Genomic DNA, 101,491 nt, shown 5'->3' on the forward strand with positions numbered 1-101,491 from the left:
AGTGTTCCATTCAGACATTTTTTGCGGTGTAATGTAATTAGAAAAAAAGTGAATACTCATGAAATATTTCTGTATATTGGTCACAAGTTTCTTCCTTTTCGAAAACGGGACATTTTGGCGTCCCGAAGCTGTGTTCGGGGACACCGGGACACGCCGCCTGAAAATGGGACGTTTCGTTACATTAGGTATGTACGTCAAAACTGTAGTAGGTAAGTGTTCAATTATTATCGCTGGTAGAAATAAACATGACAACGTATTCGTAAACCAATTATTGATAACCTCTTTTATTGATAATAATCTTTGACGTAAGGCAAACCAGTGACTGAGTTTAAAAAAATACCTACTATCTGTCCGTGTGTAACAAACGTTAAGTAAGTTTTTGTAAATTTTCAAGTGCAGTGTTTGCCTACATCTCTACTAAATAAGTTGTGTTGAATTTTATAATGATCTTAAAACAAGGTAAGCATCTCAGAGTAATGATAATATATAGATATCGCCTATTGTTCGGCAAAATGAAGTTGTGTTTCTTGCATATAACGTACAGTACTGTTTCACAGAACCTCGATTTTGTTATTATCAACTAAACTTGAATTTAATCTTGTATACCATCGTGTTGCTTCTCAGTATGGCTACCAAAATTAAACACAACATAGTTAACCATATATTATGTTCTACTAAAATAATAAAAAATAATTACCATTAACACAAAAACAATAAACTTCATCAACACGTGCTCGCAGTTTTTAAATGAACGTAATCAGTCAAATCGATATTTACCGGCGACGTTTACAAAACATATTTAATTCAGCCGTAGAAGTTCTATGTTACTCTAACGCATAGTGCGGAGATATAAGGGCGCCGAATGCTTACTCACTCGCACCCATGGTTCGTTTTTGTTCAGGCCTTGGTCTATAAAAATACCTGCTTGATCCAAATGTTGCTTGAATTTTGAGACAACGATATCAATAACAATAAGCCATTCAGGCAGATAACGATTGTGACATCTTATAGTAATTAATTATTTAATTTCACTAGTAACTTCTCAGGCAGATAAAAACTAAAATGAAAGAAAAATAAATTAAAACTTCAACTCAATTCGGCGAAGGCGTAAAGGGATATATAAACACTATCATGTAAGAGCGGCATGTACAATCTAAGATTTCGATCCTAAGGATAAGTCGCCGAAAAGCATGACTTAACTATAGACAATCCTGAGTATAGAGTTAAGGAATCCTTAACCATGGACTACTTTTGTTATGAACACGCCCCCTTCTGCAGCTGCTGTAAAAATAAATTCGCATGTCTATAAAACAGTCCATACACTCAAATTCATTCAACAATGTATCTTAATATGGATATTGATAGTGTTAATTCGTTTGGCATGTACTTGCAGAATATTATTTTACTTTTATACGCCAGCCCGCAGAAATACAAGATGCCAGATGATAGAATGACACTTGACGCTAGTGTTACCATGTTAAAAAAATATCTTGCGGTGCCTGAATCACGTATAATGACTTATAACGGAAACATAAGAGTATTATATTTTTTATATATAATAACTTTTTGATTCATGTATGTAATCTTGCAATTTGCACGGTAATACGTGTTTACACGTGAATTTTTTTGTAACATATGTCAGCAGTAAATCCATGCACATGTAAACGAGGTATCTATTACTTGGACAACGGAAGATTTTGTCAACAATAGTACTTTTAATATTAAATTTTCTTTCAATTCTTAAAATAATTATATTTTCCATAGGAGAGTTCTCCATGTACGAGTTATCGGTGATTGTATATTTTGCTTTATGTTTCAGATAGCATTTCAACGATGGCGTCATCATTAATGTCGACGATTATTTTTATCGGTAATGATTAATTAGTTCAGTCCAAGAGGTCAATAACTAAAGTATACATTTTTGATGACAGTGTGCAGATCGCGCTTGTTGTATTGCTTTGTTTCGTTCTGTGCTCCTCTTACTCTTGTTTCCTGCACTTTCAACAACTATTGAATGTTATTTATTATAATGTGGCATAATTGGATAAAGTACCCATAATTAGTAATCAATCGTTTGTATAATCGATAACATATTTACGGCCTTTTGCCATATTGTCTTTTGTGAATGTTCGATGCATTAAATGTGTTGGCTGCTATTGATTCTAACTCTATTTAGTGGTGCTTATGATAATTTTATTACGTATATTATATTTTTGTAGGATTGATATCACAGGCGTTCTCTGAGAAACTATTATTTGAAGATTCAAGATACATTAATTCTAAGAATTCAATACCAGCTCCAATATACAGGTAATAAATAAAACTCCAGAGATTGACTCAATCATTATATATTTTCAAAATAAATATTTAAAATAACAAAATAATAATAACATAACCGAAAAAGGCCGACCAAGTGCAACTGAAACCTCACTTGTTTCACTCTCCCAATCGAGCTATCTACAAGTTTTCTACGATCTTTTCTAAAACGTATGTGTGTTTTTTTAGGATTTTCAAAACGTTGAAACGGCATTGAATAAAAAATAATAATTTAATATATATTTTTAATTAATTCATAATAATTTTCTTAAAGTACCTTTCTATTATCTGGTGTCCTTATGAGGTTTTCTAATAACTTATTTTAGAACGCGCCCAGAAGAAATTTCTTCGATGTCTTTATTTTAAGGATGTCCCCCCAAAAAAAAATAAAAAAAAATTCGGTTAGGTACATGTTCAAACACGCGCGTCAATATCATTTTACTCCCTACTTCAATTATAGTTTGTCAATTTATGGCTACGGCTGTATGTTTTAGCTTAACCACTGGGGAATGACAAAAGAAATGGCGTATTTCAAAAAAACACTACCTTATGCTTAGGTCAATAATTATTATAAAGCAATAATTATTCATAAAATGTTTATCACACTTGAATGGTCAAAGACATAGCTTATAATAAGTTGGCTTTAGAATCATCTTCAAATGTGTTAATCTTGCCGATTTTTTGAATAATAAAATGCCTAATTCTTGTCAAATTTGGGATCACAGAGATTATCAAAATAATTTTTTATCGTGAATATTTTACAAAAATTATCTCATAATAAATTATACTAATGGTTTTATAAATGCGTTTAAAAATTAATAAATGTAAAAAATCTTAACACCACTGCACAGTTATGTACCGAAATATGACTATTTTCTAAAACATTAGAGCTAGAGGTTTAAAAGAATACTATTTTATGTAACAAAAATACTTTATGCAGTCATCAAATGTTTAAAATAACTATAAAGGATAATAAGGCTTCAAAATTATATAAATAGATTATCTACAACGTTTAAGGAGTGTCCAGGATCATGGTTTGAAAATACAATAAAAACTCAATTTTGACCTTCGACGAGCATGTCCCCCCTTAAGACATATAAATATTTTCCTTTCGATAATTCGGCAAATGATTATTTTCCGACTGCCTTTCTAAGGCATACTTACTTTTCACTCTATTGAATCTCGTATGTCTTTTCTGGTCTTGAAACACTTTTGCCTGTTATCGCGAGGGATGGTTTCCAACCTTGGTGTTCTAATGAATTTGAATTTACATGCGCCTGTCAATTACATACGTGGTCGCAGCCATGATTTATTCTGGATCGGAAACGTTTCATCGTGTCAAGCCTATCAGGCACCATTAGCGAAGGGCATATACTAATATACTGCGAGGGGTGCAAGACTAGTCCATGCACTCCCCAAAGACGTAGACATTTTTGGTCGAAATTTTATTTTATTTTTTTGTATAAAATTGTACATACTTAAGTATGTTTTTTATTATTATTAATATTATTATTTTATATATTCTCTTGCGAGGGTAATATTTGTTACAAAGTTAATCTCAGGTTGTGCATGTGTTGAATTTAGATTTGTTATGTCCACAATGTTTTGTTTTCATAAATAAATAATGAATAGGTACATAATATGTACAGAAATAATATGTTAACTAAATCATGTCTCGCCATGTTATGTTTATTACATTTATTTTAATTTGTCTTAAAAATGATTTTATTTATTTATAACAAAATTGTAGACCGATTGACTAGAAAAAAATCAGGCAGCTATAACTTTGCTAATGTGACATAACTGAGTTCATTGGGAGTTTATGATATTCATGCTGTAAATTTAAGGGGGAGAGGCATAGAAATTCATTATCAAATTAAAGCTTTAAACATATTTTAATCGATCGATACCTATCTAAATACAATGGGAAAAATAAAATATATTTTTTTATTTCAAAGAGAAAGCGACAAATTTGAAAAAAATGGCTAAAAATAAGGGTTTTACTAAAATAAATATTTATTGTTCCAAGTAATTTCTTGAAACAAAATTATCGATTTAATGTTGTTTAATAAGTTTTCTTGGAACTAGTGAATCTCTCTTGTCAATTAATTATAGTTTTAATGTTTTTTTTTCAATCTAAAATCAATCGATTTTTACGAAAAATAAAAATGTTCAATTTTCAATAATTGCATCAAGCGAAAACGTGGGCCTGTTCAATATATTTTTCTTACTTTTTAGATATATTTAACGTAATATTTTAATTTATATTTATTATGTTATTTACTAATTTCAAATTAAATACAGTCGTCAAGGACGTGCTGCCTCTAGCGGCAACAACTAGTTCGCATGAAACGGCCACTCTTGACTAGGCATATAAATTCGGTTAAAGCACACTTGAGTGCATGGCAACCTCAGTTTGGGTAACTGCTCCTGAGACATTCTCAGTTATAAAAAAGCAATTAGACGAAATAATGTTCGCGCTTACGTAGTAGGTAGGTACAAGTTAATTTTCCTGAATCATCTTATATGAAAAGACATACATATCCTGAAAAACTATCGCGTTTGATATATTATATGCATTGAATTCTATTACAATTACTTCAAGTGAATGTGAACGCGAATTTTCGCAAATGAATCTAATTATTACCCCAATAAGCAGTGGCGCACCCAGGATTTAATATTGGGGGGGGGGGGGGGCAAAGGAGGAGAATGTAAATTAGTCCCATAGGCTCTTTTTCTTCTTCACAGCCTAATTTATCGTTTATCGGTCTTTTGTCTATTGCACTCGGTGTACCTAGACCATGGTCCCCACATCCTGAAACGGGCCCTCAGGCTAGGATATTTGGCGGGCCCCCTACCTACCTCTAAGATTAAAGGCAGTGTGAAACACTACATTAACGTTTTTCAAATTGTGTTTTAGTTCAAATTAAGGGTACTTGTACATTGAATTATTGACGATTTTTAATACATCTACTTTAATAATGGAGCTGTCGAGTATCGACACGTAATAATCAAAAAATATATTGCACAATTATATAAGTAATTGAAAATGTTCATGGCCATGAAGTGTAATAGCGCCGCAGGCGACTTTTTCTACTATTAAAGCTACTTTATGATGTGTGTTTATCTCACTTATCTGGTCAACCCGACACGCCGGGCCCCCCACAACCCGGGCCCCCAGACTAGAGCCCTGTCAGCCCTCCCCAGCCATGACCAACACCACTCCTGAATGAAGTTGGACACCGAGAATTTTTTGACAGTTCATTAGGGATTGGGTTTCTAAAATTTTGTTTGTTTTTTTCGTTTTTTTCAAAATTTTTGTGTTAGAAATTAAAATCTAAGAAATTTTTCTAAAAAGGGTGCTGGAGAATTATTACAAATCATTTTTTTGCCGTGTTTTTATTTGTCTAAGCCCAAAGGTATAGTTTATTGGCTTTCAATTTCAATGTTTAAAATCATTCTGATAATTTTCATGTTTGGGGGATGCCAGGGCCCCTCGATCCAGGGCATATCGACTTGGACACTAAAGACGTACCTAGTGCGTAACGATTAGGTGGCCAATCGACATAATTAGCATACTATTTAAAAGTGGTAATTAAAAAGCAATTATCTAATCAGCAGTCAATGTGTTAAGTAATTAACATACCTACTTAATATATATTCATCGAAAATAAAATTGATACAATGTTTGTAAGTAGCTACATAAAAAAAAACATTACTTATAAAATATCTGCAAACTAAATAATGTCAAAATTAATTATAAAATTAATTTGGGATATACCTATTCAGATTTAAATAATTAGATCAGTCCTTATTTGGTTTCACTTAACCAGTTTCCAATATTTGTATAAGTAATCAGAAGTATTTACCTACCAAAAATAATCTCGACTGGCATATTTATACCTAGTCACAAATCAAAACTGGCGCAACGTTGCTTTTTTGCGATGGTCCGAGACCACAGAAAAGAAAAAAAAATATTTCTGTGTTCCCTGTCCAGCCAATTCAGCCAGCATTGATGGCAGCTAGCATTGATATATTACTAGGTAGGTACCTGCACGACTGACAGATGCTTTCCAAATAAACCCTGCAGTGTGCCTGCCTACATTTATTATTATTACCTACGTTTTGTGAATGCCAGAAAAAATAAATTATCAACACATTCGACGTACTGTTTTGAGTCCGGTCTATTCTATTCAGATGTTAGGTATATTTTCTTATGATGAGAATAAATTATTATTGTCAATGTTTTGGGTATATTTAATTATTTTCAAATCACCAAACCGGCTGTCATCTTCGGATTGTTCTAATAATGTATTGATAATATTTATATTTTTACTTAGGTAACCTAATCATTATTTTCTAAAAATGTGTTGTAAAATAGTCTATGACGCCATTTTTATGGAGATCGTGTGTATGGTCTAATGATTCCATACCTAATTAATTGTCTTCATTACTATGAGAATGTCAATAATTCACAGATTGTTATCACATATAAATATCATTACACAATAATGTATATATTTTTTTAATATTACTATAAAATCCAAATTCTAATACAATCCAATCCATTCCAATTAAACTCACATAAGTAATTATTATAAGGTACTACCAGGTCGATGGTCCACGTATATTTTTATAATAATCTGACAAAATATAAAAAAGTCCGATTGAAATAAAATGCAAAAAATATATATACCATTGTTTAAATAATAACTGTAATTATATCACCTGTTTTTAGATTTTTTATTAATATATAATTACAGTGACATCTAGATAAGATGCCTCGAAGATTCATTCAAATTGGATTGTAATTGGAATTAGATTCTGATATAATTTTGACCTATATGCTTTGTAATTCGGGGAATAGATGGCTCTATAAAAACGAAACTTTTGATGACATCCCCCTTAATAAATATAATTGAACATAGGTACATACTTTTGAAACCACTTATGAGAAAATATAAAATCAATAGAAAAAAATACGACACCCAGCAAGGATCAAACGTGCGTCTCTTGGGTTTTACGCCCACGCACACTGACCTCAATGCTATAGGTATCCTATCTAATTGTGACAAAATTTTCTAATTAAATTAAATCTTGTGAATTATTCGTTGAATAAAAAAAATAATTAAATTAATAGCAAGTTCAAGTAAGTTACAACAAAAAATCTTGGAGTGATCCGTGACGTCGGTTAGTAATTCAGAAATTAATACCTACTTTGATTTTTAAAAAAAGCCAATTGCCAATATTAACTCAATTTGGAAAGCGCTTAGCCGTAAGTAAGTTAATAATATTAATTAGTTACTTAATATATTTTTATTTTTTAGAGTAATTGACGATTCAAATAGTGCAACTTATGTGCAGAAGGACTTCATTAAGAGTGTATTGCGGATTCGGAGGCAAACTCACGGGTGAGTTTAAATTACCTAGCTAAATGTAATGCAATATAGAAGTACATTTTGTATAATATGTGTATTGGTGCATGCGACGTTTATAGATAAATAAACAAACAAACAAATAAATACAGTAGGTATAACTGGGTTACACCCAGGGCTACAAATGGACCGGAGCGCACCGGAGCACCGTTCCAATTCGTAGATAATCAGTAGACGTCAAAATATTCTGTGCTGTATAGTTCATATTTCTTCCGGCAGGTTCGCCACTATCATTCTACTGCGCATAATATGGCCGCAATAATACGTACTGTCAGTAGTAAATCGATGCACGTGTAAACGAGGTATAAGTCTCTGTGAACTGATCTTTACTGTTTCCAAGCTCGGAATGAATAATTTGCTTTATAATATAAAAATAATTGTTCAAATAAGTAAATAGTTCACATGTTTCCACCATCTAGTTGTAACCAGCGCTTGAAATGGATTTTTTTACGAACCGGGGCGCTCGATAATTTTACGAAAATATTAATCTAGTTATCTAATTTTATGCGTATTTTATAAAAACAAGTGTGTTAGATTTTTGTTATATGGCCTATTTAGCTCAGACGGTCAAATTATTTTTTCCACGAGACGGAGCGATGATTATGGGGATCTTATGAACTGGGCCGGCGCTCCGGTGCGCCCCGGCTCATTTTAAGCCCTGATACAATTTAATAATAACCTATTATAATAATTACTTTACAGGGGTGGATGTGTTATGCCGCAGAGCAGTGTAAATGGCACGTACAGTTTACGTGGCTCACTTGTGGTCGAAGGAGGAGAGCTGGTGCCATATGATTCTATTATACAATTGACCTGTCCATCAGGATATTTCCCTTCAGACAGTGGAGTAAATTTTTGTGATGATACTAAGAACGACTGGTTTGAAGAAGAGTTAGCAATTTGTCAGAGTAAGTGATTAAGTGGATTAAAATAAACGTGCATGCATAGAAAATATAATTACATCAAAAAAGTTGAACTACTACACTTTACGGAGTAATTGTACCTTTTTTACCATGTCCGATTCTAATAAGAAATACGACCATAATATGGGCCTCCACAGAGTGGAGGTTTTGTATTAATAGATTTTTGTTTTTACTATAAATTGATGTCAGCCACTTGCTCAACCTATTAGGTCCATACTCTGACTCCAAACGTGAATTGAAAAACAATAGATGTATTTGTCAGACCCAGGATTCGAACCTGGAACCCACGACATTATAATCCGACGCGTAAGCTGCTCGGCTATCGTGGGCGTCCTACGTGAACCTACGGGCTTAATAATATGTGCGCATTTGATGAGATCGTACATTTGAAAATATTGCTTCGTCGTATAAAAAAAATTATCGTACGCTTGTGTGGTCCTGGAAAATAAATCTATCCTAAACTATATTATATAATAATGCAATCCAAAATGACTAATATATTTTTTAATGAAATGCAGTATTTTTCAAGAGATTATGCGTTTATTTTTATTCTTTCAATGGCGATACAGTTCACTCCAGTTTCCTCCTCCACCGCTTTTCTCCAGTCGCGATCCTCTACGTCTTCTCTCCACTAATGGCATTTGCGTGTCTCTTCACGCTATCTTACTATTGCATTTTACAACTGGCCTCCTTATTTCTGAGATCCCAACGAGAACCATTCGCTGCAAATGGCCTGGCAAATGGTCACGAGTTTTATGAAGCTGGTAGTGGAAGTGGTACATTTTATAATTATATTTACCTGATTCTCTATATTATCCCATCCTCAAAAACGGGTCGGTGTATCTGTCATATAATCTTCTTAAAAGTATCAGTAAGGGTCTAGGACGATTCGGCGCCGGGACAACTGGGCGCCATGCAATCAAATGAAATTCGAAAATAAATAGACGTTCCTGTATTATAAGTAATTTAAAAATATATATTTAATATTATTATTTACATTAAAATTATTGTATTATTATTTAATACTTGGTGAGAATTTAAATATGCACACGTAATTAATAATGATTTAATTGTGCATATGTTTAAGTTCCAACGAGAAGATTCTCAATCCGCATTAAAAAAAACATTATGTTAAGAGCAAAATGAATTAAAACTACTAAGTAGCAGATAGAAACTGTTTAAAATTCCTCGTCTACTTTCTGTATAAAATCGTCTATTTATTTTATTCTACAATGCGGCGCCCAATTGTCCTGGCTCCCAGTTGTCCTATTCCCAACAAATAATTTTAGTCATCGTGTTTTTCTGATTCATGAGTACACGTTACAAAGTACATTATTATGTACTTATAAATAAATGTACACAATTATCAAAATCCCAGAAACATGTCTACTTATTAGAAAATATCATAGAAAAAAATTGAAACAAAATACGGAATTCAAACGGTCTTTCTCGTGTATTCCGGCAGTTTTTATTACGCATTTTTTAAAGTGTTTTACTTAGACACGAATTTGTTCTTCGTACTATACGACCATCGGTTTCCGATACAACATCTCATGGTCAACTGTGATACAGTCAAGAACATACGAACATTTTTCCGTACACAGGATTTAATTTTTTTTAAACTCCTAATATGTTAGTGGAGGTTGTATTAACAGACTTTCTATATAAAATCGTAATGAACGTCTATTTATTTTATTCGACAGTGCGGCGCCCAATTGTCCTGGTGCCCAGTTGTCCCATTCTCGTTAGTAAAGCTGCTTTCTCAATTAGTGTCACAGATTGTATCGTTGAAATCGTATTGAAAGTATCATTCGGTTATCTTTTATATTGACTTTAATTTTCAGAAGCGTGCAAGCCCCCGAAATCATCAACGGTTGAATTTACCTGCACGATTCCTACTAAAAAAGGACAGTTCACCAGAGGTAGCTGCGATAAAATGTTGCTTTCTGGAACAACTGCCACTCCAAAGTGTCGCAGTGGCCATCATTCGATCACCAGCAACAGAAACATATTCTGCATCAATGGTCGTTGGGGATACAGTATGCCAAGCTGCAAAGCAGGTAATAGCCAATTATAGAGGCCATGGCCTAATATGATCCTACCTCATTCTCCTGATATTATGAACACAGTGACGTCCCTAGACAGAATGCCGCCCCTAGGCAGTGCCAAAATGCCGCTCCATTTTGTATACAGTATTTTTTATCATCCTTTCATGACTCTATTATATAAGAAATGTGTTGTATGGATACACTATTAACAAAATATATACCACTAAACATACCAAATTAAATTTATAAATATTTTTAATTAATAAGTCAGATTTTAATTATTCACAAAACTGCACGTGTCGTTTATTGTCACCAAGGATGTCAAAGGGCAACGGAAGTAAACTAGACATCGCGAACACGAAAAAAATTACAGTCCTGTTAAAACTTTTATGTTAATTAATACATTTTGTTTCCAACCAGTGAGTTGATTTTTTAATGGAAGGATATTTTCCTTATTATTAAATTTAGTTACCTAGCTATTTCTAAATATACTAAATGATTCTCCTCTATTTGCCGCCCTTCGAGTGACTGCCGCCCCCAAGCGACACTCAATCTGCCTACCCCCACAGGACGTCACTGTATGAACACAATATTATACAGTATCTACCTACTTGCTGACAAATGTACCGAATAAAAATCGGAATCACCAGCGGAATCTATTATCATCATCATAAGTGGACTTCTCTAAGAGCATCCTCCATCTCCCCCTATCCTGATGGCATGTGTCCTCCAGGTGTCTGCGTCGGTCGTTCTAGCATCTTTGTTGGCACCGTCCAACCACCGAAGTCTGAGTATGCTAGTCAACGACCGACCTCTGGTATCATGAATTCTCCTCGGCGACTGAGCACTGTCAATTTTTGCTATCCATTGGAGTCTTAGTTCAATGAAAATAAATAAGTATGACTGACAAAGTGTAGTGCGCTATATTTATATCGACTCTCGCCTATCTACATGGCGTCAAATTGCATTATAAGCGCTGGCTGGACGCTCATGCTTTACTACAAGTTTACCTGCGCAAACCGATTTATATCGGAAAACCCGTGTGTATGGACGGGAAAACTGTAGCTCGCGCAAACTGAAAAGTGTTCCGTATTTTTTGTACAAACTATACCGCGCAGGCAAGTCGGCTAGCCGGGGCTTAACTTTATTGATATATGGTGGGCCCATCAAAGGTGCCGGCCTGGGGGCCCGCTTCAGGATGTGGGGGCATGACCGAGGTACACAAAACAATTGACACACTCACAAATATTAAATGATAAGACTTCTTTCCAGAATGCGGGAGACCAACGCCGCAAGGTATAATGAACGTCATTAGTGGAGATAATGTAGCGAGAGGAGATTTTCCATGGCATGTTGCAGTATATACTACATATGGACATACAGTGATGAATTCCATTCCGAGATACTGGTGTGGAGGAAGCATAATCAGCAGGTCTCTCGTCATAAGCGGTATACAAATTTTCTTAAATCATAGTAGGTAATACAATAAAATAAAATAATGAAATACATAATTTGAAAACACTTCTGAGAAAATTAATAACCAATAAAAAAAATACGCCACCCAGCAGGTCGAACCTGCGCCTCTCGGGATTTGCAATATGCACATCGACCACAATGCTATAGGCATCGTGTCTAATTGCGACAAATTTTAACTAATGTCTCTTACAATAGGCTTCATAACTTTATGTAACATTATGTAATATAATATTCTAAAAATATTTTTTTCATATACTATCATCTATTTATTTATATATTGCCAGTGCTCGAAATGGAAAATTTCACGAACAGGAACGCTCTATAATTTTCCGAAAAAACGGTAAGTATGCTTAATTTTTTTCTTTACATACGTACGTACGTTGGATGTATAAATGCAACAATAAACTTTGAGCTTCTTACGCGGATGTATATTGAGCAAGTGGGCAAGGATTGTCAGCGCCGCAGGCGAAAGAACCTCGTCTCAACAAAGTATACCGTCAAGAATTGTATTATTCTTTTCTCTTACTTTATCTACCACCCATAATCAGCAGGCATGTTACTTCTACCACCACTCGTCACTGCTTATAACTTATATTACTGTCTCATTTGGGATAGTTCAGTTTGTTAATTAATTAAACTTAAAAAACAACATATACACATACCTACCATAAAGATTCAAATTAAAAATTAATTTACATATAACAAATTTTACAGATTATAGATTCAAGACGAGCACAGAATATTTTTAAAAAAATTAAAGAAATAGTATTAAAATAGTGTTTAAAAATAAAGAAATAGATGCAGCAATTATTAGAAAAAATAGTAAGTACCTATACAGAGACGAGTAAATACAAAATTTATACAGTACATATCAGTATACCGATAGAGCTAACTACGCCATTTAATTATTTAAGAAGTTATCAAACTAAGAATTTATAAATCGTTCACATAAACTCGTTCTCACGCAGGAGGAATATACCAATATCCGAAGCGATTTGGTTGAACACAGTGTGTAAGCGTTATTAAGATAAATCAATCGGATAAAGCCATGGATGGCATCCACACAGCTTCAAACAAAGGATCCTCAAAGATTTCTTTTGGACCTTCTCCACCATAAGGGCCATTAGGCCATACTTACTTCTAAGAAAAGCTTCAAGCCATCATCACCAAACTACGTAATTATAGCATTTTAAATTACCAATGGTGTATCATTAATTATCGGCTTTTGAGCTTTGAGAATCGATGTCTCCGCCGAATCTTAGGGGTACATTGGTACGACCGCGTTACAAATACCCGAGTTCGTGAGCACAGCAGCCTTCGGTGATTGAAGTTATCACGAAGAGACGATTTACGTGGCTGGGACACGTATTCCGGATGCCGCCAAAGAGTGCGGCACTTCGTACCCTTGTGGCACAGCCTCAAGGGTTCCATCGCCGTGGCCGCCTCTCCCTTACCCTGCAGCGGTGCTACAAAAGCGACCTATTTGCTGCAGGTCTGACATGGCGGGAGGCGCATGGCGATGGACCGAGGGAAGTGGCGCCAATGCTTGCCCTATGCCCCAATATTAGGACATGACAGGGTAGAAGAAGAAGTATCATTAATTATATAAGATAAAACATGACGGAAGGTGCAACTCGAGTTGCTAAACACGATTCCTATAGAATAATATAAAATTGTCATTAATCAGTAGGTACCTACCTATATTCAACATTATAAGGACTAATATTGTAGTGTATGTATATACCTATACCATAGGCCCCACATCGTGAAGCTGGCCCCCAGGCTAGGATCTTTGGTGGGGCCCCCTTCTTATCGCTAAGAATAAAGGCAGTATGTACGGGGTAACAATAATCTGTATATTTAGTGTTTTATTGTATATTTTAAAACATCCATACGAATTATGGAGATGTCGAGTATTGATAAACAATTAAGAATTGTTTCGTATAACCACATAACTATAAATAATAGTATTGTAAGAAATTTTTTTTTTTTTACTATTAAAGCAAATTTGTGATGTGTGTTTATCTCACTTATCTGGTCGATTCGCCTCGCCAGGCTCCTCCTGAGCACGGGCTCCCAGGCTAGAGCCCTTTCAGCCCCTCGTTGTGGAGACCATGACCTATATGTTACAATGATGATGCTTTGGTTACCATTATTGTAATATACGTACACTTACCACCTCAGATTAAAGAACTTACCACCGTATTTATTTAATCTATGACTACCATCTAAAATTATTTGTTGTCCGCACTGAACACGTACCTACCTAATTTGTGAGTGTATTTTAAGCTAAACGATTCAATTTGTGATGTTTGTCCTTACCTAGTCTCATTATAGTCATTATTATTGCCACGGTGATGAATAATGATAATACAGTACAATAATTTATTATTATGATAGTAATAAAATTTTATTGGAGGATATTCCTTTTTTTTTTTAAACAAATTTACAAACAAAAATTAACTAAAAGTTCTCTACATAGTAGGTATCTATTATTTCTATTATTTTTAAAGTAGCAAGTTACAACGTATGTAATAACACAATAGAAACGTCCCTTAAAAATAAACTAATTACGGTAGGCTATTCAATAGTTTCATACCAAAAACATTTTTGTAGGAAAATGGCATAATGGTGCATTTATTTATTACTCATTGTAAAAATAAGGGTTTACGACACGTCATAAATATTTTTAACACGTCGAGTCAATTGTCGAAATGACATTGAATCAGAAAACCCTGTTTCAACTGTATTGTCGATCTTAAATGCTTATCGGAGTGAATTCTTAATTTTTTAGCAGATTTACACGAAGTACCTACTACTTAATTAAACCTTCATAAAATTTATAAATATCCACTCATATTTATCATTTTCAAAACGAAAAAATTCTGCTTGTGGCCACTGGTCACCAGCATTATATGTTAAATCAGTTTGGATACCAACGACAAAAAATATACTTATATGTAATATATAGAAAGGTATCGCCTGCTGAGATGTTTGTCCAAATTTCAAGAGAACAAATTTAAATAATACAAAATGTTTTAAAAAACAAGCGATTATCACTAATAAGTAGATTTTAGCGGAATTGTACGATTTAAATTACCAAACTTTATCATATTATTTTACCACCGAAAATTTTGCCCGCAAAAATAGACGTGGGTATAAAATTAACACGGCGATTAGATGGCGATGAAAATAAATAAGTTTTATCACTCACAATAAAATATAAGCAATAAATTAGTAGGTAAGTAAATTCGCAATGCATACCAGTCAAAGGTAAAAGCGAGACTGTACTGAGATATTTCATATTTTAGAAATTATTATACAAATATGTAGGTGCCATCTTTATTTTTTATTGAATTTAAGTTATTTAAGTACAAAAGGTTTTCAAACAATGTCAGCAAAGGCACAATTCTTTTGTAGCTTGCAGCTGTAGTTACTTTTTTTATGTAAGTATGCAATTATTTGGAGTGCTTAGACAATGCATTTAGACACGGATGTATCGACACAAAAAAGAAAATTGAAAGAAATTTAGGGATGTCATAAATTTTATTTTTAACCCTTGCACGCCCGGCATGACATAACTTCGTTAATTTTTAATTTTGAGAAAAACTTTAAAAGATACATTCACACATAAATACCTCAATCTAACGAACCGCAACGCAATTTTAAATGAATCCACGAGCCGGAACGGTATATTTTGGAATTCCACGAACCACAACGGCGCTCCGGTGCGTTCCTGTCCATTTCGAGCGCTGTAAATATTGCTACATATATTAATACAATACAAGTGAATATCATTTGATCTAATTTTATGCGAGGTAATCAGGCAAAGAGGCGTATCAGTGTAGTAAAAAGTGCCGAGTTATAAAATGTATACCAGGGAACTCAGAAATAATTGGAACTCAAATACATAACGGGTAAGGCGATAGCAGGTAACCGACTCGAGTAAGGAAGAATCCGGGTTAAACTTACACACGTGTCAAGAATACGTTTTACGTCGAATACTGAAAACTGCTCTCGGTTTATGCATTTACGCTCATTTAATGTTGGAGTATTACACACACTATTGCACGTGCATAATGCGTGCTTCATTTTCGTAGGACACTCACACATTCAAAACCCAGCATCAAGATGCGGCGTATTGAATATAGCCTATCGGTATTCTTTTTATTATATTCTGTTCTGTGATGTATACTCTACCCTCTGAAGCGCTTTATAAATTGAGGTACTATTGGCAATCGGTTTTTGTATTTTAAATCAAAGTATGTATTAAATACCTTAAATAAGTAAATAATACCTTAAATAATTAAATAACAGACGTCACGGACCACTCCAAGATTTAAAGGATTTTTTTAAGGTGGACACCTCACCTCCTTCACCTATTGGATTATCCATCACTGACCGTGTCTATTTTTCAGAACCATTTCTCATATCACTTACCATCAGAAAAGAGCTAATTGTGATATATAGGTATATCACATTTATCACTTTAGGTACGTATTCTGGCGATTAATTATGTAAACAAGTTAACCGCCTGAACTGTCAAAAGGTGAAATCTTTTAACAGCCCTCTCGGCCGTGCTAACTTTGAGAACGAGACATAATACGTCAATTTTACATATTGAGAATTGAGACGCAAGATCCGATTGTTTTGCTGGAATCGCAATGACATGGCTAATACAATTGTAGGTTATGTTGATATGTTGCTGGTTCGACTTTATCCGCTTGGATTCGGCAGCACGAACATATCCGAATTTAACCGACACGTCTACCAACCTAAATTTTCGCCATACTACGAATTAGAGATAGCCGTCGATACCGTTTAATGGTAGACCTTCCGTGCTAATTTGAAACAATGAAAATAACGGAAACGTGCTAAAGTGATAATCATTAAAAATAGACCTGCTGGAGTAGACTGCATAGATTAGATAGTGATCGGCAACCTTTTCGGATGGGTCAAGTCCAATCTTTAGTTAACATAATAGGACGGCAAGATATTCCTGCCACAACTACTTTCGGTGTTTATAATTAAATGTAATGATTATCATTAAGGGGGATGCTTATACTATCAGAGGCGAAAAGAGGCACCTAACGGAAAAAAACGAAGCTTGCAATTTGAGATTTTTTTTGATAATTTACAATTTCAACTGTAGTAATTAATAAATATATATCTGAAAACACTAAAAAGATTTTTTATTTTTTCTTAAATTTAAAGATAAACTGGCAATTGTAAAAAAAATGTAATAAAATGTGAATTCGTTGCAGGGTCAAATCTTATTATTACATTATATTTTATGGCCATATTTATTATTAAAATTTAGTTTATTAAGTTTTAGATTTTATGTGGTGTAGATTTTTGACTAATTCATCGTTTTAATATTTTTTATATATATTTTAAAAAACATCGATTTTCAAAAAAATATAAATGTGTATAACTTGAAATCCTTTTTATTTAAAAGTAAATTTTAATGATAATTATGACCATAAAATATAATGCAATAATAAGATTTGACCCTGCAACGAATTCACATTTTATTACATTTTTTTACAATTATTGTAAGTTTATCTTTAAGTTTAAAAAAAATAAAAAATCTTTTTAATGTTTTCGGATATATATTTATTAAATAATACAGTTGAAATTGTAAATTATCAAAAAAAATCTCAAATTGCAAGCTTCGTATATTTCCGCTAGGTTCTCTGCTGGCATGCGTCTCCCCCTTAAGAGCATACTTCAGTGAAACGGAAAATAATTTTCAGCAATAGGTGGTACGTAATTTCACACGCGATGCCAATCGGAGAGCGATAGTGGACCTGTGAGCACGTCAATTTGTTTTGTGATGGTGTCGGAGGAATTAATTCTTAAATAGTGTAAAGATGACTAAAAAACGTTACGTTAAAAATAAAATATGTCAATGAATATATTATTATTATTACTTAAATAACAATAAACATAACATTAAATGGACGCATGTTGAATTTTTAAGACAAATTATGTTTTGTTCGTCACGCGTTGTTTGCATAATCTGCGCGTCGCGTAGTCACGATCGTTTTAGACCATGCCTCAGCTGAAGTATAACCTTAATGATTTGATGGTCTTTTCAGCTGGTCATTGCTTTTACGACCCGCTGGCCAGGCAAGCATTTGATGCGGATTTATTTACGGCGGCTGTTGGAAAGATCTACAGTGATTTTGTGCATTCTGAGGAAAGTATGGACCCATTCATACAAAAGACTGGAGTAAGAATATTGATATATTTAAAATGAATATTGATAAATTTAAAATGAATATTGAAATATTAATTTTATTAGGTTTTGTGATTTTCTTATAATATCTTATTCGTATCTCTTATCGCTGTAATTCTATTCGCATCTATTCTATACACAAGACTGCTATTTATAGGTCGATATCGAGGGTAGTTTTTCATTTTTTGTATCAAAGTATTAGCACTTAACAGTAACAATTACAATAAGTTAGCCGTCTAAACTGTGAAAACTGTCTATCTCGCTATAAAATTTATCACAGCCAAGAGAGGTGCTGTTAAAACATAGCACTTATTGTAACAATTACAACTAACTTATTATAATGGTTACAATAAGTGCTAATACTTCAATACAAAAAATGAAAAACTACCCTCGATAGCTGCCGATAGCGGCCTATAGCAGTCTTGTGTATAGAATAGATGCGCAGAACTAACTCTAGATATAAACTAATTATTTATTAGGCTTGCAAACTGATTATTTGGCGTTCATACTTCAGGGTTCGAAATGGTCCGGAGCGCCGTTCCTGATCGTGAAGTCGGTAAAATCACCGTTCCATCTCGTGGAAAAAATAATTTGACCGTCTGAGCTAGATAGGCCATATAATAGAAAATCTACCACACTAATTTTTGTAAAATACACATAGAATTTGATAACAACTATGTAAATATCTTCAGAAAATTGTCGGGCGCTCCGGTTCGTAAACTTTTCCATTTCGAATGCTGTTAGTTACTGTATCTGCAACAGTCACAGTTGCGGCTCGCTAATAAGTACCTACCCGGATTTAAAGATTCTCCTTGAAAAATGTTGGTTATTTTATATATTATAACTATGTATTATTATGTGAACAAACATTTTCAATTATGAATATCAATAAAAACTCATTGTAAAATAGTTTCACTATTCGCATTAAATTGTTTGCTATTAGAGGATCATTTTTTTTATGTTGAAATTCCTTTTTCATGATAATAAATAATGTGGGTCTAAAAATAGTACCCGCACATGTTAAAATATTATAATATTATAACCGCTAAGAATAGCAAAATGTGTTTTCCATCAGTACACCTATTCATTTTTAGTGTTAATGGTAATTAGTTACAACAATCTATGGACAATGTGAGAACTATTTATTTCTGTAGTGAAAATCTACCGTTTGACAGTAATGTTGTCATTCATTTGTGAAAACCATCCATTTTCGATGTGACTTTCATCTTTTTCAATGTGTCCGCGCTTTGTGAAAAGTGTCTATTGTGCAAATATATTATATTCCCCATTGGCAAAGGGTGGAGGTAGGCTGTTAAGATCTGCCATAAATAGTGCACATTAAACTTTATCAGTCATATGTATTTGTTTTCATTGAAATAAGACTACAATTTACAGACGGTGTTGGTAAGTTTTTGAAATTCAATTAAACCATGCGAAACCATGCCATAATAAAATAGTCGAAAAATACTCGTCTATCTATAAAATATCTAAAATTATGCAATTAAATCATACAAAAATTTGGATATTACAACGTTTTTATTAGGTCGTATTCTTATTTGTCCGGTACAAATCTTGCAATCGATTTTTAACTAACTTCCCGACTAGCTAGACATTTGAAACTTTTACATGATGCCAATGCATTTTTTTAATACTTTTAGCCATTTTTAAGTAGAATTTCAGTTAATTCTGTTTTGTATGAAAAGTTATTTCGGAAGAAATCCGTAATCCAATCCACTATTATTGGTTGCTATGGTCCTAACAACTAAATTATTAATATATACATGCGTTACTATGGAAATCAATATGACATTTCGGTATTATTTCTATCAAATACAATTTTTTTTGATCGTTTAAGCTAGTCAAGTCAAGTTTATATGATTCAAAAGTTGCATATAAAAAGTTCTTTTTATCTTGTAATTATTTTATAGATAGAATAATATTTTTTATCTATAATAGTATCGAATTTAAAAAAAATAACCAACAATATGTGGAATATGTACTCAGAATCCAACGAAAACAAATAAATATGAATGAAAAAGTGTGCACAATTTTGTCATATCGCCCAAACTATACCAAAACTATTATAATTTGTTTTAGAGCCAACACTATCTGTAAATTGTAGTCAATAAAAACAAATACGTATGAATGACAAAGTTTAATGTACACTGTTTATGGCAGATTTTAACAGCCCACCCCAACCCTTTGCCACTGATATTCTCTATTATAAGTGAGCTTTTAAAGTTAAAATATTTAAAAACTTTCTTACATGTCTGTCTGAAAGCTGATCACTTAAGTGCAACCCTTTATTCTTTACTGTTTTAGGTAAAACGAATTGAAATTCCTCCTGATTATGATGGGGTGCTTTCGAGTTATACTCATGATTTGGCGATATTAGTTCTGCAAACTCCTCTAAGTTTTTCCGATCTCATAATGCCCGTTTGTCTCAATTTATTTGACAGAGATTTTGACGAAGATCAATCTTCACCTGGATCAGAGGCAAAGGTTTGTATTAGACGTAACCTTACCTAACCTAACAAATAATCCAGTATATCAGCTATTTTCAAAATTTGTTTGCTGCTGGCTTCCTGTAAAGTGTAAACCGACAAGAACCGTGTGTTATTTAGAGATGAATTTTATGTCAGTATATACTATACGACCCAAAGAGATTGGACGGTCTTTAATATATTATGGATATACGGCGAACTGCATACGTAGAAGTTTCCAGACACGGGTTTTTTATACAAGACTTATATACAAAGTGTGTATGAATAGCTGTTCCATTGTGTCATGAGAAACTGTCACGTGGTTGTGTGATATCTATAACGATGCTAAAGACGTCAAATTTATTGCTGAATGCCCACGATTCTATATTATATTATATGACTCAGCATTCTCATGCTTGATGGCCTCATATGTAATGTCATCACGTCATGATGTGATGTGTGGTTATCTCTCGTCCCACTCTTTAAGTTAAATTTTATTGGACTGTAACCTGTTGGGATCCACGCGAGTTGTTGTACCTATAGTGTTAATTATTTAGTCAATAATGCATGCTTGGAAATGTTGACATTAGCTACCTATATTGAGTAAAATATGGGTTATAGATGCCCGCATGAACTTTTATAATTGGTTTTTTTTTTGTAAATAGTTTATTCCATGTAGACAATTATATTAAATACCTTTTTTTGTCGGCGCAGATGCTTTTCGATCCAATAATTGTTAATTTAAAATTTGATGTTTTCATGCACCATTATCACACACTGATTATGTTAGGTTATATTAGGTTGGGGTAGGTTAGGTTATGTTATGCTACGTTAGGTTAGGTTGGGTTTGGTCTAAAAAGAAAGTTACAAAAACTTAGGTATCTGTGGCAATATTACCAAAATATGTTTCCTGAAGTTAGGCCCTTTACGTAGATTGTAGAACTTACAGAAGCCAGGATTTGAGCGGTTAAGCCACAAAACTTGTGTCTATTAATATAACTTCCACATTTTACATTTACATTTTTGTGCTATTTTACAGGTTGCAGGGTTTGGCCTTGTGCATGTAAATGGAGATGCGTCCGATGTCTTAAAAACAGCTGTAATGCCTATCATTTCTAAAAGACGATGCAAGTCAGAGTCACCTCCGGAGTTCTCAAAATACATCGTTTGGGACAAACTTTGCGCAGGATACACCACAGGTAAAGTATTAATTACATATAGGATATAACTTCTATGGAAATAAACTATTCATATTTTTTTTTATTTTAAATGGAAAATGTTATTAAGTATTTTATTTTTCCTAAATCTGATAAATAAGAGTATCCCTTCATTCTAAAAAATAATGTTTGCAATTTAGAAGATGTTTCCTTATTCACATCAAACTATAGCTATTATCATAATACCTATTACATACAGGATTATTGTTCTGGTTGTATGCTGTTTAAGCCGGCCCTCACATCTAAACTCGCCCCGTCTGCCGCACAGCCATAAATCACATCTTCTAGGAACGTCGCTCCAATGTTGAAATCTATTGTTAATGTTGAAGTCTCGAAATCGAAATGTATATAAATTTGTATGCGGCGACCGGCGAGTCGGTATAGGAATGACCAATTTGTAGGTGTTTTTTTTTATCTGTTGATAGCAGCACTAGATGTTTTTTTCAAACTGAAAAGACGTATTCGACCAATCTGGGAGCTCCATTTGGCAACGTGTTTTTTGTGCAAAGCGATGATGTTACTTCGACGTATTCGACACGTTGCAGACAAGACGAGTTTTGATGTGCGAGCTGGCTAAAATTACGAGTTCAATTGCAACATAATAAAATAATTATTTCTTCTTGATAGGAATTGGAGTATGCAAAGGAGATAGTGGAGGTGGCCTGGTTGTTAGCAGCATTGAAAGAGACACTCCGACCTGGTACTTGAGAGGAATTGTGAGCACTGCCCCTACAAGTCAAAATAACGACCAGTGTAGTGCAAACACTTATTCAACATTCACTAGACCCTTTATGCATAAAGAGTTTATAAATGACGTAATAGACAAGTAAGTGTAAAGATTTTTTTCTGGCTCATTTACTGAAATTAGTTTTTATTTACTGAAAAAGACGAAGGTGAGACATGTAAAAATAAAATAAAATTAAAACATTACTTTGTTTCTTTGTCTATAATAAAAATAACTGCCAACAGTTATAGAATAATTTAAAAAAGTCTGATATTAAATTAAAATTTTAGCCTTAAATAATATGTTTCCTTAGACTATAGATACATCCATTGCATTGCTAAATGAAGCTGCGTGCCGTGCGTTTGGTTTGTAGGCGAGCGAACGCATTCGTATACAGATGTTTGAGACCATAGACCATTTCGCTAGTGCTCGCACTAGACGCTCAGAATTAAAATATAATTTTCTATTTTTTTACATTATATAGTATTTTTAAGGGGTCAAAATGCAACCATTAGGTGAAAATATCCATAATTTAAGTTGTTTTAAAGAAACACGGTCACTACTATTGTATGACAACATCTTTTTGGCTACGTGTTAATACTGTGAACTAACATGCCCCGCCCATTTTTACCCGGAATCCCATTATAAACTAAGAAGCTCCTCCCATTTAGTAGACAGCAGCGCCTAGACGCTTAGCCAAGAAGATGTTGTCGTACAATACTACTACTACTTAAAATATATAATAATATACAAATAAATTATCACGAACATGTATCAACTTACCTATGAAACGTAATACCATCTTCTTGCTTATCAGTACGGCTACCACATTTTAATACAACACACAGAACCATCTTTTCTACTTAATTAACTAAAAATATTTACCACTGCTTTATGTTTAACACAAAAAATATCAATTTTAGCAACACGCGCTAGCAGATTATCGACGCTTAGCTAAGCAACAAACTAAGATTTGGCGGCGACACCATAGCAAACTGTCTCACGTATCTGCAGGGCTTTTTTTTCCATTTAACGCGGTGGAACGGCGTTCCGGCACCTTTTTTCACGGTTTTATTTCAAAATCAATTAAACGAAAAAATATTTGCGCTTAAGTAATTACAATAATAATTCGTTAAAATGATAAAATAAGGTACAGGTGGAAGCCATTTTGAATGTTGGCGTGTTAGTGTTAGTGAAGTAACCGTATAGTTTAAATAGCAAACATGCGTATGTAACTAGCTTCATACGTATGCTGCGTATTATGATTTTGACAGTTTGACGTTTATCGCATGGCAGCATCTGCGTATATTGTTATTTACGTTTGTTTAGTCAGTTTGTGTTACGATTACGTGTTGTGCAACTATTTTATATATTATTTAGTGCAACCCCAAGTTTAAATATGAAAAAAATTTCCTGTTACTTCTCAACCACCGGCAGCGGCGCCGATTCCGCAAATAAAAAGCTCAAAACAGAAACGATGACAGAAGATATGGAAATATCGGTACATGTAGATGTTCCTGAATCATCTCTAGCTGATCTCGGGGATCAAGGTCGAACTCAAAACGATTGGCCAGACTGCTGGTCATTAGATCAAAAAAACGATTTTTGCTCAAAAAACGAATGGTTGAACGTACACAAAATGAAACTTGGCTGCACAATTTGCAGAAACGTTGGAACTCTTGGAACTGAAACGACAATGGGAATGAAAATATCCAAAGAATGGGCCAATAATGAAATCACGTATTCTGGGAAAGAGAGGAAGCTACAATTGGGGTCACTTCGAAAAAAAATTTTCGATCACAGAGGATCTATTGCACACAAAGCAGCGTTAAAAATCATTTCTGAAGCCAAAAAAAAGCAGATTGAAAATACTTTTTTAAAATCGTTATCTCGCGAAAAAGTAATAACAGCAAACATTTTTCGAACTGCATATAAAGTAGCTAAGGAAAATCAATCATTCAATATGTTTGAAAGTGAAATTAATCTCCAAGAACTAAATGGGATCGAAATGGGTCATATTCTCCATTCCACTAACGCATGTGTTAACATTGTAAATCATATATGTGATGAAATGAGAAAAAATGTTTTCAAAGAAATTGTTCAATCGAAAAATATAATTTCTTTGATAATTGATGAGTCTACCACCATAAGCCAAAAAACCACCCTCATTGTGTATGTTCGATGCTGTGTCGAAAGTGTTGGAATGAATTCACCAATTAATTTGTTTTTGGATTTGATTGAACTTAAAGACGTAACGGCAAAAGGAATATTTGAATCATTACTCCAATCTCTTGATTTATATGGGATGACAGAAGAATATTTAAAAAAATATTTAGTTTCGGTTGCATGCGACGGCGCTGCTGTGATGTTAGGTTCTAAAAATGGAGTGAAAAAATTGCTGACAGAAAAATTTCCTTCAATTATAGTTTGGCATTGTACTAATCACAGATTAGAATAATTATCAGTAAGTGATGTTGTAAAAAAAATTTCAGGGATCAATAGATTCAAATCATTTATTGATAAACTTTATGTTTTATACCACGCGTCGCCGAAAAATAATAGAGAGTTGCATTTATGTGCAGAATCACTAGGCGTTGAGGTACTGAAAATCGGAAGAGTTTTAAGTACCCGATGGGTGGCATCTAGTTTTCGTTCAGTTTCGGCTGTGTGGAATAATTATGAATCCCTTGTGCGTCATTTTGAAGAAGCGATGAATGACCCTACAAGAGATAAAAATGACAAGTGTACTTACAGTGGCTTAAAGAACAAAATAACATCAACAGCATTTTTATTGGATCTAGCATTGATGTGCGACGCTCTCCAAGAATTGTCGGAACTTAGTTTGGACCTACAAAATCGCAATGTGAACCTTTACATTGCAAATCGAAAAATAAATGAACTCGTTCAAGTTTTTGAAGAAAGAAAACAGAATTTTGGACCCTATTATAAATGTGCTGCAGCTGCTATAAGCAATCTGCATTTTCGTGGAGTTTTACTTCACGAAAAAGTTTCTAAAAATGATCCTCCTATTGATCCGAAAATATTTTATTCCACGTTGAAAACGTCAATTGAAAAAAGGCTGCTAGATAATAAAGATGTTGAGTTTGCACTTTGGGCTCGCGTACTTGACCAAAAATATTGGCCTGAAGACATTGATAATCGGTTGACATTTGGAGAGATGGAAATTAGAAACATTTCGATCAGGCTACAACTAGATGAACGAGAAATGATTCGTGGATTTCGCGAATACATTCTCGAAAAGACATATTCTGAAAAACTCTTGCGTTTGGTATATGCTCTGAATTCTATTCCCATTTCTTCAAGTGAATGTGAACGGGGGTTTTCGCAAATGAATCTTATTATTACCCCAACAAGAGCTTCGTTAAACACTAAAACAGTTTCGGCACTCTTGTTCATCAAACTCGTGGGACCACCCTTGACACTTTTCGATCCTTCAAAATATGTTGATAGGTGGTTACTTAAAGGAAGACATTCGGCCTTAGACTCTAACACTAAGAAAAGGAATCGAGATGATGTATCAGACGAGAATTGGAAAAAACTTTGGAAATCACTCTAAACTTTTATTCAAGTTCATAAATAAATACATTACATATGTATTTACAATTATATTTTAAAGTTAGTCTTATTTAGTCTTATTTGTACAATATATTTCAAATATAATGTATGTATTTTATTGTTTCTGTAGCTTTGTTTTGACTAAAATAAAAAATTATCGTAAAAATCAACCTTTTTTTGTTCGCTTCGTGGCATAGCTCCTTTAAATTTCATTTAAGTGACATTTGAATATAATTTTATTTAGTAAAAAGCTTGACATGAAGTGAGTTCCGGCACCTTTTTTTTTTAAAAAAAAGCCCTGCGTATCTGTAAACCTTTTATCTTACTCTAGCGCGTGTCGCAGAGATTATAAGGGTGCCGAATACTTTCTCACTCACACTTATGCATCGTTTTTGTTCAGGCCTTGTATGTTTCCCAGTGGCGGACATTGATAACGAAACAAATGATGATATATAAAGCAATGCATTGATAGACCTGAGAGGAATGGAATTAGCTTGGAAAGGACTTTGTCTAGCAGTGGATTGATTCAACCTGATGATGATAATAATGATATAAATATGTATATAAAATCACCAATAATTGTAATGTAATGTTGTCCAGCGGTTATCCAATCGCCTAGCGACATGCCTAGCTCGTTGCCGCTTCGACTGCTACTCTAGTTCTCGACATTCGAAGTTTGTCAATTTTTATTTTCCATGTTCGATGAAACTCCATTTCTGTGCCCCAACTTGGTCTGTGCCGGGGGCAGCTATCCCGCTCGCCTGTCCCTTACTGTGTCACTGTCGGATTTCAAAAATGTATGAACCGGATAAGCCAGACAGAAGATTTTACCAAATTATTAAAACAACATTGAAGTTAATGGCTCCACCAAACTCACCCGCCCTGTACCATAATCGGGCGTATAATGGGACCCTACGTTTGGATGTGAAGCATCATTTTTTTTATGACTGAGAATGTCTCAGAAGCAGTTACGCAAAACTAAGGTCGCCATGCACTCAAATGTGCTTTGACTAAATTTACATGACTTTAAGTTAAGGTACTGTTACACCCCTGATTATTGGGTCTCTCTCGATAATCCAAATTGCATAATTATTAAGTGTAAGCATGCCCCTGACCTCATAGTCAACAATGGGCTTAACAAAACGCACATCTTAAATTCCTTGACTATCCGTCAAAATGTTTTTTTTTTCAGGTAAAGTTCCACGTCCTGTGTGTCAACGCTGGCATACAAGGCGTGGATGAAATGGTAATGGTAGAATGAAAGATGAAGTATGAAATTAATTGATTATTTTAATATTAATTTGTATTGTATAAATAAATAAATAACAATGTACTTAGTACGTAAGAATTATATTCGTAAATAGTATGTCAGGAATTGTATGACATGTATGTGCCGAACGAAAGAGATGAAAGAAAAAGGAGTAGGTATGTAACGACGAAGCGACACATGCCCGTCAACTAAAATCTAAAGAGTAAACACCGGCCCAACGACTCTCACGAATGTAAATTTTCCATTTTTTTTATATATAATAACAACGTGAAGAGAATAATTATACTCCATAGCACCCAGTCACAGTGTGTTTTAATCAATCAATAATAATTAATCTTTTACAAACACAACAATTTCAATAAATTTCAAATGAATAAATAATTAAATCAAATTTTTAATATTCTATCCAATATCCATTGAGCTAGGGCAGTGGTCGGCAAACTCATTTAGTCAAAAGAGCCAAATATCAACAGTACAATGGTTGAGATTTCTTTTGAGAGCCAAATTTCTTAAACTTAAATTATATATGTAGGTACACTGTTTATTAACTTGATAAACTTTAATTAAAGTTAAATCTTAATTAAACTATAGGTACACTGAATAAAAGTTGATATCGTACTTAATAATGATCTTATTTATTGATAAAAATTAAATTGTAAATAAGGTATCCATCTTAGACTATAGATACATATAGACGCCACCCGTTGCATTGCTAAATGAAGCCGCGTGCCTTGCGCTCGGTTTGTGAGCGAGCGAACGCATTCGTCTACAAATGTTCGAGACCATAGACCATTTCGCTAGTGCTCGCCCAAAGTGCTCGCACTAGACGCTCAGAATTACAATATAATTTTCTATTTTTTTACGTTATATAGTATTTTTAAGCGGTCAAAATGCAACCATTAGATAAAGATATCCATAATTTAAGTTATTTTAAAGAAACACTAGGTCACTGATATTAAAATATATAATAAAATACAAATAAATTATCACGAACATGTATCAACTTACTTATGAAACGTAATACCATCTTCTTGCTTATCAGTACGGCTACCACATTTTAAGACAACACACAGAACCATCTTTTCTACTTAATTAACCAAAAATATTTACCATTGACTTTATGTTTAACACAAAAAATATCAATTTTAGCAACACGAGCTCGCAAGATGTCGACGCTATTTGAAGCGTTTCGCCCATGGCGATACTTTTGGAAACTGGCTTGTAGCTAGTAGACCTTTTATCTTACTCTAGCGCGTGTCGCAGAGATTGTAAGGGTGCCGAATACTTTCTCACTCGCACTCATGCATCGTTTTTGTTCAGGCCTTGGTATCCATACAATTAAATCATGACAAACACTTAATATCCATCTCCTTGAAAAGTTTGGGGAAGTCAGGTTTGTACGTTGTTGTTTTTAATTTTAGGCACGATTCCAGGTTCTCATCAATAAGACAACTTCTAAATTTACTCTTGATAAGGTTCAAGCTTGAAAAACATTGTTCGCATGCATATGTAGAACGGGAAAGTACAGCAAACGCTAGTTTTTTTTAACCGATCATATGAGTCAGGAATACTATTCCAGGTGTTAAAAATCATCATGTCTTCCTTCTCCAGGTCTTTCAAAGCAGACTACTTGTGCTGTGAACCATGTTCATATTTGTTTTTCTCCAATATGTCCATAACAGCACAGAGATGTTCAAATTTAGAGCTCCATAATTCTTTGTTTTTAAATCCAGCAATTGCATTTCAAAGTTGCCAATGTCAACAGTAAGGGGAGAAAAAAGTAATTCTGTTACGCAGCATTAAGAGGTTTTTTATCAAAGACTGACGTCACTTTGCTGTTTCTGAATTCCTGAAACCTGTTGAGAAAAGCTACCCTCTTATTTAAAATTGTTGTTTTAAAATAGCAAATGTCAATATCAGAATGATTTTCTTGGCAATGTTTCAGCAGGCTTAGTTAGCAAAGATTCTCTTTCGAAATCTTGAGCAAAAAGGGATAATTTATTTTCGAATGAATTAACTTCTTCTAACATCGAAAAAAATGTGTGTTCCTTCCCCCGCAGTTTACGATTAAGCTGATTTAGATGAGACGTAACGTCTACCATGAAATAAAATTTTTGGATCAACTGATCGTCCGTTATTTCTGGATAGTGAACACTCTTCTCAAGGAGAAATGCTTTATTTTCTGTTAATAAGGAAGCGAAATATTTTTACGTTTATATTAACGTTTCCTCTTGATAACCAACGTACCTTGTTATGCAGCAGAAGATCTGCATACTCACTCTCCATTTCAACTAAAACATCTTTAAACTGGCGATGATTAAGAGGATTTGTTAATCTTAATCACAAATTCCATAACTTTGCAAATTTCTTCTGGAAATGTCTGCGCACAAAGCGCTTCTTGGCGAATGATGCAATGGTAAGCAAGTATCTCGTGATTAATTTTTTCTTTCAAAACAGTAACAAACTCTTTTATTACGTCGGTCATACTTTTCGCCCTGTCTGTTGAAATTGACATAATTTTATCGAGTGGAATAAGATGTTTTTCCATGCACTCAATTACAGCATTTGCAATTCTCCACGTGCTTGACCTTTGAGTGGCAATAATCCTACAAGTTCTTCTTTAAGATCAGTAGATGAAATAAATCGTACAAATTTGTGCTGTATCATGTCACAAGACTCGTCATCTGCTATTGATAAAGCTGAAACCAATTTAAGATCATCGACTTGCTGGTTGGTTATATTCAAAGACATTTTGACTGTTCTATCTTTCACTATTTTAGTTCGTACGTGGTCATTTGTGGTAGAGCCACACTCAAGGGGCCAAAGAGCTACGTGCGGCTCGCGAGCCGCAGTTTGCCAACCACTGAGCTAGGGTAACGTTATATTGGGGAGATATTAGTACCCATGGGTGAGATGAGCACGTAGAGGCAATATTAAAAATTGTAGTAAGCAACAACTAAAAACTTAAAACAACATTGTTTAATTTTTAGGGAAGGCTGCACGATGCCAAATAATCCTCTTAATGGAAAATTCGTGCTAATTGGATTCCGAAATGCCGTCGCCGGAGAAGGAGTAGGTCATAAGTCACAGATCAGTTTGAGATGTGACAAAGGTTTTGCTCCTACGGACACGGAGAACAATATCTGCGATGAGTTTTTAGACGACTGGATCAACGATTTTCCAATATGCAAAGGTAAAGGTAGTAAAAAACAAAGAGAAAATAAGGAGATTATAATGTGAAATGCTCCTATTTTTATCTTACAATAGTATAGATGGAGAATAAACTTTTAAGTCATAACATCCATGAATCTCTCCACCCATTCCATTAATGTTTACCCACGCTAAAATAGCCATCATCCAGTAAGTATTTGTTCAGTTGTCATGGCGTCCAGATGTCATCGTCGAGTCAGCGGCGACCAGACGGTGACGGCGAATCGTCCTATTCTCGGAAATGATGTGGATAGTAAAACATACTATTTAATTGACAACGTTATGAGCTTACATTCAACATCCTAAATTTGTAAAGAATACACATTTAGTAAAGATTTTCAGGTCTACATAATCAGATACTGAGGGTTAAGTATTACAAGATTGTACTCACTATTTTTCTAACAGCAGTTGATTGTTAAAAACTCAATCTTTTCAGTAATTCCTGTGACGCAAGCTCCTGTTTCGGATATGCAACCAACAACGTAAGTAAAAATATTGGCGACCTCTCACACACTAACAACTCATTATCAACTCTAAGCCGACTCGCACATTAAAACTCGTCTTGTCAGCAACATGTCGAATACGTCAATGTGACGTCATCGTTATTTATAAAGCGCACGTTGCTAAATTTAGCTCTGTACTTTTTAGTTTTAAAAATCATCTAGTGCTGCTATCAACAAATCGCATGAATCTTGGGCTACGAGTCGAAGACGCCAGAATGCATACACACACCTACGAATTGGTCATTCCTATACCGGTTACGTGCGACTGTTGCTAGTTAGCTAGGTCTTCATATCCTACATCAGATCGACGTTACAAGGTTTGATTTATGGTTGTGCGCAGATGAGGCAAGTTTAGATGTGCGAGCCGGCTAAGCTCTACTAACGCCTTCTATATTGAATTTATATCCACCTCATACATAACTCACAATTAATTGTTCTATAATTATTGTACGCGTACTATAATTTTGATCTGCGTACTAAGTATGATATAGAAAATATATAAATTGATGAAATATATCTACGTTTTTCGGTGAGTGAATAACCACCATAGACTACTAACGTACTAACCAAAAAGTTGTCCTTTTATATATTTTATCATGATTAAGGTTCGTAATCTGATATTTTGGTCGTTGAATCTACTGATTATGTTTGGATTGGTAGCAGCAAAAATAAAAGAACTGATATGAATAGAAATAGTAGAATTATATTATGCATACAATAGTGGACACGCCGAAGCTAGTGTTCAGTAGACACTGTTCTGGTAGAAAACACTAATTTGAATAAATTACATATTGAGTAAGTTATACCCAGTGGCGGCTCGTCCATATGCACTACGGTACTGCAGCACCCCCAAGCAAATTGAGACAAATATAATATTATAATATACATAAATTTATGCATATTATATGAAAATATCAATATTATTAAGCGTGTAATCAGCTCGCCCGCGCATCGATACATCCAATGTCCAATAATATTAGCATACACCGCGGTAGGTACTTAATTTTGCACAGTACCGATTTCAATAGAATATTCTTGAGTCGGCGTAGGAGGGCGAGGGCAGCGGTGCTCGCAAATGGAAGCCTAATAGGTATTGCGGGCAGACAGCATTTCTTCGTGGTACGTGAGCACGTGGCGCAAATATAGCTATAATGATTTATTAACATTGTTAAAATTTATTTCTGCAAGCAATTTATGTAAAGTTCTTTATTTTAATTATCAATATACTTAATTAATTATTTATATTTAATTTTGATGTTAATAGTAAAATATAATCCAAATAAACATTTATTTTTATTTTTAATCAACCGCAGCACCCCCAAATATATTATACATGAGCCGCCACTGGTTATGCCAAAATGTTTCCTATTTCAAGCTCTGCCGTCTGGAAAAACGGAAACAAAAAATTATACATTTGTTTAAAAACAACAAATTGTGCAAACGAACTAAATGAAAAATTACAAAATGTTGCCTGGAATTAACCACTAGTTGAGTTAGTGTTTTCTTCCAAAACCATTTTTGCTTATTACATTATACTGGCAAGTGACTTAGTGCCTATAGTCTCTAAAACAACCTAATCTGACAGATTGACAGAGTTCTGATTTACAATTAGATTTATAGCTTTTAATCATCACAGTCCTTTAATTTTACATTTTATTGTTTCATAATCAATATCGACAACAAGTCACTGATGTATATAAAACACATTGAAAAGATTATGGATATATTGTAGTCCAAGTGTGTTATCTAATCCGTATACATCATTAGAGAGACGCACTTTCTGGTATGATAGATGATAGTATACACGGAAAGTTATGGTGCCAGGACGGGAAGTGGTCGTGACTCCCAAACCTCACCTCCGTAAGTTGGTACTTGATGGGGGTAACCGGACAAAACAGAACATGAAAAAATAGAACAGCCAGGCAAAAATAAAACATTCATTTTTGTCACAATATCTATTTATTAATTAAGTATTTATTAAGCTTTTTAAACGTTATAAAGTTTATAAACGAAATGTATATAATTAATATTTAATATATATAACCACTGCAAGTTGGTCATTTGAAGTAAAAAGCTCAATTTATCTGCGCTTGATTTTGATAATCATGCACAACTCCACAGAATTATTAAACTCATTATTTCGTTGTACCTAGTCACCAATATATATATATATGTATTGATACCACGAAGAATGAGGACTCACATGTATACTGGCAGGATTCTTCATCAGCATTACTTCGATTAGAGGGTGTGTGTGACATCATTACAGACAGGGTAAATTATAACACGGATTCTTGATTTGACAGATTCTCCGCGGAGACGTTTAATTACATTAAATTATACAAGTACGGAATACAAGGGTTCAGCATGACTGAGATAAAGTAACGTTAAATCGACAGAGGTTACGCAAAGCATGTCGATGGCTAGCGGGCTCACGGCATCCAACTAGATAACACTTCAGTTTGCATTCTTTTTCACATGGACGTGTTTACACATTATTTAATTTCGCGGGCACTTTGTTATTTATTACAATATTTATTGATAATTAAAAATTGATTTGGTAATTGGCTAGAAGCACGGTTGATTATGCGATTACGCGGCTGACGCCGCCCGCCGGTGTGACACTTATTTTATGTTATCCCTTCATTGTAGGTAGATTTGAACTGACGCTATTTTAAAATGCATCTTTTAATTTTGGCGGGGTCTATTTTGCTGGGGGGAGGAGAAAGGGGGCAGGTTACTGACTAACGGTACATTCACTTGGGATCGGCCGCTTCCAACCTCGGGCCGGGTAATAAAATGCACCCTTGTCCCCTCGTCGGCACGCTGTACGACCGCCAGAATGCGTTTCGCAATTATTATTATGTTGTCAGTCAGGAAAGCTAAACCTTTAGCCGGGGGCGTTTTGATGTGTCTGTTGTTAAATTGTTGATTTGGAATTTGAAACGTCATCGTGCCATAGTCTTTTCACCCAAGCATTTTGAACATATTAATAAGACAAGATATATCTAGCTTGCCGGCAACACCGAGTTGAGTCCCGTTTAATTGAGGCTTTCCAGCGATTAGGAATGCAGAAATTATATAATTTGATTTTTTTTACGGCGTATTGAAAACCTGTATTATTAAAAATCTATACAACATAATATGTATATATAGATACGACAATTTCAATATTAAATGTTATATTTTTCCTGATAAGTCATAGTTACATTTTTCATGTTCTGCTTATTCATGGAACCCGTGATAGGCACTGTGCGCCTCTGATTCACATGCTTAATAATAGCATGTACATTGTATTTTTTCAGTGAGGGCTGCGTCATACCGAATGATCCGCCAAATGGTAGATTTACTTCCTCAAGTATGGAAAAAAAGAAACCAGGAGATGTTGTACCACCACATTCATTCATCACCTTAAAATGTTTAACCGGTTATAGTTCTACTTCTGAAATAAACATTTGCGATGGTAGCACCAATAATTGGATGTCAGACCTCGGAACCTGTTTGAGTGAGTTTTTTGTCGTGATTACTAACTTTGATACGATAGTTTCTAAAGCCACCTCAGTGTGTGGCATTTCTTTTGAGATTGTCTAGTGATTTTAATAAAACTCTCCAAAATCACTCTCTTCAACTCATTGGTGCAATCTTAACTTGAATATTGTGATTCAGTGTGGAGCCCTCAAAATGCCCACTCATATTTTGATTTGAGCGAGTGCAAAAACGATTTCTAAATCAACTCTTATTCATTAAGAACCATGGGACGGTCCAAATGTCATCAATGCGGTAATCGATGGGACATAACGAACTATTTTTTTTTTCTTTATTTGGAAGCAATTGAGCTCTTCTCAAAATGGAAGGCTATTCTGCTTTACAATGGTTTTTCATTTTTCACCCCATTTTTTAAACAGTATTTTTTATCATCCGTATCGTTTATGTTCACAATGGACGTCGAAGAGCGACAGATGTAAACTAGACGTCGCGAACCCGACAAAAAATGCAGCCTTGTTAAACCTTTTATGTTAATTAATACGTCATTTTGTTTCCAACTATTGAGTTGAATTTTTTAATGGAAAGAAATTTTCGTTATTACTATTTCTCTATGATCCAAATGATTTTCCTCGATTTGCCGCCCTTCGAGTAACTGCCGCCCCCAAGCGACGCTCAATCTGCCCACCCCCACGGGACGTCACTGAGTTGGACTCTGCAAAATTAAGAATTATCACAATACTGAAGTGGAAGTCTTGATAACTTTCATAATTATAGCATTTATTTTTTGTATTCATTAATTCCCCCCCCCTGTAGGTATAATAGGTATTCATACAATTCTTATTTTCTGTATAAACTGTCTGATTTATTAGTGCTTTCTGTGCCCGCTTGTTACTAGGACCATTATAACACCTGTACACGTGCATGGATTTTCTGGCAGCAGTAGTGTGTATTTTAAACTATTTTGACAATAACTGTTTACACGTATACTGCCCTTCTAAGGAAGAAGGCAGTAACTGACCCTCACACACTTTTGAGATAAATGACATAATGTGTTTTTTCTCAAACTTTAGTGCTGTGAATTAATAAAATACGGTGGTAATTTTTATTAGTAGGATGTTAAAATACAAACAAAGTAATGATAAACAAGCAGTAACTGCAATGAATAGGTGCAATTACTGCCTTTTTGCTAAAAAAATGTATTATTTTAGAAGATGTCTATTTTTTCACTAAGGATTTTAACGGTATTTTAGTGATATTACTGATTTTAAAGTGAACAGAATATATAGCTTTCAAAATTACCTAACGGATGGCATTCATAACTCAATTTCACAAATATTGCGAGTTACTGCCTTCTTCCTTAGAAGGGCAGTATAAGTGTTGACTGTCTCTCTAATCTCATTCTTCAAGAGTAAGCGAGACGCGATGTTGTTATTTTATGGTACTATTTGACAGGTCGTAAAAATCGGTTAACCTCAAAATGAGTCCCTCCGCAGTGTAGTTCGTTTTTTTGCCGGTAGCTATAAACCAAATGGGTGAATGTCATATTTTCCTACAGGAGCAAAATTTAGTTTAAAATTAATAATATTATTGGTTAAGTCATTTATAGTTGTTACTTCGTCACAGATTAACTCTTGCTGGCACACTTTTGGAACTCTGAAGTTGCCATTCTAATCATTATAATCTGACGATGTAATTGTTCTCGCTCAGTAACGTCCAAATTGTCTTGAATTACGTAATTCTTGGTAGACTGAGAGTGGATATTCAAAGACTTACTACAAATTTCAGATACATAAGCAGCGCAGCAACAGTTTCTAAAATCTAAACTCCATATTAAACGAGAAGATTGTTTATGAAATCGATTTACTTTGTTTTTGTTTTTTTTCCAGAAATGTGCGACGCTCTTCAGAGTTCAACCGTCGAGTTTAAATGCTATAACCCATCATCTAGAAACACGGGTGGAGTAGTCGACTGTGACGGACCCGTTCTTTCTGGATCCGTAGCCACGCCAACATGCATAGACGGGTTACACTCCAATGAACGATTGCCAACTTTGGTTTGCAAAGATGGAACTTGGGACCAAAGTATTCCGAAATGCAGTAATTGTACGATAATCTTGCCTAGTTGATCTTCTGCATAATGTTTTTATTCTGTTTCTTGTATATGCATTTCAGTATGAATAGCATAATATCGCTGCCCGAAAGAAACAGTGGGATAATAATATGTAAATAATTACATGATAAAAAGAACTTTTTATATACATTGTTTTTAAATTTTCTGTTGAATCATATAAACTTGACTTGACTAGCTTAAACGATCAAAAAAATTTGTACTTGATAGAAATAATACTGAAATGTCATTTTGACACTCATATTGATTTCCATAGTAACGCAAGTATATATTAATAATTTCCTAGCAACTAATAATACTGGATTGGATTATGGATTTTTTCCGAAATAACTTTTCATACAAAACAGAATTAACTGAAAATGAAATTAATTCTACTTAAAGATGGCTAAAAGTATTAAAAAAATGCATTGGCATCGTGTTCTGATATATTCTAAAAGTTTCAAATGTCTAGCTAGTCGGGAAGTTAGTTAAAAATCGATTGCAAGATTTGTACTGGACAAACAGCTAAGAGCTAAGAAAAACGTTGTAATAATAAATTACTAGTTTCGAGATAATTGGACTATAATATTTGTATATTATACAAATGACATAGTAAACTATGTTTATTTTGTTTTTTTGCGGTTAATTACAATATATAATAATGGTAGGAACTTAAGATTTTTTTGTATAACATTATTAACAGTTGGTTGTCTTAGTTATCTCACTGTTGCTTTGAAGTTACAGGGCAATTTTAATAAACGCCACAGTGGATTTTTTTCTTATAAATGGTGTATTACAATTTTTAAAAAAATCCCATTGATTCATTATGCTGGTATAGCTTTCAGGATCAATTGGTATTCTTATCTCAAAATCAAGCCTTTTCATTTTATCTGTTGCTTCAGCGCATCTATTCTATACACAAGACTGCTATCGGCCGCTATCGAGGGTAGTTTTTCATATTTGTGTATCAAAGTAGTTAGTTGTAATTGTCACAATAAGTGCTAGGTTTTAACAGCACCTCTCTTGGCTGTGCTAAATTTTAGAGCGAGATAGAAAGCTTTGACTATTTAGATAGCTAACTTATTGTAACAATTATAATACCTCAATACAAACATGATAATATACCCTCGATAACTGCCGATAGCGGCTGACAGCTGTCTTGTGTATAGAATAGATGCGCAGGTAAGTATATATCTAATTTAATTAAACTATATTTTTATTCAATGAATAATTCACAATATTTAAAATGAAGCATTCATTTATTAATTATGTATAGTAATGAAATACCTTAGAAACATACCTTTTATTAATTTTACTTTTACGAGGCTAATTTGAAAATGTTGTTTTTTAACAATCTAAGTCGGCTCGCACATCAAAACACATCTCGTCATCAGCACAAAACGCACAAATAGAGTTCCGCAGATTGGTTGAATGCGACTTTTTAGTTTGAAAAACACATCTAGTGCTGCTATCAACAAATCGCATGCTTTTCAGGCTGCGAGTCAAAGACGTCAGAAGGCATACGGCCACCTACGAATTGGCCGGTTCTATACTAGCTCGCCGGTCGCCGCATCCAAATATATATACGTTTCAAGAGGTTACGTGCGACTGTCGCTAGGTAGATGTGCGCGGTCTTCATATGCAACATTGGATCGACGTTCCTAGAAGGTTTGATTTATGGCTGTGAGGAAGATAAGGCAAGTTTAGATATGAGAGCCGGCTTATACTTATTATTTTTCAACATACTCCCATTAGAGCTGTATTTGTGTGTGTGTCCGACGGTTTATATATTTTTCTATGACTGTCTAAAAATAGTTTTAGTCGAACTTTGCAAAATGCGGCGATGTGCCGAATTATTAAATTCGAGAACAGGAAGATGTTGCCCAGGGCCGACTACGAGGAATATTTTGGATGATAATCCAGTTTGAAGTCCACTTCAACGAATCTTGCCATTGCAACGGTCACCGATTTGTGAGATAGCACATCTGCTGGTGGAAAAGAACTTTTTTAGTAGTTATTTTGCCAATCCAGCCCAGCGGTGTTCAATTAAAATAATTACAAGATAAAAAGAACTTTTTATATACGAGGGTGGGTCAATAAGTCCTTAGAAAAGCCGACAGGTGGCGCGACTAATACTGCAAGCGGTTTGTTTTCATGCAGCGGCACTACCGATTCAGTATGCTGCGAAGTTTCAATCAGATTGGTCGGGTTGTTGTGTGTTTCTCGTACATTTAAAAAAAAAAATTGCTTGTGGAAAATGGAAAAATGGAAAATGGAGAAAATTGAGTTTAGAGTTGTTATTGAACATTTTAATATAAAAGGGTTAACAGCAAAGGAAATAAAAAATGAGTTGGATTTAGTTCACAGCATATCTGCTCCTTCACTTGCAACTATTTATAACTGGTTAAATGAATTTCAACGTGGTCGTACATCAACAAAGGATGAACCATGCTCAGGACGTCCTGTAGAGGTGACTACACCAGAAATGATCAATAAAATCCATGATATGGTGTTAAGTGACCGAAGATTAAAGTTGAGTGAGATAATTGAGGTTACAGGGATCTCAAAAGGTAGCGTCATTTCTATTTTACATGACAAATTGGGCATGAAAAATATTTCTGCAAGATGGGTGCCGCGTTTGCTCACAGTCGACAATAAACGCAGTAGGGTGGTGGCCTCTAAAGCCCTGTTGTCGCTCATGCAACGCAATCCGGATGAATTTTTTCGTCGCTTTGTGACTGTAGATGAAACATGGATACACCACTATACTCCCGAGACGAAAGAACAGTCAAAGCAGTGGATTGCGAAGGCAAACCATGTCCAAAGAAGGCGAAAACCGTAAAATCAGCTGGTAAGGTTATGGCTACTGTATTTTGGGATGCACGTGAAATTATTTTCGTTGACTATTTGGAAAAAGGAAAAACAATAACAGGGGATTATTATGCATCTTTATTGGACCAGCTAAAAAACAAAATTGAAGAAAAACGGCCTCATTTAAACAGGAAAAAAATCCTCTTTCATCAGGACAATGCCCGTGTTCACACATGTTTACGATCAATGGCTAAAATTGAAGAATTGAAGTTCGAATTGGTCGACCACCCACCGTATTCGCCAGATTTAGCCCCCCAGTGACTTTTTCCTTTTCCCAAACTTAAAAAAATGGCTAAGTGGACAACGTTTTTTTTCAAATGAAGAAGTCATCGATCGGACAAATGCTTATTTTGAGGACCTTCCGAAAACTTATTTTTCTGACGGTTTAAAAAAAATTGAGAAACGTCTAACCAAGTGTATTGAGCTCCAAGGAAATTATGTTGAGAAATAAAAAAAAAATACAAAAATAAAACCTGTTTTAATGCTTTTTTCTAAGGAATTATTGACCCACCCTCGTACAACGTTTTTAAATTTTCTGTTGAATCATATAAACTTGACTTGACTAGCTGAAACGATCAAAAAAAATTGTATTTGATAGAAATAATACCGAAATGTCATTTTGACACTCATTTTGATTTCCATAGTAACGCAAGTATATATTAATAATTTCCTAGCAACCAATAATAGTGGATTGGATTACGGATTTCTTCCGAAATAACTTTTCATACAAAACAGAATTAACTGAAAATGAATTTAATTCTACTTAAAGATGGCTAAAAGTATTAAAAAAATGCATTGGCATCTTGATATATTCTAAAAGTTTCAATTGTCTAGCTAGTCGGAAAGTTAATTAAAAATCGATTGCAAGATTTGTACCGGACAAATAAGAATACGACCTAATAAAAACATTGTAAAAATGGGTTAGCCTTATTAATTATTATAAATAGCTTCATCGTAATTATTATTTAAATGTTGCTGTTTTCACATCTATGATTTATCAGTAAAATCTTTTCGATCTCAGTATTATGAGATTGATTCAAATATTTGTAAAACTACCAAACTAACTTGTTGCTATCTAAAATCATTATGTATCATTTAGTTGTGAAAGGTGCGCCATGTATACCAGCCATGACCGTCGTTACACTGGTGCCCACTGTCGATGATCCCACAGTGATAAACGTACCCGCCTGTGTCCGAGTCGCTCGCTGCGGAGGATGCTGCAATCACAATCTCCTCTCCTGCCAACCGAAGACAATAAACATGATCAGTTTTCGAGTAAGATTGTCACTATGCCTAACATGTCATGAAATGAACTAGAGCACTGTTCTGGTTCGTGGAAATCCTAAAATTATTGCTCCGTCTCATGGAAAAAATAATTTGAATAGCAGGGGTAGATAGGATAAAATAACATAAATCTAACACACTTTTTATTATAAAATATACATAAAATTAGATAAGTAGCTATGTTAATATTTTCGGAAAATTATCGAGCGTTCTGGAGCGTTCGTAAAATTGTCTATTTCGAGCGGCGCTGTCAGAGTTCATTTCTTAATGATAATGATAGTTGATTTGTTTATAAATGAAAATAATGGAAACGTGCCAAAGTGATAACTGTTAAGAATAGAGTTTTTTACCACAGTGTACAACCCCTCCTGTCGTTGCAGATTTTAGTTGAAAACAATGGGATCCAAATTTACATACCTAGTAAAAAAGAATATTTATTCTGTCATCTGCAATTTAGTGTAAAAATTATTCATCGATTAATTTGACTTATTTATGACAAAACTTTATGTAGTGATGAGCAAACAATTGAATACCCTAATTTTTTTATTAGGAGGTATGTAATTAAACAAATGTTTTGTGTTGTTTTCAGGTTATACAAATGAAATTTAACCCTGGCTTGGCCAGGTCCAATCCACGAACAAGGCCAATAAATGTAACAGTTGAAGAGCACATCAAATGCAAATGTGATTGCGCCGTGATGAGTGATGTACGTAACTCAAAACTTGATATTATTTATGTAACGAGATGCGTCAGCACGCTTAGTATAATATTCAATCTGAATTTTTGACGCACGGTAAAAATTTAGTACATATTATTATGATTTCGTTAGAAAATTCAAAATTATTATTCTTCCACAATCTAAGACTTCGAGTTTAATTTCGACAGGGAGGTATTGAACTATTATTTTATAATTGATTTGTAAAAATATTGCCCACAGTGGCCGAACGGCTTAAAATGTTATGGGTCCCAGGTTTGAATCCTTGGTCTGACAATTACACATAATAATTTTCAATTTGTGTTTGAGTCAGAGTATGGTGACCTATTAGGTTAAGCCACTTAACATCAATTTCTCGTAAAAACAAAATTCTGTCAATATAACCTCCACTCCGTGGAGGCCCGTATGATCTTTTTCAGATCGGACATGATTGGCGATACCTCTTACCTAATAGAGGCACCTAACGGAAAAATACGAAGCTTGCAATTTGAGATATAAATAAAAAGGAAGGAGAAGTTATACCCATTGATGTTTTTTAAATTGAATTTAAAAAATATTAAAACTATGAATTGGTTAAAAAATCTCTTTATTACACTATAGAAAACTTAATAAATGAAATTTTAATATTAAATATGACCCTAAAATAATACGTAATAATAACATGGGATCCTTTAAACAAATTCACATTTTAAAACATTTTTTTAAAATTGTAAGTTTATTTTTGACATATTATAAAAATATTTTTCATTTTAATGTTTTCAGATACATATTTATTGATTAATATAGTTTAAATTGTAAATCATTCATTATTTTTTCAGGACTGCCCCATTCACAAAACATACGTTAAAAGTGAATGCAGATGCGCCTGTCCCAAACAAGATTTGGAAACGGAATGCCATATGATTGGACGACGTTGGGACTCTGATGCGTGTGAGTGCCGGTGTGACAACGTCAACAATTGCACCGCCGGCACAGGAACATTAATCGACGAGGAATCATGTTCCTGCAGACAGACGATAAACAGTTTAATTTTAATAGTCAGTGTCTTAATCACACATTGCATAAAGAAGTTACAGTGATTAACATTGAAATGCTGGGGTGTTTGTAAATTTACCACTGATGATATAAGATAATATTGATATAAGATAATATTATATATTATAAGAAATCAATCCATAAATGAGTTAAAGGATAAGGGTACCTACTCACCCGGACAGTGATAGATGTGAGTTCGAAACACACTTGGTCCAATATTTTTTCCTTAGATTTTTTTCTAATAAATCAATGTGATTATGAAAATTTTCAAAAAATAAATCCAGTAGTGAAAGAAAGTCAATTTTATTCATTCCTGCTTCATTATTGATCGAATATAACAGTTAGTTAACAAAATACTCCGTTTACACGTGCATGGATTTACTGTTGACAGTAAAGCGCAACCCACATTGAGGTGCATGTCACGGTGCTTGTCGCCTACTGTCACGGGCTGCCGCTACGGGAAAAATAAGTATCTAATGTTGTTGTTCTTGGTGTTTTTTTAAAATTTTATCAGACTGATGCTCCCATCCCGTAGCATATTTTGAACCTTTAATCGAACATTGTCAGTTGGCAAAATCTGCCGTAATCACTAAAACAACAATGAGGTCACTTCATGTTGAAGTGCACTGCATCGGCACCTGCATGACGTTTTGAACGTTTTTATCACAATCCACATGCCCACACTTTTCGAATGTCATGTCAAAATCACGTTTTTTTGTTTTTAGCAGTTGGCACTATGTATTTTCGATAAGAACGTTGTCTATTATCTATGGTCTGCAGGTTGGGTTCTATTATCTATGAATGTCAAGCCACATGTATTTTAACGTAAGCACATGTAGAAACTGTTAAAATTAATTGAAATTAGCATGAATAATTAATAATACTTCAATACATTATAGTAGGCACTCTTTATCAGTATCATTCTTCAGTGAATTTACGAGATGGTACACGTTCAAAATATTCTGCAAAATGACGAAACCATAGATTAAATTTTCGCTGCGATAGCGTGACAGTAGACGACATGTACCGTGACATGCACCTCAATGTGGGTTGCACTTAAGTATTATCGCGGCCATAATAAGAAAATGTATGGGTAAATATGTATTATCCTGCAGTTGCAAGCTTGCATGCATGAATCAAAAAAGTTTGGAAGCTTCTGAATTGTCATGCGACAGTTGGGATTTTTTTAATCTGCGCCTGCACAGTAGAACGATAGTGGCGAACCTGCCAGCAAAAAAACGAACTATACTCATTTTGAGGTTAACCGATTTTCACTACCTGTCAAATAATATTACCTATTAGTCTATGAATAGTACCATAAAATGACAACATCGCGTCTCGCTTACTCTTGAAGGATGAGATTGGAGGGACGGTTAGTACTTTTACGTCTAAACAGTTATTGTCACGATAGTTTAAAATAAGCACTATTGCTGCTAGTAACTCCATGCACGTGTACAGGCACTATAATATAAGTAATAATTTCATATAAAAGGATCTAAAATAAATATGTGTAGGGCATAACAAGGGCATATTGCGATGCAGTAGAATTGAATGTTAACTTAGGAATTTAAGAGATTTACAGTTGTGTATCAACGGCCCACGTGTGCCGCGTAGCTCAAAATGGATATTTTATGGTATTTTCAGAGCATGATCCTAGACATTCCTTAAACGTTGTAGATAATCTATTTATATAATTTTGAAGCCTTATTATCCTTTATATTTATTTTAAACATTTTATGACTGCATAAAGTATTTTTATTACATAAAATAGTATTCTTTTAAACCTCTCAATCTAATGTTTTAGAATATAGTCATATTTCAGTACGCCCATGTGCAGTGGTGTTAAGATTTTTTAGATTCATTATTTTTAAACGCATTTATAAAACCATTAGTAAAATTAATGTTAACATTATATAGTGAAATATTTACGATAAAAAATTATATTTTATAATCTCTGTGATCCCAAATTTGACAAGAATTAGGCATTTTATTATTCAAAAAATGGGCACGATTAACACATTTGAAGATAATTCTATAGATAATGATTATAAGCAATGTCTTTGACCATTCAAATGTGATAAACATCCTACGAATAATGATTGTTGTATAATAATTATTGACCTAAGGCTTTATTTTATGTGAATGCGCAACACCGTCTGTTCTATGCAGTGATCTGTAGCGTTAGTTTGCTTCTTGGGTAAGTATTTTGTTAATAGGTAGGTAGGTAGCTAGTAGACTGGTACCAAAGGTAGTATTTTTTTGAAATATGCCATTTCTATTGGCATTTCCCAGTGGTTAAGCTACAAAATACGGCTGTAGCCATACATTGACAAACGATAAATGATGTAGGGAGTAAGATCATGTTAACGCGCGTGTTTGAACATGTACCTAACCGAATTTTTTTTTCGGCTAGGTAAAATCGTCATAATTTAATAAGATACCCGTAACTTAATTGGAAAAGAATACTGGCGCGACTCCAGCAGGTACAGGTTCAAGTCCCGGCGGATGTCATATTTTTTTCTAGTGTGTATATGCATGAGATGTTTTCAATTTATGTATATTCAATATTTTTTACAATTAGTAAAAAACGCTATCGAAATTCATAGGAACCTGACAATATTAATAAATGAGGGACCATCACGTTTAAAAATGTCATAGTTTCCGGCATTTTTAGTAGAATGACCTCTGCAACGAGCCTGAAATGACGAGGAACACGTGGTGATAAGCAGCTGCGGCTCCTCTAATACCATGCAAGTGCTACGCACTGCCTGCATTTTTGAGGACATCGCTCAACTTTTCATTGTTATTCATATGTGTATCACTCACTTCGCGAAGTAGAACTTGTACCAGTATTATGAACAATACTCCGTTCATGAGCGCAAAGCGATTGCGATCCAAATAGATTTTCAGTTTGCACAGGATTACAATGAGGTCATTGTATACTTCTTAAACGGTGGTCCAATGTCCTGTAGTAGCATTTTGTGTAGCATTTTTTTACACACTTTATGATCGGCGCACGAAATTTAGGACTCTAGAAACAAAAACGTCAGTTTCTGTTTTATAACATTGTTGGCGAGTTAATTTTTAACAATTTAAGATTTAATGAATCGCCAACATTTTACGAAAATACAAACTGCCGCAATTATTTCTAAACCACTCAAATACATTCAATATAATAATAAAAAACACAATAGCACTACATGAGTAGTAGGTCGTAGCTGAATAATAAATAAGAACGATAATATAAGAGAAACATACTTTTAATGACATATAAATACATCAGAAATAAAACTGAGTTCGAATGACGTTGATTTACAATATAAATATTACCCACGTAATGTTAGTTCATTTTATAATTTCACGTAAATTAATAATATTATCAGATTTAAGAAATAAACATACTGCTATGCACTTTTAACAAAGTGAATTACCCAGACGTAATCCGTTTATATGACGGTTCATATTTGGCTGACGCATTGTTCGGAGCGTAAAGCCATAAACCATGACATTTATTTTTATTTATTGATATTAAATCATTCTACCTGTTCAAAAACTTTTTTAAGAAATAGAATAAATAAACAAAGACATATTTAATTTACCTACTGAGAAGTTCGACGTTTCAGTCATTTTACACTAAGATATTATCTTAGCTTATGGACACGGCAGCCTTCGGTGATTGAGGTAATCATGAAGAGACGCTTTACAACCTTTATGTGGCTAGGACACATGTTCCTGATGCTGCCAAAGAGTGTAAAACTTCGTACCCTTATGGCACAGCCTCAAGGGTTCCGTTGCAATGGCCGGCCCTCCCTCACCCTCCAGCGGTGCTACAAAAGCAACCTACGTGCTGCAGGTCTGACATGGCGGGAGGCGCAAGAGTTGGGAAGTGTCGCGAACTTGTGCTTGCCCTATGCTCAAATGCTGGGTATAGAAGGTAAACCATTGCGCACTATCAGAAAATGCTATTCTGCAGACCACCGGCCGCCACTGGTGATAAGTATAAGTAATAAGGTGATAGTATTCCCTTTGGAAGGAACAATGGATGACAATAATTATATAAAAAACACACACAAAAACTCTTATTTTATATACAATACAGTACAATACTAATTGTATTGCATAAAACAAATTAAAAACAAAGACATTCATGATGGAAGTTCAAGGTAGATAAATAAAATTAAAACAAAACAATTTTTGATCACAGAATAACTTTGAACTTATATGAAAGTTATTATTTTTAAAATTAAAATTTGCTTAAAATAAACAACAAATCATCAATTTTTGGTACTGTAATAGCTAATTGAGTACATTATTGAATTGTTACATAGCTAAAATTACTCGATGTGTATTATTATCAACCCCTTCTATATTTCTTTGCTATGGAGCTTAGAGAGAATGTTTAACATTTTTGTTAACTAAATTTCACTACCGCATGCAGTACAATACATATTAAAACTTTCACCTTTGTCCGCAAATTTCGAATGTTTCTATCAATTAAGGGGTGTGTACACACTCAAACAGCCCTTGGCGACTCCACTGATAATGATCATTCCAATGCGAAGTATCCGGCACTTTTAATCATCGCTGCGAAGTTCTGTCATTTCAATATCTCTTGTTGAAGTTGGTCCAAAGTTACATCTCTTTGGCAAGAATCGTCTCATTGGTGGAGAGATCAGCTTAGGGTTCAGTGTTTTCAAATCATTTGGCCCCGTTAACACACTCACTATCATGCCAACGACGAAGGAAACAACGAAACCGACTGTATGGTAAATCATAAACGAGAGCTTGTATAATGGGAATACATCATATCTGTAAATAAAAGAAATTATATTTGAAATTAAACCCGTACAAATATTATTTTTAGCAAGCAACTTGACTCTTTGTTCACTCTTACATGTAAATTAATTATTTTAAGTTTTTCAATCAAGAATTAGTAAAACGAAACTGTACATTTGAAAGACGGTCATGTTCTGATGTAAACGTTTGGTTTGTAACTTAGCTGTAATAAACTCAGATGTAAATTGAAATAATATGTATAACAATAATACATTATTAATACAAATGTACACATGTGAAATAGAATGCATATAATATATGGGTATGTCGGTACATAGTTACTGATTTTATTAATGAACAGTGACTGTTATAAAATACATAAAGCAAAAATTTATGTCTTATCAGTAAAATACTGAAAATGAACAATAAAATTCAACTTCAAATCTAATAAATATCTGTCAAAGTGTGCACTTTTTTGGACTCTTTGCCACTGCAAAATACTATATCAGTGATTTACAACATTTATATAGTTACGGACTGGTGAATATAGAAGAAATATTTCGCTGACCGTTAACAATAATACTATTATAACAGATAATGTGGCATAAAAATTCTATAGTTAATTGAAATAATCAGAAACCGATCAATAAATTTAATAAATTGTTAATAATAGATCTTCTGGAATTTTGGAAAATCAATACCTATATGTATATATATATATTTTAAAATTGCGAAATTTGCTGCTACCCAAATCTTTGATAGAATATTTGATAACCTTATAATAACCTGATAACTTCAGTGTTGCCCCAGAAAGACAAAGCGCTGCATAATGCATTGGCATCCATTCAGTTAAGGCCGGTTCATATTAGTCAAATGGTGAGTAATATAGTAACTAAACATGTATGAACAGACAATTAATTTAGTCGGGTAATTTAGTAAAATCATTTAGTTGAGTCAACCCATCTTGTTCTAATTTTTCAGTCGAGTAGCGACCTGCACCACCTCTCACATACTAAACAAGCCACGAGATAAGTCTGAACACGTTATCTTTAATCAAGTTGACAAGTTCATTAGTTTTCATAGAAATGACGTTCCATTAGAGCAAAGATACTACCCATAAATTTGTTTCGGAATATTTAAACCATGAGTGCCTTTGTTGCAAATTTCTTCCTCCAATTCTTCTGATATAGCCATTACAAATGAAGTTATTAACTTATTTATTTTTGCTTTGTTACGTTGTGCTCTGTTCATTTTGATACATCACTCGCTAATGTACTGTGTTCGGACACTTTTCAGTTATTAAATTATTTAGTGGTACCGGATAGTCCCAGAAGTACCCGACCTGACGTATAGATGGCAGTTTTTGTTTGAATACAATGACCATGCTAGAAAGTACCAACCTTATAAAGCTTAAGTTTGAAGTTTGACGATGCTACGTAGTTCAGTAATTGTTTGTCAGCCATCAACAGTGAACGCTCTCAGCGAATTTGTAAACATGGAAAAAATTGGTCATCGTTATGTGATACAATACTTTCATTTGAAAGGTTTCAGTCCAACTAATAGAAAAACGGCTCTAGATTCTACTCTGGGGGTGTCTGCTACTTTCTTTACAACAGTAACATATTAGGTGGCCGAGTTTAAACGAGGCCAGACGAGCTGCTAAGACGAACTTCGCAATGGTTAACCAAATGAGGTGACTACGCCAGAATTGGTGACGAATATCCACAAAATGGTATTGGATGAACGTCGACTGAAATTGCGTAAGTTAGCAGACATGGTAGGCATTTCAAAAAGTGCTGTACATCACATATTGACTGAAAATTTGGAGATGAGAAAGCTGTGCGCAAGGTGGGTGCCGCGATTACTCACTATGGAACAAAAACAGCATCGTGAGGATGTTTCAATAGAGTGTTTGGCAAAGTTTCACATTAATAAAGCAGAGTTTTTGCATCTATTCATAACGATGGATGAAACATGGGTCCATCACTTCACACCTGAGACGAAGTAACAGTCAAAACAATGGACTGAAAGGGGAGAATCGGCTCCAAAGAAGGCGAAGACAGTTCCATCTGCAGGCAAGGTCATGGCGTCAGTTTTTTGGGATGCTCGTGGGTTAATTTTCATTGATTATCTTCAGATAGAAAAATCAATCATTGGCGTGTATTATGCACAACATATTGCAGCGTTTGAGTGATGAAATCAAGAAAAAACAACCGCATTTGGCGAAAAAGAAAGTTTCGTTTCTTCATGACAATGTACCAGTTCACACATCAGTTATCGCGATAGCCAAAATCAATGAGTTAAAATTCGAATTGCTTCCTCACGCACCCTATTTGCCAGATTTAGCCCCCTCGGATTATTTTCTGTTTCCAAACTTGAAAAAATGGCTCGGTGGTAAAAGATTTTCCAACAATGAAGAAGAGGTGGAGTCTGCGGTTGATGGCTATTTTGAGGATTCTCGACGATTCTCACTATAAACAGAGTAACAAAGCTATTGAACATCATTGGAAAAAGTGTATCGACCCAAAAGGAGTCTAGGTAGAGAAATAAAGATATTTTTTCCCAAATTTTTTGTGTTTTTTTTGTTAGGTCGGGTACTTCTGGGACTACCCTCGTAAATATATCATTCGCCACTCGACTAATCTGAACCGGCTTTCATTCTGTTTCGTTTTAATAACAAACATGGCCGAAAAAGACAGGAAGTTGAAAATTTGGACGATAATTTAATGGTTTTGTAACTTGGAGAATGTTAAACTTTTTCTTTTTAAATCTTGGATCGGCAGAAAATATCTGCAGACCGGCAGTTGAGAAACACTGTGCTAGATATTATAATAAAGATGCAACGTGTTACAAGAAACTATTTTCTAAGAGAATAAAGTTAGTACCTGTCATCGTCAGCCGTTACCGTAGCACCAATAACTATCCAAGTCAAGACACCAGCCGCTGCCAATGCTCCAGAAATTACACCCTTAGTATTAGCCCACGGCGTCAGAGTTCCCATCATAAATATTGAAAATACAGGAGCGCCAATTATGCTGCTTACTTTGTAGCTTACCTACAATTTTATACAATCAAACAGATAAACACGAGGAACTGAATTTTGTAGGCGAGTTGAGGATTAAGGAAATACAAGTGCATTGGTGTCCAAGATGATTAAATTTGTGTCCGGAAATTTATATGTGTGCAGTTTGCCTTCACCGTGAATCAGAAATAAATGGTCGTATATAGCCCACGGTGGCCGCGCGGCATAAGCGTTGGACTACAAAGCCGTGGGTCCCAGGTTCGAATTCTGGGTCTGGCAAGTACAAAAATTATTTTTCAATTTGTGTGTGTCAGGGTATGGACCTAATAGGTTGAGCAAGTGGCTGACATCCATTTCTCGTAAAAAACAAAATCTGTCAATACAAACCTCCACTCTGTGGAGGCCCATATGATCCTATCAGGATCGGACATGGTCGGAATATTAAAGACCGTCCAACCTCTTTGGGTCGTATAGTACTGAGATAAAATTCATGTTTAAATTCATGCCTTAAATTTTCTTGTCGGCTTACAGGAAGCCAGTGGCAAACAAATTTTGAAAATAGCCGATATACTGGATTATTTGTTAGGCTAAGTTAGGTTAGGATCTAATAAAATTGGAACATTATTGTGTTCAATGCTTCACGAACAACGCGTATTTTTTTCATCTCGGTGCTATAGAGATGACCGTATAGTATTTGATCATCTTTTCCGATAAGAAGGTTCACGGCGAACTGTGGTACGGTGAAATGTTATACGTACAATTTACATGTAATCGACTAAATTCATTTAAAAGTTTAATATGACGGTCCAAACAATTCAGGGCTTTATATCCAAGTAATATTTTACTGACACTGTCACTGAATGGTTCGGGGTCACGACCGGAGTCAGACAGGGTTGTGTCCTTGCACCGTTTCTCTTTATCATTCTCTTTGACTTCATACTACGGAAGTCAATACCACCCGACCGAGGCATACCTGTTACCCCCACGGTGAAGCTATGCGACCTGGAATACGCCGATGATGCTGTCCTATTCGACAACTCAATCGAGGGCATTCAAGAGACAATCGACAGGTTGCATAACAACTCCTCTCGCGTTGGTTTGAAAATCAACGCGAAGAAAACCAACGTCTTGTGCAATAGCACCTGTCCTGATCCAGATGATGGCATTTTGCAGAAAGAGCTCGCTATCCGAATGGGAATGGCTGGAGCAACATTCAACTCGATGCGAAATGTCTGGGACTCACGATTGTACTCGGTCAAAACCAAATGCCGCCTATTCGACGCTTGCATTCTGACAGTGCTGCTTTACGGTAGCGAATCATGGCACCTTACGAAGGCTCAGAGCAACCGTATACTGAGCTTCGAAAACAGATGTTTGCGACGAATACTGGGTGTGCGGTGGTATGACTTTAGGAGCAACGAGGAGATAAGAGAACGTACCAAGCAGCCTCTCATCACGCTGAAAGTGAAGAGGCGACGTTGGACCTGGCTCGGCCACGTGCTGCGGATGCCAGAAGAGAACTTTAACCTGGCTTGCCTGTTCTTCAAGCCGACCGGATTCCGGCGTCCTGGAAGGCCGCTAAATACAATCTACAGAGTGTATACGGCGGAGCTACGGGATGCTGGTTTGACCTGGAACGAAGCAAGAAGACTGGCGAGCGACAGGGATTCTTGGAGGCGCCGCGTGGTGTCCATATGCTCCAGTTAAGGGGCGGATATGGGCAAAGAAGAAGAAGAAGAATATTTTACACACAATACAATAATTATTATCTATTTTTAGTTCCTAACTTGAAACTGGATAAAACACAAATTGTATGGAGGCGGCACGGCACGCTGGTATATATTCACTCAGTGACAAGGAACACCAAAATTTTAACATTATTTTGTATCATAATAACCGCACTACAGTAGCAAAGAGTGGAGATAGTCTGCGATGTTCCCGGCCATGTCCGATCCTAATAAGTTCATATGGGAGGGAGTGGAGGTTTTGTATTGACAGGTTTTGTTTATACGAGAAATGGATGTTAGCCACTTGCTCAACCTATTAGGTCCATACATATGACTCGTACACAAATTGAAAAGCGTCGGCCTATAACGTCGTGGGTCCTAGGTTCAAATCCTAGGTCTGACTGTGATGATCTGATATAAATAGTGCACACCAAATTTTATCAGTCATACATGTATTTATTGAACTAAGAATACAAATTGCAGATGGTATTGGTTAGTTTTTCATTTAACAAAGAATACAAATTGCATTAAATTCGATTAAATCCTACTTAAACCAAACCATTTTTTTTCGACCATGTCCGATCCTGATAGGATCATATGGGCCTCCACAGAGTGGAGGTTTGTATTGACAGATTTTGTTTTTTACGAGAAATGGATGCCAGCCACTTGCTCAACCTATTAGGTCCATACCCTGACACACACAAATTGAAAAACAATATGTGTACTTGCCAGACCCAGGATTCGAACCTGGGACCCACGGCTTTGTAGTCCAACGCTTATGCCACGCGGCCACCGTGGGTGACAAACCATGATAGATAAAAAATATTCTTTTATCTAAAATTATGTATGATTTAACTACATAATTTTTGATATTTTATAGATACTTACATGAATATTTTTTTTATCTTAAATCTATTGTGGTTTTTTAACTAGGCAAGGGTTAATTGAATTTTAAAAATTAACCAATACCATCGATAATTTGTATTCTTAATTTAATTTAAACAAATACGTATGATAGACAATGTTTAGTGTGCACAGAATAAATAAAAAAATGAATAAACAGGAATACGTACTGCTAGAATCGTCCCCATTTTCTCAATCAGTGGTACAGTGGTGACCGCAAAAATTCCCATCACCACGACTAACATCTTCATAATCAGATTAGCTTTAGTTTCACTTATTTCACTTCTTTTGATATAGTCCTCGTAAATAAGCCCCGATATACTGTTGAGAGCAGCTGAAAGAGAACTAAAACCCATTTAAGATACACATACTGGGTATTAAATGATTATTAAACGTTTACCTCGAAAAATATAATTACGAGAATTAAACATACAATATGGAGGGAACTAAGCCAAAACAGGTCAGTCGAGATTGGATTCATGGTGGTCACAGAACAGATTAATAAATAGAAATGTAAAAGCCATCACCGTGGACAAATATTTTTAAACAGGGAGTTTTATGGCGGCCAAGCTGTAAAACCCAAATATTACAAAGTGTGCCGACGGCAGTCAATATTGGATGCACGTTACATATACATTGGATAAATTATCATTATACAGACGTAACCACAGAACAGATAATAAATAGAATACCGATAGGCTATATACAATACGCCGCATGCTGAAGCAGGCTTTTGAATGTGCGAGTGTCCTACAAAAATTAAGCACGCATTATGCACGTAAATGCGTTAAACCGAGAGCAGTTTTCAGTATTCGACGTAAAACGTATTCTTGACACGTGTGTAAGTTTAACACGGATTCTTCCTTACTCGAGTCGGTTACCTGCTATCGCCTTACCCGTTATGTATTTCAGTTCCCACTATTTCTGAGTTCCCTGGACGTAACTATTGAAAATAAGATATTCTAACACGTGTTTAAGATTATCCTATTTTTTTCCACATTCGAGATCAGTTGCCTGTTATACCACATCCAGCAGGGTTCTTAATTAGTCCCATTACTTTTGTGTTCCCTTTATATGTTGTTACCTTAAAGCCGCACTGAAGACACTTGTAACAAAGAGTCCTGGTAACATTGGAATATAACCCATCATATCCAAAACGAAATATGGGAACAATTGATCTGGCCTCGATACAACCTAAAAAATTAATTCAAATGAAAAATGTTATTATAATAATACACTATCTCTCACATAGAACACAGAAAACTGTATTAGTCTTTATATTTTTTTGAGTGAATGAAATTTTATTTAAAAACTTGCATTTCTCTGTAGTGGACAAAGTGTGCTGACAAAATAGTTGTAGTTTTTATTCACAGATGACACAGATAATTTTTGATTTGAAAAGTAATATGTACATTAAAGATTTGTCATTGGAGGGTAAAGGGATACACAATATCCATGTACTCACATAGAAAATAGATTCAAATACTTGGTAGACTATGACAACTTTAACATGAAGTATGGTGATGCGCTTGTATTGCGAGCTATTAATTCTCCTAAACCACCCACCTTCTAGTTATAGTTGCCACAGCTTAGTAAATGATTTAACAGGTTAAAATAATTTTATAAGCATTCTTAAGATTTGTGTTTATTTATTTATTTTTTCTTTGCAAAAATGGTGTCAAAAATTCAGTACGTATTTATTTAATAAATCTATATAGAAAAATTATAATATAATTACCCTTTTTTCAATGGGATCATTATCATGATATACTGCAAAGAGAAGTACTCCTCCATAGACGCTTAGAGTTGTGAAGAAAACTATTCCAGCATAGCAAATGAATAATGTCCTGAAAATTTTATAATAATATGTATTATCTTGAACCACAATGATTAAAAACCTCTCCAGTTAGCTCATTAAAGTTAATTGAAGTATTGTGTACTACAGTTGTTCACAGAGACACCTCAGATCAATCATTTATAATATATTTAACCATTACGATAGACTTAAGTTTTGTACTATTCCATTTGAGTCGTTTTTTGCGACCCGGGTTTCGCCTTTCGGCATCTTCAGGCACTGTGTGCACTCACCAAAAGGTAAATACACACTGACGACGAATACAGTTAATTCTAGCTTATATAATAAATTAATGCAATAAAGTAGGTAAAAACTTTATCACCTACCTATTAAGTTAGGATCACAATAAAAAATATAACAAACAAATTATGAATAGTGTTTGTAAAAAAACTCCTACCTTATCACTCGATAAGCGTATAAATCGTTAAAACCTAATAATTGATCATTAGTAGGTACTTAATTATAATCAATAAAAATACTACACTCAAGAGGTGTAAAATCGTCAATTCCGGAAACAATGGCAACGTATTTAAATTTAAAATAAAATACATTTATCATGGCAAATATAAAACGCAAAATTTTACAATTTCTCCAAAACTCAAAAGTCCAATGGAAAGTTTACCTATAATCATTGGCGGCTCTTTGCTAGATAATATGGGAGGTCAGTTTTAAATAATTTTATATTATTTTAATTTGCCTTTTCGTTGTACACTTAAAAAAGACGTATAGCAAACTGGCTTTTTAAACATTATAAAAGAAGTGCTATAAATTGTTAGATAGTTAGATAGAAAAGATAGGTACCTACGTACCCTTCAAAAAAATGTATATTTTCACATCAAACAATCAAAAATATTTAATAAAAACTCCGTAGCTTTTTAGCTTCATTTTTCATTAAACTGTCACTATCAGAAAAAGTGTTGTGTACTGTTATGAAATGGCGGGATCATTTATATATAAACACTTTTTATATTTCCACTGATTTTATTAGAAGGTTACTTTTATGATTGATACCTATAGCAGATTACATTTTAAAGGGTAACATTTATACAATGGTTTAACTGTTTAACACAATGAATGCAGTCGATGCGTTTTAGTCAAAGGTTGTATTTAAACTAAACTAAAAAGCTATTTTTGGTAGAGTACTATAATATTACAAAACAAACAATGACATTGCATATGAAACTTTCAGACAACAATAGGAAGTTTGAAATAATAAAAATATAAAAAGGTTAACCAGATAAAAATAATACGGTTGAAACAATTGGTAGGTAAAACAAAACATGCTCAATGAAATCGCATGTTTGGTAGGTAAAACAAAACATGCTCGATGAAATCGCGAGGCAATAATAATTAATAACAGAACAACGTTTTATACCTGTTTCCTTTAACACACTGAAAAATGTATTGTTATCTCTTTCTCGGACAATGACGAAAATCTTGCCTATGCTGCATAAAAACAAATTAAAAAAAAGACTGGCAAAATGTGTGCTTTCTCCGTTTCACATATGGAAAATGAGAGAGAAAGAGAAATATTAGAAATATTTTATCCCGGCGTATTCCAAAATGACCCAAAGTATAGCGACCAAGCGGATTCTGTTTGTTTGAATTTTATACACACAGTTCGTCCGTCCGTGTGCGTCTCGCCTTGACGTGTTAGCTGATAATTATTATAATACATTGTACCTACATCTTAGACTATAACCTACATAGATTGTAAGATGTTTATTTTTGGAGGGTCATTGACCAAATGACCTAATAGACCAGCCGCCATTGCCTATAATGAAATGTTAAATATTAATAACATTAAAGATACAATTGAGCGTAGTTATGCACAAAGCAGCCAAGCCACAATTTTGAAAAAAATGAGTTATTGTGATTTCCATAATCTCACACGTTTGTTTTACGTTCTGTACAAATCAGCCAAGCTGTTGTCATACAATCATCTCATATTAATGCGTTTTAAAGATTTTGCAAATCGCAGAATATGACATTTTCGATTTGCATAAAGCAACCAAGCTGATGTCATACAAAAATGTCATATAAATGCGTTCTAAAAATATGCAATATTCGTTCTGCAAAAAGCAGCCAAATGATAATATTATGTACTTAAGTAAATTTTTAAAATCGTGTGTTTTTAAAATGTTTTTCAACATTCAAATAATAAACATTATTTTCTCAATTGCATTATATGTTTTTCATTTTATATACAGATTTTTCATATAAAAAATAGTGCCAGGAAGCTAAATATTGATGTATAATTTACAAACTTTTCGAATTATTTTCAGAATTTTGAAATTTCCATAATTATTTAGTAACTTAGAAGGCTATTTTTAAAGAAAATAATCAAAAATAAAGACTTTTCGTACAAAAATAAGAAATGACTGCATTCTGCAGAATGCATATTCTAAAAAAATCATTTTACTTAAAACACCTGGACTGCTAAAACACAAAAATTTCATAGATTACATGCTTTTATCTCTTCAAAAGTTATACAAAATCATATATATATATAATATCTATCATTCAAAAAGTATACAAAGAATACAGAGGCTTTGCTGATTTAAAGAAACACAATTTACACAAAAGTGCTTCTATCTCTGTTTGAGGTTTGTGTGGCTCGGCTGCTTTGTGCATAACTACGCTCAATTATTGAAGACACAAGTGGATGAAGGAGTATTGAGTAAATTGAGGTGAAAGTTTTTTTGCTGTATTTTTTTTCAGTTGAGGATAATTTAACTAGTGAAGTATTCAAGTGGTAACTAAGGATCATATAATTTTACTAACGTCAGAAAAAGTTTGTTAAAAACTTTAAATGTGTAATTTATTTATAAAAACGTGTACATGACACCTTCATCCACTAGAGAAAATAACAAAATAAAACAAATTGGTGTATAGGAAAAGAATTATTTATTGAATATAGCATTTTAATTGTACAAAATAATGTGCATGAATGAAAAAATTGTATACATGGTAATTATTATTAGCAAGTAAAATAATTATTGTTTTATAATAGATTCAAAGTAATACCGATACCGATATTCCGGTTTTACAAACTGAAGTTGCTCCTGGAGGTTTTTTCTTTTTCATATTCAAATTCAAATTGACAAAACAATAATTTTAAAAGCTGCTATAACCACAGACAGCTGGTGCATCAAAATATGGCTTTATTATCAGTATCAAACAACTACATTTCGAATAATACCCTTTTATAGTATTACTGTATCTTATATGATTCTAGATGAGAAAAGAGAGGGTATAATAACAACATATTATACAGAGAGATTGCAATACCGGTATTTCAAAACCGGTATCTAGAAATACCGGTTTTAAAAATCATACAATACCGATATATTCGGTATTGAAAGTGGAAACAAAATGTATTAACTAACATAAAAGGTTTAACAGGACTATACATTTCTTGTCAGATTACGCGATGTCTATAATACTTCCGTTGTCATTAGTCGTGTAAGTGTAAAAACTATAATAAACTAATAAAACATTAGCTGGTGGAATTATCAATGGCCCATATTCACATGTCAAGATCACTTCATAATATAAATTTATTGAAAGATCATTTGAAGAAGAAACTTCCAAACATTCAACTACTAATAAATTATTTGTAAACATCTCTACCATATCTTACCTTTACCTATTTTTAAAGATTTACATATTGTAATATGTACGTATTTGAATATACTATGTATATACTATGAAATATTAATATTTTGAAGAGATTTTTATATCTATATTTATTGGTAGATACTTATATTTTTTCATATATTTCATGAATAAGTAAATACCGAAAGACCGGTATTGGTATTTTCATTCGGTATTGCATCTTTCGACAAAGTCCACAGATTTTTCAGACTTCGCTTTCAATTTCTTTACCGGGCAGATAAAACTAAAATAAATCTCTACGAAGCTCATATTATCAGCCCAATATTTATTTATTTATTTAAAAAAGACACCTTGAGCACATAAAAAATTATTAATTCAAGATGTTCACAACGTGACTTATAGAATAAAAAGTACAGGTAAATTAATTTAGTAAAAAAACCAAAGCAAAAATTAATTTCATAGCAAAAGAACTAAAATTAAAAAAAAACAACAATTCAAAAAAAATACAAATTAAACAATAAAATAGGATTTTAAAAACCAAATCATCTCATACATCTCTAGTGAGTGCATTGACCAGCCGCACAGCCTTCGCTATTGGTGCCTGGTGAGCCTGACATGAGGAAACAGCTTTCACCCAAAATAGATTAAGTCACCACCACGCAGTACCACGCATGTAATTGATGGATACATAAAATTTCAAATTTTTCAGAATATTGGAATTGGAAACTGTACCGTGACCTACGAGCTTCAAGAGAATGAAAGGCGAGCATGCTTTGAAGAAAGTTAGTCAGAAAATACTCATTAAAAAACTGTCAAAAAAAGGAAAATAATTATATTCATTAAAATAAAGATGTCGAAGAAATTTCTTCTGAAATTTTGATGTATGCTCAACATTATGACCATTTAACACGTTAAAATAATTAATAATGCTTACTTAACTGCATCTCGTTCTGTTGGGACAGATTTATATCTCTGAATGCAGCCTTGAGAAAATGCCCAATTAGCTAGTCTCGGAAAGGCCATTCCAAAAGTCAATATCCAAAAATTACTTCTCTGGAACGGGTTTGGATCAAAGCTGTAAATGAAAAAGATCATAATATTTCCACAATGTCTCGTAATAATAATAAGGCTTTTGTGCCATATACGATATTGGAAAAAAATAAATAGAATTAAAATATAACTTAATATTTTCTTATTTTTTTGCTACGCCTTCTACAGAAGGTAGGTGACTGAATTGGAGTACACCTCCCTATCAGTTCCCCGACGCCTTGGACATTGAGACACTTACATAGGTTGCGTAGCAAAGAGCTACCTACTAGAGGTGAGTTTGAAATACTATCATCAGTTTGTGGACTCAAGTCTCGGATGATACTACCCATATTCAGTACGTGTCGCCCAATAAACTTGTTCCAAAAAACTTGTGATGATATCATCGTGAGTCGCCCGCTAGCTAGTTGGTAGACTTTTAATACTATTAACATTAAATGCGCGCGAGCGAGATAGCACTTGAATACAAGTATATTTTAATTCATTAGGCTATGCGCTCGAAGCAATGACGTATTAAATGGACAACTCACTTCATACCCGGCGCGCACGAGAAATTGTGCATGAAAGTCATTCACAGATGTATAGGTAGATGTCACGTGACCATATGACGTATCCGTTTCCATTATGCGATACAAGCTTCGAGAATTTATAGTAATATAACCTTTATTGTAATAGCGTATTAGTGTCATGACTCATTGCGTTAGAAACAGATTCTCGGTTACTTACGACTTCTCGGAGATTAGACGCAAGTGAGCCCAGCGAATCACAGGCGACTGACTGTCCAATGGTTCCTGTCATTCAATTGCATTGAATAAACATTCACCAATATATTAAAATGGCATTTTATAAATAATAAATAATACTAACACATGAAAAGTGATATCCCATCTTTCTTGGAGTGTTTAGTAGATTTTTTTTACAATTTTTAACTAGGCACATTGGCATTTTGTAACACAATAATAACGGTGGAGTCGAAACCTGACAGTCAGAAATTTTGTATGGGCAGACCCAGCGGTGTCGCCAGACCGCTTGCAAGCAGAATGTTCATTTGAGCGTAGGATACCGATATTAAAATATGAATTTCGCCATCCGGCAGACCCGACACAAAGTGAGTGTCATTTTATTTTCTAGATGCTTCGTCCATATTAATGTCATTGGCTCGAAGTGTTTAAAATTTTATAATTAATGGGACATTTCGAAAAGCTGAGCTCAGTGTATTTTTAGCGATTCTATTGAAGCCGATATTTTGGAACAAGTTTCAATACTAAGTACTTTTTTATACTGGTAGTAAGTATACTTAGTCTACAAAATCGACCAGTTTTCCCACCTATACTACCTACTCTTCTGCTGCCCTCTACCTGCACTATAAGATAGGCTGCAGCAAGTATAACGTAAAGCGTGGCCATTTTGAGAACTATACTCCTCCCTAGCCCTTTCCTCTTCATTCCCTTTACCGTGCAATCATTTGACGTTTGTTATTTGTGCGTGCTTCAAGTTCGTGTAAAGTGTTTAAATGTGATAATAATGGAAAAAGTGTTGAAAAGTGGTAGCAGGAGGATTATAAGTCGTGTTATAACCTACTGCGAAGAAGAAAAAAAACAAAATGAGCTCATTGAGTCTATAAATAAGGTCGCTGCAATGACAGGTAGATATTCTTTATCATTTCAGTGTTACCATATAACTAAAAATATCCCGACAGATTGGAAAAGTATTGTCATCTCGTATTGTATTCAGTATTATATTCGATATATAAAATAGGGGGAAAAAAGTTTCCTAATACTGGCAATCCTTTCATAATATATCGTAGCAACACGACGGCGGCCATGACACTTCAAGTTATAATTTTCGCAGTCTAGAGTAAATCATAGTTCAGACTATGGAAAACATGGCTGAAATGTGCAGCTTTCCTGCATTATTTTAATAGTAGCTATTAGATCTCTTGGTTTATTGGCTCGTCTTAAAACCTCATCATTTGTAATGTGATCTTCATGGTACGCCGATATAGCCACATCCTGAAATCCTCCAATCTTCTTATGGTCTGTTTCGTTTAACTCCAGGCTTCGAGCACCACCTAATCGCCCTCCATCGAGTGCCTAAAACCATATCTTGATTATAGAATCGATGTTTAAAAAGTTCTTCTTGCCATTTCAATACTGATCTGGATCTCGTTGTCTGGGCTCCAATCTTCATGTAAACAGCAACTGAGGATTATCCGTTACAACTAATTTTTCATTTCACAGCACACTTATTTCCGCCTTCTGATAGGCAAGTTTACATAATATATCAGCATAATTTGCTTGAATTACAGAAATTTTTATCTAATTATTATAATATTACTAACTTGAAAATTTCAAGTTTTCCACCCTCATTGGCTGTTTGGAAAACATGAAAAATCCCACCAGCGTTTATTGTGCCAATTATAACAATAGCTATGCAAACAAATACAGTTATGAGAGTTTGAACTAAGTCTGTCCAAATGACTGCCTTCACTCCACCCTACAAAATACAATAAAGTCAGTTAATTCAAAAAATATCAATGAAATTAAAACAATCCACACTACATACCATAAAGTTTGATAGTTTGGGCACGAGACAAGGATGGGTCAGGTGCCGAGTAAGAGAAAGCGCGAATAAGATACAATTGGCGATAGCAACCATAGACAATAATCACAGACTACCGCCTATTAATGGTTAAACAGTTCCACTACCTATAATCGATAGAAGAAATGATTTGAATCATTATTTTTCATGACACGCTAACCTGCCAAAACCAAATATTGCCGATAAAAAAATCAAAAATAAATTATTAAGTATGTAGGCACCTACTTATAGTTTTTCGAAATGGACCCACCCCCATACTATTTATCAGTGTGCTCGCCTGCGTCAGTGCTATAAGATATACATCAGAGATATGAATGAATGCGTGAATGTGCTAACGAATTAGTTTATTTGACCGAACATCCTATTTGGTTTTTATTAACCATAGCTCCTGTTGATATTCAGAATTAAGAAAAGGTTCCTACATAAATAAATTTGTAATGCCTTTCAAATACTACTTACAATTGTTGTATAGAAAACACATATTGTTGAGACTCCACAAGCAATCAAATGCAAATTAACCCCAATAGCTGAAACAAGCCAAATAATTTAATTCAATACTATGCATATCGATGGTTAAAAAATTAAGAATTGAGACCTCGTAAGTGAGAAAATAACAACTTTTCTGGAGAGGGAAAAAACTCGCCGGCACACTATGTGTTTGATTAGATATTACAAATCAATGTTTTTGTCATCTATAGTGAATGTATGTATGTAGTATGAGGATTACTTACACGCATCTGACAGTTGTCTGGCGGCAAAAAAAGTGATGCATTTTCGAGTTATCATAATCAGAGCGTCTGAGCTAAGCATGGAGCAGGAGCACGGAGCACAGAGCAGTGGAGCAATGGAATTTAACCAGAGCACTGAAAATTTGTAGTGCTCCATTGCTCCGAATGTTTTTTTTTTATAAAATTTTTGTCCTAAAATCCAATGATAATAGACACTTTGCAACACTGGAATTATTTGAAATATGGCAACACTACCGAGTGATAAATAACCTGACTTTACAAATTTAATAAATAATAATATGGATCTACCTAAGTAACCTGCATATTAGAAAATTCCTTAAAATAATCTTAGACATAGTGGGATTCAAACCCACGTCTATCACATTTTGTTGTCTTGAAGAAAAGATAGTTTAATTACATTATTAGAAAGTGTAAGATATTTTTTTAAAGATCTTGACACCATCAATGAATCAAAGTATATAAATATACGTTATTATTGATGATAATTGATCTGCACAGATAGTATTCAAGTAGGTTTGTTGTTTGTCATGGCGCTGTTTGCGATTTAAGTAATTACGCCATGCGCTTTTTGCATGCTGGCGGTATTGCGTTTTTAGTTCGGTTTAGAACGGTTTTAGTTCCAGAAACGGCAGAAAATTTTATTCAATCGTATCGTCACTTACCTTGACTTAAGACCAATGATGGTATGTAAATCAGTTGAGATAGAAACACCATCAAGTCCAGTACATATGCGAAAGATACCGCTTTACGGACAGTTTTTGAAAATCGGAGCTCGAGATACTAAAAATTATAAAATTACAATAAACCAATGAAAATGAACTAATAGAAGGAGTCTTATACGTAATTGTTGTTATGAAATTTGAAATTATTTTGCAAATGCATAAAGCATGGTTATGTTAGGTTAGGTTAGGTCTACAAATAATATTAAGATCACTCCGTTGCCATTCTGATTTTATTTCATACGCAATGGTGGCCATTTTTTATATTCATTTTTCAACTAAATAATAATGCCGAAGTGTAGTATTATTATTTCCCACAATGGCCAAGCGGCTTACGCGTCAGCTTATAATGTCGTGGGTCCCAGGTTCGAATTCTGGGTCTGGCAAATACACATATTGATTTTCAATTTGTGTTTAGAGCCAGAATATGGACCTAATAGGTTGGGCAAGTGGCTAACATCCATTTCTCGTAAAAACAAAAATTTGTTAATAATAACCTCCACCCTGCCTATATGATCCCATTAAGATCGGACATGGTGGTAAAATAAGTAGTAGTAATGGCTGCTTATCTACTCATTGAGACAGATTGTCTTTTTGGCCTGCAAATTGGCAAATAAATGTCATAACAGTAATGTAAAGTTCTCTGTAAATGAACCTGCAATGTGAAGTCACCAGTAGCTAACTTAATCAGTGGATCAGTGGTCATTTTTTATGCTTTAATTTCATACATTTCTATCTATAGTTCTACCAACGCGCCATGTACATCAGATGAACGAGTCCCCCATAGGAAAATAAGTGACATTTTGGAAGTACTCGTATTATATTATTATATTAAAGTAGAGCAAAAGTATTGGCGAGATGGATAATTTTGAGCGCGACTTAATGGCCCACGTGCGCCACATAGGTCAAAATGGAGATTTTATGGTATTTTCAGAGCATAAGCCTGGACATTCCTTAAACATTGTAGATAATCTATTTATATAATTTTCAAGCCTTATTATTCTTTATATTTATTTTAAACATTTGATGACTGCATAAAGTATTTTTATTACATAAAATAGTATTCTTTTAAACCTCTCTAATGTTTTAGAATATTTCAGTACATCCATGTGCAGTGGTGTTAAGATTTTACCAAGATTATTACCATGTAATAATATGGCATTTAGGGATTGCAATACCGGTATCCCAGTATTCTTTGATACCGAAATACCGGTTTTAAAAATCAGACAATAACAATAATATTCTTTATTGAAAGTGGAAACAAAATTTTAATAGGACAAACATCAGCATCTCTACCATATCTTACCTTTACCTATTTTTACCCTTTCCACTCCCTTTTTACTAGGTAGAATGACAAATATTTGTGAAAATTTACCAAATCAACATGTTTATTGAATTTATCGTAAATATTTTCACACTAAAATGATAAATATTGTTTAGAAAATATAAACGAACAGTTCATTCAGAAGTTATGACGTTTACAAGAACGCACGAGTTAACTCGTCCAAAGCCTGACGCGACATACATGCTTTGACAAGTTAACTCAGCTCTGGCAGTGATCTCAAATTAAAGGTTAAAGAGATTTTTATATCTATATTTATTGGTAAGTAGATACTTCTGTTTTTTACATAACATATTACTTCACAAATACCGGTATTGCAATCCCTAATGACATTCAATAGAATATGACCATGCAGTTGTCAGTTTGTAGTTAGTAGCATTAATTATTAATTCAATAATAGGAATATAATAAAATGTACAGATGTAGATGAATGATTTGTAGGTGGCATACTCACTTCACAGGCACTCGTTATCTCCAAGTTGAAGAAAATCGGAATAAAGAGGTAAGCGACAATCCAGCAAACAAAGAAAGATGTCGGTACAATGAGCCAGTACGAGATACCACTTAAATATATCTCTGCCGGTACCCCAATTAAGGTAAGTCCTGTAACATGACTGAAACAGAATGACAATAGTTATAAAATACATTATTTTGAAAAATCCCATTAGAAAAAATCCTAGAAAAAAAATATTGGACTGACTGGGACTATATCTATCACTTTTTGGATAAATGTTCTATCCTTTAAGCTCTCAATCCGTTTATGATTCATTCGAATTATATCTGAGGCTATATTTTATATGAGGTACTTCAAATTCCTCCAAATGAAAAGCAATCGGCTTAGTAATCAATTAAGATAAATGAGATTACTAACTTAATTGTAACTGACATCCGATAATCCACAATATGTATTATAGACGGATCTATAACTTAAGGCTAGAGCACTCACTCAGAAACATGTGAGTTCGAATCCCCCTCGGTCTAATGCTTTCTCTAGAATTTTTTCTAATAGGTATATAATATAAAAGAATAATTATATTATTCTTTTTAACACTACAACAGGCCGTGCGGCCCAATGATAGTAGTAAAATGAAACAGTATTGCAGTAGTAGAAGTGAAACAATCATATAATCACTCAAGCTTTGAAAAAATCAAATAGATGTATTGGGACCTCACTGGGAACCAAACCCGGAGCCCTCGGATGAGAAGCCAGTGCCCTACGCATTAAACAAACATGTTTCTGAGGTTTTTCTATGTAAGTATGTATTTATAATAATTTTTCATCCCAAAGTACTTCCAGAAATTTAAGTTTTACAGTAAATTTCACAAACTTAGTTTCTTATAATCTTGGTTGTAAGACCATTAATTTATTGAGACAAATCTTATTATTATTAATAATATTATATTACTGTTCTATTGAGTATATGCCATATCAAGTAATAAGTCTTCTCACCTTGCAACGAGAGATAATCCAACTGGTAAAGTCTTCATAGACTTTCCACCGAGGAGATATTCATCCGTGGTCTTCTGTTGATTACCAAAGCAACCAAAATAGACTCCTATCAGCGTTGAAGAAATCAGCATCACAAAAAACACTCCGTAATCCATCCAATCGAACATAGACCCAGCATCATTATCAAGGGTTGCCGTATTTGGAATTGTGTCATTGATAATATCCATGATCAGACTTGCATAAAGTATTTTCTTTTATTGTAACACTCATCTGCGACATTAGCTAACCTAAAATAATCTTTAAAAAAACTCAATAAGTAAATTATCATAGGATTCCACAGTGTAGAGGTTACATTAACAGATTTTTAAAAAATATTATTATCATCTCAAATGCAGGATTCGAACCTGCACCTATAGCTTCAGAAATAAGCGCTCTTTCACAACTTCACCTAATCTATTATCTCAACCTCAACCTAATCTATTATCTTAGTGGCTCTAAATCTTTCTTTATACGAGATAGTTGTTATTCACCATCATTCACCACTTACGAGATTATAAGCCGACACGTTAGCCGTTCGGCCATCGAGAGCCAAGCCAAGATAATCTAGCGGTAAACATGTTGGCTTATAATGATAAGAGTCCCGGGTTCGAATCCCAGGTTTGGCAGTTTAACATCTTGTTTTTCAATGTGTATTTGGACTCAGTTTGTACCCATTAGGTTTGACCAAGTGGCTAACATACGTTTCTCACAAAAACAAAATCTGTTAATATAATCTTCACCATGTGGAACCTCCACATTTGATCGAATATGGTGAAGTAGTGAAGTAATAAAGCTATGTATCTCTTATTGTTTAATCCCATAATATAGTCGTCTAGTGGAGTCTTCCAAGCATGGATTCCACAAAAGCAATTAAGTAATATACTGTTTATTAATTGAATACGTGTATTAATTAAGGTGCTAAGTACCAAAAAGTAGTATTGTCTAAAGTAGTATTGTCTGTGGTTACAAAATACTGAATGTCAACACACTGTCGTCAGCCATTTTGTATTGAATGCCGTTGACCACTGCAGTGGTACTTACACCATTATAAATAAAACATGCCAACGGACTAACAACGTCGCCAGATTTAAATATTTTGCTGTATTTTTTTGACTTGCTTGAGGTACTTAGACCATAGTTGACGTTATTGGCATTGGTACGTAGAACATTTTTCTATAAAACTGTTAGTTTTTATTTTTTTGGTACTTTGGCGTTAATTATAATAAATAAAAATAATAATAATAAACACGTATTCAATTGATGACTTACTTGAATTTACAGTAAGTAGTACGTTCACTGTCTCATTAGTTTCACTGTAAAATTAAAAATAACATAATAATGTATCAACATGAAATAAATGTAGTATGATATAATATATTATTTGAACGGCTAAAAACCATACTGATTGACGATTAGAATAATATGTAACACTGACTATGAGAAACACACAGATACTAATATGCTATAGTCACTATAGTAGAATACAAGCCGTAAACAAGCATCATCCTGTCATCACAATCATTACGATTTACTGGCTCACTTATTTGATTTAGACAAAATTATTCTTATCAGCGTTTCAAGTTAGTTCTATATACACAGAGTAAAATAAAATTGTAAATCTAACTACGAATCAGTATGATTTTATTCAATGATTTCTATGTTTACTATAAGTAGGTTACCTACTGTAGGTAAGTACACGAATAATTCGCTTTACAGTCGAGATATGTTCCTGGAAAGTTGGCCATAAAGCAAAATGCCGTATAATAAAATATTTGAGGGCTCTGGAAACAAAAACGACAGTTTCCATTTTTGTAAAATGTTAGCAAGTCAACAAAAATGTCTCATTTCTTTCTTATAAGTATATTATTTTAAATTGACTTATCAACATTTTTTGAAAATGGAAACTGCGGGTTTTGTTTCCAAAGCCGTCATTTATTGTCAAGTTGTATCGACTGTAGTTACGTCAAGCCTATTGTTAGGCTTGTATTTAAATATAATTATATATTATTTATTATATTTTATTTTAATATATATTATTTTTTAATGTATGTAGTATTTTATATTTTAATATTAAAAACACTTTAAGTAATGTTACAAAAATATAATCTTAAAAATTTATTCCTACTCTGATGAGTTACTCGCGGCCCCGGATTGACTTTCTGCAGATCATCAATGATTTTTTCAATAATAATGTTACTTATATCGAAGAATGAATAACATTTTATGTTTTTTTTTTTTTTTTAAATAGGTAATCAATATGTTAGTATTTAATTTGGCCCTCGCTCATGAATATTAATTCAAATTAAAATTTTATTTATTTTGTACATATAGTGAACATTACAAATTATTAATTTAAGACATTCACAACATGACATTTAGAAACAAAGAAATATTATTAAAACAGTATTACATAAAAAAGAGATAGATCAGTATTAAGTTATTAAACAGTTGAAAAGTGTGAATACAAAGAAATATTAATTAGATAAGTACAATGAAGTACACCGGATGAGTTAAGCAGACCCTATTTTAGGAATTTATAAAACAACGTTCACCTATAATACCCATCCTCACGTAGGAGGAATATATCAATATCTGAAGCGATTTTTTTAAACATGGTTATTGCCCTCCCAATTGGCATCACTAATGGCAGGTTAGTTCTGTATCTTGGTAGAACAAACAACGGATACCCTCGATTCCTAAGGTAATTATCAGAGACACACAAGCCAACACCACCAAGAATGGCAGAGTTCACATTTACGCCGCGTATAAGTCGGAAAAAATATGTAGCTCAATAAAAATCTCTTCTAAGTTTTAAGCTACAGTATGTAAGCATACCTAAGAGGAAGTCAGTCGGATAGAGCCACGGATAATATCTATACAGCCGAAAGTAAAGGAGTCTCAAAAATTTCTTTTCCACTCTCCACCATAAGGCCGTACTTTAACTGATGCGGGGGCCCAGACTATAGACCCACTCTCAAGTCTGCTTCTAACTAAGGAGTTATAGAGAATTTTTAGTATCGTAACATTCGAAAAGACACGGGAAGTAAGCAAGACAAAGCCCAACATCACTAACCTAACCTAACTGGGAAAACAAAATCTGTCAAACCACTACATTTTTTTCAAGGTTCGGTTCTAGGTTTGGTTCCTATGGAAAGTTTATATGGGCACTCTTTAAACCAAAAGTAAAATGTGAATAATTGTCTTACAATAGATTAATCCCACTTTCATTCAAATATATGTAAATAAAACTAATGGTTGCCATTATAATTGGTTTTAACAAGATGTATGCCACAAACGCGTTTACACGCTCTACAATTCCATGCGCGTAAGGTTGACCATAGAAAATGAGTGTGTGTACACGTTATACTTTACACTCATTATACTAGGTCGATTGTTTTAAATAATTTAATTATATTTTACACACATTGCCATCTCTTGTAATCATAGTGAAATACTTAACCAAAATACAAGTTTTCTTGATAATATACTTTTAATATATTTCAAAAAAAGATATGTTTATAAAGTGTTATTTTTTAATAGAAATTCGCGGCCCTCCGTGTAGTACCACCAAATATTAATAATTGCAATATCTGGTGATCCGATATGACTGGCCCAATGGCCCAAGACAGGAAGATGTCCAACGAGTTGTTCACCAACCTTTGATATAAGATGGCACCAAGAGATGTAGTCATGATGGTTGTATCTTTGCTCACTGCATCACTGTATATTGGATTTTATTAGCTTGGACCACCGAACAGGACGGCCCCCAAATTTTAATACAATATTATGTATTTGAGTAGTGTCACAAATCCGCTCTGGTAATTTTTCACTTATGCCATTGGATGCTAAACACGCACCTAGCGCGTAATGATCAGGTGGCCATTCGATGTAATTAGAATGCTATTTAAATGTGGTAATTAAAAAGTAATTTTCCAGTTTTCTTTTCATACCTACTGTGTCATTTTTTTTTGAAATTTTATCTACGATTTAATTACAACATTTAAATAACATGCTAATTATATCTAATGGCCACTTAATAAGGACACAATAGCTGGTGCCGTCCGCGCTTAAAGGATTAAATTGGTGAATTTATAATGATATTTAAAAATGTCCAAAGCGTGTTTTGAGACTCGACGACTGATTTGACAAATGCTATTAGGTATATTACATAAATTTTTATCTGTTTGACCATTTCTTTAAACATAAAGATAAGATTTAATGGTTTTTTCTTTATATATATTTTTCCTTCAAACAAAAATGATGCTTTGAAGACAAATCGAGTAGGTATAAATTTTAGTTGGAATTCATCTAAGTAGGTAATATAAATGCTTCTACAATTATCTCAAAGAATATGATTTGTACAAAATAATATTGTTTACAAGAAAGGATTATAATATTATACACTTGCGTGATTTGAATAGTCAATGCATAACATTATTTCGACACGGGTATCGAAACAACAAAAAAAAATACGTTTGAAACAATTTGAAACACAACGATTCTATTGTGTGGCGCGTCAGTATTTCACACGACAAAATGCGTCGATATGAACTAAGTCATCGACCAAATATTTTATTACTTATTTACGAACCCAGCGTTTTATCGCGTGAGAAGAAATAACTAGGTAATAAAGAATGCTTTTATAACAGAAAGAACTATAGTCCATAATATAATGAATATTATAGAATACAATTTAGATTTGTTTAATTACGGTACTTACTGTAAAATTTCTTGAATAAAATAACAAATTTGACTATTCAAATTCAAGTGTTTTGTAAGGAGGCACAAACTGAAATGGACTCATAGTCAAAATGGCGTATCCTTTTATAATTAATATATTACTAATCATAGTAATTATAGTTCAGAAAATGGCTACCTTCTTATTTACGGAAGTAGCTTGAAAATTTTAATGGCAGCTATGAAACATTACTACAAATTTAGTAATTAAATCATATTTATTAATAGTACTAAAATAGTTGAAAATTAACCAATTCTTATCGAATTTGACAATTTAGTATTAATTTTAATCGATTTACTTCATATTTTTAATTTTTTAATGAAAAGTATGTAGCAAAATAAACTTTATAGTTTTTATAAAGTAGGTAGGTATGCATTCAATGTCAAAAAACGTAAAAGAAAAAATACCAATCACATTATAAAATTTATGCAATAGGTATGTAAGGTATAATAATAAGCAAATTGTCAACATAATACTAAGATACAGCATGGAATATAATATAAAATACAATACAATAGGTATAAATATAATAAAATTTGTTGCACCAAGCAAACACATCTCAAAGTTTGATAGTCAAAACGAGTTTACCATGACAATTCACGAAAAGAAAAAAACTCTCCACACAAAATTACGTTAACAAAAACACATGTTTGTAGTAAATTATATACTAAAAAAAAGTGCCAATCGTGTTGAAGCGCCATTGTTATATTTAAAAAAAAAAGTAGAATGAACAATCGTTAATATGAAGTGCCAACTAATTTAATCGATAGAACATGAAATAAAGTATTATTTAATCTCAAGACGTATAGACTCGGCTTTTTAACCTTCTGCAAGGAACGCTCATCCTCAATCTACCTCAATAAACTGTCATCAGTAACCTCGTTTGAAATATGAAATTATAAAATTTGGGCGCCTTGAAAGTGTGTGTTTTACAAATTAAATAAACAGTGAAAAATAATAACATTGCGTAGTTTGTTAAAAGAGTTATTTAAGTACACAACACAATTACGTACAACAAGCGTACAACATTGAAATTTAGAATTGATACAAAAAAATAGAAATTTAATACAAAATCGAGATATGTTTGATTGATACGGATCATAGAGCAGTAGATATTAGTTTGTACTTAACTTTTATATTTTAATTGAAGGCTGCTATTACAACTTGGCTGGATCTGTTGTTAAAGATACTTCCCGTCTGAAGGGAAGCCAGTGTTGCCAAGTCAACATTTAAAATTTCAGTAGATTTTGACAAAAAATTCAGTAGATTTCATAAAATTTCAGTAGATTTTTGAAAATGTAGTATATTAGATATGATTTAAGACTAATAAGAATAAAAATAACTAATAATATTAATTTATTGTAAACAATGATGACAATGGGTAAAATGGCGCTCTTGGGTAGAGTTACAATGCTTTCTTCGTCAATTTAGAAGTGTAACCCATCAAAAAAGGTCGTGCGTAAATCATTTCAACTTTATTATTAAAATAATCATCAGTCAACTTACAATTATGGAGAAACACAAATATCAGTAGATTTCTTGAATTTCGAAAAAAAATCAAAAATTCAGTATATTGGCAAAAAATATCAGTAGATCTACTGAAATTTCAGTAGACATGGCAACACTGAGGGAAGCATCTTTAAATGGCGTTGAACTGTTACTATTACGTTAATCGGGAGACATCCATACGGAATCAATACTGAACTTGGAGTCGAGATATTTTTGCGGCCGGGAATAAGTTTGTTTGTTATTTCCCCTTCCATGTGACAGATTTTTGCGTCATGCTTTAAAAGCGGGAAGACTTTTTATTGGTTGATTTATAACGGTTATTGTTTTAAGGTGCAGGGTTGACACACAATGTCAATAAGGTTGTGCCAAATTTATTTGTTAATTAATTAACAGTATTTATTTAAGTTTGCGTTTAAAGATGTAGACATGTCACATGAAATGTATCATGACAGTACAAGACTTGTTTAAGACAATTTTAACATATTAAGTATGTCAAAATTCGACACAATATTAAGTTATTCAACACCTAAAAAATTGGAATGTCCTTCATAATTATTTCCATGAGACATTTTTTAAAACACACATTTCAAACAAGTTTAAGAATGCATAAGATTCAGGAAAGGTGAGCTAGTCAAAAAATTATCTCTGTCAAATTAATTTCTGTTACAGTTACACCATATTGTGATGATACTGATAATATGCTTAAAATTGATTGTGACATAAACATTTCAATAGGTGTGCACCACTAAATTTCTACTAATTTCTACTAGAAAGAGCTACTTTTTTATATATAAAAATATATATACCTACCTGTTCTTTTTAATACTTACTACAAAAGGCAATGCGTCATTTAGTGAAGTGAAATAGTGATGTAGTAATAGAAGTGAAATAATCACAGAAACACTTACACTTTGGGAAGAAATCACATAAATGTATTGTCACCTCACTGGGAATCAAACACAGAGCCCCTGGATGAGAAGCCTGTGCTTTACGTATTAGACTCTGAGGGCATACATTCTTTCATATCAGTATCATCATCAACTGGAGTCAATATAATGCTGAATGAAGGCTTCAACTAGTTCCTTCCACTCTTCTCGTTCCCTAATTCTTTGTTGCAATATACATCTGAAAAATTTGGTGAGATCGTAGATTTGTTGGGTTTTAGGGCAGTCGTCCTGTCGTTTAGTGCCCTTTGGGTACCACTATATGATTGCATACTCTTGTCTGTCTCCTTATCCATTATTTTTTTATATTCATTCCATGTTATTCCCAGCATGCACCGTTACATGCCATTTGGCACTACTCGTAGTTTTTGGATCTGTCTTGATAGTTTTGTTGACCCGCTCAATTTGATGAGGACCAGTTTGGGTTTTGACTGTAATAATAAATGAGTTCTTACCAATGACATTATTAATGGACAACGCACTCAATACAGTAGCTAGCAATTAAATTCACGACAGCGACATTCGCACATGTATAGTAGACGTCACGCAATTTCCATTATGTGATATCACGCATCGGGAATTTATAGCAATATCACCTTTATTGTAATGGCGTTAGACTAGTGTTTCTAGTGTCAATGTTCATTCGAGCGAACCCGTTCGAGCCGAACCGTTCGGCAGACCCGACTAAAAGCATCGGGAATTTATAGCAATATCACCTTTATTGTAATGGCGTTAGAACAGATTATGCCATTCGGCAGACCCGACAAAAAGTGCCATTTTTATTCCCAGATGATTCGTCCATATCAATGTCATTGGTTCTTACCTATATTGATAAAAAGATAAAATAACTATTTATTTTTATCTACAAACCTACTCTTTTTATTGAATCATCAGTCAGCTTTGAAATTTTTTACATAATAGTGTATGCAAGATTTTGTGTAAACACAACAAATTTTAATTCATGTTAACCCTTTAAGTGTTGTCTCATTTCTTCATTATAAATGGAAAATTTCAGAGACTAATTTCAGCTCAACACCCATCCCTATTCAGAACAGTTACAGATAGGGAAAAGGTGACAAAAACCGTCACCGGCGTCTGATAATACATGACAGAAAGAAGAGATTTCTATGCTGCTAACACAGAGAAAATTATTTTCTAAAGTAGGTAAGTACATAAGATTAGAATTGATTTTTTATTTTGTAACTGACATATTATTTTAGAGGGCTATTTTAGATATATATTATTAGATTATTCAAATATATAATATGTAACCTGTTTTATCACACCAGATATTATATCAATTTTAAAATACATTATTTCTACTTATAAAACAAATGAATGTAGCATTTTGTTATTATTCGCATTGAGCGCTGGCATGGAATGAGCAAGCCAAATTGTACTTATTTACAAATTAGTTATTAATAGTGATATTATGTATTCCAATTTCATGGTATATTAAATTCGATGCCAAATAGCAAAACTACTGCCATAACATATTTGATTCCCACCGAAACAGTACCAGGCAGCTAGTTTATAATATCAACACATAAATTTTAATTGTTTGATAGTAATTTTAAAACATATTATATTATAATCTCAATACAGAAAATTTAGATAGAAATTATACATATTTCCATAGAAATGTTCTTTTAAATTGTTTTCAAGAATAATCATACAGCGGTACTCAAATAGTTAATTATTTATATGATATTTCTTTTAGAATACATGTGAATGAGGTATAGTTTTTTTTATATATTTTAGTTCTTGGATGTATTCTATAATATTGACGTGAAAATAAGCCTTGTGGTATTTAAATAAAAACCATTATAGCATTGCCTAATATAATTCGTATGTCAGAGTGTATACTCGGGTAAGTCATAAAATGAGATATAAATGCCGATTAGTTAGTTAATTCATATGTTTTAGAATTGGGAAGATCAAAACATATTGTTTATTTTACGGGGTGTATACACAAATAAGTCAAATGATAAATAAGTCAGATATGTCATCATTTTTACTTACTACTCACATTGTTACTCATCATATGTATATATTAAATATGTAATGGGTATTTTGCGATATATGTTACATTATATGAGTGGTTTAGTGAGAGTTTAGCGAAAGTTTCGAGTAAATGACGAAAAATGTTTTGTGCATTTACGATGATGTTGATACTATTGTACGACAACATCTTTTTGGCTACGTGTTAATACTGTGAACTAACATGCTCCGCCCATTTTTACCCGGAATTCCATTATAAATTAATAAGCTCCTCCCATTTAGTAGACAGCAGCGCCTAGAAGATGTTGTCGAACAATAGTAGGTAGTGGTGATGTTTGTATAGCGATTTAAATATATGCTAAAAATAGCAGTTTGAATCGTAACATCTGATTGGTCGGCTATGTAGAGCGGATTTAATAACCTGTTTTTATCCTAGAGCACGTTCGGCGATTCAAATCAATATTTATTTTGATTTTTTGACGAAACAGGGCGGATTTTAAAACTCGCACCTGGATGGGCTAGTAGACCAATCGATATAGCATATACGTACATTCAAAACTAATTTTATTGAAAAATCGCCTAAAATGGATTTGGCGACTAAATGACCCATATTATGTACCTACCTATTCCAAATTCAAAAAGCTTTATTCTGATATCCATTCATTTTATACAAGATTAAAAAAACAAAAGATGGTCGCAAATACTGTCACTTACATACTATACGAAGATTAAAAAAAAGAATACCTATTCCATAACATAATTTAAATCAATTGTATTTAAAAAAAAAATTCTATGTTTTTATGTTTATTTATTATATTCAATATTATATAGAATGTAACATACAAATTTTGTGAATTATTTGTTGAATAAGAGAAATAGTTTATTAAATATTATTAGGAAGTACAAGTACATTATAACTAAAATTTGAAGTCATCCGAGTGTTGATTACTAATTAGGGCACTTAATTGATACCTTGATTTAAAAACAAAAAATCCGATAGCCAACATTAACGCAATTTGATAAGTATTTCATGTAAGAACAACTAGTTACATTCGTCGTAATTAAGTAAGATGCCCGTAGCTTAATAGGTAAAACACATTGGTGCGAATCCAATAGTTACAGGGTCAAATCCCATCGGGTGTCGTAATAAAAAATATATGTGAGGTGTTTTCAATTTATGCAGGTATATTCGTATCATTATTATTAGATTTATTTCATTATTATATTAAAATCCACCACTATATGGTTAGGATGTCAATCTGAAACTATTGTCTAGCGACCTATGTCTGCAGCCAGCTATCTCCGCTAGTATAAACAATTGTTCCAGATATGAATAATGAGATCGAAAATGGGCTTAAAGGGGGCTGAAGAGCTCGACATTCAAATATAATTTAGTATAAAAAGGACCTCGGCGTCGTAAGTACGTTAATTTAAATCGATCTTTTCGCAAAAATCACTAATCATCGGAGATTTTATTTCAAGAGACATTATTATTATTATTGATATTGTCTGCCGCTGAACATTATTATTATTTTATAAACACCTGCAAGATGTACGCCGATCAGAAAACAGGGCTGTCAAAATAATACGATGGTATAATTAATCCATATCAATTATTTGAAAACATTACATTCGCACTTTGCAAGATAACATCAAAATGTGTATATACTTATCTAAATGACGAATGACATTCATGAGGGAGCACGGCTAAAAGCTTGGAAATGTGTTTTTTCTATTTCAAAATCTTTTAATTGTGTATTATTTTATTACAGATTTAAGGCCAACTTCATATAACTAATAAAAAATACTGTTTGTTTCTACAAATAAAAAAAGACAGGAAGGAAGATGTGTACAAATCACGGCAATCAGAAAGGCCGGCAAATATGGCCGACAATGCGTGATACACAAACATAAAATTACAAACACATTCGAAGTTTGCCGCACACGTACAGACCACGTGATATTTGTTTACGCAAAATCGTCGCTTTTCAAAATGGCGAATTTGATTTCCAGATTTTACTGCGATGAATCAGTATGTTCTTTCTTGTCTTTTTTTATTCGTAGGTTTGTTTACTATGTACACCGAGAAATTTCCATTTATAAAATCGGAAACGATTTTTACAGAAAAGTTTTGGAATATAATGCAACCAAAGCTGGAAAAAATTCTATCATGGGTGTTGACTTCCTGAATTAGTTAACCCCAGGTCCATGCCACTACGTGAACCACAGTGGATATTAAGCCATTTCCACACTGGCAACAAGTTGCTGGCAACCTCATTAAATTTTACGATGCTTACCATAATTGCTTAAGAAATTTTACGATAATCATCATAATTATCGTAAAATCTAACGAGGTTGCCAGCAACTTAACTTGTTGCCAGTGTGGACCCGGCATTAGATGCACAAAACTTAAATAATATATATTATAAATAAAAATTTTAAATTATAAATATTTATGATTTATGTTTTCGACAGCCCTGATGAAATATGAGTCGGATCGAGTCATAGAGCAAATTTATTGACACAAACAACTTTGACACGACCTTTATATATTAACTAGTAGACCAGATATTATGGACCACATGTTAAAAAATCATATTTTCAATTCTCAAGGCCAATTCTGTAGAACATCCCCTTAAGGCAATCGCAACTACCATGGCGAGTAAAGCAGAGATTGCCACCTTTGATGTGAGCGATTATATTGTATTCTGCATGATGCTGTTGGCGTCAGTTCTTATCGGAGTATATTTCGCTTGCACCGGCAGCAAGCAGAAAACCAAAGCGGAATATCTCCTCGGAGGAAAGACTATGTCAGCGCTCCCGGTTGGGTTGTCACTCGTTGCTAGGTAAATACTATTACTATTACCATCAACCACTAACCTATTGGTTTTATCGAGTATACCTATTACATATTATTTTTCAACATCGAGTTCATAAAATATATTTAAAATTCTCATCATTATTTATCTTGTATTCTGGAGAATTCCATTCATATATACAACAGAAAGGAAATAACTTAGTAACACCAACAAGAAGTGACATCCCTTACGGTAATCTCCTCAAGAACCCTAAAGAGCCTGTTACCATTACCCAACCGACTAATAGAAATATGAGCAGGGTTGACTACGAAACATAGCACACTTTTATACAACTCTTGGCATCAAAAGTTGAGTAGCATCATTCAGCATATTTCTATATTTAAATTCAACTTTATTATTTTATGTTCCAACATCAAGTTCATAAAATATATTTAAATTTCCCATATCTTGTATCCTGGAGAAACTGTGCGGGACTTGATTCCATCCAGTAATGTCCACATGGAAATGTCCATTAAAACAATGCATAATTACCAACATTTGTTCTTGTTCTATGCTAGGTATTTAATTCATGTCGAATTACGTTTTAGCTATCCACCGTGCTGATTCTAATAGTATATCATGAATTATTATAACTATTATAATACCTCAATACATAAATATGATAAACTAGCCTCGATAGCTGCCGATAGCAGCCTTGCATATAGAATAGATGCGCAGGAACCCCAATCAAAAATAAATAAATACATTGCTGTTATTATTGTTTTTCTTATCTTTCAATAATTCTATACATGCCTATGTTTTTATTGATGAATTTAGTGTAAAACAAAATATCATTTATTCCCTTGTCAGATTGTTTATTCTTTTAATTTATCAACCGACCAATGAATAAACGCTACTAAATTTACCATTCATTGTGATTCACACATTCTGTTTACGTTTCAGTCACATTTCTGGAACATCAATGATAGGAGTCCCAACAGAGGTGTATGCAGAAGGTATTGGTTATTTTCTGATAGAGCCTGCGCTGCTTCTTGTCGCTTTGAGCTTTGCTTACCTCTATATACCTGTCTACTTCAACCTCGACATTACGAGTGGATACGAGGTGTGTAGAAATTATATCTATAGCATTTGGTCAAATTATTAAGTATAATACCACGTTTACACATGCAAGAACTTACTGCTGACAGCACGTATTATCATGGCCATAACAAGAAAATGCACGTGTAAACATTATATTGTCCTGCAAGTTCCAAGATTGCATGCATGAATCAAATAAGTTCGCATGAATCAGATTTGTTCGATATCTGTACCTGCGCAGTAGAACAATAGTGGCGGAAAAAAACGAACTCATTTTGAGGTTAACTGATTTTCACGACTGGCAAATAGTACCATAAAATGACAACATCGCGTCTTGCTTACTCTTAAAGAATGAGATTGGCAAAACAATCAGCACTTTTAGATGTAAACAGTTATTATCGCGATAGTTTAACACACACATAACATTAGTAATTTCTGAATTGGTATACAATTTAACTAAGTTTTCTCACTACACTATTTGGTCAATTGAAACTATTAAAATAATTGTAAGTTAATTCAAAAATCACTATGTAATTTTCAGGAGAGCCAAAAGAGTCGTAAAATGTAAAATCGGTGTTTCACTGTATTTATTTTTCCAACAGCATTCCTACAAGCAAAAGTCACCACCATGGCCCCCACAAGGGGTGGGGCTGACAGGGCTCTTGCCTGGGGGCCCGGGCTCAGGGATAACTGAGACATCACAAATTAGCTCTAATAGTAAAAAAAACACTATTTTACTTAAATAATATTAACATTTCAGTATGTGATTGTGCGATGCAATTTCTTGACAACTCCTTAATTCAAGTAGATTTATTCAAAAACATAAAAATCGTTAGAAATACTATTCGTGAGTCGGGATGTGTAGTCAGGTAAGTCACAAAACAGCAAAAATGAGATACGAATGCCAATTTACTAAAAAAAAAAAAAAACTCTTTCGTTGTGTGTAGCCGTATTTCTCACCATTGGCGAGATGCATTTTCAGTCAAAACATATTCTTTATTTTACGGGGTGTGTCACATGAGTAGTCAGATAAGTCAACATTTTGTGTGACTTACCTTACTACTCATAGTTGTCTTACCTTCAAACATCATACCTACTCAGTGTTGATTTTGGTGAATCAAACGTATTTTTTAAGATATTTTGAGAAATTTTGAAAAAAAATAACAACAGAACGTAAGTAAAATAGTCATATTATAATAATTATGAAATTAAAAATTTACCAAATTTATCGAATTTGATTTATTTAAATCTAAAAACACGTACCTACACAATATCTAAACAAATAATCTTGCTTCTAGGTTCAACCATATACTCCAATAACTTGTATGTTGAGGATTCAGATGACAGCATAAAAGATCCTGATTTTAATATTCAAGAATTATTACAGTCTAATTTACCATCTGATGATAGTGACATTGAAAACCACCCCTTTCGGGCTCAAATAATGCTTCCACGATTAAACATCGCAACGATGTTTTAATAATCACCAAAAACGTAACTTAAAGGTTGACACAAAAGTCTTCAGAAATGATAAAGAAGTTGCACAAAATACTGGCAAAAGTTACACAAGTATAATAGAAGTTATAAATACGAAAAAAAGTCATATCAGACAAAGCAAACCAGGAAAACAACATTTTCGCCAAGTAACAGTTCAGTATTACTTGACTGTTACGGAAACCAATTTGTAAAGGTTGTACACTAAAAACATTAGGTGACAGTCACAATTTTTTTGAACATGTTTTTAAAAAAAAACGTGCGACTACTTCCGGTATTAAAGAAGATGCTAGAGGAAAAAATATCCCTAAAAATAAACAGCGAAGAAGATAGCCAAATACCAAAGACACATACTCTCAATCCCATCACAATATGAGAGTCATTACTCTAGAAGGGACTCTGTCAGTGTCAGAAAATACTTAGGTACCGCCACATTTGACAATAACTATTATATTCTCAATATTTGAAGAGTAGGTATTAGCTCTAATCCCATCAATATTCATTTATACGCAGAAATATTCCATGGCATGAACTTATCATTCAAACGGCCAAATAAGGATAGGTACTTGCCAAAAATGCGCTAAACTTAATATACAAATTAAGAATTCCACCGACGATGAGGAAAGAAATAAAAATCGTCAGGAATTGAAAGAGCATCATGACGAAGCTGACTTTGCTTATTCAGCTAAGAGTTATGATTAAGAGTACAGCTTGTACGATCTCTCTTGCCAAATTGTAACATTTGACATGCAGCAATGTCTGCCCACACCAGTTGTTGAAAGTTCCCTGGCCTTTTACAAACGACAGCTATGGACGTTAAATTTGACAGTGCATGATTGTGATAATAACCAGGGATATTGCTATGTATGGCACGTCGCTCTTGCTAATAGAGAAGCTAACGATATCGCTTCATGCCTGTTCAAATACTTGACCAAGGGGATACATGATAATATTAAGCATGATAGCAGTGAAACATTCTGAGACTTTAAATAAAATTGATCACAAATTTTAGTCCCTGGCCACACACATAATAATATGGAGTGCGATAGTGACCATCGCATAATAATTGAGAAGAAGAAAAAGACATTTGGTGGAATGATCGAACATCCTCATGATTGGGTCAAATTAATGTGCGAGGCCGCAAAGAAAAATCCTTTTAAAGTCACTGAAAAGACTCATGCAGATTTTTTTAACTATTCGGATCGATTAAAAGGACCATTGCAACTCAGAAAAATAGACACAGATGGGAATAAGTTTGTTTGGAGAAATGTTAAGTGGCTTCAATTCAACAATCATAAACCGGGAATAGTGAAATTTAAAAAAAATCTCGACGAGACGATAGCATTTTAACAATTTTCATATATAAGACGAGACAAGACGAAAGATTTGATAGACTTACTTCCATACATTTCAGCATATTATAGAGAATTTTATGAGTCGCTTGAGACATCCGAGACAGTCAGGGATATTTAGCCTGATACCATTGAAGGAATCCATACTGAAGTTTAATGATAACGATGAAACTTTATAATATTCACATTTGTGTGCCTTTTCACTATTTAAATAACATTAAAGTTTAAAAAAAAAAGTTATAAGAATGCCAATTTTAAATTTATATATTTAATTCAATAAACCAATAAGATTTATGTATAAAATGTGTGTTTTATTGCTAATATTAGTCGGATTTACTATGGAAAAATAATAATTTCACTTTGTGCATAGTAAGGTAAGTCAATCGTTTTTTGTGCAAATCCAAATAACTCAATTCCCTTTTTTTTTAAACCAATTAAGTTGTAATGAAACAAAATAGGTAGAATACTTTTAGGACATATAATTGAAAGCCAATTACATGTACTTTGATTTGTTACTCATAAAAAAACAAAACTATAATTAGGGGAATTTTTTGAACTTTGTTTTTGCTATATCTCAAAATGACAATTTGTGACTTATCTGACTTCACATCCCGACCCACGAATTGTCACGTCACATTGTCTTTAACCCTAGCATTAGGTAGGGAGGGCAGTCAAAGATTACCAAAGTACCATGGTCACCACACATCACTAATCAATATCTACAATTTATCAATACACAGAACTTAGTTATTATCTTTATATTGAGATATACATAGTTCCCATACACTAGTGAAAATATTAACATTACTATGTATAATAATACACATTATGTAAGGCGGCTATATTTTCTAAGTAATCTGTATTGTTTTCAGTATCTTGAGAAGAGATTTTCCAAAAGTATGAGAACTTTCGCCTCAATGATGTACCTCGGATTGACTGGTTTCTTTTTACCACAGTATCTGTATATACCTGCACTGATTATGAATCAAGGTAACCAATCATATATTTTCATTTAACAAATGTGTATATTAATAGAGCATCCATTCACAAAAAGAGCAGTATCTTTTTAAAAGGGCACACAAAGCGCACTGTGAAACAAAAAACACCACCAAGTTAAAAAGATAATCAATTATTTATTTCTTATGTTTCAGTAACTGGCATACACATTAATTACATTGCTGCAGTGGTTTGTGCAGTTTGCGTTTTCTACACAACGATAGTAAGTGAATTGTATGTTTAAATGCCAAAAATTATGACTATTAATGAAAGGGAAGATTAGTCCAAAGATACCTACGGGCACTTTTTACACATTTTGAGACACAATGAGATGAGACAAAACACTAACTTTCTTCCTTGGAAAAAAATACCAGGCTAACATCTGTGTGTCTAATTAAAGCTGTTTAACGTAAATAATTAAATAAGTATCATCTTTTTAAACTCATTTTCATTTTTCATAAAAACCATAAAAATGTTTTTCTATTTTTGAGGCATCTATTTCCGACAACCGATAAGATAAGGATCCACATAATACGATCAAAACCTAATGAAAAACATGTACATATTCTATCATGATCTATAATTTCTAAAACCCATTAAAAGCATATGAAAAAAAATGGTTAAAACGCAATTTATTATAATCGACTAATAAATTAAAAAATACAAACAAATGCCGCTCCAATTTCATTTTCATAATGATAATATATTCAGTGTCAACCAAACTGGCATGGAGTGCATTTCGGCACCTGAATAATAACTTAAAAAGTGACCTCCCATTGTGTCTCAAGCATAAAGTGTTTAACAATGTGTGCTACCAACGCTCACATATGCATGGACTCTTAATGTGAGAAAAATCCAAAAATTACGAGTAGTGCAACGTGGCATTGGAAGGGCATGGGCATAACGCGAAACGACACACAAAAAACCAATAGATAAGGAAGCAGACAAGAGTACGAGATGTGATAGAGGTCGCTAAGCAAATGAAATGCCAATGGGCTGGACATGTCGCTCGGCAAGTAGACAATCGCAGGACAAAGCCGTAATACTAAAGGTACTCAAGGGGCAATAAACGTCTACGAGGACTCCCTAAAACTCACTGGATACAAGAACTCGTAAAGTTCAGTGGATGTACGTAGCAGCAAGGAACTAATGACCGAAAAGATTGGAGGGAGCTAGGGGAGGCATTCAACCATCAGTGGATTGACTCCGGCTGATGAATAATATTTGTTGGTTCCTACGATACTTTATATAATTCCTCATGACTCGTCAAAAACATGGATCTGGGTAGAAATGGAATTGTGGTTCTGACATCAGAAACACAATATGGGCATATTTGAAAACATAAAACGGTGGAAAAAAATGATCTACCTAATATCATTTTACGCTTGGACACAAAAACATTATTTACCTCTATAATACTGAATTATGGATATAGAGACCTCATTTAAAATATACTGTAATTAACTATGTACAGTAAAATTCATAATTCATTAACTATGTACAATGATTCAGTTGGTCGATGGTATGCGTGCGGATGTTTAGCCCTACTAGTGGTACCAATTACCTGGCAGTCGACTGGCGCTACGGGCAGTACATAGCACTGACAACGGTATACGTATTCGTACGCATACAATCCACGAACCGAATCATTGTTTTGTTTTTACTGTACGTACATAGAAAATAGTATTATTTAATAATCAGATTAGTTTTTTTTCAAAAAATTTAACTACTGTTTAAACTGGTTTTATAGGGCGGTGTAAAAGCTGTCGTATGGATAGACTTTCTTCAGACCATCATAACTGTAGTTGTCTGCTCGGCCATTGTGATTATCGGAACAATCAATGTCGGAGGAATATCTACGGTCTATGAAACTGCTTCAGAAGGGAATAAACTTAACATTTTTCAGTAAGTACTTAATATCTATTTAGTGTAATTAACAGTGTTAGTTAAATGTAGTACAATACCAATGAGATCAGGAAGCATAGAATGGTATTTAATTTTTATTTAATTTAATTCCAACGCCATGAACATCCACATATCGAAGAATCACTGTAGAGCAGTAGCTCGTACTAGTAGTAGTAGCTAGTAGCTAGTAGTAGTAAGGGTGAAGGTAGGCTGTTAAGATCTGCCATAAATAGTGCACATTACACTTTGTTAATCATTCCTACATGTTTGTTTTTATTGAACTAAGACTACAATTTACAGATGGTGTTGGTTAGTTTTTAAAGATCAATTAAACCCTGCCTTAACCAGACCATAATAGTTTTGGTATATTTTGACAAAATTGTGCACTCTTTTTCATTCATAGTTATTTTGTTGGATATATTACATATATTGTTAGTCATTTTTTTTTAATTCATTATTCCCTGCCTAAACCAAACTATACCATATAAACAATATTGTTCTATCTATAAAATATCCATGTTATATACATGATTTAATTGCATAATTTTAGATATTTTATACATAGACGAGTATTTTTTGACTATTATTTATTATGGCTTGGTTTAGCAGGGTTTCATTGAATTTACCGTAATTTAACACCGTATGTAAATTGTAGTCTTATTTATAGAAAACGAATACGTATTGTCACCTCCGAAAGGGGGGGGGGGGTGTAGGTATTTGCGCTGGACCCCCCTGATGATGTAATGTCATGTCAAGTCACGGTGGTGTCGTCTGCTTCTTTCGGGGACATGTTTGTGTTGATTGACAACGCGGAAGTACAGGCGAAAACAGGGCGTTTATTGTTCGGAATATGAATACAATAAAGTACAGCGTACAAAATATTTAACAAAAAAATATTTAAAAAAAAATAATTAAATTTAAAATGGCAGTGACGCCGGGAGCGCGGCGCCACAGCCGACGTCACGCTCCTCGAGAGTTCGAAAACCGAATGACCCTAATAGGGGCTGGTAGGGCAGAGTAGGTAGTAATCATACCCAACAAACAATTCACAATTTTATTATTCTATCTCTGAAAAATGACAAAAACGGCCTCTGGCATATGTACCTGGCTTGTAAGTAGGTACCTCAGGTCTCATATTTCAGACCTTTTCTAGGTACATGCTTTGGAAAGGGGCTGTGAATTTCTTGGAATTATTACTACCTTCTGCATTTCTTTGCTTGTTAGCTACATATTTTGAAATATTTGAACTAGGTACAAATACATATTTTTTTAAAGTAATCTCAAATCAGATATTCTAGGTGCTAGGTACATTGTATGGCTGGGAACTTTGCTTCCAATATTGGTCAAAATTGGATGAAATAATGTAGGTAATAATATTAAAAAAATGATATTAATAATTATTACTATTTGCTTACGGGCTAGAAATTTGCCTCGCAGTCGATCTGTTCATGTTTGCATGAATCAGCCCAATGATGATTCAGGCCTCATGGCCTTGGATCCTCTGAGGATGCCATGGTTTAGGCGGTATCAGTATGACTGACAAAGTTTAGTGTGCACTATTTATGGCTGATCTTAACAGCCTACCTCTACCCTTCGCCACTGCGTTCTACCAACTACACTACTGTGGATACAGAATTTACATTTTAAGGATCGGTTAATTGATTCATTATTTCTAATGTTCATTTTGAAATTTTTCAGTATGTCATTGAATCCTTTTCAAAGAAGCTCGTTCTGGATAATGATGATCGGTGCGTTTTTCACGATGAGTTCAAATATGGTGTCGGGGCAAGGAAACATTCAGAGGTTTATGTCCGTCCCTACGCTGCGTGAAGCACAAAAGTTAGTATATCAATTAGGTAATAGACACGCACACGAGCCCGGATCCCCCAGGAAAAAAAGAAACAAAATATTTAGGTGAATGGAATAAAAGTTCTTCCTCTTTTTCGGCTGTCGAGAAACCTTAGTATCATAGTAAGTATACGTCCGTACAATATTTGATCTGTGCTTGCAACCAAGGCCAATATAATATATTATTATATTGGAATTTTATCCTATTTCCTCTCGCAATCAGGTAGACAGCCGTATTTTCGTTTGCTTCTCTCATAAAGTCAACTGGCTATAAATCTAAAATATCTCCTGTGACACAACTTTGTTCAGTGTTGATCACCATAGAAAAAAATAACGTGACGCAATGACCCAATTTTTATATTATATATTTAGTAATTTGTTATTTTTTTTATTCAACGAATAATTCACAAGATTTAAGAATGTAACATTCTAATTATTGAACATACATATTGCAAAGCACTTCCGAGTATTATAAGCCATTAGTTAAAATTTGTCGCAATTAAGTATGACGCCTTTAGTATAGTGGTTCTATATGCATGGGCGCGATACCCGAGAGATTCAGGTTCGATTTCCGTCTTGGTTTTAATATATTATTTTCTTAGTGTTTTCAAAATTATGTATACGTTCAATATTTAGTATATTTTGGAGGGATATAAAATATGGTTTTATCTAAATAACTCTTAGCACCAAAATGGTTGGATTTCACTTCTTTATATCGTACTGTAGAATGGCTTAATATACGATTTAAAATCACTTTCTTTGTTAATTACGTTTTCAAATTGAATGGCCACCATTTTGACCATTTTCCAGATCCTTTAGTGATGACAGGTCGCAGAAACTCTTAGGTGAGCACCCGTAGTTCTTCCTACAGGTCAGTTATTCATCGCTAGACTCAAAGTGCGGAATGTCTGGGTATGAGGAATGTACCCAAAAGTCAGAGGCACCGTCTAGATTTTGTTAAAATAAGGGACTCTCCCGTGAATATTCTATTATGACTATTTTTTCGAAATGGACCCTCATACCATTTTTTTTTTAATATGTATTTTTTAGAGTGCAATGCAGAACCATACTTAGGCGCATAAGTCCCTAAGATACACGCCTAACTTTAAGAGGCCAATTTCGGTGACCTAAGTTCAGTGAGAAAAACATATATTATTCTTATTAAAACGCCTAAGTGGAAGAGAAGAAACATGTGACATGTTAGTTAATATTATTCTTATTAGAACGGTTACTTAACGTCGACCACTCTGCATTACTCTCTTAATTTAAATTATCTTAAGATAAGTTTTCTATCTTCATTAATTCAAATGAATGTATATTGTTTCTTTCAGAGTGTTAGTAATCTACTGCCTAGGTCATATACTGTTAACTTTCCTCAATGTATATGCTGGGGTACTATTATATACTGTGTATATTAACCATGATCCAATCGCTGAAAAGGTAACGTGTGATTATTTCATTGACATTTTTGTTACTCGATTCTAAAATGTTGATTGTATTAAAGAAAGGCTTAAATCCATTTAATATTTACTCATTTATCCCGAATAATAAACTTTACTACAGTTTTTATTATCTGCAACAGTGTTTCTATATACCGCTCGAAGGTTCTGTTCAGCAGTGGCGAAGAGTGACTTTTGGAAGTAAAGAGGAACCTTGATTTTGCTTGCCCGGAATTCATGTCGTCCTGCGATTTGCGTGTAGTTTCTGCAGACCCATTTTAATTTGGTACATATAATTCCCATTTTACCACGTTTTTATTAGCTCGTATTCTTGTTTGTCCGGTACAGATTTTTTCTTGTGTGTCCAGTACATTTTTTTTCTTGTTTGTCCACGATTTGTATTGAACGATTGAAGAATTTTAACTGACTTCCTGACTAGCTAGACATTTGAAACTTTTAGAATATATCACAACACGACGACAATGCATTCTTTTAATACTTTTAGCCATTTTTAAGCAGAATTGAATTCATTTTCAGTTAAGTCTGTTTTGTATGGAAAGTTATTATTGTCGGTTGCTAAGGGGGTCCTACCAACTAAATTATTAATATATACGTGCGTTACTATGGAAATCAATATGAAATGTCAAAATGACATTTCAATATTCTATAATATTTATTCAGTATTTCTATCAAGTACAATAAAAAGTTTTTATTAATACATAGAATTGTTAAGTTTATATGATTCAACAAAAAATGTAAAAACGTGGTATATAAAAAGTTCTTTTTATCTTGTAATTATTTACTTTTCTATTTAAAATTCAATTAAAATTACATTCTAAAATTAAAATTCCTGTTTATTTTAACACATTCAATTCAATGGATGGCAATCATTGAAATGAATTCCAGATGCATGTGTGCATTTCTATTTATAGACACATCTGCAGTGCTTAAGAAAGACCAAGGTGACACCACCCAATTATTGTACCTATGTATTTTGTGTTGTTGTTTTTTTTTTTGTATATCTCAGCAAAGAAAAACATTGTCAGTTCAAGAAAAAGTGAACCTTCTCAAAAAGGTGAAAGAACATGTTGACATAATATGCTCCAAACCAATTTGTATGGTTATTAAATATAAATTATTTATTTATTAAAAAATTTAATACCCACAATTATACATTTTCCCTTTATTTACGATTTTTTAACCAGTTAGTTATTTGGAATTTTCTTGAAGGCTGATAATGAAAAACCTTCAACCTCTAGTATAGTTTGTCTAGTAATTTTCCGATAGATGTCACAATATTCTATACAAAACATGACAGATTTACGTATGGATTATTACAGCCTTTGAACGACTTTGCCTTTCAGCCTGAAGATGGCTTGGTGGACAAGGTCAGACATACTTAACACTAAGATTTCGTTCAATAATCGTTCAAAGCCAAAACATTACATAATGAGATTCAATGTTTTAACCAATATAATATTACAAGCTGACCCGGCAAACGTTGTTCTGCCATATAAATTATTTCTAGTGAATATTTTGGTTGTTAAATAAAAAATAACGAATGTATCATAAGTGTGTGGGGATGGGATATATGACAGAAAGAGGAATAGAGCGCTATAGACGATGACCGCCGATAAAAACAAAAAAACATCAACCATTCATTTTCTCAATTCAAAATGAGTAATGATGTTCATAATAAATGAATTACCTGTGACAGGATCTCGTTGTTTAATGTTTATGCAATATCTGTCTTGTCCCTTCCAGAAAATTAGCGGATATTGGAGAGCGTCGTATGAATGGTGTGTGTCAGCGATGAACTCCAGATTATTGTTTCTTCTTCGAATCATGATTTCTCGCGTCGATGTGCGGTCGCCAACCATGATTCCAGCAATGTCGTCAACAACAGGCGCATTGAATCTAAGCACGTGCTCTCCAGCTGGTGTTTTATCAGGATTGATGACAATAGCGTGATTGTCACTTTGCAATTCGTGCATGTGTGCTTTGAAGAATTTCAATAATTCATTGTGCTCATTCAACAGGGCGTCCAGTTCGCCGACGATGCGCCTGGCATTAGGCGAATTGAGGCTATTGTAGCCGCAACGTGCATCCATATGATTGATGTCCTCCCGCCCATGAAGTAGATTTGTAAAAATGTATGTGGTTCGTTTGGCATTGGCAGCAATGAGCCTATTTTGTGGTATACTTGGCCTTTGATTTTGAACGTAGAATGGAATTGTTGACCATTTGCCGCAGTATTGTGAACTATTTCTGTTGCTCCGAACAAAGTCTTTTGGAAGCATGAATTGAATGTGCGAATGGACTTCAGGAACAGGTTTGAATCTGGAACCGTGCCGATGAGCAAGCCGTTCAATGGTTCTGGTGGTATCTCAATTTCTGGTAGTTGCACTTTTCCTGATGCGCAACACATCCCGGCTGACTCATGTTTGAATTTGAGCGCATGACAATGGGGACATTATTTGTCTAATGGAATATTTAATATCTGGCTCGTACTCGAATGCGAGACGAAAAAACCAAGCGGATGTAAATGTTCGATGTACTTGTTGGCGTTGTTGGTCATTTGCTCTGCGTGTGTTAACTACGAACCGGCGCGCTTGGCTCCGTTCCAATTGTCGTTGTTGATTTCGTTCAGCTCGTGCCTCTTGTGATTGGGATGCACGCAATTGCGACATGCTTACACGCACGTTTTTGTTATCTTGTTGGATTTGTTCGTCTGTTCTTTCTGCTCTACTATTTTGCATGTCTGTTGCTTTATTCGTTCAACGGCCCAAATTGACCCCCTTGCGTCTTGATGGCATTGTGCACTCTAATACACGCACATAAAAATAGATAAATTAAAATAAATCGTACAAAATTTTGCACGCACTGCGTTGTGATATGCCGAATGAAATGTCAAAATGACGCGATGCTTCTCTAGAATTCTTCTCGGGCGTAGCGCCATCTGTCATTCAACAACATAAATAATTTCGTTCTGTTTGAAATACGAACGACGGTTAAATTTGTTCATACAAAAATAATAAAATCGCGATTAAAAAATGGGAGGGTGGGGGTAGGAGGGTGAAAATTTGAGGTTATAGGTATTTTTTGATGCAAAATAATAAAAAAAATACAAAAAGAAATTTTCAAAAAAATAAAAGAAAAAAATTTCTGGATAGAGATACCCTAATCACCTAGCGGTATGAAATATACTTGTTGACCTATTCTCATACCTAACAAATATACATAAAAAAAATTCATAAAAATCGGTCGAGCCATTTCGGAGGAGTTCGACCACAAACATCGTGACACGAGATTTTTATATATATAGAGATGTATGTACATGTTATATTGTTACAGTATAAAAATTATTTAATTATTCTGTATTGTGTTATAGTATTCATATTTTGTTGGGTTGTGAAACAAAAACTATGTATGTATAACCCTAATCTGGTCACACCTCAAAAAGGTTAAAACTACTGTCACTTTGTTGAATTAATTTAGTAGTTGAAAAAAGCCACTATAACACCTCTAGTCCTTACGATCAACTGGATGAAGGTTTCTTTGATTACTTTGTGAAGCAAGTAACTAATTAAAATATCCTCTTTTTATATATTATTTAATTCTAGATGATCACTTGGATGCCTATATGCAAATTATAGTTTTGTGAATTTCAGGTGATTTCTAGACCAGATCAAATGTACACATATTATGTACTGGACAAGATTGGCTATATTCCGACACTGCCTGGTTTATTTGTCGCTGGAATTTTTAGTGCTGCTCTAAGGTAAGGAAATAATATATTCCAACATCCAGGAAACCCTCGATAAACAAAATTCCGCGATCCAACAGAGGATTTAAAAAACACATAAATAACATTCCATTTGTTGTGCATTAGAATAAAAGAATCTAGTTAGCCTGTCGGTTTACCTTTGTGTTAGTGTCGTTTATAACTTTATTATATGTGAACGAACGAGAAAGATCATACTCGCATGATTCCACTTATTATGATGATTCCTGGCACGTGACACATGTCAAAACAACTGGGACAAAAAGATATTATTAAAAATCGATCACAATAAATAACAAATTTGTGTACATTCCACAATTTATTATGACAAATGATAGATACATCATTTTGTCGTGTCTACTACTGACAATCCAATCTATGTCAACTCCGTTTTTACCGAATTCTGAACTTGTTTTTAGCTCGCTTTCTTCATCGCTGAATTCAATGGCGGGGACAATATATGAAGATTTTCTAAAGAGAGATGACACTTCAGAACGAAAGGCCAACATCACCATGAAAATCATAGTTGTCGTGTTGGGATGTATAGCAGTCATCACTGTGCCCCTGATCGCCAGAATGGGACGAATCATAACGGTAGGACAGTATTGTAAATTAATTTTTTCACAATATCCATTCCAGAGTTTATGGAATCTGAGCTGAATTTACTATTGGCGTGGGTCCGGTCCCCGCCTATTTTATACTCCAGCAGATCTGCGATCTAGTATATTTCTGAGGTTCTTCTAATACAGGGATGGATAACCTATGGCACGCGTGCCACTAGTGGAGATGATTTTTCATGGCACGCGAATATTTCATTTTGAACGGAAAATATATTACTATTTTATACTTATATATTAAAAAAATGTTTTTTTTATAGAAAAGGTTTTATAAATAAATACGTATAAGTACCCACTTAGATACTTATATAATATAATATTAAAAAATAATGAAGACAACCATACGTATTTTCTTCGGTTTTTCATAACCGATGCGTAAACGGAAACGTCAAAATTCATGCATAAATGACAAATCGCATTGTATAAAAAATAGCAGGCAAATCCTTTTCAAGAATAATCATTATGCTTAATGTAAATATACAATTGCATAGGTCGGTACTTAGGATCGGGCAATTAAAAATAAAAATATTTAATCAACAAACCTTATGAAATTAATTATCGGCAGTCATTCAAATATAATAACTGCTTGTTATTTTGCCTCAAACATAATCTCTAAAAATGGAAAACCGTGCAGTGATGGACAAAATATTATGAGAAAAAGAGTGGTTTAAATGGTTCCACGATCGTCTTTGAGAATTTTGAAAACAAGGAACAAAATATTCAAAGAATAAAAGATATGTCTTTGGCTAGAAATATGATGAAAGATAGAATATGAAGAACTCAATTGTAATTTTAAGCTATTTTAATAGAATTCTCAAAAACCATTTTTTCAAAATTCGCCATGAAAAACTGCTTGGCACGTCAGATAGTTGAAAAATATTATTTGGGAATTTTGGCACTCATACGTAAAAAGGTTCGCCAACCCTGTTCTAATATATGTAGAATGTTCAAATTTAGTATTAATAAGTGATTTCTGTTTCAGATAGCATACGGTTTGCAAAGTATTCTAGGAACTCCATCATTTGCCCTGTTCGCCTTAGGAATTTTAGTTCCGTGGGCCAACACAAAAGGAGCTGTTACGGGTGCATTGGTTGGATGCTCTTTTACGGCGTGGGTGGCGATTGGTGGAATTCTATCACACGGACAAAATATGTATGTTAAACATAAGATTACCTGATATTGACCTAGTGTCAAATATCTTCTTCTTCTTTCACCCTGTCACGTCCCAACATTGGGGCATAGGGCAAGCACAAGTTGGCGCCACTTCCCTCGGTCCATCGCCAACTCCTGTGTCAAATATATTTAAGCAAAATTCAGTCTTCTCTGATTACTGTAATTATACATTGGCTAGCAACTGAATATGGAACCAAAATCATCACTATTTAAAAAGTACAACAGGAACTGTCAAATATTTGCATAATAAATTGTAAAAGATACTGTTTTAAGTTTTACCCATTATGAAGATTTTATAAACAGGTCGTAGCAATACACTTTTTTTTTTGCGCGGTCCAAGAAAACTGAACAATCATTTTGCTTTAAGTAATATGGTTGCAAAAAAGAGTTTCTATTTAAAAACACTATGGCCCTTGTGAATATTGGAAATGTTATTTTTGCCATTTGATGAATTTAAGACGCAGGTGTTAATGACTTATTGTTTCTACAAATTTATGTTTCTTTTCTTTATGTTTCAAATCTTGTTTCGATTTTATTCTATCTGGTTTTTATCTGTAAACGTTGACCTTTCCAATTTCATATTACTATTGCAATTATTCTGAATTACCTAGATAAGTACTTCTCAAACTGAGGGGCGCGGCCCAAACTTAAATGAAGACTTAAAGTACAATTTTATTGGATGAGAACACCATTTGCTAAATCCTTAAAATATGATCATAATAAATGGTCAGCTCAAGAATTGATTGATATTATTAGATCAGATAATTCCCTTGAAGTACAATTTAATGAAAGAAGTCTTGCAGAATTTTGGATAAGGCGACAGCAAGAATATCCGTCAATCGCAAAAACAGCATTGTTAATCATAATTCCTTTTGAGACAATATACCTATGCAAAATAGCATTTTCATCATTACTGGTAATAAAAAATAAACACAGGTGGTGTCTTTCAATGGAGACTTTGCGAATTAACATTTCAAACATTGTACCGGATATTGATTTATTATGTAAAATATGCAATCACACCTATCTTATTAAATTGTTTTAGTAGGCTGTAGCTGTAATAAATTTGAAGTTTATTTTTATTTTTTTTTAATTTTTGCTTTACATTACTTTTAATAAAAATGTACCTATAATAATAATTAATGGTAAATATAGTACTGTTGAAAGACTAAGTTTTGGGGAGGAAGACCTTGGATTTTTTCCCTGATTTCGGGGGCCGTGTTATAAAAAAGTTTGAGAAGCACTGACCTAGATGATCTAAATGTTGGATTACTACAAATTCTTTCTCCTTATATGTAGCAGAATCATAGGACATTGAGACAATTTCATAATATTAAAATCACCTGTTTATTTTCAGAGATGACATTTTTATAATGTACAAGATGTCATACATGCTCTACGTCACATTTGGTTTCGCCATCGCCATGATCGTCGGAGTAGCGGTGAGCTTATTGACCGGAGGTGAAGACCTGATGTCGCTCGATCCCAAGTTGATTTCTCCACTGATGAGAAGATTTCTGCCAAAGAAAAAATCTTACGAAACCGAACAAGCAAAGAGTCTAATGTCAGAACTAAAAGATTTAAACCAATAAATTAATAAGATAATATAAAAAGATCTTTTTTGTTACGCCCATGCTTAAGAGCTTACATAAGTGAAACGGCAAATAATTTTCAACTGTATGTGGAACGAAATTTCGGCCGCGTTGCCATTCAGAGTGCGATAGTCGACCTGTTTGGACTTCAATTTGTTTTGTGATGGTGTCGGAGGAATATATTCTTAAATCATGTAAAGGTGACTAAAAAACGTTCCGCATGTACTTGAAAAAGAAAACATGTCAATGAATATACTATTATTATTACGAATATAATAATAAACATAACATACAAAGGACGCATGTTGAATTTTCATGACAAATTATATTTAGTTTCGCTCACGTCATTTGCACAATCCGTGCATCGCCTAGTCACGATCTTTTTAGACCATGGCTCAGCTGAGGTATAACCTTAATATAAAAAGATGTTTTTTCTTACCCCCATGCTTAAAATAAAGTAGAAGTCTTGTTCCATAATCATAAGAGGTCATCCTTGTATGATGTCATGTCATAATAAGGCGACTATTTGTGGCAAAAAGTAATCTCATTGTTTTCTGATAATATAACTATTTGTAAGAACTGAAAGTGCACACAAAAAATTTGATTATTGTATTATACTAATTCGAATTAAAAATGGGGGTTTTCGCATACATACGTAGCAGTGGCGAAGGGTGGAAGTAGACTGTTAAAATCCGACATAAACATTGTCAGTCAAACATATTTGTTTTCGTTGATCCAAGAGTACAATGTGTAAGACAGTGTTTGTTAGTCTTTAATATTCAATTAAACCCTGCCTAATTCAAGCCATAGTAAATTGTAGTGAAAAATTATTCATCTATCCATAAAATATCAAAAATTATGCAATTAAATCGTACATAATTTTAGAGATTTTATAGATAGAAGTATATATGTTACGCCAAATGTGCGAAATCGACTATTACATGAAATGGGCTAAATTTTGGCTAATTCATGTAATAGTCAAGCCTGTTGCCTTATTCATGAATAAGGTAAATTTTCTGCCGAGTACATGAAGTCGCCAGGGCATGGAATTCTTAAACTGTCAACATGACAGCAGAAAAAGTAAATTTAATACGGATGATTTTATTAGTTATAATTGGACATAATATAATATTATTAGGTTAGGTTGGGTTAGGTTAGGTTTTGAAATTCTGAATTATTCAACTGAATGTCCATTTTGAGGTTACCTAACAAGTGTCAACAATACAATCGACCATTGCATGTACGATACCCAAGCACGAATCAAATCGCGAAAATACCTTTTAATAAAATTCATCCGTTATCATATTATAGTTCTAGTTTTTTTGCGCATAGTAAATGGACATGAACGTCATTTTTAGTTATTGATTGGTATATTTTTATATTATAATCAATGACATTTGACACAAATTTGGTTAGTTTGATTAGTTGCAAAAAATACCACCGGAGCGCGACCACCTATTTCGACCATAGATAATATACGTATATTTTGACCAATCCACGAGCATTTCACACATTTAGTTTAGTTGCAAAAAATACCACCGTAGCGCTACTATCTAATTTGTCCAAGACATGAAGTAGGCAGAAAAATTACTGCCGATTTCACGCACTCTCCAGATATTTTATCTAATTCATGAATAAGACAACGGGCTTGCATTTTTCATGATTTAGGCAAAATTTTGCCCATTTCATGTAATATTCAATTTTGCACATTCGGCGTAACATATATTTTAATCTATTACGATTTGGCTTAGGCAGGGTTTAATGAATTTTAAAAAACTAACCAACACCATTAAATAAATTGTAGTATTAGTTCAATAAAAACAAACAACCAAACACCATCTGTAATATGTACTTATTTATAATTCAACGAAAACAAATAAGTGACTGACAATGTTTAGTGTGCACTATTTATGTCGAATTTCAACAGCCTACCTCCACCCTTCGCCACTGATACGTAGTTTGGTCTGATATTATATTGGACCTATGGGAGTAAAAGGATTAAAATAAAACAAACCAATATTAAAAATGTTACAAAATATAATCTTTTTATATCTCCATTAGGTAAATGTAATGAATAAAATTCTTAATTAGATAAATAGATTATTAAAAAAACAAATGTGAATAGTTTGTTTGTAAGACAACATAATACTTGTATATTATTACTATTTAACAAGATAAACAAGGACACATTATTTAATGGACATAGTAATTAACAATCATATAACAAGATAAATATTAAGGATACATGTTTAATGGACATAGTGGTTAATCACCGGCCGCTGCTCAATCATCAAACAAGTGCACTGCACCCCTTGTAATCTCATATTATGCAGTAATAAAATGTACTTAATGAATAAAATTCTTAATTAGATAAATTGATTATTCAAAAAAAAACAAATTGTAAATAGGTTGATTACAAAACATAATACCATATTATTTTGTAATAATAAGATAAACATGAAGGACACATTATTTAATGGACATAGTAATTAATAATCACGAAAGCTGCTCAACCACCAAACAAGTGCACGGCAATCCTTACAGTCTCATACCACTCAATGCATGTAGTATTTATAATAATTTTTGACAATGTTTACAACTATCATTCACAATTAATTCCTATTAAAAAATGTTGGATCTGACAAAACAAAATACCAAGTTGGCAAAGATAATCAGCGTATAAAGCGTCTATATATATATATCAGCGTACATACTTAAAAACTTACAAGACTGCTTTCCGCCGCTACAACAGCTATCTAGGGTAGGAAAGTATCGAAGTATTAGTACTTATTGTAACAATTACAATGTCAGTTGTAACTATTACAATACTTGTTACGTTTTAACAGCACCTCTCTTGGCTATGCTAAATTTCAGAGCAAGATATGTAGTCAGTATTGACGGTTCAGATGGCTAACTTAGTGTAATCGTTACAATATGTGCTAATACTTCGATACTTTCCTACCCTAGATAGCTGCCGTAGTGGGCCGAAAGCAGTCTTGTGTATAGAATAGATGTGTTGGAATGGTTAACTTAATGAATTAACTAAACTTACACATTAACAATGAAGATTTTAACGAGTCAATTGAATCTCTTCTAACATGAAATACAAAATGAAATATTGAAAAAAAAGCTGATAAATGCATCGCCAAGACACACGTTGTCACCTCCGAAAGGGGGGGGGGGGGGTAGGAGCGCTGGACCCCCCGTGATGATGTAATGTCACGGTGATATCGTCTGCTGGCTTCTTTCGGGGACATGCTTATGTTGATTGACAACGCGGAAATATTGGCGAAAACGGCGTTTTATTGTTCGGAATACAGTTAGGTACAAAGTACTACAGCGTAGGAAATGTTCAAATAAATTTAAAAAAAAAAAAAAAATTTAAAATGGCGGTGACGCCGGAGCGCGGCGCCACAGCCGACGTCCGCAGAGAGTAGAGACCAAAAACCGAATGAATCAACCTTTTTGGAGTAGGTTAACTCAGGCAAGAATTAAAAATATTACTTACAAATTCTGTCACTGAAAAATGACAAAAGGACAGCCTTTACACCCTATGTACCTGGCTGGTAAGTACATTGGGTGTCATATTTCTGAGAATTTTTGCTAACCACAGAAATATTCAACCAGACCTTTTCCAGGTACATGCTTTGAAAGGGACTGCATTTGCTGGGATTAACATTACTGCACTAAATTACAGCTTGCTTGTATGTTTAAAATTGAATAAGTATAAAATTTATAATGACGCTAGGTTTTACTTTGCTTGCTTCTAGAATTAATCTAGATATAAAGAAAATGCAGGATTTTACATACATTGAGGGCTAGAATGATTTCATTAAATTTTATAGAACTTGCAAAAGGGTGACTATAAATTTTCATACATCTAAGCTTACGGGCTAGAAATTTTCCTCGCAGTCGATCTGTTCATGTTTGCATGAATCAGCCCAATGATGATTCAGGCCTCATGGCCTTGGATCCTCTGAGGATGCCATGGTTTAGGCCGTATCAACGTGTAATATAACTCTTTATCAAGAAAATAAAAAAAGGGTGGTGGTGATGTAATTATCTCTTGACTAGTTTATAAAGAAAATACCAGAGTCCTAATACGCCTCGTTAACTTTATTATACCCATGGTTACACTTTTTGATGTGTAACCAATTATATAAGTCGAGGACCGCCTGCGTAATATGCTTATCCCTACTGTACGAATATTTTCTTTTTTATGCCTTAGCTGAAATTAAAGCAGTTCAAACGGTGAATGACATTAAATTTGGCGTGGGTACCATAAACCCATGCCAGAGTAGGGAACTTTTTAAATGTATACATTTTATTATGTGTTTACTAAGACATATTATGTAATGACAGTTTTAACAATAATTCATTGCCTTTTATTATGGCTCCATATCGAGCGAATTTTTAAAAATAGCACCAACTTATATTGTTAATTAATTATATGCATATTTCAGCATAACAAAACACATGCGAAACACAGACTTTTATTTACAAGGAATGATTGCATCCATTCGCCTAACTATCGGGTACTGGAATATACACACATTGAAAAAACAACGTGTATTTTTGCCAGGTGCATGATCGCAACTGTGACCCAGCGTTTCAAACACGGGCACTCTTACCATATGCCGCAGAGGGTTCGCAGAAAGACTATGTTTACCAATTTGGGCAAAACCTATCATTAATATGCATGTATACAAACCAATTCGACTTCTGCCATATTCAACAGAATACAGCAAAATTAAATCGGCACATGTAGGTACACCAATTATTCAGAACCAAGTAAAAGACAATATGATTATTCAAACTTCATTAAAATAATGACATTAAAAAATAATAACATACTCGTACCAACAATATTAAAAAAAGAAAAATCAAAACATAGATAATACTTAACAATAGTTTTTATGCATAATATATTATGTACATGAGGCATATTAATAATTGACATTTTTATAAAGAAAAATTTTGCAAAAAAAAGTAAAATGATTTTTAGTTTATTTTCTAATTATCCGCATTTTTACTCGAGGTCCTTCCATTCCAAATCATTCCAGATAATCCGAGATAGTACCATACATTGTACCTGATGAATCATATTTACAGTAAAGTCCTGTTGAATCGATTCTACATACATATTTGAAAAAAAAGTTAATTGAAAATTGTATACAAAATGTTCTCTAAAAATTGCAATATTCATTATTTTATTATTGGTCCCCCTCCCCGAAAGCAAAACATAATGCATTTTTAGCCACATACATTAAAACAAATGTTGTTCTTGCCCTTTCTCTGTGAAACAAATTTAATGACTCACAAGTCATAACAAAATATATACACCTGCAAAATTGCCGGCAGTATAATTCAAAGTCTAAGGTTTAATTGAATTTTAAAAAATAACCAGCACCAATGGCATTATTAATGGACGACGCA

General features: G+C 33.7%; 3 protein-coding genes across 17 annotated transcripts; 2 read left to right on the plus strand and 1 right to left on the minus strand.

Moving 5' to 3' along the window:
- The first annotated feature begins 332 nt into the window (after window positions 1–332).
- LOC147077723 (uncharacterized) lies at window positions 333–43,099 on the plus strand. Of its 3 annotated transcripts, XM_085960713.1 has the most exons (18): window positions 333–459; window positions 1,820–1,870; window positions 2,220–2,310; window positions 7,644–7,727; window positions 8,454–8,659; window positions 10,519–10,734; window positions 11,995–12,171; window positions 18,300–18,433; window positions 20,762–20,941; window positions 21,962–22,121; window positions 22,767–22,965; window positions 30,700–30,902; window positions 31,356–31,401; window positions 34,728–34,927; window positions 36,795–37,010; window positions 40,985–41,160; window positions 41,759–41,875; window positions 42,703–43,099. In XM_085960713.1, exons 1-18 carry the CDS (start codon window positions 444–446, stop codon window positions 42,961–42,963), a joined length of 2,733 nt encoding a protein of 910 aa, XP_085816839.1. In that variant the 5' UTR covers window positions 333–443; the 3' UTR covers window positions 42,964–43,099. The 3 variants fall into 3 exon arrangements, with proteins under 3 accessions (XP_085816839.1, XP_085816840.1, XP_085816841.1); XM_085960714.1 differs by lacking the exons at window positions 333–459; window positions 1,820–1,870 and adding an exon at window positions 1,930–2,062; XM_085960715.1 differs by lacking the exons at window positions 333–459; window positions 1,820–1,870 and adding an exon at window positions 1,957–2,049.
- A 2,343-nt stretch (window positions 43,100–45,442) lies between these two features.
- LOC147077724 (sodium-coupled monocarboxylate transporter 2-like) lies at window positions 45,443–95,934 on the minus strand. 12 transcript variants are annotated; one of them, XM_085960718.1, is made up of 14 exons: window positions 95,807–95,934; window positions 94,464–94,577; window positions 68,037–68,080; window positions 66,729–67,025; window positions 65,733–65,892; window positions 63,880–63,997; window positions 62,928–62,995; window positions 62,209–62,363; window positions 59,755–59,895; window positions 55,086–55,194; window positions 54,432–54,541; window positions 53,518–53,692; window positions 50,581–50,750; window positions 45,443–47,728 (listed from the first exon to the last, which is right to left on the minus strand). In XM_085960718.1, the coding sequence occupies exons 4-14, from the start codon at window positions 66,953–66,955 to the stop codon at window positions 47,494–47,496; spliced, it is 1,668 nt and encodes a 555-aa protein (XP_085816844.1). In that variant the 5' UTR covers window positions 66,956–67,025; window positions 68,037–68,080; window positions 94,464–94,577; window positions 95,807–95,934; the 3' UTR covers window positions 45,443–47,493. The 12 variants fall into 12 exon arrangements, 8 of the variants coding, with proteins under 8 accessions (XP_085816844.1, XP_085816843.1, XP_085816846.1 ...); XM_085960717.1 differs by lacking the exons at window positions 94,464–94,577; window positions 95,807–95,934 and adding an exon at window positions 72,637–72,704; XM_085960720.1 differs by lacking the exons at window positions 94,464–94,577; window positions 95,807–95,934 and adding an exon at window positions 71,488–71,549.
- LOC147077725 (sodium-coupled monocarboxylate transporter 2-like) lies at window positions 73,127–96,071 on the plus strand. 2 transcript variants are annotated; one of them, XM_085960724.1, is made up of 13 exons: window positions 73,127–73,373; window positions 74,974–75,122; window positions 78,573–78,805; window positions 79,721–79,880; window positions 83,574–83,691; window positions 83,853–83,920; window positions 85,448–85,602; window positions 87,301–87,441; window positions 88,782–88,890; window positions 92,561–92,670; window positions 93,093–93,267; window positions 94,273–94,442; window positions 95,821–96,071. In XM_085960724.1, exons 3-13 carry the CDS (start codon window positions 78,615–78,617, stop codon window positions 96,053–96,055), a joined length of 1,632 nt encoding a protein of 543 aa, XP_085816850.1. In that variant the 5' UTR covers window positions 73,127–73,373; window positions 74,974–75,122; window positions 78,573–78,614; the 3' UTR covers window positions 96,056–96,071. The 2 variants fall into 2 exon arrangements, with proteins under 2 accessions (XP_085816850.1, XP_085816851.1); XM_085960725.1 differs by having other exon boundaries at window positions 73,129–73,636.
- Window positions 96,072–101,491: the final 5,420 nt, after the last annotated feature.

This window comes from Rhyacophila brunnea, unplaced genomic scaffold, assembly GCF_057557595.1.
Source record: "Rhyacophila brunnea isolate RB1 unplaced genomic scaffold, BYU_Rbru_1.0 scaffold_12, whole genome shotgun sequence".
Lineage (NCBI taxonomy): Eukaryota > Metazoa > Arthropoda > Insecta > Trichoptera > Rhyacophilidae > Rhyacophila > Rhyacophila brunnea.

Bases quoted from the DNA above. Each gene is read 5' to 3' on its own strand.
- LOC147077723 (XM_085960713.1), top strand. The intron at 18,434-20,761 runs GTAAGAATATTG...TTACTGTTTTAG, and splicing joins CATTCATACAAAAGACTGGA to GTAAAACGAATTGAAATTCC. The intron at 37,011-40,984 runs GTACGATAATCT...TGTATCATTTAG, and splicing joins TATTCCGAAATGCAGTAATT to TTGTGAAAGGTGCGCCATGT.
- LOC147077724 (XM_085960718.1), bottom strand. From the start codon at position 66,955: ATGGATATTATCAATGACACAATTCCAAATACGGCAACCCTTGATAAT. The intron at 62,996-63,879 runs GTAAGTGACGAT...GGCTTGTTTCAG, and splicing joins ATCATTGGTCTTAAGTCAAG to CTATTGGGGTTAATTTGCAT. The intron at 62,364-62,927 runs GTAAGTAGTATT...TGTATTTTGTAG, and splicing joins GTGTTTTCTATACAACAATT to GGTGGAGTGAAGGCAGTCAT.
- LOC147077725 (XM_085960724.1), top strand. From the start codon at position 78,615: ATGGCGAGTAAAGCAGAGATTGCCACCTTTGATGTGAGCGATTATATT. The intron at 79,881-83,573 runs GTGTGTAGAAAT...TATTGTTTTCAG, and splicing joins ACATTACGAGTGGATACGAG to TATCTTGAGAAGAGATTTTC. The intron at 83,921-85,447 runs GTAAGTGAATTG...CTGGTTTTATAG, and splicing joins GCGTTTTCTACACAACGATA to GGCGGTGTAAAAGCTGTCGT.